The sequence below is a fragment of the Manacus candei genome, unplaced genomic scaffold (assembly GCF_025592945.1).
Source record: "Manacus candei isolate 608988 ecotype Guabito, Panama unplaced genomic scaffold, ASM2559294v1 h1tg000029l, whole genome shotgun sequence".
Taxonomy (NCBI): Eukaryota; Metazoa; Chordata; class Aves; order Passeriformes; family Pipridae; genus Manacus; species Manacus candei.
In genome coordinates, this window is record NW_026138077.1 from 3,443,651 (window position 1) to 3,573,634 (window position 129,984).

Genomic DNA, 129,984 nt, shown 5'->3' on the forward strand with positions numbered 1-129,984 from the left:
CATTTTCTCGCATTTTTCCCCATTTTCCCACATTTTCCCAAAGTTTTTCCCACATTTTACCAGATTTTCTCCCTAGTTCCCCAGATTGTTCCTCATTTTTCCCATTTTTTTCACAGATTTTTTCCCGATTATTTTCCCCATTTTCCCGGATTTCCCCCCTTATTTCCCACATTTCCCTGGATTTTTTCCCAATTTCCCCCCATTTTCCATGATTTTTCCCACATTTTCCCAGATTTTTCCTCATTTTCCCCCATTTTTCCCAGATTTTTCCCCATTTTTCTCAGATTTTTTTCCCCATATTTCCAGATTTTCCCAGAATATTCCCCATTTTCCCCCCATTTTTTCCCTATTTTCCCAGATTTTTCCCATTTTTTCCCCTTTCCCCCCATTTTTTCCACATTTTCCCCAGATTTTCTCCCATTTTCCCCAGAATTTCCCAGGTTTTTCCCAATTTTTCCCCATTTTCCCAATTTTTTCCCAATTTTTTCCCCATTTTCCCGGATTTTTTCTCCATTTCCCCCCATTTTCCCAGATTTTCCCCCATTTTTCCCACATTTTCCCAGATTTTCACACATTTTTCCCCATTTTCCCCCTTTTTTCCTCATTTTTCCATATTTTCCCATATTTTTCCCCATTTTCCCCAGAATTTCCCGCATTTTCCCCCAGTTTTCCCCATTTCCCCGGATTTTTCTCACATTTTTCCCAGAATTTTCTGCAATTGCCCCATTTTCCCACATTTTCCCACATTTTTCACCATTTTCCTGATTTGCCCCCCATTTTTCCCACATTTTCACAGATTTTTCTCCAGATTTTCCCCACATTTTTCCCCCATTTCCCCACATTTTCTTGGATTTTTGGGTCCCCAGTTTTCCAAATTTCCCAAATTTCCCCAGTGGGAAAAAATGGGGGGAAAAAACCAGGAATTTTGGGGAAAATGGGGAAAAATTGGGAAAAAAGTGGGAAATTTGGTGAACACCAATGAAAAATTGGGAAAAATGGGGGAAAATTTGAGAAAAAAGTGGGAAATTTGGGGAAAATTGATAAAAATGGGGAAAAATGGGGGGAAATTTAGGAAAACTGGGGGGAAATCCGGGAAAATGTGGACAAACGGGGGAAATTTTGGGGAAAAAGTCAGAAATTTGGGGAAATGGGGGATTTTGAGGGGAAATGGAGGGAAAATTGGGAAAAAAGTAAGAAATTTGGGGAAAATGGGTGAAAAATCAGGAAAAATGGGGGATAATTGGGAAAAATTAGGGGAAATTTAGGGAAAACTTGGGAAAAAATAGCGGAATTTGGGGAAAATGGGGAAATTTGGGAAAAATGGGGTGAATTGAGAAAAAAATGGGGGAATTTGGGTAAAATTGGATGAAAAATTGGGGAAAGTTGGGAAAAATGGGGGGAAATTTGGGGAAAAAAAGAAAAAATGGGGGAAATTTGGGAACAATGGAAGGAATTTGGAAAAAAAATGGGGAAAAATTGAGAAAAATGGGGATATTTGGGAAAAATGGGGTGAATTGAGAAAAAAATGGGGGAATTTGGGTAAAATTGGATGAAAAATTGGGGAAAGTTGGGAAAAATGGGGGGAAATTTGGGGAAAAAAAGAAAAAATGGGGGAAATTTGGGAACAATGGAAGGAATTTGGAAAAAAAATGGGGAAAAATTGAGAAAAATGGGGATATTTGGGAAAAATGGGGGAAATGGGGGGAAAATTGGGGAAAGAGTGGGAAATTTGGGAGAAATGGATGAAAAACTGGGAAAAATGAGGGGAAATTTGGGAAAAACTTGGGTGTCCCCACCAGGTTCGGCCCCGCCATGGCTCCGATAGCCCCGGGATCAGGTGAGACCCCTACCCCATGCCCTGAGCCCTCCCCCTCCCCGAGGTCACTGCCCTGACCCCCCGAGTCCAGGCTGTGACCCCTCCCCCACCCCGTGGCCCCTCCCACACTTTATGGCCCCTTCCCCATTCTGTGGCCCCTACCCCATTCTGTAGCCCCTACCCCACTCTGTGACCCCTCTCCCACTTCATGGCCCCTCCCCCACTCTATGGCCCCTCCTCCACTTTATGGCCCCTCCCCCACTCTCAGACCCTTCCCCCACTTTATGGACCCTCCCCCACTCTGTGACCCCTCTCCCACTCTGTGACCCCTCCCCCATTCTGGGACCCCTCTCCCACTCTGTGGTCCCTCCCCCACTTTACGGCCTCTCCCCCACTCGGTGACCCCTCCCCCACCGACAGCTTCTCCCTGCAGAGAGAACAGCCAACACACTATTTCACTTCTCACTTTAACAAAGCTCTTTTCTCCTTCAAGCCCCTCAAAGGCGCCAAGGCCACATAGGAGGCCACACACAAACAGTACTCCTCTTCCCACTTGACTACACCTTCTCCCTCACTGTTCTACAGGGAACACCAGGAATCTGCTCGCAGAGGCCTCTCCTTTCCCATCAGTAGCTCAGCACAAGGAGTTAAAGGAGCTCAAGCCTTAGGCCACAAGAGCTGACAGCGAGGAAACTTTGGGAGCAAACTAATGCTGCTAACACGGACCCAGCTGAATCCAGCACACAATCACAGAATCCAAGAGTCCTTCAGCTTGGAAAAGACCTCCAAGCTCACTGAGTCTTGTGCAGCCCCTCCCCGACCGCCTGCAGGGACTGGATGATGCTTTGCACAAGCACCAAAAGGAATGTTGTGAAAGCCATGGCCTGCAGGAGGACACAGAGAAGGGCTTGGTTGGGGCTGGGAAGGAGGGAGCTGGCGCTGGGGGAGCGGGGATGGAGCCTCGGGGATGTGGCGCAGCAAGGACAGGCAGCTGGCAGGTGGCAAGGCCTCACCCCCTGCCCCAGCAGCAGCACCGGGCCCTACCCAAGGCGCTCCTGCCAGGGGCTGGGCCCTGCAGGCAGGGGCAGAACCCACTCCCTGGGGCGGCCTTGCTGCCCTGGCCCTCGTCCGGCCCAACCTCTCCCTGTGTGCATGCTCCCCACAGCACAGGCTGCACTGGGCAGCATCCCCTGATGGGCCCTGCAGAGCTGCCCCACGGGGACACTTCCCTTTTATGTCACAGGTGCCACAGCCTGTCCCAGCCAGCCCTGCCCATTGTCCCCACCCCGGCTCAGTGACTCACAGTGGCCCCTGGCAACCAAAGAACCAAAGCCCCACACCCCCAGAGTGCAGCCCTACCCATCTGCAAGGGGCCCCCAAAGGGTTCCCTGCACAAAGCAGCCCCTCCAAACCCTTGTCAGATAGAAAACTGGGGGACGTGACCCTTGGATGCTTTTAGGACAGAGATACAAGCTTTTCTTGAATAATGGAGGGGGTCACTGTTTTAATATTAATATTTACAGTTATCCATTTGGGGACAGGATGTCCTACAGGCTAATGTGCTGTCACATTTGGAGTGAAAAGTACTTTTCAAAGAAACCCAGGGTGCATGGGTGATGCAGAGGAAGCTGCCAAGTCACCCAATGTGAAGCTCAACACTGCTTTGCAACAGCACTGCCCTTTCACACACATCTTTAGCAAAGACAAAGATGTCAGGGTTTAGTTTCTAAATCGGAGGGGTCACCAGGAGCCCCCGGACCCCCTGAACTCACCCCACACCACCATGGCCTCGTTGGGGCCGCACGTGAAAAACAGCGCGGCGGGGGAAGACCCTGGGGCCGGGATCGATCGGGACCAATCGGGTTCAATCCCGATCCTCCCCTCCCCCGCCATCACCGCCCCGCTCCCGGCAGCCCCCGCGGAAGTTTCCACGTTCTATTGGGTGACTCACCGGCACAAGGAGAGGGGCCCAGCAGAATTTGGCAATGACGTCATTCCAGCAGAACCGTTCTATTGGCTGCGACCCACGAGGGAGCCCCAAAACCTGTTCATGGCTTGGGGGGGAAGGACAGCCGGCACGGCCGGGAACGGGGGTGCAGAGGGTGTTCAAGTGCCCAGGAAAGGGGCAAAAAACTTTCCCCTCTCCCTCCCAGTGCCCCCTCAGCCCATCCCAGTGTCTCCCCTCTCCCCCAGTGCCCCCTCAGCCCATCCCGGTCTCTCCCCTGCTCTCCCAGTGCCCTCTCAGCCCATCCTGGTCTCTCCCCTGCTCTCCCAGTGCCCCCGTCCATCGAGGTCCCAGCCCGGCCCTGCCCCCTGCTCTGCTCCGGCCTGGATTTCTCCCCTGCAGGGGCAGCTGAGGTGGCTCCAGGGCGGGCGGGAGCTTTCGGGGCAGGGGGTGGCTCCTGACATGCTGCTGGAACCGCCCCTGTCTGGGCGGGCCCGTCAGCCTGGGGCACCTCCTCACCCGAGCCTGGGGGACGGGCCGGCAACTGGGAGGGGCTTTGGGAAGGAATGGGGAGGCTGAGAAGGGCTTGGAGGTCGTGGGGGTAAGTGGGAAGGGGTTTGGGGGAGTTTGGGGGTTTGGGAGGGAGGTTGGGGAGATTGGGGCAGCTGTGAGGGGTTTTGGGGAATCGTCGGGGATGTGGGAAGGAACTGGGAGAGAGTTTGGGGGCATCCTCAAGGGGAAGGGGGCAACTAGGAGTGGGTTTGAAAGGTCCTGGGAGGGCTGGAGGTAACTGGGAGGGGTTTGGGGGCATCTTGTGCGTTTTTGTGGGTCTGGGAGGCAGTCTGGGGGCCTCGGAGGGTTTAAGGGGAAGTTGGGAGTGTCCTGTGGGACCGGGATGGGATTTGAGGGTTCCTGGAGGGGCTGGGAGGGCTTTATGCCTTTCTACTGCGGGCATTGTCTAGTATTGATGGGGGTAATCCGTGAGTTGACTGTTTCATAATCATCCAAATTTTAACAAGACTTTGAAGGTGGTCAACCTCAGTTTGAAGCAGCTCATTTTTAGCAACAAATTTATCCGATTTTTCTCCTGTTTCCCTCTCAAAGGCTAACGATGACTTCAACACCACATTTTCTGATTTCAAAACAGTAGACTCAACATCAGAAATCCATTCATGACTTCCCTGTCACCACTCCATCCGAATGTCTGTGCACTCACTGTGGCCTGAGAGAAACCTGCCTGTTTGCAGCGCACTGACTGGGCAACTTTTCTTTTTGCAGGTGGAAAAGGGCAGATAAAGAAAAAACAGATGGGTCCAGCAGAAGTGATGCTGCTTCTGTCAAAAGCAGAGCAGAGGCCGAAAGCACTTTAGGAAGTTGCTTACAGAAGCACTTGTGCATTCCAAGTTACAGCTCAGGAGTCTCAGTGACTTGTCCAACATGGAAGCTCCTTTTCCATTTCTCAACCCCCAGATTCCTCAGGAGTAGGAAACTGAAAACACTGACTGAGAAAAGCTCCATTCCTTCCTAATAATTGTGCTTTGTCCTTCCCATTTGACAGTGCTCTTGGAAATGTGCTGGTGTGATCTGGATCTGGGAGCAGCCCTGACCTCCCACAGCCCTGACCACACACACCTCATCCAACGGCAGGAAGAACCTGCCTGGCTCCTGCTGGGGTTCTCACCACCCACCGACAGCTTCTCCCTGCAGAGGGGTGGGCAACTCCCCAGGCAGGATGAGACCTGACCCCAGCAGGCAGCAAAGTCCCTGCCCTGGCACAAAGAACCCCGGAGCACAGGGACCCTGCTCTGCAGGACAGCCCCGGGCATCCCTGGCTGCATCCCCACCTTCCCAGCCCACAGCCATCCCTGGGAGAAGGAGCCCACCTGCGCTGTCCCTCTGACGGTGCTGCGGGGAAGGTCTGCCCTGGAGAACATCCTCCTCCGGCGCAACAGAGAAACTGGGAGAGTCCTGACAGATGTGCAAGGCTGTGGGATGTGGTAGCTTTAGGAGATTCCTCCAGGAACACAAGCGACATTGCCCTGCACCTGTAGACTCACTCTGCAGAGGAGTGTGAAGTTGTGTCTCAGCTGAACACCTCCCATCTTTCTGCTGCCTTTAACCTCCCTTTGCCTTTCTTCTCTTCTCTCGTGCCTACAGGCAGTGCCCTCGGCCCTGCTGGGCTGTGCAGAGGAGCTGCTCCTGGGCAGAGCTGTCTCTCTGCAGTGCTGCCCGCTTGCCAGGATTTCCCTGTGTGCCAGGAGCCCGGCCCAGCTGAGCAGCACAGCAAGAGCCAAAGGCAGCCCTTTCTCTGCCCCTCTGGGTTCCCCGCAGGTGTCCCTGGGGCTCCAGGGGAACCTGCTGTGGAACAGACTGAAGGAAACAATGATGTTCCCTCTTCTCACCTCTTCAGGGACACTTCTTTCCAGCAGTGACACTTCTTTCCAGCAGTGACATTTCTCCTCTTAGAAAATTACCAGGGTATGATGATCACCTTTTCTAGTTTCATCATTACACAGGACACCAGGAGGGTGACCGCAAAGGATCTGGTAACTCCCTGGCACAATGGGGGTTTTCCTGGAGTCACCCAGAGAAATGTGTCAGGGCTCTGAGAGGTGTCCAACCCTGAACTGGACTGATGCACACACGGGGGTGTTCAGAGACACGAGTCCTTCCCTGGCACACACACAGGCAGTTCATTGCAGCAGGGGCAGTGTCTCCCTGGGCTCCTGCTACCACTCCCAGAGCCTGGAGCCACCTCAGCCCTGTAATGCTCCCACCCTGCCCACTCCTACACTTCAGATGAACACTGGGGTTTTCTAGTCACTGGAACTGCCCAGACCAACCCCTCCCTGGTCCCCCAATCTCCCTGCCCCGCCCCAGCCCAGCAGAGCAGCACAGTCGTTTCTGGTCCTGCAGCAAGAAAGGGAGGCAATAGAGGACAGGGACAGTGACTGCATGTCTGGACTGCTCAGGAGATCATCAGCTCAGGCGATAGCTCCTGCAGCCCCAGGGCCAGACCCGCTTCCCAGTGGCCCAGGCAACGGCTGCCACGTGGGCACAAGCTCTGCTGCCCAGGAGGGTCCTGTAGTGAAGGGCTTTGCAGATGGCCACGTAGCGGTCATAGGACATGATGGTGAGAAGGGCAAGCTCCGCTGTGATCAAGAAGAAAAGCAAAAAACACCTGTGCAGCTCATCCTGAGTAGGACATGCCCCTGGTGTTCCAGAGGGAATTGGCCATGGCTTTGGGGAGAGTGGTGCAGATGCAGCCCGGGTGTGTGAGGGAGAGGTGGAGCAGGAAGAAGTCCCTGGGGGGTGTGCAGGTGGTGGTGGCAGGCTACGGCGCTGAGGATGAGGCCGTTGCCCAGGAGGGCAGCCAGGGACATGCCCAGGAAGAAGCAGAAGTGCAAGAGCTGCAGCCAGGAGGAGGAAGTGGGGGATGGAGCTGCTCTTGGACATGAGCTTCCTCCGGGCATCAGGAAATGTCCAAGGAGGAAAAGGCAGTGAAAACTTTGGGACAGGTTTCCTAGATCAAACCCATGAATTCCTCTGAGCATCTACCCTCATCCCAAGTGTCTGCAGTCACACATATATAGATTTTGGACTGTAGAAGACAGGCTTAGCGTGACTTTAAGATGATTTCTTCTCAATTTTTTGATTTATTTTTCTACTGCCAGGTCTGAGAGGGGCATCGTGGAACCAAAGGAACCCTGAGACATTTCAGAATCCCACATGTGTTGGGTCTGTCTGAGCTGGAGTTCATTTTCTCACTGCAGGCGTCACAGGGCTGTGCTTTGCATTGGGAGCTACAAAGGGGTTAATCACACCAGTGCTTTGGCAATTGCTGAGCAGGGCTGGTGCAGCATCTGCATTGTCAGCTTCGTCCCCTGAATCGGGGGCAAGATCATGGGAGGCGATACAGACAGGTCAGTTGAGCCAAATGGACCAAAAAGACATTGCAGAATATATGGCGTCAGCTCAGCTACAAGAGCTTAGGAAAGGAACAGGAAAGGGGGAAAATCCATTTTTTTACAATACATGCCCTCTGAACGGCTTCTCTGTGTGGTGAAGCCCTGCTTCCCATGAAGTGGCCAGGTATCGCTGCTGGTAGGAAGTAGAGAGAAAATCTTTTTATTTTCCTCTTCACTTATGCATGCGCAAACTTTGGCTTTTGCTTTAGTAAAGTGCCTGATCTCAAGGTAGAAATAATTTTCCATCTTATTCTGTCTCTTCTGTCTGGCTGGGAAGGGCAGTAGTAGAGCAGCTTGGTGGGCACCTGGCATCCAGGTAAGGTCAACCCACTGCAACATTGCAGGGTCTCATGGAACCAAAGGACTACTGGGAGACTGGGGGAACTCACGGAATCAAGTGGCCGTCGTGGCACTGCCCTGCGTCATAGAAGCAAATGTTCCCTGGGAAACTACAGAAACCAGGGACTTAAGGGACATCATTGGGATGTGCGGGACCTCATGGAATTAAACAAACCGTGGGATATCTTTGGAACTTCATGGAATCAAAGGGATAAAACAAAAGAATTAAACCCCAGGACCAGAAACCATTGGATCGAACATTTCTTTAATATGCCAGCTGGGGATTCATGGGGGTACTCTGCCATGCATGAATCAAAGAATCAGTATAAATTTCGGAGTATAAATACGGTGATACTTGAAAGACCCTCCCCTTCACAAGCAGTCCAAAATTCTCTTATGGTTTTAGGGTCAAATAGCCTCTTGGATTTTATTCGTGGAGCAAGACTGCCATCTAGCGTCCATTTCTTCTGGGAGGGGCAGTCCTTTTCACAGAGTGGTCTTCTCCCTTAGCAGGCCTCGTAGCATCTCTGATTGATCTATCCGACCCCTAACCCCTAAACTAAATGCTTTAGGACCAGCTAAGCCGTGCCTTAGAGCTTCCCAATTGCTTAAACAATGTATAATTGACTTTCTTCTTAACAGAACAATCTCTTATTAAACAAGTTTTCTGAGGCCTGTAAGCTAATTTCTTGAAGATGGGCATATGATACACTCTCTATTAGTTTCCATGTATCATCTACATTCTCTCTCCTACAACTAACTGTAGTCTTAAAAGAAAAGAAAAGACTGCTACCATGCCAAGAAAGCAAACCCCTTTGTTGATTAGGATTTTTATCTAAGAAAAACTTGTGATTTACGAAGCCATTAAGGATGGAGATCCTCTCTCATTTCAGTGCCATTGGGGCCTCATGTAACACATGGGCCAGTACATGGGGCCTCATGTAACACATGGAACACAGAACACTGCACATTCCCAAGCAATCAAGGGGCCATTGTAACACTCCAGGTCCTCATGGAAGACGAAGGCTCCGCAGAGAGACCTCAAATCAGAGGTTTGGGCAATCCTCAACCAGAGGAAATTCAACAAGGGGAAGTGCCAGATTCTGTCCCTGTGATGGGGCAACCCCAAATGTCCGGACAGACTGGGAATGATATTCTGCATAGCAGCGCTGGAAAATGGCCTCTGGGGTCCTGGTGGATGGCCAGTTGGCCAAGAGTCAGTGGTGCCCTGGCGGGGGCTCACTGCTCGGTCACAGGAGGGTTTTCAGACACACGAGTCCTTCGCTTGCACACAGACACAGACAGTTCATGGCAGCAGGGGCAGTATCTCCTGGGGTTCCTGCTGCCGCGCCAGGAGCCTGGATGCACCTAAGCCCTTGTGGGGTGCCACCTGCTCTGCCACTATCTGAGATGCCCGACCGCCTGAGAGATGGAAACGCGGAGCTCTGTCCAAGAGAAGCACATCCCAGAGCTGCACGCATGGGCTTTGCCAGGATTTAGAACCGTAAATGCAATGTGACACCGAGACACTCTTTGTCCCACATGACTTCAAGGTCTCCCCAGGAGGTTGATGGCAATTGTTCTTGCTCATGGTGATCTCCCCACACCAACAGCAGGCGTGTGCTCAAGACTTGTCTGTGCAATGCAAACAGATACACGCTGTCTAGTTCTTCCGGTCTCTCCAAGGAAGGCAAAAGAATGTCTGTGTGCCGGGTGAGAAGCCAGTGCTGGAAGTTGTGGTTCTATTGTGAGTGCCAAGAGCGGATGGCAGGTCTGTGATGAATGCCCTGAGGAGATGACCTGGGTTTTCCAGTGCACATGGCAATAGATCACACCCTGCTTTGGTGGTCATTTATGTCCTACGGAGGTGACAGAGATAGGAAAGAGAATGAAATTTTTGAATGTGCCTCTGAGTGCCCCTCAACCTGCTGCAAATGTGCAGATTCGAGTACATCCAGTTCAGGTGTGAGAGGCTGTTCCCTGGTCCTCTGAGCAAGAAGAGCTGGACGAGCGACACAGCAGAACTCGCTTACTGAGACTGCATCTCCATGAATCCCAAAGCAAGTGCGAGGGGTTATGCCACGTCCGAGTTTTCTCAGGGGAAGGTGTTTCTCCCATGCACTGCCTCCCCGTGGCACTGGTGCCACAGCCCCCGACAAAACCACAAGTGGTCTCTGTCCCTAGCAAAAGTGCTCCTACTGCTAGCAGGGAAGTTCCACGGGAAAGGCCAGGAGAGTTTGAGCCCGGAGGGCACTGAGCCCGGAGGGATGTTCTGCCTCTCGTGCCCCTCGACCATTCTCGCAAGCCCAGCCCATCCCCGCCGGTTCTACGGTGCAGAGTACGGACTGCCACCGCGCTGCCGCCGCTGTCGCCTGGCCTCCGCCTCCAGCCAGCACCCGAGGAGAGCCCGAGAGGCGCCGGCACCTGTCCCAGCCCCGTGGCGGATTTGTCGGAAGAGGACAGGGGAGGAGGGAGAGGAAGGTAGAGGAGGTGGAGAGGAGGCGGCCCGCCAGGAGTAGAGAGTCGGGACTGACGAGGACAGCGAGGCGCCGGGAAGCGGATCGGCGGCTGCGACGCTGTCAGGGAGCGGGGCTGGTGGTGCTGGCCGCGGTTTTGATCTGTGCGCAGGGCTGGCGGCCGGAGACCGTAGGGGCCGGTGTAGCCCCCGGGGGTGGACGTGCGTATTCCTCGAGGTTGCCCTCCTGTCTGGTAGGTTCCTCACAAAGCTCTTCTCCCGAACTATCTTCCCATCCCTCCCTCCCTCTGGTCCATAAAGAATTCCCTGTGAACACTCTTCGCTTTTTTCTTTGTCGAGTCGTTATTCTTTCCTTGCTTTACTCTCTGTCCTTCAGTGAATTCGTGCAGTCCGTCCTTCCCCTTTCCTACTTTTCTTCCTCTCTTCGCTTGGCTTAATCCCACAGCTTTCCATTCTTCAGTGACTTCACCAATCCACTTCTCTTTTCCGCTCACCTCTCTCCAGTAAATATTAATGGACATTTCAACTACTACACTCCTTTATATCCTCTTAAAATTCTCCGTATTGGTTTGACTGCTGCTGTGCCCTTTGTTTTGGGAAAAAACATCCAGTGCAAAAACACTTCCGACGGCTTTTCTTCATCTCCCTGCCAGTGTCTGCAGGTAGAGCCCAGGTGCAGCAGGACCCATTGGTAGAGACCACCGAGAGCAGTGAAATCACCAAGTGCTCAGACGCCAACATAAGAAACGGTGAATTTATCCATTCCTACAGGCAGCCCCCTGGTCACAGCCCCGAGCTTCTCGTACGCGCTGCTAAATGGTCCAGAGAGCTGCGGGCGCCAACGGGGCGGCTGTGGGTGATGGGTGATGGTCTTTCCACCGTCCTCTGGCTCTCCGGGCACCCTCATGGACACGAGTTGGGTATTAGCGCTTCTATTAAAACAGGGTTTCAGCCATACAAAGAGAACAGGCTTGAGTACCTGAATTTACCCCTGGCCTATCAAATCCTCATCTCACTAAACTTAATAATGCGTCAGATTCTGTTTGCAGGCTGCCTCTGGCACGACCTCCAGTTTCCTCCAGGCTGCCCAAATAGTTAGAGCTCTCTGTTTTCAGGCCAAGCATACATATTTCAGGTGTTCCCTAGTCTTCTGAGCAGGAGAAGTGACACAACTGGGATCTCATCACGGAGAATGTATCTCCATTGGTCCAAAGCGGGTGGGATATACCCTGCCGTGATTTCTCATGGGTAGGTGCTTCACCCATGCACTGCTTCGGCGTAGAACTGGTGCCACAGCCCAAGTCTAAAACTAAGGTGCTATTTGTCTCCAGCAGAAATGCTCCTGCTGACAGCTCCTCTCCCCACAGACGTCGATCGTTCTCCCGGTGTATCGCAGCCCCCGTAAGCCATGGCCCACTGCAAACAGAGAGATTTGAATATGTTGCCAGCCCGGGAAAACTGGAAGTCGTGGCAGAGGCAGCCTGCAGGTTGAAAGGGATGCATTAATAAAGTTAGTGAGATGAGAGTTTGATAGACCTGGAGCAGCTTTGGAATGATCTCCTGATTTTCTTTAGAAAAGGAGAAATGTGTGACTGCAGAGAGAACCGAGATATCTTTTTTTGGCAGCATGTGGAGGACAGGACAGACGGAGAGGGATAGCGAAGTTGCAGTGGCGAGCAGAGGAAGAGAAGGAGACCTGAGTTTCTCTTCTATCCCTCTTTATTTCTTTAGAGAAATAAGATCGCCTGGAGTGAACACATGAAAGACAGCAAGTACATGATCTGCAGCGATGTTTCTCTATTCAGTTGTATTCCCCCACGGGACCTGAAAAGGCAGTTGAATATTTCCTGGGAGGAAAAAGAATGCATTTATGAAAAGCTGGGATATAGAGAGGAGGTGTACCAGGCAGAAAGTGACGACGAGGTAGCCAAACTTCATGCTGAGACAAACCTGCCTGTTCGCCTAGTGTGTCAGAAATCTCCACCCTGTGCCGAGAGAAGAGAGTTGCCAGAAAAGAATCTCTTAGAGGGGGAGTAAAGGAAACAGGAGGGCCGAGAAATGAACTGTACTTTCAGTACCTCAAATGCTCTCTTTGGGTTTCTCCCTCCCCAAGCAGCAACCCGTCTGGCTCCCCCAACCGATGGCATTCTGAGCATTGCCTGGCTCTGGGGTCTCACTCATGGGCAGAGATTGTTCCCGGTCAGCTCGCAGTGCAGTCCTCCCCTCCCCAGTTGCAATCACCTGCTCTGCTGCACACCCACTGGTGTGCTTTTGGGAGTTCCGGGTTTCTACCCTTCTGCACCTTTCACATCTTCCCGTGTTGTCCTCAGCTCTCTGGGCTGCTTGCAGCTTCCTCGTGGAACACGTGTCTCCTCCGCTTCTGTGCCTTTTCCCCTGTCCTTCTTCATCTGCCTGGGAAGAATGCCTCTCTCCCAGCTCCCCGGGAAAGGGAGATGAGCCCTGCTGGGCAGCAACCCAGTGTCTCTAGATTTGCCTTTCTCTTCTGCGAAAACGCAAAGTCTGAGAGGAACGTGGTTCCAGCAGGGCTGCTGGATATCCCAGCTCCAGTGATGGCAAGGAGAGCATATGCCCTAGGGAATGTACTGAGGGATGAGCAGGGAAAAGGATGAAGACCCTCCACATGCAGGGAGCACATAGGGCAACTGCCAGAGTGCTGCTTGCGAGTGGTGGGGCTAGGGTAAACCCTGGCCCACCCAGGGCAGTTGAAGGTCTGGGGGCTTGGCAGATGGAGACCCACACACCCAACCCTTCCCTAAACCAAGTCCAGAGGGATCCCAGGCACCCATCACACCACAGGAAACAGAGGCTTTCACATGCTTCCCAGGTGGAAGAGCATTATCGAGTTCACCCTCCTTATGTGCTCCTGAAAATTTTCTACCATCTTAAGTATCGAAGGAGAGATAACACATTTAGAAGAAGCTGAGAATTCGGCATTTTTACTGAGAGGCTAATGAAGGATGGTCCTGCAACCATCCTTCCTGAGGCCAGGGCCACATGGCTGGAGGTCTCTCCTTTCTTACTGCTTTGCTTTCCTCTCTCACCACCTCTAACGCTTGGTCTGGCTTGGTTGCACCTCACTCCTTCGCACTGTCTGCCTTCACAGCTTCTTCAGAACACGTCCGAGATGTAGTGTTCAGATCCTCGACGAGTGACACTCCAAATCTTGCGGACCCTTACTCTCTGTCTTTTCCACACTCCAGACAGGGCAAGAACCCCTCCTCCTGTCCAAAGAGAAAGATCTTCATGAACTAGAGAATCGCGGTTCCTGCCTGGAGTGGATCAGAGTAAACAGGAGACGATGCTTCAAGAGAAGCTAGGGACACACATGGCAGCTGACTGCAGGATGCCCAGATTTGCGCTGCGCTGTGCTGTATAAATCACTTTGCACTCAGGCATTCTGTCGCAAGCCTGCGTTCTGTGTAGGAATGAAAAGCCATGTTTTCATAGGGGTGTTAATTTGCTCTGCTTAAAACCAATTAACCGAGTTTTGTTTCTAAGAGAATCCCCTGAAATCTCTGAAGACGACAGTGTCAATGAGTCCGTGTCCACCAGGGCCCAGGAATACAGAGTCGCGTTTCCATGATGGGGTCCGGAGAACCAGAGGACGGCGGAAAGACCGTCTGCCGTCACCAAAAGCCACCCGTTGGCGCCCGCAGCTCTCTGGACCATTTAGCAGCGCGTACGAGGAGCTCGGGGCTGTGACCCTGGAGCTGCCGGTAGGAATGGATAAATTCACCGTTTCGTATGTTGGCGTGTGAGCACTTGGTGATTTCACTGCTCTCGGTGGTCTCTACCAATGGGTCCTGCTGCACCTGGGCTCTACCTGCAGACACTGGCAGGGAGATGAAAAAAGCCGTCGGAAGTGTTTTTGCACTGGATATTTTTTCCCAAAACAAAGGGCACAGCAGCAGTCAAGCCAATACGGAGAAGAATTTTAAGAGGATATAAAGGAGTGTAGTAGTTGAAATGTCCATTAATATTTACTGGAGAGAGGTGAGCGGAAAAGAGAAGTGGATTGGTGAAGTCACTGAAGAATGGAAAGCTGCGGGATTAAGCCAAGTGAAGAGAGGAAGAAAAGTAGGAAAGGGGAGGGACGGACTGCACGAATTCACTGAAGGACAGAGAGTAAAGCAAGGAAAGAATAACGACTCGACAAAGAAAAAAGCGATGAGTGTTCCCAGGGAATACTTTATGGACCAGAAGGAGGGAGGGCTGGGAAGATAGTTCGGGAGAAGAGCTTTGTGAAGAACCTACCAGACAGGAGGGTAGCCTCGAGGAATATGCACGTCCACCCCCGGGGGCTACACCGGCCCCTACGGTCTCCGGCCGCCAGCCCTGCGCACAGATCAAAACCGCGGCCAGCGCCGCCAGCCCCGCTCCCCGACAGCGCCGCAGCCGCCGATCCGCTTCCCGGCGTCTCTCTGCCCCCGCCAGCCCCGACTCTCTGCTCCTGGTGGGCCACATCCTCTCCGCCTCCTCTGCCTTCCTCTCCCTCCTCCCCTGTCCTCCTCCGACAAATCCGCACCGGGGCTGGGACAGACGCCGACGCCTCGCGGGGTCTCCTCGGGTGCTGGCTTGGAGGCGGAGGCCAGGCGACAGCGACGGCAGCGCGGTGGCAGTCCGTGCTCTGCACCGTAGAACCGGCGGGGATGGGCTGGGCTTGCGAGAATGGTCGAGGGGCACGAGAGGCAGAACAACCCTCCAGGCTCAGTGCCCTCCGGGCTCAACCTCTCCTGGCCTTTCCCGTGGAACATCCCTGCTAGCCTTAGGAGCACTTTTGCTAGGGACAAAGACCACTTGTGATTTTGTCGGGGGCTGTGGCACCAGTGCCACGGGGAGGCAGTGCATGGGAGAAACACCTTCCCCTGAGAAAACTCGGACGTGGCATAACCCCTCGCACTTGCTTTGGGATTCATGGAGATGCAGTCTCAGTAAGCGAGTTCTGCTGTGTCCCTCGTCCAGCTCTTCTTGCTCAGAGGACCAGGGAACAGCCCCTCACACCTGAACTGGATGTACTCGAATCTGCACATTTGCAGCAGGTTTAGGGGCACTCAGAGGTACATTCAAAAATTTCATTCTCTTTCATTCTCTGTCACCTCCGTAGGACATAAATGACCACCAAAGCAGGGTGTGATCTATTGCCATGTGCACTGGAAAACCCAGGTCATCTCCTCAGGGCATTCATCACAGACCTGCCATCCGCTCTTGGCACTCACAATAGAACCACAACTTCCAGCACTGGCTTCTCACCCGGCACACAGAGATTCTTTTGCCTTCCTTGGAGAGACCGGAAGAACTAGACAGCGTGTATCTGTTTGCATTGCACAGACAAGTCTTGAGCACACGCCTGCTGTTGGTGTGGGGAGATGACCATGAGCAAGAACAATTGCCATCAACCTCCTGGGGAGACCTTGAAGTCATGTGGGACAAAGAGTGTCTCGGTGTCACATTGCATTTACGGTTCTAAGTCCTGGCAAAGCCCATGCGTGCAGCTCTGGGATGTGCTTCTCTTGGACAGAGCTCCGCGTTTCCATCTCTCAGGCGGTCGGGCATCTCAGATAGTGGCAGAGCAGGTGGCACCCCACAAGGGTTAGGTGCATCCAGGCTCCTGGCGTGGCAGCAGGAACCCCAGGATACTGCCCCTGCTGCCATGAACTGTCTGTGTCTGTGTGCAAGCGAAGGACTCGTGTGTCTGAAAACCCTCCTGTGACCGAGCAGTGAGCCCCCGCCAGGGTACCACTGACTCTTGGCCAACTGGCCATCCACCAGGACCCCAGAGGCCATTTTCCAGCGCTGCTATGCAGAATATCATTCCCAGTCTGTCCGGACATTTGGGGTTGCCCCATCACAGGGACAGAATCTGGCACTTCCCCTTGTTGAATTTCCTCTGGTTGAGGATTGCCCAAACCTCTGATTTGAGGTCTCTCTGCGGGACCTCCGTATTCAATGAGGACCTGGAGAGTTACAATGGCCCCTTGATTGCTTGGGAATGTGCAGTGTTCTGTGTTCCATGTGTTACATGAGGCCCCATATTGTCACAATGGCACTGAAATGAGAGAGGATCTCCATCCTTAATGGCTTCGTAAATCACAAGTTTTTCTTAGATAAAAATCCTAATCAACAAAGGGGTTTGCTTTCTTGGCATGGTAGCAGTCTTTTCTTTTCTTTTAAGACTACAGTTAGTTGTAGGAGAGAGAATGTAGATGATACATGGAAACTAATAGAGAGTGTATCATATGCCCATCTTCAAGAAATTAGCTTACAGGCCTCAGAAAACTTGTTTAATAAGAGATTGTTCTGTTAAGAAGAAAGTCAATTATACATTGTTTAAGCAATTGGGAAGCTCTAAGGCACGGCTTAGCTGGTCCTAAAGCATTTAGTTTAGGGGTTAGGGGTCGGATAGATCAATCAGAGATGCTACGAGGCCTGCTAAGGGAGAAGACCACTCTGTGAAAAGGACTGCCCCTCCCAGAAGAAATGGACGCTAGATGGCAGTCTTGCTCCACGAATAAAATCCAAGAGGCTATTTGACCCTAAAACCATAAGAGAATTTTGGACTGCTTGTGAAGGGGAGGGTCTTTCAAGTATCACCGTATTTATACTCCGAAATTTATACTGATTCTTTGATTCATGCAAGGCAGAGTACCCCCATGAATCCCCAGCTGGCATATTAAAGAAATGTTCGATCCAATGGTTTCTGGTCATGGGGTTTAATTCTTTTGTTTTATCCCTTTGATTCCATGAAGTTCCAAAGATATCCCACGGTTTGTTTAATTCCATGAGGTCCCGCACATCCCAATGATGTCCCTTAAGTCCCTGGTTTCTGTAGTTTCCCAGGGAACATTTGCTTCTATGACGCAGGGCAGTGCCACGACGACCACTTGATTCCGTGAGTTCCCCCAGTCTCCCAGCAGTCCTTTGGTTCCATGAGACCCTGCAATGTTGCAGTGGGTTGACCTTACCTGGATGCCAGGTGCCCACCAAGCTGCTCTATTGCTGCCCTTCCCAGCCAGACAGAAGAGACAGAATAAGATGGAAAATTATTTCTACCTTGAGATTCAGGCACTTTACTAAAGCAAAAGCCAAAGTTTGCACATGCATAAGTGAAGAGGAAAGAAAAAGATTTTCTCTCTACTTCCTGTCAGCAGCGATACCTGGCCACTTCATGGGAAGCAGGGCTTCACCACACAGAGAAGCCACTCAGAAGGCATGTATTGGAAAAAAATGGATTTTCCCCCTTTCCTGTTCCTTTCCTGAGCTCTTGTAGCTGAGCTGACGCCATATATTCTGCAATGTCCCTTTGGTCCATTTGGCTCAACTGACCTGTCTGTATCACCTCCCATGATCTTGCCCCCGATTCAGGGGACGAAGCTGACAATGCAGATGCTGCACCAGCCCTGCTCAGCAGTTGCCAAAGCACTGGTGTGATTAACCCCTTTGTAGCTCCCAATGCAAAGCACAGCCCTGTGACGCCTGCAGTGAGAAAATGAACTCCAGCTCAGACAGACCCAACACATGTGGGATTCTGAAATGTCTCAGGGTTCCTTTGGTTCCACGATGCCCCTCTCAGACCTGGCAGTAGAAAAATAAATCAAAAAATTGAGAAGAAATCATCTTAAAGTCATGCTAAGCCTTTCTTCTACAGTCCAGAATCTATATATGTGTGACTGCAGATACTTGGGATGAGGGTAGATGCTCAGAGGAATTCATGGGTTTGATCTAGGAAACCTGTCCCAAAGTTTTCACTGCCTTTTCCTCCTTGGACATTTCCTGATGCCCGGAAGAAGCTCATGTCCAACAGCAGCTCCATCCCCCACTTCCTCCTCCTGGCTGCAGCTCTTGCACTTCTGCTTCTTCCTGGGCATGTCCCTGGCTGCCCTCCTGGGCAACGGCCTCATCCTCAGCGCCGTAGCCTGCCACCACCACCTGCACACCCCCCAGGAACTTCTTCCTGCTCCACCTCTCCCTCACACACCCGGGCTGCATCTGCACCACTCTCCCCAAAGCCATGGCCAATTCCCTCTGGAACACCAGGGGCATGTCCTACTCAGGATGAGCTGCACAGGTGTTTTTTGCTTTTCTTCTTGATCACAGCGGAGCTTGCCCTTCTCACCATCATGTCCTATGACCGCTACATGTCCATCTGCAAAGCCCTTCACTACAGGACCCTCCTGGGCAGCAGAGCTTGTGCCCACGTGGCAGCAACTGCCTGGGCCACTGGGAAGCAGGTGTAGCCCTGAGGCTGCAGGAGCTGCCGCCTGAGCTGATGATCTCCTGAGCAGTCCAGACATGCAGTCACTGTCCCTGTCCTCTATTGCCTCCCTTTCTTGCTGCAGGACCAGAAACGACTGTGCTGCTCTGCTGGGCTGGGGCGGGGCAGGGAGATGGGGGCACCAGGGAGGGGCTGGTCTGGGCAGTTCCAGTGACTAGAAAACCCCAATGTTCATCTGAAGTGTAGGAGTGGGCAGGGTGGGAGCATTACAGGGCTGAGGTGGCTCCAGGCTCTGGGAGTGGTAGCAGGAGCCCAGGGAGACACTGCCCCTGCTGCAATGAACTGCCTGTGTGTGTGCCAGGGAAGGACTCGTGTCTCTGAACACCCCCGTGTGTGCATCAGTCCAGCTCAGGGTTGGACACCTCTCAGAGCCCTGACACATTTCTCTGGGTGACTCCAGGAAAACCCCCGCTGTGCCAGGGAGTTACCAGATCCTTTGCTGTCACCCTCCTGGTGTCCTGTGTAATGATGAAACTAGAAAAGGTGATCATCGTACCCCGGTAATTTTCTAAGAGGAGAAATGTCACTGCTGGAAAGAAGTGTCACTGCTGGAAAGAAGTGTCACTGAAGAGGTGAGAAGAGGGAACATCATTGTTTCCTTCAGTCTGTTCCACAGCAGGTTCCCCTGGAGCCCCAGGGACACCTGCGGGGAACCCAGAGGTGCAGAGAAAGGGCTGCCTTTGGCTCTTGCTGTGCTGCTCAGCTGGGCCGGGCTCCTGGCACACAGGGAAATCCTGGCAAGCGGGCAGCACTGCAGAGAGACAGCTCTGCCCAGGAGAAGTTCCTCTGCACAGCCCAGCAGGGCCGAGGGCACTGCCTGTAGGCACGAGAGAAGAGAAGAAAGGCAAAGGGAGGTTAAAGGCAGCAGAAAGATGGGAGGTGTTCAGCTGAGACACAACTTGGGGACACAACTTCACACTCCTCTGCAGAGTGAGTCTACAGGTGCAGGGCAATGTCGCTTGTGTTCCTGGAGGAATCTCCTAAAGCTACCACATCCCACAGCCTTGCACATCTGTCAGGACTCTCCCAGTTTCTCTGTTGCGCCGGAGGAGGATGTTCTCCAGGGCAGGCCTTCCCTGCAGCACCGTCAGAGAGAACGCGCAGGTGGGCTCCTTCTCCCAGGGATGGCTGCGGGGTGGGAAGGTGGGGGTGCAGCCAGGGATGCCTGAGGCTGTCCTGCAGAGCAGGGTCCCTGTGCTCCGGGGTTCTTTGTGCCAGGGCAGGGACTTTGCTTTTCTCAGTCAGTGTTTTCAGTTTCCTACTCCTGAGGAATCTCGGGGTTGAGAAATGGAAAAGGAGCTCTCATGTTGGACAAGTCACTGAGACTCCTGAGCTGTAACTTGGAATGCACAAGTGCTTCTGTAAGCAACTTCCTAAAGTGCTTTCGGCCTCTGCTCTGCTTTTGACAGAAGCAGCATCACTTCTGCTGGACCCATCTGTTTTTTCTTTATCTGCCCTTTTCCACCTGCAAAAAGAAAAGTTGCCCAGTCAGTGCGCTGCAAACAGGCAGGTTTCTCTCAGGCCACAGTGAGTGCACAGACATTCGGATGGAGTGGTGACAGGGAAGTCATGAATGGATTTCTGATGTTGAGTCTACTGTTTTGAAATCAGAAAATGTGGTGTTGAAGTCATCGTTAGCCTTTGAGAGGGAAACAGGAGAAAAATCGGATAAATTTGTTGTTAAAAATGAGCTGCTTCAAACTGAGGTTGACCACCTTCAAAGTCTTGTTAAAATTTGGATGATTATGAAACAGTCAACTCACGGATTACCCCCATCAATACTAGACAATTCCCGCAGTAGAAAGGCATAAAGCCCTCCCAGCCCCTCCAGGAACCCTCAAATCCCATCCCGGTCCCACAGGACACTCCCAACTTCCCCTTAAACCCTCCGAGGCCCCCAGACTGCCTCCCAGACCCACAAAAACGCACAAGATGCCCCCAAACCCCTCCCAGTTACCTCCAGCCCTCCCAGAACCTTTCAAACCCTCTCCTAGTTGCCCCCTTCCCCTTGAGGATGCCCCCAAACTCTCTCCCAGTTCCTTCCCACATCCCCGACGATTCCCCAAAACCCCTCACAGCTGCCCCAATCTCCCCAACCTCCCTCCCAAACCCCCAAACTCCCCCAAACACCTTCCCACTTACCCCCACGACCTCCAAGCCCTTCTCAGCCTCCCCATTCCTTCCCAAAGCCCCTCCCAGTTGCCGGCCCGTCCCCCGGGTTCGGGTGAGGAGGTGCCCCAGGCTGACGGGCCCGCCCAGGCAGGGGCGGTTCCAGCAGCATGTCAGGAGCCACCCCCTGCCCCGAAAGCTCCCGCCCGCCCTGGAGCCACCTCAGCTGCCCCTGCAGGGGAGAAATCCAGGCCGGAGCAGAGCAGGGGGCAGGGCCGGGCTGGGACCTCGATGGACGGGGGCACTGGGAGAGCAGGGGAGAGACCGGGATGGGCTGAGGGGGCACTGGGAGAGAGGGGAGACACTGGGATGGGCTGAGGGGGCACTGGGAGAGAGGGGAGACACTGGGATGGGCTGAGGGGCACTGGGAGGGAGAGGGGAAAGTTTTTTGCCCCTTTCCTGGGCACTTGAACACCCTCTGCACCCCCGTTCCCGGTCGTGCCGGCTGTCCTTCCCCCCCAAGCCATGAACAGGTTTTGGGGCTCCCTCGTGGGTCGCAGCCAATAGAACGGCTCTGCTGGAATGACGTCATTGCCAAATTCTGCTGGGCCCCTGTCCTTGTGCCGGTGAGTCACCCAATAGAACGTGGAAACTTCCGCGGGGGCTGCCGGGAGCGGGGCGGTGATGGCGGGGGAGGGGAGGATCGGGATTGAACCCGATTGGTCCCGATCGATCCCGGCCCCAGGGTCTCCCCCCGCCGCGCTGTTTTTCACGTGCGGCCCCAACGAGGCCATGGTGGTGTGGGGTGAGTTCAGGGGGTCCGGGGGCTCCTGGTGACCCCTCCGATTTAGAAACTAAACCCTGACATCTTTGTCTTTGCCAAAGATATGTGTGAAAGGGCAGTGCTATTGCAAAGCAGTGTTGAGCTTCACATTGGGTGACTTGGCAGCTTCCTGTGCATCACCCATGCACCCTGGGTTTCTTTGAAAAGTACTTTTCACTCCAAATGTGACAGCACATTAGCCTGTAGGACATCCTGTCCCCAAATGGATAACTGTAAATATTAATAATAAAAAAGTGACCCCCTCCATTATTCAAGAAAAGCTTGTATCTCTGTCGTAAAAGCATCCAAGGGTCACGTCCCCCAGTTTTCTATCTGACAAGGGTTTGGAGGGGCTGCTTTGTGCAGGGAACCCTTTGGGGACCCCTTGCACATGGGTAGGGCTGCACTCTGGGGGTGTGGGGCTTTGGTTCTTTGGTTGCCAGGGGCCACTGTGAGTCACTGAGCCGGGGTGGGGACAATGGGCAGGGCTGGCTGGGACAGGCTGTGGGACCTGTGACATAAAAGGGAAGTGACCCGTGGGGCAGCTCTGCAGGGCCCATCAGGGGATGCTGCCCAGTGCAGCCTGTGCTGTGGGGAGCACACACACAGGGAGAGGCTGGGCCGGACGAAGGCCGGGGTAGCAAGGCCGCCCCAGGGAGTGGGTTCTGCCCCTGCCTGCAGGGCCCAGCCCCTGGCAGGAGCGCCTTGGGCAGGGCCTGGTGCTGCTGCTGGGGCAGGGGGTGAGGCCTTGCCGCCTGCCAGCTGCCTGGGCCCCTATCCTTGCTGCGCCACATCCCCGAGGCTCCATCCCCGCTCCCCCAGCGCCAGCTCCCTCCTTCCCAGCCCCAACCAAGCCCTTCTCTGTGTCCTCCTGCAGGCCATGGCTTTCACAACATTCCTTTTGGTGCTTGTGCAAAGCATCATCCAGTCCCTGCAGGCGGTCGGGGAGGGGCTGCACAAGACTCAGTGAGCTTGGAGGTCTTTTCCAAGCTGAAGGACTCTTGGATTCTGTGATTGTGTGCTGGATTCAGCTGGGTCCGTGTTAGCAGCATTAGTTTGCTCCCAAAGTTTCCTCGCTGTCAGCTCTTGTGGCCTAAGGCTTGAGCTCCTTTAACTCCTTGTGCTGAGCTACTGATGGGAAAGGAGAGGCCTCTGCGAGCAGATTCCTGGTGTTCCCTGTAGAACAGTGAGGGAGAAGGTGTAGTCAAGTGGGAAGAGGAGTACTGTTTGTGTGTGGCCTCCTATGTGGCCTTGGCGCCTTTGAGGGGCTTGAAGGAGAAAAGAGCTTTGTTAAAGTGAGAAGTGAAATAGTGTGTTGGCTGTTCTCTCTGCAGGGAGAAGCTGTCGGTGGGGGAGGGGTCACCGAGTGGGGGAGAGGCCGTAAAGTGGGGGAGGGGCCCCAGAGTGGGAGAGGGGTCCCAGAATGGGGGAGGGGTCACAGAGTGGGGGAGGAGCCACAGAGTGGGGGAGGGTCCATAAAGTGGGGGAAGGGTCTGAGAGTGGGGGAGGGGCCATAAAGTGGAGGAGGGACCATCGAGTGGGGGAGGGGTCAGAGAGTGGGGGAGGGGCCATGAAGTGGGAGAGGTGTCACAGAGTGGGGTAGGGGCTACAGAATGGGGTAGGGGCCACAGAATGGGGAAGGGGCCATAAAGTGTGGGAGGGGCCACGGGGTGGGGGAGGGGTCACAGCCTGGACTCGGGGGGTCAGGGCAGTGACCTTGGGGAGGGGAAGGGGTCAGGGCATGGGGTAGGGGTCTCACCTGATCCCGGGGCTATCGGGGCCATGGCGGGGCCGAACCTGGTGGGGACACCCAAGTTTTTCCCAAATTTCCCCTCATTTTTCCCAGTTTTTCATCCATTTCTCCCAAATTTCCCACTCTTTCCCCAATTTTCCCCCCATTTCCCCCATTTTTCCCAAATTTCCCCATTTTTCTCAGTTTTTCCCCATTTTTTTTCCAAATTCCTTCCATTGTTCCCAAATTTCCCCCATTTTTTCCCATTTTCCCCAAATTTCCCCCCATTTTTCCCAACTTTCCCCAATTTTTCATCCAATTTTACCCAAATTCCCCCAATTTTTTTTCTCAATTCACCCCATTTTTCCCAAATTTCCCCAAATTCCCAAATTCTGCCATTTTTTCCCAATTTTTCCCTAAATTTCCCCTAATTTTTCCCAATTATCCCCCATTTTTCCTGATTTTTCACCCGTTTTCCCCAAATTTCTTAGTTTTTTCCCAATTTTCCCTCCATTTCTCCTCAAAATCCCCCATTTCCCCAAATTTCTGACTTTTTCCCCAAAATTTCCCCCGTTTGTCCACATTTTCTCGGATTTTCCCCCAGTTTTCCTAAATTTCCCCCCATTTTTCCCCATTTTTATCAATTTTCCCCAAATTTCCCACTTTTTTCTCAAATTTTCCCCCATTTTCCCCAATTTTTCATTGGTGTTCACCAAATTTCCCACTTTTTTCCCCAATTTTTCCCCATTTTCCCCAAAATTCCTGGTTTTTTCCCCCCATTTTTTCCCACTGGGGAAATTTGGGAAATTTGGAAAACTGGGGACCCAAAAATCCAAGAAAATGTGGGGAAATGGGGGAAAAATGTGGGGAAAATCTGGAGAAAAATCTGTGAAAATGTGGGAAAAATGGGGGGCAAATCAGGAAAATGGTGAAAAATGTGGGAAAATGTGGGAAAATGGGGCAATTGCGGAAAATTCTGGGAAAAATGTGAGAAAAATCCGGGGAAATGGGGAAAACTGGGGGAAAATGTGGGAAATTCTGGGGAAAATGGGGAAAAATATGGGAAAATATGGAAAAATGAAGAAAAAAGGGGGAAAATGGGGAAAAATGTGTGAAAATCTGGGGAAAATGTGGGAAAAATGGGGGGAAAATCTGGGAAAATGGGGGGAAATGGAGAAAAAATCCGGGAAAATGGGGAAAAAATTGGGAAAAAACTGGGAAAATGGGGAAAATTGGGAAAAAACCTGGGAAATTCTGGGGAAAATGGGAGAAAATGTGGGAAAAATGTGGAAAAAATGGGGGGAAAGGGGAAAAAATGGGAAAAATCTTGGAAAATAGGGAAAAAAATGGGGGGAAAATGGGGAATATTCTGGGGAAATCTGGAAATATGGGGAAAAAAATCTGAGAAAAATGGGGAAAAATCTGGGAAAAATGGGGGAAAATGAGGAAAAATCTGGGAAAATGTGGGAAAAATCATGGAAAATGGGGGGAAATTGGGGAAAAATCCGGGGAAATGTGGGAAAAAAAGGGGGGAAATCCAGGAAAATGGGGAAAATAATCGGGAAAAAATCTGGGAAAAAATGGGGAAAATGAGGAACAATCTGGGGAACTAGGGAGAAAATCTGGGAAAATGTGGGAAAAACTTTGGGAAAATGTGGTAAAATGGGGAAAAATCAGAGAAAATGGGGGCGAAATGGGGAAAAATCTGGGGAAAATGGGGAAAAATCTGGGAAAATGAGAAAAACTTGAGAAAAACTGAGGGAAAATGGGGGAAAATGAGGAAAAATGTGTGAAAATAGGAAAAAATGGGAAAAAAATCCGGAAAAATAGGGAAAATCGGGAAAAATCAAGAAAAATGTGGGAAAATGTGGGAAAATCTGGAAGAAAATCTGGAAGAAAATCTTGAGAAAAATCTGAGAAAATGTGGTAAAAATGGGAAAAAATGTGGGAAAAATGTGGGAAAATGTGGGAAATTCTGGGAAAAGTGGAGGAAAAATCTGGGAAAAATCCGGGAAAATGGAGAAAAAATAGGGAAAAATCTGGGAAAATCTGGGAAAATCTGGGAAAATGGGGACAAACTGGGGGGGGAAATGCTGGAAATGCTGGGAAAAATGGGGGGAAATGGAGAAAAATGGGAAAAAATCCCAGAAAATGGGGAAAAATGGGGAAAGATTTAAAAAAATGGGAAAAATCTTGGGAAAAATGGGGAAAAATCTGGGAAAATCTGGGAAAAATGAGGAAAAATCTGGGAAAATGTGGAAAAAATGGGAGAAAATCCAGGAAATGGGGAAAAATGGGGAAAGATCAAAAAAATTTTGGAAAAATGGGGAAAATATGGAAAATTGTGGGAAAAATCCAGGAAAATGGGGGAAAAAATCTGGGCAAATCTGGGAAAAATGTGAGAAAAAATCGGGGAAAATGTGGAAAAAATGGGAAAAATATCTGGGAAAATCTGGAGAAAAATGTGTGAAAATGTGTGAAAACGTGGGAAAAATGTGGAAAAAATGGGGAAAAATGTGGGAAAATGGGGGGAAAATCTGGGAAAATCTGGAGAAAATGGGGAAAAATCTGGGAAAATGGGGGAAAAATGGGAAAAAATCTGGGAAAATGTAGGAAAATTGGGAAAAATGTGGAAAATGGGGGGAAATGTGGAAAAATGGGGAACAATGTGGAAAAACTGGGTTAAACTGGGAGGAACTGGGAGAAACTGGGCCAGAGGGAAAGGGATGTTGCCATGGAAATGTGAGCCCGCCCCTCCCCCACCCGGCCCAGGGCCCACGGCGGGGGAGGGGAACTGGGTTAAACTGGGACATACTGGGAGGCACTGGGGGGGACACTGGGAGTTACTGGGAGCTACTGGAAGCTACTGGGGGGGGTCACTGGGGTTACTGGGATGGACACTGGAGTTACTGGGAGCTACTGGGGGGGTCCCTGGGGTTACTGGGATGGACACTAGGGTTACTGGGAGCTACTGGGGTGGTCACTGGGGTTACTGGGAGTTACTGGGAGCTACTGGGGGGCTTACTGGGAGTTACTGGGAGCTACTGGGGTGGACACTGGGGTTACTGGGAGTTACTGGGATGGACACTAGGATTCCTGGGAGTTACTGGGAGCTACTGGGATAGACACTGGGGTTACTGGGAGCTACTAGGAGCTACTGGGGGGGTCACTGGGGTTACTGGGGGGGTCGCTGGAGATACCGGAGGCATTACTGGGGTTACTGGGAGCTACTGGGAGCCACTGGGAGAGGCCCATCCCCCTCCCTCCCCAAGGTCACCCCAAGGACACGGGGGGGGGGAGGGGGGGAAGCCCTGCCCCCTCCCAGTCCCTCCCAGTCCCTCCCAGTTCCCTCCCAGTCCCTCCCAGTACCTGAACTGGTCACACTGGGAGCGGCTCCAGGTCCCCCCTCCAGTTTGGGCCCCCGGGGCTATTTTTGGGACCCGGTGACGTCACTGGGGGTGAGGGGCCTCGAGGGGGCGGCCCCTCCCCTCTCCCTTCCCAGTACAGACCAGTAAGGGACCAGTAACGGCCCCAGTGGGGGGGGAGGGGAAGGAGGGAACACCGAGGGTGGGGATGGAGCAGGATGGTCCTTGAGCGTGGGGGAAGGGCAGGAGATTCCCTGAGGGTGGGGGAAGGGCAGGACCGTCCCTGAGGGTGTGGGAGGGACAGGAATGACCCCGAGGTGGGGGGAGGGGCAGTAGGGTGCTGAGGGTTGGGGAAGGGCAGGGAGGGACCCCGAAAGTGAAGGAGGGGCCCTGAGGGTCCCTGAGCGTGGGGGAAGGGTAGGAAGTTCCCCGAGGGTGGGGGAGGGGCAGGAGAGTCTCTGAGGTTGGGGGAGGGGTCCTGAGGGCCCCTGATGGTGGGGGAGGGGCAGGGAGGGCTCCTGAGAGTGGGGGAGGGGTAGCAGGTTCACTGGGGGGAGGGGAAGGAAGGGACCCTGAGGGTGGGGGAGGGACAGGAGGGACCCTGAGGGCTGGGGAGGCGCAGGAAGGGGGGGGGAGGGGCTTTGGGGGGGCCCTTAAAGGTGGGGGGAGGGGCTGAAAGTGGGTCCATCATTGGGAGGGGACACGCCCACCCAAAACCCAGTAAGTCCCAGTTGAGCTCCCAGTTCAGGGAGGGGGAGAGGATGCAAAAGACACGCCCACTTGCAGAGGCTATGGCCACCTTGGGATGGGACCCGCCCACCAGGGAGAGACCACGCCCACCTAAAGAAGGGACACGCCCACCCCCAAACCACTAAGTCCCAGCTGAGTTCTGCCTTAACTGGTCCTTACTGGTCCCACCACCCCATTCCGCGTTCCAGTGACCCGTACTGGTCCATACTGGTTTATACTGGTCTATCCTGGTTTATACTGGTCTGTATTGGTCTGACCTTGATGGAGATGCTGAAGTGCTCCCAACCCCCTTAACTGGTCCTTACTGGTCCCACCACCCTATTCCGTGTTCCAGTGACCCGTACTTCTTTATATTGGTCTATACTGGTCCATACTGGTTTATACTAATCTATACTGGTCTATACTGGTCTGTACTGGTCGGATGTTGATGGAGAGGCTGAAGTGCCCCCAACCCCCTTAACTGGTCCTTACTGGTCCCACCCCCCATTCCCCGTTCCAGTCACCTGTACTGGTCCATACTGGTTTATACCGGTTTATACTGGCCCATACTGGTCTATACGGGTTTATACTGGCCTGACCTTGATGGAGATGCTGAAGTGCCCCCAACCCCCTTAACTGGTTCTTACTGGTCCGACCACCCCATTCCCCGTTCCAGGGACCCGTACTGGTTTATACTGGTTTATACTGCTCTACCCTGGTTTATACTGGTCTGTACTGGTCTGACCTTGATGGAGATGCTGAAGTGCCCCCAACCCCCTTAACTGGTCCTTACTGGTCCCACTGCCCCATTCCCCATTCCAATGACCCGTACCGGTCTGTACTGCTTTATACTGGTCTATACCAGTCTATACCAGTCCATACTGGTCTATACTGGTTTATACTGGCCTGTACTGGTCTGACCTTGACGGAGATGCTGAAGTGCCCCCAACCCCCTTAACTGGTCCTTACTGATCCCACCACCCCATTCCCTGTTTCAGTGACCCGTACTGGTTTATATCAGTTTATACTGCTCCACCCTGGTTTATACTGGTCTATACTGGTCCATACTGGTGTGTACCGGTCTGTACTGGTCTGACCTTGATGGAGATGCTGAAGTGCCCCCAACCCCCTTAACTGGTCCTTACTGGTCCTACCACCCTGCTCGCTGTTCTAGTGACCTGTACTGGTCCATACTGGTCCGTACTGGTTTTTTACTGGTCTATACTGGTCTATACTGGTCTATACTGGTCTACACTGGTCTATACTGGTCTATAATGGTCTGACGTTGATGGAGATGCTGAAGTGCCCCCAAGCCCCTTAACTGGTCCTTATCGGTCCCACTGCCCCATTCCCCATTCCAGTGACCCATATTGGTCTATACTGGTTCATACTGGTTTATACTGGTCTATACCGATCTATACTGGTCTATGCTGCTCTGTACTGGTCTGACCTTGATGGAGATGCTGAAGTGCCCCCAACCCCCTTAACTGGTCCTTACTGGTCCCATCGCCCTGCTCCCCATTCCATTGACCCATAGTGGATCGTGGTGGCAAGAACCCCAGCAGGAGCCAGGTGGGGTCTTCCTGCCATTGGATGAGTGCTCTGGGAGGTCAGGGCTGCTCACAGATCCAGATCACAGCAGCACATTTCCAAGAGCACTGTCAAATGGGAAGGGCAAAGCACAATTATTAGGAAGGAATGGAGCTTTTCTCAGTCAGTGTTTCCAGTTTCCTACTCCTGAGGAATCTGGGGGTTGAGAAATGGAAAAGAAACTCTCATGTTGGACAAGTCACTGAGACTCCTGAGCTGTAACTTGGAATGCACAAGTGCTTCTGTAAGCAACTTCCTAAAGTGCTTTCGGCCTCTGCTCTGCTTTTGACAGAAGCAGCATCACTTCTGCTGGACCCATCTGTTTTTTCTTTATCTGCCCTTTTCCACCTGCCTGAGGTTTCTCTCAGGTCAAAGTGAGAGCACAGACATTTGGATGGAGTGGTGACAGGGAAGTCATGAATGGATTTCTGATGTTGAATCTACTGTTTTGAAATCAGAAAATGTGGTGCTGAAGTCATCGTTAGCCTTTGAGAGGGAAACAGGAGAAAAATCGGATAAACTTGTTGCTAAAAATGAGCTGCTTCAAACTGAGGTTGACCACCTTCAAAGTCTTGTTGCGCCAGAGTGCAGAGAGAAAACTGTTGCTAAAAAAACAGGCTCCTGGTTTGGTCAGGCAACTTCCTAAACCAGTGTCTTACCCTGGCATTGAGACTTGGGAAACCACAGAGAACCCTGATTCTAAGTCTCAGGAGAGAAAGAAACAAGGAGAATTTGAAGTTCAACTGATGTTTCTAGAGTCTCCCAGCTTTCCTCACATTAATGAAAATAGACTGAGTGATCCCTGTGATAATGAACAAAGGGAGGATTCTTCTTTACCTCCCTCAATTTCCTTTGTGCCTGATACTGAATCCACTAAAAACCCTTGGACTCAAAAAAAGAACCCAACCCAGAAAACAACTCAATTCATTCTGATTCAAGTGGTTAAAGAGCAGAAGCATTATGGCGATAAACCTGGACAAATTAAAAGCCAACCAGTGAAATCCTATCAATATATCACATACCTTGGCATTCCACTTTGTTCTCATCAACAGTTAATACAATTTCCAATGGATATGGGGACAAAATGTTGGCAGCAATATGCCAAAGATGGGATTAAAACCCAGACGAAAAAGAATTAAAATCACTGGAGAAAAAGAAGAAACCAGTCTTCAACCAAGAGCTTCACCCTGTTACTGTTTTGTTGATATTACCTTTTTGCTTTTTATTCTAATAATCATATTGTATGTTAAAATTTGGATGATTATGAAACAGTCAGCTCACTGATTACCCCCATCAATACTAGACGATGCCCGCCGTATACACCCGTCCCAGCCCCTCCAGGAGCCCTCAAATCCCATCCTGGTCCCACAGGACACTCCCAACTTCCCCTCAAACACTCCGAGGCCCCCAGATTGACTCCCAGATCCAGAAAACTCTTGCTGCCTGCCCATGGAGTGCCCAGTGTGGCCCACCAACTGCACCACAAAGCCGAAGCTTCCAGGCTTTCTTTCCTGGGAATTAGGGCTGTTGTTTCCTGTTTTCAACCATGCCTCCCAACTGATAGCCCAACTCCCAAACTGCTAGCATGCCTGTTGATACGGAATTGTTAAAATAAACCTTACCAGTTGTCCTAGTTAGGACAGCTGAGATCAGTTCATCATGGTGGGTGTAACCCAAAACTGTATTCTATAGCCTTCCATGTCATTTCCCAGAAACTAGACTATTGTTGTCAATAGACTATTCGCACCCTCTGCCCATAGAGCCTGACTCCTCAGGCTATAAACTAGGTGTTAAGAGGCCTGTGAGATAGGAGGATGTTTCTGTCCTCACACCCTTTGTGGAACTCCCCGCCCTGAGGGGAGCACTGAACATTCCTGCCTGAACTGGAGGATATATAATCTTGGAGTTTTGGAACATTTTTCAACCCACTCGTGGGATCCAGAGGAAGGCTGCATCTCATCGCTCTCAACCAGACTTAGACCACCACTGGACTGCGATCACCAGTTCTGGTCAGACTGCAGCAGTTCTCCCACCAGCAGGTTCTTCCCCTCTCCCTTTACTTTGGACTCAAACAGGGCCCAAGGAACACCACTTTGTTCAGGCCCCAGGGCACTGGGTTATACATTTGGGTTTTTGTGGGTTGAGACCAATTGTTGGTTTGTATTATTGTACTTACTGTATCATTTTAATAAATTGTTATTCTGACTTATAATCTCTCCTTTGAGTTGAGTTCATTCCCCCTGCTGGTTAACTTTTAAACCAGCACATTTTGGCGCCCAACGTGGGGCAGAGAGAGAGAAGTCAGAATCACAATTTCATTTTAAGCATTTGTCTATTTGGATATAGAAACTCCCTGATCACCATGTTGTTTGATGCACTCACATGGATGTTGTATCTGAGCCTGTTCATATTTCCACAGATGGGGTATTATTTGCCTGTTTTTATGCTCTCTTTAAGACCAGGGAGAGGGGTCCAAATTGTTTTATTAGTATATTATGTTTATGTCATTCTTACATCAGAAGCAATGAGTTTCATTGTAAATGTGTATTCAGTCCTGTTTGCCTGTCCTGGTTTGGGTTGCTACCTCTGGGGCCTCATTAAAAATCGTACCCAGCTTTTTGGAGGAACAGGGGTGGATGGTTTCCAGCCTCCCACCTCCTTCTTCCCCTTCAGACCTGCTACAACAGTTTTTGAAAATATTGAGTTCCCTTTTGATGTTAAGGACAGCATAATGTTATTGTTAGTGTTACTCTGTCTGCTCTGTACTGTGTACACCATGTTTAGGGTCAGAAAAGTGCCTTTTAGGGAGGTTGGTTGGACACCTGCCCTGGGAACAGATAATGCTGAGTGGCACGGGAAGTGGGAGGACATCAGCTAGTATTTGGAAAAGTTTTCTCCTCCCATGATCTGGAAATTCACCCCTGAACAACTGCAGGATCCTGTTAGCATGATAAGACTGGTGAAGTAAAAATGCTCTGGCAGCTCCAGAGATGGCCAGCTCACAGCAACCTGCTGGGCCCTGGCCACTGCCTACCGGGCACTACTTGACATGGTACAGCACTGTCAGGGGGAGGAGAGAAGGAGCAAATCCGCAGGCACCACGTCCACCCAAACCACAACTGAGTCAGAGGGAGAAAGAAATAAACCAACTGGCACCGTGTCTACACAAACCATCGAGGAGCCAGAAGAACAAGCAAAACCAATAGCAGTCACCCCTGTCCAGAAAAGGAAATCAAAGACTAAATCAGTCCGTATAGCAAATGATGACGAAGAGGCGGGACCTTCACATCCACCGGAGGAGACAGAGCCAGAAATAATCACTCGGTCCCTATCCCCTGGTGAGCTACGTGAGCTCCGGAGAGAGTTCACACGACAGGCGAACGAGTCCATTCTGACCTGGCTGCTCCGAATCTGGGATGCCGCAGCTAACGATACGATCCTAGATGGGAGTGAAGCCAGACAGCTGGGATCCCTGTCTCGAGATGTAGTCATTGATCAGGGGATTGGAAGGAGGCAGGAAACTCTCAGCCTCTGGCGGCGCCTGTTGTCCAGTGTGAGGGAGAGATACCTTTGCAAGGAGGACCTCCACGTACAGCAAGGACAGTGGAACATGATGGAACAAGGTATCCGGTGCTTAAGGGAGTTAGCTGTACTGGAGATAATCTTTTCAGAGGATGAAAGATTCCCTAAGAGTCCAGATGGCGTACAGTGCACCTCCCAGATGTGGTTAAAGTTTGCACGACTCGGGCCAGAAATGTATTCCCGCTACTTAGCAACGCTGCAATGGAGGGAGGGAGAGGACAAGGTGGGAGCATTGGTTAGTAAACTCAGGATTTATGAAGACACTGTCACCGCCCCATTACGAGCCCACGTCTCATCTGTGGAAACCAAACTGGCTGAACACGTCCGAAGCCTGGAAGAGAAAATTGAAGAGGGACACCAGAAGCTAAGAGAAGAAATTAAGGAAGGGATTTTCCATATCTCGCCAGGACAAACAAGAGTCTCTGCTATTAGGAGCCAGCGTCCCCCAGCTAAGGAGAGAAGGTACACTCCACGTGGCGATCTATGGCTTTACCTCCGTGAGCATGGAGAAGATATGAGGAAGTGGGATGGGAAACCCACCTCTTCCTTAGCAGCCCGGGTACGTGAACTGAAAAGAGGAACAAATACCATAAAGAACTCTTCAAGGGTAAACGTTGCTCCAGTCTCTCGTGGGCAAGACTCCAGACGGTACAGGAATGATCCTCTTGAAGGGACCTCCAGGTCATACCCACAAGAAGAGCACAATGAGTACCATGACCAGGACTAGGGGTGCCCTGCCTCTAGCCAGGTAGAGGAGAGGGACAATCGAGTCTATTGGACTGTGTGGATTCGGTGGCCTGGCACATCAGAGCCACAAAGATATAAGGCTTTAGTGGACACTGGCGCACAATGTACATTAATGCCATCAAGATACGTAGGGGCAGAATCCATCTCCATTTCTGGGGTGACAGGGGGATCCCAACAGCTGACTGTACTGGAAGCTGAAGTGAGCCTGACTGGGAAGGAATGGCACAGACACCCCATCGTGACTGGTCCAGAGGCCCCGTGCATCCTTGGCATAGATTACCTGAGGAGTGGGTATTTCAAAGACCCAAAAGGACTTCGTTGGGCTTTTGGCATAGCTGCTGTGGAGACGGAGGAAATTAGACAGTTGAACACCTTGCCTGGTCTCTCAGAGGACCCCTCTGCTGTGGGACTGCTGAAGGTTGAAGAACAATTGGTACCGATAGCCACAGCAACAGTGCACCGTCGGCAATACCGCACTGACCGAGACTCTGTGACCCCTATACAAAAGATGATCCGTGAACTGGAGACCCAGGGGGTGGTCAGCAAGACTCGCTCACCCTTTAATAGCCCTATATGGCCAGTGCGTAAGTCCAGCGGAGAGTGGAGGCTGACGGTGGATTACCGTGGACTCAATGAAGTCACACCACTCCTGAGTGCTGCTGTGCCGGACATGCTGGAGCTCCAGTATGAGCTGGAGTCCAAGGAAGCCAAGTGGTATGCCACCATTGACATAGCCAATGCCTTTTTCTCCATTCCTTTGGCAGCGGAGTGCAGGCCACAATTTGCTTTCACTTGGAGAGGTGTGCAGTACACCTGGAATCGACTGCCTCAGGGGTGGAAACACAGTCCCAGCATTTGCCATGGACTGATCCAGACTGCACTGGAAAAGGGTGAGGCTCCAGAGCACCTACAGTACATTGATGACATCATTGTATGGGGGAACACAGCGGGCGAAGTCTTCGAGAAAGGAGAGAAGATAATCCAGATTCTCCTAAGAGCCGGTTTTGCCATTAAACGGAGTAAGGTCAAGGGACCTGCTCAGGAAATTCAGTTCCTAGGAGTGAAGTGGCAAGATGGACGCCGCCTAATTCCAATGGAGGTGATTAACAAAATAGCAGCCATGTCCCCACCAACCAGCAAGAAGGAAACACAGGCTTTCCTAGGCGCTGTGGGCTTTTGGAGGATGCATATCCCCGAGTACAGTCAGATTGTAAGCCCTCTCTACCTTGTGACACGGAAGAAAAATGATTTCCAGTGGGGCCCCGAACAACAACAAGCCTTTGAACAAATTAAACAGGAGATTGCCCATGCGGTAGCCCTTGGACCAGTAAGGACAGGACAGGACGTGAAGAACGTGCTCTACACAGCAGCCGGGGAGAATGGCCCTTCCTGGAGCCTCTGGCAGAAAGTGCCTGGGGAGACCCGAGGACGACCGCTGGGATTCTGGAGTCGGGGATACAAAGGATCTGAAGTCAACTATACACCAACTGAGAAAGAGATCCTGGCTGCCTATGAAGGAGTTCGAGCTGCCTCAGAAGTAATCGGCACCGAAGCGCAGCTCCTCCTGGCACCCCGACTACCAGTGCTGGGCTGGATGTTCAAGGGAAGAGTTCCTTCCACACATCATGCCACCGATGCCACGTGGAGTAAGTGGATGGCTCTGATCACGCAGCGAACCCGGATAGGGAATCCTAATCGCCCTGGGATTCTGGAAATTATCACCAATTGGCCCGATGGTGAGAGTTTCGGACTATCCTCTGAAGAAGAGGAGGAGAAGGTGACACGAGCTGAGGAGGCCCCACCATATGACAAGCTACCCGCAGATGAAAGGCGATATGTGCTCTTCACGGATGGCTCCTGCCGCATTGTAGGGGCAAACCAAAAATGGAAGGCAGCTGTATGGAGTCCCACACGGCGAGTTGCAGAAGCAACCGAAGGACAAGGTGGGTCAAGTCAGTTTGCAGAGCTTAAAGCCGTTCAGTTGGCTTTGGATATAGCTGAACGAGAGAAGTGGCCAAGACTCTATCTCTACACTGACTCATGGATGGTGGCCAATGCTCTGTGGGGATGGCTGGAGCGATGGAAAAAGGCCAACTGGCAGCGCCAAGGGAAACCCATCTGGGCGGCGGAGATGTGGCAGGACATTGCTGGCCGGGTAGAGAAGCTGAGTGTGAAAGTCCGTCACGTAGACGCTCATGTAAGCAAGAAACGGGCTAATGAGGAGCATTGTAACAACGAGCAGGCGGACCGAGCTGCCAGGATTAAAGTCTCTCAGGTAGATCTGGATTGGCAGCACAAAGGAGAATTATTTCTGGCTCGATGGGCCCATGACGCCTCCAGTCACCAGGGGAGAGATGCAACATACAGATGGGCTCGTGACCGAGGGGTGGACTTAACCAAGGACATTGTCTCACAGGTCATCCATGACTGTGAGACATGTGCTGCCATCAAGCAGGCCAAGCGGGTGAAGCCTCTATGGTATGGTAGACGGTGGTCGAAGTACAGGTATGGGGAAGCCTGGCAAGTTGACTACATCACGCTCCCCAAAACCCGCCAAGGCAAGCACTACGTACTGACCATGGTAGAAGGAAGCACTGGATGGTTGGAGACATACCCCGTGCCTCATGCCACTGCCCGGAATACCATCCTGGGCCTTGAAAAACAAGTCCTGTGGCGACACGGCACCCCGGAGAGAATTGAGTCTGATAATGGGACCCATTTCAAGAATGGCCTCGTAGACACCTGGGCCAAAGAGCACGGCATTGAGTGGGTGTATCATATCCCCTACCATGCACCAGCTGCTGGAAAAGTTGAGCGGTGCAACGGACTGCTGAAAACCACCCTGAAGGCACTGTGTGGGGAGACTCTCAAACACTGGGAGCTGCATTTAGCAAAGGCCACCTGGTTGGTCAACACCCGAGGTTCCATCAATCGAGCTGGTCCTGCCCAATCAGAACTTTTGCATACTGTAGATGGAGATAAAGTCCCCGTGGTACATATGAGAGGAATGTTAGGGAAGACTGTTTGGATTAGTCCCACCTCAAGCAAAGGCAAACCCATCCGAGGGATTGTTTTTGCTCAAGGACCTGGTTCCACCTGGTGGATAATGCAAAAAGATGGGGAGACACGTTGTGTACCACAAGGGGACCTAATTTTGAGTGAGAATGGTCTGTAATGTTTCATTGTATATATATATAGATAGATGTATATAGTTTTAGAGGGATATAGTTTTTAAAGGGGGTTAATTTGGGCATGACATGGATGGCATAGAATAAGGGGTGGATAATGTCCTAGTTAGGACAGCTGAGATCAGTTCATCATGGTGGGTGTAACCCAAAACTGTATTCTATAGCCTTCCATGTCATTTCCCAGAAACTAGACTATTGTTGTCAATAGACTATTCGCACCCTCTGCCCATAGAGCCTGACTCCTCAGGCTATAAACTAGGTGTTAAGAGGCCTGTGAGATAGGAGGATGTTTCTGTCCTCACACCCTTTGTGGAACTCCCCGCCCTGAGGGGAGCACTGAACATTCCTGCCTGAACTGGAGGATATATAATCTTGGAGTTTTGGAACATTTTTCAACCCACTCGTGGGATCCAGAGGAAGGCTGCATCTCATCGCTCTCAACCAGACTTAGACCACCACTGGACTGCGATCACCAGTTCTGGCCAGACTGCAGCAGTTCTCCCACCAGCAGGTTCTTCCCCTCTCCCTTTACTTTGGACTCAAACAGGGCCCAAGGAACACCACTTTGTTCAGGCCCCAGGGCACTGGGTTATACATTTGGGTTTTTGTGGGTTGAGACCAATTGTTGGTTTGTATTATTGTACTTACTGTATCATTTTAATAAATTGTTATTCTGACTTATAATCTCTCCTTTGAGTTGAGTTCATTCCCCCTGCTGGTTAACTTTTAAACCAGCACACCAGTGTATGTTTTCAGACACCGATTATTTAGTGTCGTTTCACTTTAATCCACCCCAAGGGAATTATTAATAAAAACCTGAGTTACCCCCTCTCCCCTTTTCCTGGGGCGGGTTGTAACACCAATCAGCACTGACTCTGCCCAGTAGGCATAGAAAAGGAAGTTTCCTTTTGGTTTAGGGTGTAGTGTTAGGGTTAGGGTTAGGGTTTAGGGTTAGGGTTAGGGTTTAGGGTTAGGGTTAGGGTTAGGGTTAGGGTTAGGTTTTGAGTTAGGGTTAGGGTTAGAAAGGGTTAGGGTTAGGAAATTTAGGGTTAGGGTTAGAGTTAGCAAAAGTTAGGGTTAGGGTTAGGGTTAGGTTTAGGGTTAGCAAAAGACAGGGTTACTGTTAGGGTTAGGGTTAGGGTTAGGGTTAGGGGTATGGGTAAGGGTTAGGGTTAGGAAGAATTTGTCTCAGTGCGCGATCTAACAATCGCGGTTTTAGCCCATTCTGGACACGCAGCGGTGCCCAATAAGCCCCTCTCAGGCTATAAGCCTGATTCACTGCCCACCGCTGTCAGAATCTTTTGCTTTTTCTCTTGGGTCTCTGCTTTTGCTGTTGCTGTTCTGTTGCGTGTCTGGCAGAATACCCACCGCTGTCCAGTATGTACTCTGCTTCTATAGAGCACTGTCCCCCAACCCCAACATTAAAAGAGAGACTGGAAGCTATGCGCAAACCCTGTTCCCTAACCCTAACCCTAACCAAGAGACTGCAAACTATGCGCAAACCTTTCTCCCTAACCCTAACCTTAAAAGTGAGAATGCAAGCTGTGCGCAAACCCTTTTCCCTAACCCTAACCCTAAAAACGAGACTGCAAGTTATGCGCAAACCCTCTTCCCCTAACCCTAACCTTAAAAAAGAGACTGCAAACTATGCGCAAACCCTGTTACCTAACCCGAACCTTAAAAAAGAGACTGCAAGCTATACGCAAACCCTTTTCTCTGAACCTAACCTTAAAAAAGAGACTGCAAGCTATACTTTCGGCCTCTGCTCTGCTTTTGACAGAAGCAGCATCACTTCTGCTGGACCCATCTGTTTTTTCTTTATCTGCCCTTTTCCACCTGCAAAAAGAAAAGTTGCCCAGTCAGTGCGCTGCAAACAGGCAGGTTTCTCTCAGGCCACAGTGAGTGCACCGACATTCGGATGGAGTGCTGACAGGGAAGTCATGAATGGATTTCTGATGTTGAGTCTACTGTTTTGAAATCAGAAAATGTGGTGTTGAAGTCATCGTTAGCCTTTGAGAGGGAAACAGGAGAAAAATCGGATAAATTTGTTGCTAAAAATGAGCTGCTTCAAACTGAGGTTGACCACCTTCAAAGTCTTGTTAAAATTTGGATGATTATGAAACAGTCAACTCACGGATTACCCCCATCAATACTAGACAATGCCCGCCATATAAAGGCATAAAGCCCTCCCAGCCCCTCCAGGAACCCTCAAATCCCATCCCGGTCCCACAGGACACACCCAACTTCCCCTTAAACCCTCCGAGGCCCCCAGACTGCCTCCCAGACCCACAAAAACCCACAAGATGCCCCCAAACCCCTCCCAGTTACCTCCAGCCCTCCCAGAACCTTTCAAACCCTCTCCTGGTTGCCCGCTTCCCCTTGAGTATGCCCCCAAACTCTCTCCCAGTTCCTTCCCACATCCCCGACGATTCCCCAAAACCCCTCACAGCTGCCCCAATCTCCCAAACTTCCCTCCCAAACCCCCAAACTCCCCCAAACACCTTCCCTGTTACCCCCACAACCTCCAAACCCTTCTCAGCCTCCCCATTCCTTCCCAAAGCCCCTCCCAGTTGCTGGCCCATCCCCCAGGCTCAGGTGAGGAGGTGCCCCAGGCTGACGGGCCCGCCCAGACAGGGGCGGTTCCAGCAGCATGTCAGGAGCCACCCCCTGCCCCGAAGGCTCCCGCCCGCCCTGGAGCCACCTCAGCTGCCCCTGCAGGGGAGAAATCCAGGCCGGAGCAGAGCAGGGGGCAGGGCCGGGCTGGGACCTCGATGGACGGGGGCACTGGGAGAGCAGGGGAGAGACCGGGATGGGCTGAGGGGACACTGGGGGAGAGGGGAGACACTGGGATGGGCTGAGGGGGCACTGGGAGGGAGAGGGGAAAGTTTTTTGCCCCTTTCCTGGGCACTTGAACACCCTCTGCACCCCCGTTCCCGACCGTGCCAACTGTCCTTCCCCCCCAAGCCATGAACAGGTTTTGGGGCTCCCTCGTGGGTCGCAGCCAATAGAACGGCTCTGCTGGAATGACGTCATTGCCAAATTCTGCTGGACCCCTGTCCTTGTGCCGGTGAGTCACCCAATAGAACGTGGAAACTTCCGCGAGGGCTGCCGGGAGCGGGGCGGGGATGGCGGGGGAGGGGAGGATCGGGATTGAACCCGATTGGTCCCGATCGATCCCAACCCCAGGGTCTCCCCCCGCCGCACTGTTTTTCACGTGCGATCCCAACGAGACCAGTGTGGTGTGGAGTGAGTTCAGGGGGTCCGGAGACTCCTGGTGACCCCTCCGAATCTCCCCCAAGACTCTCAGGAACCGCCCAGATCCCCCCCAAGACTCCTGGGGACCCTCTGCCTTTCCCCCTCGTCCTCCAAATCTCCTGTGCATCCCCTTAACCCTTGAAAATCTCCTGGGACCACCTCAGACCCCCAGACTCCCTCCTGGGGACCCCCAAACACTCTTCAGGACTCCGGGGCCCCTCCCGACCCCCTCCTAGAGTCTTTTGGGTGTCACCAACCCTTTACGGCGGATTCCTCCGTCCATTTTTCCACCCCGGACTGCTGGGGGTCCACCCCCCCAAGAAACTACTGGGAACTCCCCAGTGTCCCACCACGAGATTCCTGGGTCCCTCCCCCCCCCCAACCACCTGTGGGTACCCCCATCCTTTCTTCCCCTCGAAAATATTCTTGGGGGTCCCCCAATGTCTCCTCCAGCCCCCATCCTGCCAGGGATGGATTTGGGGGGATCTCCTTCCCCTTCCCTCTGGCCCGAAGGCAAATGCCCTCCCTGTCCTTCTTCCTTCCCCCCCAGGCAGAAAAGAGAAGAGAAACAGCCAGTTGGCCCTGGCAGGTGTGGGTGTGTGCAGGCTGTGGTTGAGTGGTTGAGAAGGGAGAGGAGGGGGCTGGTGTTTGGGCCAAGTCCAGTAGGTGATGTCTTTTGTGTCTGGCAGTCCTTGGTGGGCTCCACGACCATCCAGCTGTCAGTGTTCATGACATACCCAACAGCCCTTCTCTTCTTGGCTCCTACACTTGCCAACCCTAAGCTGCTCCTAAGTTCTCTTGCTGTCAGTTCATAAAGAGGTCTTGTCAAGTGTTACTGATTTAGAAACTAAAGCCTGACATCTTTGTCTTTGCCAAAGATGTGTGTGAAAGGGCAGTGCTGTTGCAAAGCAGTGTTGAGCTTCACATTGGGTGACTTGGCAGCTTCCTGTGCATCACCCATGCACCCTGGGTTTCTTTGAAAAGTACTTTTCACTCCAAATGTGACAGCACATTAGCCTGTAGGACATCCTGTCCCCAAATGGATAACTGTAAATATTATTAATAAAAAAGTGACCCCCTCCATTATTCAAGAAAAGCTTGTATCTCTGTACTGAAAGCATCCAAGGGTCACGTCCCCCAGTTTTCTATCTGACAAGGGTTTGGAGGGGCTGCTTTGTGCAGGGAACCCTTTGGGGGCCCCTTGCAGATGGGTAGGGCTGCACTCTGGGGGTGTGGGGCTTTGGTTCTTTGGTTGCCAGGGGCCACTGTGAGTCACTGAGCCGGGGTGGGGACAATGGGCAGGGCTGGCTGGGACAGGCTGTGGCACCTGTGACATAAAAAGGAGGTGTCCCCGTGGGGCAGCTCTGCAGGGCCCATCAGGTGATGCTGCCCAGTGCAGCCTGTGCTGTGGGGAGCACGCACACAGGGAGAGGCTGGGCCGGACGAGGGCCGGGGCAGCAAGGCCGCCCCAGGGAGTGGGTTCTGCCCCTGCCTGCAGGGCCCAGCCCCTGGCAGGAGCGCCTTGGGCAGGGCCCGGTGCTGCTGCTGGGGCAGGGGGTGAGGCCTTGCCGCCTGCCAGCTGCCTGGGCCCCTGTCCTTGCTGCGCCACATCCCCGAGGCTCCATCCCCGCTCCCCCAGCGCCAGCTCCCTCCTTCCCAGCCCCAACCAAGCCCTTCTCTGTGTCCTCCTGCAGGCCATGGCTTTCACAACATTCCTTTTGGTGCTTGTGCAAAGCATCATCCAGTCCCTGCAGGCGGTCGGGGAGGGGCTGCACAAGACTCAGTGAGCTTGGAGGTCTTTTCCAAGCTGAAGGACTCTTGGATTCTGTGATTGTGTGCTGGATTCAGCTGGGTCCGTGTTAGCAGCATTAGTTTGCTCCCAAAGTTTCCTCGCTGTCAGCTCTTGTGGCCTAAGGCTTGAGCTCCTTTAACTCCTTGTGCTGAGCTACTGATGGGAAAGGAGAGGCCTCTGCGAGCAGATTCCTGGTGTTCCCTGTAGAACAGTGAGGGAGAAGGTGTAGTCAAGTGGGAAGAGGAGTACTGTTTGTGTGTGGCCTCCTATGTGGCCTTGGCGCCTTTGAGGGGCTTGAAGGAGAAAAGAGCTTTGTTAAAGTGAGAAGTGAAATAGTGTGTTGGCTGTTCTCTCTGCAGGGAGAAGCTGTCGGTGGGGGAGGGGTCACCGAGTGGGGGAGAGGCCGTAAAGTGGGGGAGGGGCCACAGCGTGGGAGAGGGGTCACAGAATGGGGGAGGGGTCACAGAGTGGGGGAGGAGCCACAGAGTGGGGGAGGGTCCATAAAGTGGGGGAAGGGTCTGAGAGTGGGGGAGGGGCCATAAAGTGGATGAGGGACCATAGAGTGGGGGAGGGGTTACAGAATGGGGTAGGGGCCACAGAATGGGGAAGGGGCCATAAAGTGTGGGAGGGGTCACGGGGTGGGGGAGGGGTCACAACCTGGACTCGGGGGGTCAGGGCAGTGACCTCGGGGAGGGGGAGGGGTCAGGGCATGGGGTAGGGGTCTCACCTGATCCCGGGGCTATCGGAGCCATGGCGGGGTCGAACCTGGTGGGGACACCCAAGTTTTTCCCAAATTTCCCCTCATTTTTCCCAGTTTTTCATCCATTTCTCCCAAATTTCCCACTCTTTCCCCAATTTTCCCCCCATTTTTCCCAAATTTCCCCATTTTTCTCAATTTTTCCCCATTTTTTTTCCAAATTCCTTCCATTGTTCCCAAATTTCCCCCATTTTTTCCCATTTTCACCAAATTTCCCCCCATTTTTCCCAACTTTCCCCAATTTTTCATCCAATTTTACCCAAATTCCCCTATTTTTTTCTCAATTCACCCCATTTTTCCCAAATTTCCCCATTTTCCCCAAATTCTGCCATTTTTTCCCAATTTTTCCCTAAATTTCCCCTAATTTTTCCCAATTATCCCTCATTTTTCCTGATTTTTCACCCGTTTTCCCCAAATTTCTTACTTTTTTCCCAATTTTCCCTCCATTTCCCCTTAAAATCCCCCATTTCCCCAAATTTCTGACTTTTTCCCCAAAATTTCCCCCGTTTGTCCACATTTTCTCGGATTTTCCCCCAGTTTTCCTAAATTTCCCCCCATTTTTCCCCATTTTTATCAATTTTCCCCAAATTTCCCACTTTTTTCTCAAATTTTCCCCCATTTTTCCCAATTTTTCATTCGTGTTCACCAAATTTCCCACTTTTTTCCCCAATTTTTCCCCATTTTCCCCAAAATTCCTGGTTTTTTCCCCCCATTTTTTCCCACTGGGGAAATTTGGGAAATTTGGAAAACTGGGGACTCAAAAATCCAAGAAAATGTGGGAAATGGGGGAAAAATGTGGGAGAAATCTGGAGAAAAATCTGTGAAAATGTGGGAAAAATGGGGGGCAAATCAGGAAAATGGTGAAAAATGTGGGAAAATGTGGGAAAATGAGGCAATTGCGGAAAATTCTGGGAAAAATGTGAGAAAAATCCGGGGAAATGGGGAAAACTGGGGGAAAATGTGGGAAATTCTGGGGAAAATGGGGAAAAATATGGGAAAATATGGAAAAATGAAGAAAAAAGGGGGAAAATGGGGAAAAATGTGTGAAAATCTGGGAAAATGTGGGAAAAATGTGGGGAAAATCTGGGAAAATGGGGGGAAATGGAGAAAAAATCCGGGAAAATGGGGAAAAAAATGGGAAAAAAACTGGGAAAATGGGGAAAAATTGGGAAAAAACCTGGGAAATTCTGGGGAAAATGGGAGAAAATGTGGGAAAAATGTGGAAAAAATGGGGGGGAAAGGGGAAAAAATGGGAAAAATCTGGGAAAATAGGGAAAAAATGGGGGGAAAATGGGGAATATTCTGGGAAAACCTGGAAATATGGGGAAAAAATCTGAGAAAAATGGGGAAAAATCTGGGAAAAATGGGGGAAAATGAGGAAAAATCTGGGAAAATGTGGGAAAAATCATGGAAAATGGGGGAAATTGGGAAAAAATCCGGGGAAATGTGGGAAAAAAAGGGGGGAAATCCGGGAAAATGGGGAAAATAATCGGGAAAAAATCTGGGAAAAAATGGGGAAAATGGGGAAAAATCTGGGGAACTAGGGAGAAAATCTGGGAAAATGTGGGAAAAACTTTGGGAAAATGTGGTAAAATGGGGAAAAATGTGAGAAAATGGGGGCGAAATGGGGAAAAATCTGGGGAAAATGGGGAAAATGGGTAAAAACCTGGGAAAATGTGAAAAAATTGGGAAAAACGGTGGGAAAATGGGGGAAATGAGGAGAAATCCGTGAAAATGAAGGAAAATGAGGAAAAATGTGTGAAAATGGGAAAAAATGGGAAAAAAATCCGGAAAAATGGGGAAAATCGGGAAAAATCAAGGAAAATGTGGGAAAATGTGGGAAAATGTGGGAAAATCTGGAAGAAAATCTGGAAGAAAATCTTGAGAAAAATCTGAGAAAATGTGGGAAAAATGGGAAAAAATGTGGGAAAAATGTGGGAAAATGTGGGAAATTCTGGGAAAAGTAGTGGAAAAATCTGGGAAAAATCCGGGAAAATGGAGAAAAAATAGGGAAAAATCTGGGAAAATCTGGGAAAATCTGGGAAAATGGGGACAAAGTAGGGGGGAAATGCTGGAAATGCTGGGAAAAATGGGGGGAAATGGAGAAAAATGGGAAAAAATCCCAGAAAATGGGGGAAAATGGGGAAAGATTTAAAAAAATGGGAAAAAATCTTGGGAAAAATGGGGAAAAATCTGGGAAAATCTGGGAAAAATGAGGAAAAATCTGGGAAAATGTGGAAAAAATGGGAGAAAATCCAGGAAATGGGGAAAAATGGGGAAAGATCAAAAAAATTTTGGAAAAATGGGGAAAATATGGGAAATTGTGGGAAAAATCCAGGAAAATGGGGGAAAAAATCTGGGCAAATCTGGGAAAAATGTGAGAATAAATCGGGGAAAATGTGGAAAAAATGGGAAAAATATCTGGGAAAATCTGGAGAAAAATGTGTGAAAATGTGTGAAAACGTGGGAAAAATGTGGAAAAAATGGGGAAAAATGTGGGAAAATGGGGGGAAAATCTGGAGAAAATGGGGAAAAATCTGGGAAAATGGGGGAAAAATGGGAAAAAATCTGGGAAAATGTAGGAAAATTGGGAAAAATGTGGAAAATGGGGCGGAAATGGGGAAAAATTCAGGAAAATGTGGAAAAATGGGGGAAAATCTGGGAAAAATGGGGAAAATGGGGGGAAATGTGGAAAAATGTGGAAAAACTGGGTTAAACTGGGAGGAACTGGGAGAAACTGGGCCAGAGGGAAAGGGATGTTGCCATGGAAATGTGAGCCCGCCCCTCCCCCACCCGGCCCAGGGCCCACGGGGGGGGGGGGAACTGGGTTAAACTGGGACATACTGGGAGGCACTGGGGGGACACTGGGAGTTACTGGGAGCTACTGGAAGCTACTGGGGGGGTCACTGGGGTTACTGGGATGGACACTGGAGTTACTGGGAGCTACTGGGGGGTCACTGGGGTTACTGGGAGCTACTGGGGGGGTCACTGGGGTTACTGGGAGTTACTGGGAGCTACTGGGGGGCTTACTGGGAGTTACTGGGAGCTACTGGGGTGGACACTGGAGTTACTGGGAGTTACTGGGATGGACACTAGGATTCCTGGGAGTTACTGGGAGCTACTGGGATAGACACTGGGGTTACTGGGAGCTACTAGGAGCTACTGGGGGGGTCACTGGGGTTACTGGGGGGGTCATTGGAGATACCGGAGGCATTACTGGGGTTACTGGGAGCTACTGGGAGCCACTGGGAGTGGCCCATCCCCCTCCCTCCCCAAGGTCACTCCAAGGACACGGAGGGAGGGAGGGGGGGAAGCCCTGCCCCCTCCCAGTCCCTCCCAGTCCCTCCCAGTTCCCTCCCAGTCCCTCCCAGTACCTGAACTGGTCACACTGGGAGCGGTTTCAGGTCCCCCCTCCAGTTTGGGCCCCCGGGGCTATTTTTGGGACCCGGTGACGTCACTGGGGGTGAGGGGCCTCGAGGGGGCGGCCCCTCCCATCTCCCTTCCCAGTACAGACCAGTAAGGGACCAGTAACGGCCCCAGTGGGGGGGGGAGGGGAAGGAGGGAACACCGAGGGTGGGGATGGAGCAGGATGGTCCTTGAGCGTGGGGGAAGGGCAGGAGGTTCCCTGAGGGTGGGGGAAGGGCAGGACCGTCCCTGAGGGTGGGGGAGGGGTAGGTGGGTCCCTGAGGGTGGGGGAGGGGCAGGAATGGCCCCGAGGTGGGGGGAGGGGCAGGAGGGTCCTGAGGTATGGGGAGGGGCAGGGAGGGACCCCGAAAGTGAAGGAGGGGCCCGGAGGGGCCCTGAGGGTGGGGGAAGGGTAGGAAGTTCCCCGAGGGTGGGGGAGGGGCAGGAGAGTCTCTGAGGTTGGGGGAGGGGTCCTGAGGGCCCCTGAAGGTTGGGGAGGGGCAGGGAGGGCTCCTGAGAGTGGGGGAGGGGTAGCAGGTTCACTGGGGGGAGGGGAAGGAAGGGACCCTGAGGGTTGGGGAGGGACAGGAGGGACCCTTAGGGTTGGGGAGGTGCAGGAAGGGGGGGAGGGGCTTTGGGGGGGCCCTTAAAGGTGGGGGGAGGGGCTGAAAGTGGGTCCATCATTGGGAGGGGACATGCCCACCCAAAACCCAGTAAGTCCCAGTTGAGCTCCCAGTTCAGGGAGGGGGAGAGGATGCAAAAGACACGCCCACTTGCAGAGGCTATGGCCACCTTGGGATGGGACACGCCCACCAGGGAGAGACCACGCCCACCTAAAGAAGGGACACGCCCACCCCCAAACCACTAAGTCCCAGCTGAGTTCTGCCTTAACTGGTCCTTACTGGTCCCACCACCCCATTCCGCGTTCCAGTGACCCGTACTGGTCCATACTGGTTTATACTGGTCTATCCTGGTTTATACTGGTCTGTACTGGTCTGACCCTGATGGAGATGCTGAAGTGCTCCCAACCCCCTTAACTGGTCCTTACTGGTCCCACTGCCCCATTCCCCATTCCAATGACCCGTACCGGTCTGTACTGCTTTATACTGGTCTATACCGGTCTATACCAGTCCATACTGGTCTATACTGGTTTATACTGGTCTGTACTGGTCTGACCTTGACGGAGATAATGAAGTGCCCCCAACACCCTTAACTGGTCCTTACTGATCCCACCACCCCATTCCCTGTTTCAGTGACCCATACTGGTTTATATCGGTTTATACTGCTCTACACTGGTTTATACTGGTCTATACTGGTCCATACTGGTGTGTACCGGTCTGTACTGGTCTGACCTTGATGGAGATGCTGAAGTGCCCCCAACCCCCTTAACTGGTCCTTACTGGTCCCACCACCCTGCTCGCTGTTCTAGTGACCTGTACTGGTCCATACTGGTCCATACTGGTCCGTACTGGTTTTTTACTGGTCTATACTGGTCTATACTGGTCTACACTGGTCTATACTGGTCTATAATGGTCTGACGTTGATGGAGATGCTGAAGTGCCCCCAAGCCCCTTAACTGGTCCTTATCGGTCCCACTGCCCCATTCCCCATTCCAGTGACCCATATTGGTCTATACTGGTCCATACTGGTTTATACTGGTCTATACCGATCTATGCTGGTCTATGCTGCTCTGTACTGGTCTGACCTTGATGGAGATGCTGAAGTGCCCCCAACCCCCTTAACTGGTCCTTACTGGTCCCACCGCCCTGCTCCCCATTCCATTGACCCATAGTGGGTCGTGGTGGCAAGAACCCCAGCAGGAGCCAGGTGGGGTCTTCCTGCCATTGGATGAGTGCTCTGGGAGGTCAGGGCTGCTCACAGATCCAGATCACAGCAGCACATTTCCAAGAGCACTGTCAAATGGGAAGGGCAAAGCACAATTATTAGGAAGGAATGGAGCTTTTCTCAGTCAGTGTTTCCAGTTTCCTACTCCTGAGGAATCTGGGGGTTGAGAAATGGAAAAGAAACTCTCATGTTGGACAAGTCACTGAGACTCCTGAGCTGTAACTTGGAATGCACAAGTGCTTCTGTAAGCAACTTCCTAAAGTGCTTTCGGTCTCTGCTCTGCTTTTGACAGAAGCAGCATCACTTCTGCTGGACCCATCTGTTTTTTCTTTATCTGCCCTTTTCCACCTGCCTGAGGTTTCTCTCAGGTCAAAGTGAGAGCACAGACATTTGGATGGAGTGCTGACAGGGAAGTCATGAATGGATTTCTGATGTTGAATCTACTGTTTTGAAATCAGAAAATGTGGTGCTGAAGTCATCGTTAGCCTTTGAGAGGGAAACAGGAGAAAAATCGGATAAACTTGTTGCTAAAAATGAGCTGCTTCAAACTGAGGTTGACCACCTTCAAAGTCTTGTTGCGCCAGAGTGCAGAGAGAAAACTGTTGCTAAAAAAACAGGCTCCTGGTTTGGTCAGGCAACTTCATAAACCAGTGTCTTACCCTGGCATTGAGACTTGGGAAACCACAGAGAACCCTGATTCTAAGTCTCAGGAGAGAAAGAAACAAGGAGAATTTGAAGTTCAACTGATGTTTCTAGAGTCTCCCAGCTTTCCTCACATTAATGAAAATAGACTGAGTGATCTCTGTGATAATGAACAAAGGGAAGATTATTCTTTACCTCCCTCAATTTCCTTTGTGCCTGATACTGAATCCACTAAAAACCCTTGGACTCAAAAAGAGAACCCGACCCAGAAAACAACTCAATTCATTCTGATTCAAGTGGTTAAAGAGCAGAAGCATTATGGCGATAAACCTGGACAAATTAAAAGCCAACCAGTGAAATCCTATCAATATATCACATACCTTGGCATTCCACTTTGTTCTCATCAACAGTTAATACAATTTCCAATGGATATGGGGACAAAATGTTGGCAGCAAAATGCCAAAGATGGGATTAAAACCCAGACGAAAAAGAATTAAAATCACTGGAGAAAAAGAAGAAATCAGTCTTCAACCAAGAGCTTCACCCTGTTACTGTTTTGTTGATATTACCTTTTTGCTTTTTATTCTAATAATCATATTGTATGTTAAAATTTGGATGATTATGAAACAGTCAGCTCACTGATTACCCCCATCAATACTAGACGATGCCTGCAGTATACACCCATCCCAGCCCCTCCAGGAGCCCTCAAATCCCATCCTGGTCCCACAGGACACTCCCAACTTCCCCTCAAACACTCCGAGGCCCCCAGATTGACTCCCAGATCCAGAAAACTCTTGCTACCTGCCCATGGAGTGCCCAGTGTGGCCCACCAACTGCACCACAAAGCCAAAGCTTCCAGGTTTTCTTTCCTGGGAATTAGGGCTGTTGTTTCCTGTTTTCAGCCATGCCTCCCAACTGATAGCCCAACTCCCAAACTGCTAGCATGCCTGTTGATACAGAATTGTTAAAATAAACCTTGCCACTATATGTTTTCAGACACCGATTATTTAGTGTCGTTTCACTTTAATCCACCCCAAGGGAATTATTAATAAAAACCTGAGTTACCCCCTCTCCCCTTTTCCTGGGGCGGGTTGTAACACCAATCAGCACTGACTCCGCCCAGTAGGCATAGCAAAGGAAGTTTCCTTTTGGTTTAGGGTTTAGTGTTAGGGTTAGGGTTAGGGTTAGGGTTTAGGGTTAGGGTTACGGTTAGGGTTAGGTTTAGGGTTAGCAAAAGACAGGGTTACTGTTAGGGTTAGGGTTAGGGTTAGGCTTAGGCTTAGGGTTAGGGTTAGGGTTAGGGTTAGGGTTAGGGTTAGGGTTAGGGTTAGGGTTAGGGTTAGGGGTATGGGTAAGGGTTAGGGTTAGGAAGAATTTGTCTCCGTGCGCGATCTAACAATCGCGGTTTTAGCCCATTCAGGACACGCAGCGGTGCCCAATAAGCCCCTCTCAGACTATAAGCCCGATTCACTGCCCACCGCTGTCAGAATCTTTTGCTTTTTCTCTTGGGTCTCTGCTTTTGCTGTTGCTGTTCTGTTGCGTGTCTGGCAGAATACCCACCGCTGTCCAGTATGTACTCTGCTTCTATAGAGCACTGTCCCCCAACCCCAACATTAAAAGAGAGACTGGAAACTATGCGCAAACCCTGTTCGCTAACCCTAACCCTAACCTAGAGACTGCAAGCTATGCGCAAACCTTTCTCCCTAACCCTAACCTTAAAAGTGAGAATGCAAGCTGTGCGCAAACCCTTTTCCCTAACCCTAACCCTAAAAACGAGACTGCAAGTTATGCGCAAACCCTTTTCCCTAACCCTAACCCTAAAAAAGAGACTGCAAGCAATGCGCAAACCCTTTTCTCTGAACCTAACCTTAAAAAAGAGACTGCAAGCTATGCTTTCGTCCTCTGCTCTGCTTTTACAGAAGCAGCATCACTTCTGCTGGACCCATCTGTTTTTTCTTTATCTGCCCTTTTCCACCTGCAAAAAGAAAAGTTACCCAGTCAGTGCGCTGCAAACAGGCAGGTTTCTCTCAGGCCACAGTGAGTGCAACAACATTCGGATGGAGTGGTGACGGGGAAGTCATGAATGGATTTCTGATGTTGAGTCTACTGTTTTGAAATCAGAAAATGTGGTGTTGAAGTCATCGTTAGCCTTTGAGAGGGAAACAGGAGAAAAATCGGATAAATTTGTTGCTAAAAATGAGCTGCTTCAAACTGAGGTTGACCACCTTCAAAGTCTTGTTAAAATTTGGATGATTATGAAACAGTCAACTCACGGATTACCCCCATCAATACTAGACAATGCCCGCAGTAGAAAGGCATAAAGCCCTCCCAGCCCCTCCAGGAACCCTCAAATCCCATCCCGGTCCCACAGGACACTCCCAACTTCCCCTTAAACCCTCCGAGGCCCCCAGACTGCCTCCCAGACCCACAAAAACCCACAAGATGCCCCCAAACCCCTCCCAGTTACCTCCAGCCCTCCCAGGACCTTTCAAACCCTCTCCTAGTTGCCCCCTTCCCCTTGAGTATGCCCCCAAACTCTCTCCCAGTTCCTTCCCACATCCCCGACGATTCCCCAAAACCCCTCACAGCTGCCCCAATCTCCCCAACCTCCCTCCCAAACCCCCAAACTCCCCCAAACCCCTTCCCTGTTACCCCCACGACCTCCAACCCCTTCTCAGCCTCCCCATTCCTTCCCAAAGCCCCTCCCAGTTGCCGGTCCGTCCCCCGGGCTCGGGTGAGGGGCCCGCCCAGACAGGGGCTGTTCCAGCAGCATGTCAGGAGCCACCCCCTGCCCCGAAAGCTCCCGCCCGCCCTGGAGCCACCTCAGCTGCCCCTGCAGGGGAGAAATCCAGGCCGGAGCAGAGCAGGGGGTAGGGCCGGGCTGGGACCTCGATGGACAGGGGCACTGGGAGAGCAGGGGAGACACCGGGATGGGCTGAGGGGGCACTGGGAGGGAGAGGGGAAAGTTTTTTGTCCCTTTCCTGGGCACTTGAACACCCTCTGCACCCCCGTTCCCGGACGTGCCAGCTGTCCTTCCCCCCCAAGCCATGAACAGGTTTTGGGGCTCCCTCGTGGGTCGCAGCCAATAGAACGGCTCTGCTGGAATGACGTCATTGCCAAATTCTGCTGGGCCCCTGTCCTTGTGCCGGTGAGTCACCCAATAAAACGTGGAAACTTCCGCGGGGGCTGCCGGGAGCGGGGCGGTGATGGCGGGGGAAGGGAGGATCGGGATTGAACCCGATTGGTCCCGATCGATCCCAGCCCCAGGGTCTTCCCCCGCCGCGCTGTTTTTCACGTGCAGCCCCAACGAGGCCATGGTGGTGTGGGGTGAGTTCAGGGCGTCCGGAGACTCCTGGTGACCCCTCCGAATCTCCCCCAAGACTCTCAGGAACCGCCCAGATCCCCCCCAAGACTCCTGGGGACCCTCCGCCTTTCCCCCTTCTCCCCCAAATCTCCTGTGCATCCCCTTAACCCTTGAAAATCTCCTGGGACCACCTCAGACCCCCAGACTCCCTCCTGGGGACCCCAAACACTCTTCAGGACTCCGGGGCCCCTCCCGACCCCCTCCTAGAGTCTTTTGGGTGTCACCAACCCTTTACGGCGGATTCCTCCGTCCATTTTTCCACCCCGGACTGCTGGGGGTCCACCCCCCCCAGAAACTACTGGGAACTCCCCAGTGTCCCACCACGAGATTCCTGGGTCCCTCCCCCCCCCCAACCCCCTGTGGGTGCCCCCATCCTTTCTTCCCCTCGAAAATATTCTTGGGGGTCCCCCAATGTCTCCTCCAGCCCCCATCCTGCCAGGGATGGATTTGGGGGGATCTCCTTCCCCTTCCCTCTGGTCCGAAGGCAAATGCCCTCCCTGTCCTTCTTCCTTCGCCCCCAGGCAGAAAAGAGAAGAGAAACAGCCAGTTGGCCCTGGCAGGTGTGGGTGTGTGCAGGCTGTGGTTGAGTGGTTGAGAAGGGAGAGGAGGGGGCTGGTGTTTGGGCCAAGTCCAGCAGGTGATGTCTTTTGTGTCTGGCAGTCCTTGGTCGGCTCCGCGACCATCCAGCTGTCAGTAATCACGACATACCCGTCAGCCCTTCTCTTCTTGGCTCCTACACTTGCCAACCTTAAGCTGCTCCTAAGTTCTCTTGCTGTCAGTTCATAAAGAGGTCTTGTCAAGTGTTACTGATTTAGAAACTAAACCCTGACATCTTTGTCTTTGCCAAAGATGTGTGTGAAAGGGCAGTGCTGTTGCAAAGCAGTGTTGAGCTTCACATTGGGTGACTTGGCAGCTTCCTGTGCATCACCCATGCACCCTGGGTTTCTTTGAAAAGTACTTTTCACTCCAAATGTGACAGCACGTTAGCCTGTAGGACATCCTGTCCCCAAATGGATAACTGTAAATATTATTAATAAAAAAGTGACCCCCTCCATTATTCAAGAAAAGCTTGTATCTCTGTCCTAAAAGCATTCAAGGGTCACATCCCCCAGTTTTCTATCTGACAAGGGTTTGGAGGGGCTGCTTTGTGCAGGGAACCCTTTGGGGGCCCCTTGCAGATGGGTAGGGCTGCACTCTGGGGGTGTGGGGCTTTGGTTCTTTGGTTGCCAGGGGCCACTGTGAGTCACTGAGCCGGGGTGGGGACAATGGGCAGGGCTGGTTGGGACAGGCTGTGGCACCTGTGACATAAAAGGGAAGTGTCCCCGTGGGGCAGCTCTGCAGGGCCCATCAGGGGATGCTGCCCAGTGCAGCCTGTGCTGTGGGGAGCACGCACACAGGGAGAGGCTGGGCCGGACGAGGGCCGGGGCAGCAAGGCCGCCCCAGGGAGTGGGTTCTGCCCCTGCCTGCAGGGCCCAGCCCCTGGCAGGAGCGCCTTGGGCAGGGCCCGGTGCTGCTGCTGGGGCAGGGGGTGAGGCCTTGCCACCTGCCAGCTGCCTGGGCCCCTGTCCTTGCTGCGCCACATCCCCGAGGCTCCATCCCCGCTCCCCCAGCGCCAGCTCCCTCCTTCCCAACCCCAACCAAGCCCTTCTCTGTGTCCTCCTGCAGGCCATGGCTTTCACAACATTCCTTTTGGTGCTTGTGCAAAGCATCATCCAGTCCCTGCAGGTGGTCGGGGAGGGGCTGCACAAGACTCAGTGAGCTTGGAGGTCTTTTCCAAGCTGAAGGACTCTTGGATTCTGTGATTGTGTGCTGGATTCAGCTGGGTCCGTGTTAGCAGCATTAGTTTGCTCCCAAAGTTTCCTCGCTGTCAGCTCTTGTGGCCTAAGGCTTGAGCTCCTTTAGCTCCTTGTGCTGAGCTACTGATGGGAAAGGAGAGGCCTCTGCGAGCAGATTCCTGGTGTTCCCTGTAGAACAGTGAGGGAGAAGGTGTAGTCAAGTGGGAAGAGGAGTACTGTTTGTGTGTGGCCTCCTATGTGGCCTTGGTGCCTTTGAGGGGCTTGAAGGAGAAAAGAGCTTTGTTAAAGTGAGAAGTGAAATAGTGTGTTGGCTGTGGGAATGGGAAGGGAAGAGGAACGGAGAATGGGAAGGGAAAGAGGAATGGAAAGACATCTGTTGAAGTTGTCGTTTGTTATGTTTGCATGTAGCAGGGTGTGGTGGAAGAAAAAACCAATTGGGAAAGATATGTGGCATGGAGAAGCATCTATGGGAACTAGATGGACTTTTATACACTGGACAATTCATCCACTGGACTGACAGTTGTTCCCCAGTTTTACCCCAGTTTATTGCTGTATTGTCACGGAGTTTATGTACCCCAGTTTACTGTTCAATTTTTATGAAGTTTGTTATACCTCCATATTGTTCCCCTTTCTCCCTCAGATTTTCCCGCCCAAAGTTGTTTGTCACCCTGTCCTCCCCTGCTTTCCCGCTCCTCTGCAACTGATTGGCTACAGTTTGCTGCAGTGCAAAGAGAGCTCCCATTGGCTCTTTCTCCTGGAGACTCCGAAGTTCCACCCGCCTTTTCCCTGTCTCCCTATCACACTTTTCCCTGAGTTGTCAGTTCCATGCTCCTCCCCAGTTCAGAATCCTCCCCTCAGACTTACCTTATTTAAAACCCTGTTGTCCCTGAATAAAGTGGCATTGCTGCACGAACCCTCGACTGTGCCAAGAACCGTTATTGCAGTGCTCGGTCCCATTTCCCATCCCCCTGGACCATGGCAAGTGGCGCCCAACGTGGGGCACAGTTGAGGACTCTCATATTGAGAGAACTCCTGTGTCCTCACCTGGGTTCAGGTGACGCCAGGAGAGGTGATCGTCCTCGCCGGTCCTCCTCAGCAGAGCGGACGGCTGTGGGCTCAGCGGTAGCTGCACGGGTCGACGCACCAGACAGGTGAACTGCTGAGGACATTCCTCACCCTACCCTAACACCCACAGCCCGGCAGAACACCAAAGGGAGGACTTTCCATCAAGAGACTGTTGTTGAGACCCGACTAACATCAACATGGGACTCACACTCTCAACCTCCCAAAAATTTGTATACAGGCGCCTAAAAGACTTTGTAATAGAACACGGTCACCCCTTAGATAAAAAATTGGCAAAATCACTCACCAGATGGCTCGACCACAAGGGTCACCAGCTTGCCGAGGACACCAGCGTAGAGCAGTGGCAAGCCATAGGCTACAGCCTCTGGCGGGACAGTGATAAGGGGGACCGTATAGCTAAAGAGGCGCTCATCGCATGGAGGTTAGTTCTGATGGTGCTACAGCACCAGATGATGAACAAGAATATCAACCTCCCCAAGACAGACACTGAGCGGACAGAGAGGGACACTGAGCAGACAGAGACGGACACTGAGCAGACAGACACACAAGATGGCGGGAGGGGGAAGAAACCATCGTACCGAATTCAAAATGGCGTCGAGGAGGAGGGACCGAGGGACCACACGGAGAAAAGGCGGGAAAGGACACCGCGGGAAAAATCAGTGCAGGAAAGGAGGAGGCGGGCTCCCTTAGCACCACCCTCCAGGCCGCCTCCACCTCCACCTGATTGCATCAGAGATCCCTCCCCCGGCATGCCCACGAGCACACCCACTTCCTCCAGCCCCGCCTCTTCCCCGGATACATCACCTTCAAGGGGCGGAAGGGTGGCAAAGGACAGGGTCAAGGCGAAGGTCAGGGCCTCCTTCCGGCAAGGTGGCTGCGCCCATAGGCCTCACACCACCGAGGCCTACCCCGCCTGCCGCCACCCTGAACCGGACATAGACTTAATGCAGCACTCCCCTGAATGGTAGCTTAAGCTACCAGATATCTGGAGAGCCTTCAGGGAGGAGGTTGCTAGCGCTAAAGACACTGAATTCCTAAAAGCATTTCCCATCTATGTAGAGGAAGGAAGGGCCCCAGAGTGGCTGTAGGGAACTGGCTATAGAACACGGCTTGCTTAGGCCGTGGGAACATCTTAGATAGCGAGGTTACAGTGCCCTTGTACCCTGTTAGCTGGCTGGTAAACAGGACACTGTGATTAGTAAAACAAAAAACAACTGAGTACCACCTGTGTCAACAAAGAAATGAGTAAGAGGTGAGATCAACATTTAAGCAGAACCAATAATGAGCTTAGCTTTTGCAAGATGTATGAACTAATTATAAAGCGTATATGAAGCTGTTAGCAATGATCAATAAACGAAGCTTGCTGATTCTCATATTGAGCGTCTCATTCTTCCCTCGTCACGACAAATGGCACCCGAACAGGGACTAAGTTGAATCTGCGGTCCCCGACGCTTGAACAGGGGGTAAGTCAAATCTGCATCCCCCAGGGGCTAAGTTAAATCTATATGCCCCAAGGGATTAAGTTGAATCTGCGGTCCCCGAAACCTGAACAGGGGGTAAGTTAAATCTGCATCCCCCAGGGGCTAAGTTAAATCTGTATGCCCCAAGAGACTAAGTTGAATCTGCGGTCCCCGAAACCTGAACAGGGGGTAAGTTAAATCTGCATCCCCCAGGGGCTAAGTTAAATCAGTATGCCCCAAGGGACTAAGTTGAATCTGCGGTCCCTGAAACCTGAACAGGGGGTAAGTTAAATCTGCATCCCCCGAAACCACGGTCTGACGCAGTAGCCGGTCGGTCCTGAAGCAGCACAAGAGGTGAAAGAGCTGGACTCCGCACCCCAGGCGACCTTACAGAAGGGTCCTGACCGACAACACCGTCGACGTCTTGTAAAAGGCTGCAACAGCGCGCTGAAGATTTATAGGTATGGAAAGACAAGCGGTGCTTTTATTACTCCAGTGCTTTTTAGAAAAGCGGGGACTTAAGGGTATAGCTTTGAAAAAAGAATTACCAAGATTGCTTACGACGAGGGTTGCTAAAAGTTGTTTTGTGGACCCTAATACAGTTTTTGATGAAAGAGAATGGAGACGTTATGAGGTTAAGTTGTGGGAGGTTGACGCGGAGACGGAGCTCAATGTAACATGACAGAAGTGGAGAAACTGCCAGGCCAACCAGACAAGACGCCTGGACAGGTGAGCCACCGAGAACAAAAGGGATCTAATGTTGCATCTATATGGAAGTCTATCCTGCTTAAAAAAGGAAGAAAAATTAGACAAACTGGCTTTGCGGCAGATGCTGCTTTCATGTAAGGGCCAGGGATATGAAGCGAACACTGTAACTGCCTTTACTATCTCTACTTGGAAAGAACTTAGTGATAAGCTCTTTACTGCTGCCTCTAAGGGAGAAAAAGTTGCTGCTTCCCTCCTTACAACTTGGCGATTGTTATCTGGAATAGTAAAAGGCATTAGAGCACAGTATGAGGACATTAGAATGCTACTAGATACCATCATACAGAGAAATCGTGTAAAAAGGGAGTTGAGCGGAGTTGAAGGGAGACGGAGCGGGACAAGAAATCACGGATTGGAGCCGGGGACAACCGAGCGGCCCCGCCAACATGAACGCGGTGCTAGCATCTCGGCAATACATATCCAGGACGATCGGAGATGACGGTTGCAGTGTGAAAGTACTGCTGATGGACCAGAGATGAACTTTACGAGCACTATGACTGAGTTCCACCTTAAGACATTTCCAGCTTTTCATCTGAACTGTACTGCGGGACTGCGCTGTGCGTTTGTGGCTGTGTTCACGGTGTTGTGTGCTTATGCCGCCGTGCCGAGTGAACCCGTGCTGGCGCCGGGTCTGTCCGCCTGTGGCAGGTGTCTACGGGGCGGCACCGGGCAGCGGAGCAGTGGCGGTGGTCGTGGCGCCTGTGCGGAGCGTTGCGCCCGCGTGCGTACACACCGGCGGTTCCAGGTGCGGCGAGCAACGGGGGGGCTCTGTGTCCCCCGCACTGCTGACAGCCATGGTCCTGGGGGGTGTGCGTTCCCCTTCCCTTCTTTGCAGCGAGTGTTTTTTCCCTGGTGCCGCTCCTCTTCCTAGAGCGGCGAGTTAATGATGGTAGCAAAAACCTTGAGGGGTGCAGCTGGAGGAGGGGGAAAGCTGTTTCTCCTTTTCCCCGTTAGACCAATCACCCCCTCTCTGAAACTGTTTGCAGCTGTTCTCTCCCTCTCCTATGTTTTTGTCTTTTCTTAAGTAAACTCTGTGATTAAGTTAAGTTCCTTCTGCTGATTTTCTTTGGGTGAGCCCGGTCCCTCCTCCCCCTCCTTCGTCCTTCGACAATGAGGGGCGGGGGGGAGGCAAAGACGGTAAAACACAGAAAAAAGGGAAAAGAGAAAAAACAACTTAAAATTAACAATATCCCAACTTATAAATCAGATAAGATTGCACTGTTTTTACAGCAATAGGTGTTACGCATGCAGCGTGCTCATGGCATTCTCAAATGTTTTCTTCAAAAACAGAAAGGGAGACTGATGAAAAATCCTTTGAAGCAAGATTAGAAATAATGCAACATCCGTGCTTAGCCTTTTGCATATTACAGAAGGTTATTAAGAATTTCCTATAGCTTGCTATTTTGCATCTCTTACATGAAATTTGGCTGTTTCCCCCAGGGGCAGGGTGCAGGTAGAAGATTTGGAGACGGAACGATGAGACAGAAGGGGACATAGTCTTGCCCCCTGCAAAAGTAGTTTTATTGCCTTTATGACAGAATATCATTGCTCTATGAGAAGGGTTGAAGATTTCCAAGATAATATTCTGTTCTTTCTTGCTGTATCTGTCTTTTACATAGAGAGTTATGCAGGATTTGCAGATTGCTGATGACGGCTATGCCATAAATTTCCTTTGAATTATGAAACTGATAAGAAGTGCACAGTCAATGACTACTTGAAAATGTGTGTGATTGAGGAGCATGTTTGAGGTGGCCACCTGAATGTGGTGTGAAAGAGAAAAGCTACATGAATGTGTGACTGTGTAAACTTAAAAATACCTTCTGCCGGTGTTAAGATTTTAGAGGTGTGTAACATGATTCTGTTGAACCATAGTGAATCCTTATTCTGAATGGTATATGAATTCTTCAAATTCCCACCGTGAGTGATGAGGTTTTAGTTATTTCTAGACTAGCCCTGTCCGGCTAGCTGTATGATCTGAACTGAAGTTAAATAAGAAGTTCTTACAAAAATTTAATATTCTATTACAGCCTTGTATGAAATTTATGCAAGTTAAGTCTCAGGTGGAGTTTTTCCACTGCTGTTGTTCCTTAGCTGTGTAAGCTGGGCAGGAGACCACTAGTTTTAGAGCAAGTAAAAATCATAAGCCAGCAAACATCAGTGCAGACTGCAAGGTTGGCAGAGCCCGAAACAAAATACACCACTATGCATCCAGGTGCCCGGGAACCATTCTTACAATTCGTGGAAAAGCTGCAAGATGCTGTAGAGAAACAAGTTTTGTGACAGATACAGAAGTTGCGAGTTACATAACTAGCTAGAGATAATGCAGGCTTGTGCCAGGGTGAGGTCCTTAGACCATCAAATAATTGCATTTGCATCTGCTATGGCAGTAGTGAGGGTCGTTTTGAGCTTTTCTGTGTTTTCCAGGATTTAAATCAGGAGTTGTCGATGTTGCTGCCTTGTTTGCTCAGCTCGTTGCAGGGGCAGACTGTCAAGGCCATCCTGCGTGCCTTCTCAAAAACATCTGTAGTGTTGTGGATAGTGTGTCTTCAGGCCTCCTGGCTGGAGGCCAGAGCAGACCAATTATGTTGATCAGTGCGACCAGAGCTGAAGTGTTGTTTTAAAGAATCCTTATATATTGTCTTCAAAACCCCTCCCGTGCAACAGCTGGTAGCAATATTAATTGTAAAACGGCTAGTCTCTCCTCCTTAAAACATGCCCTACCCATTGTAGCTGTGTTCTCAGCAAAATAGCCTCACTAATTGTGATTAATCCTTGTTTTATACCAGATGTATTGCTTGCCTAATTTGACTAGTGAATGTTTAGGGTTGTACGAAGGCAACCTGTATTCTTTGTGATGCTCAAAACTTGCTGTTAATTGTCCAAACAAACAAACAAACAAACTTCTATAGTCATTCCAAGAGTTAAGGTTGTGATATTAGGAGGTACTGCTTGGAGTTTTCCTTTAGAACATACAGATCCTGTGTGACTTAAACAATGGCTCCTACCTACAGAACAGCTGTTGGCCCTGCAACAGCTTGTCAGAAGGCAGCTTGATTCTGATTACATTGAACCATCTCAGAATCCTTTAATTACCCCTGTGTTTGTGATAAAGAAAAAATCTATGAAATGAAAACCTTTGCATGATCTCAGACAGGTTGCTGCAATCATGGTTAGTAAGCATTGGCTTACTGACCCCTTCTGTGCTTCCTGCTGAATAACCCATTGTTATTATTGATTTGACAGGTTATCTTCTCACAATCCAGTTAGACCCCAGTGATAGAGAAAAAATGTGCATTTCTAGTTCCATCTATTATTCGTGCAGAACCTTATGAGTGTTATCCATAGAAAACCCTCTCCCATAGAATGAAAGGCTTTTCTATAATTTGTCAGTGGTTTATGTTTCCAATGCAATTTTCTGACTGTCTTTGTTGTCATTATATAGATGATATTTCTGCTAGCTGTAACCACTGAGGATCAGCTGGGTGTGTTGGACACTGAAACCAGAAAGAGTCTACAATTCTTTGGCCTAGTAGTTGCTCCTGACACGGTGCAGTGAAAAGTACCCTGGAAATATTTAGGGTTCATGTACACAAAAAGCAGTCATTTCTCAACCAGTTATGCCAAGTCTTAATTTTCAAGCGTTGTTTGTACTCTAAAGAACTCCTTTGCAGAGGATTGTTCCAGCAAGTTTCCTATGCTTCGATCCAGTGCAGTTTCATAGTTTTTTACCTCTTTTACAGTTTTGGGAAAAACACGCTGTGCTTGGCCAAAAGCCTCCTTTAAGCTGATGGTCTTGTGGTCCCTGTGGGAGCTGGGGGCAGAGTGCAGCGTGCAGGTGTGGACTTTGTCCTTCTCACAGTAGCATTCCAGCAGTTTACTGTACTGGGGGATTTTCTCTCAACCAAAACCTGGGCACCACAGAGCCCCACCAGGACGTAGTTTTTTCTGAGTGTTCTTTGTGCTATGCTTACTCAGGTGGGCTTGGCACAGGGAGACCTTGCAGGTCAGGCAAGTCTTCATGGCTGAACGGGGGCCTGTGGGGTAAAGGCAGAGTGGGCACTGGGAAGGGCCCTGCTGGCATATTTCTGTTCCTTCTGTATGCATGCACTCCTTGCAGAAGCTGTGACCGCACCCCAGAGACATAGGGTTCCTGTAAATGTCCAGGCAGATGGGGCATGTCAGTTCGTCCTCCAGCCTGGCCTCAGCACCCACCTCGGCCATGTTGCCTGAGCTTCGTGATAGGGCTGAGAGCAAGGAGGAGGGCACTGGTGAGGAACTGAGAGCACAGCATACAGAAGCCTTCAGATGTCGATTTAGCTTAATTCATTCTATTGCTCGCTCAGTTGTTGTCTCTTGTCCGGATTGTCGTCGTGCTTGTACTGTCTATTTTAGTACTAACCCTCGAGGTCTTACTCTGGCAAAAGATCCCCAAGAGTTAGATTTAATGGGATCACTGTATATACATAACACAAGTGGTAATGGGACTCAAACCTGTTTTATGTTGAGATTATTTCAATCTACATTAAGTGTTTATCAAAACCAAGACTTGTCCAGCTGGCACAAACTGCCTAGCCTGTACACAAAAGAACTGTAGAGCCTGAGTGAAACAGTAGAACACACAAAGAAAGTAACAATAACAACTAGTCCTATAGCCTTGTGGCTTCAATCTATTTTTGGTTCTATGTCTGAATGGGTTTTAAGTTTTGTTAAAGAAAAACCTACGATGGTTGTTGACAATTGTTGTAATTTTAGTAATAGTTCATATTGCTTTTTCTTGTATTGTTAAATGTGTAAGTGCTATAACAGAGAAAACATTATTAGCCCAGAATAAAAAAACGGGGGTATTTGTAGGGAATTGGTTATAGAACACGACTTACCTAGGCCGTGGGAACATCTTAGATAGTGAGGTTACAGTGCCCTTGTACCCTGTTAGCTGGCTGGTAAACAGGACATTGTGATTAGCAAAACAAAAAGCAACTGAGTACCACCTGTGTCAACAAAGAAATGAGTAAGAGGTGAGATCAACATTTAAGCAGAACCAATAATGAGTTTAGCTTTTGCAAGATGTATGAACTAATTATAAAGCGTATATGAAGCTGTTAGCAATGATCAATAAACGAAACTTGCTGATTCTCATATTGAGCGTCTCATTCTTCCCTCGTCACGACAAGTGGCGACCAATATTGTACCCCATGCTAAAAGATATGAAAAAGGCCATCGTCGAGTATGGGTTGGGGGCACCCTTCACCATCGAGTTGCTAGAATCCTTCTTCCTGGCCTATAAGCTGATACGTTACAACATAAGAGCAGTGATAGGAGGACTCTTTACAACAGTACAGTCCTCAGTATTTGAGGCAGAATGGAAAAAATTAATCACTGCATATGTCAATGACAAAATGGAAAGAAGGGGAATCCCAATTCAGCAGGCAATAGACATGCTCTATGGGGAGGGGAACTATTCGAGTAGGGGGGATCAAGCTCGAATTGACCCCAAATTTTTAGAAGCGACTAAAGAATTGGCATTAGAGGCCGTGAAAAGGGTGACAGATGCCTATGTGCAGACGCCTTCTTTCACACTTATTAACCAAGGCCCAAAAGAACCTTTTGTAGAATTCATAACCAGGCTAAAAGAGGCAATCAGCAGGCAGGTCCACCAAAAAGAGAGCCAGGAAATTTTATTCAATAAATTGGTTATCAAAAAGGCGAATGAGGACTGTCAGAAAGCTTTGAAGATGTTAAAGGATCCCTCCCTACTCGAAATGATAGACGCTTGTAAAAATATAGGTTCCAATTCCCATAAAGCACGTCTATTGGCTGCCACTTTCATGGGTCCCCAATCATGTTTCAATTGTGGTGAAAAGGGACACTTCAAAAAACATTGTCCTAAGTTAGTCCCCGAACCAAATTTGCCTAAGACCCTATGTTGGAGGTGTGGGAAGGGTCGCCATTGGTCTTCTAGTTGTAGGTCAATGACCAATATCAATGGTGAGCCCCTTCCCCCCAGGAGGTCCCCACAGCGGAGGAAAAGGGTAACCTTCCAATCTTTGCCCGATCTTCGCCCTTGCTCCTGTGAACATCAGGGAAACGGGGAGCAGAGCGCCCAGGGGGGCGCGACGACACAAATAACCCCTGCTCTCTGCTCCATCCTGCACCCAACACCGTGCCCAGCTACCCCATTACCCAAGAGCCTCCGACAGACCTCATTCCTGTTCAGTGTGATCCTTTAAATTCAGCAGACCCTATCTCAGTTAAAAACCAGTGTGTTCCCCTAAATTGGATAATCCTTTCCATTACTCACCCATCTACTCACCTAAGCTCCTATGAGCAGGCCAGGATTAGACCATCTGCCCCGGTCAATCCAGATAAGACTTACCTGATGATATCGCACTTTTCAGCAGTGGTTAAGGGAATAATTGTAGTGCCTACTCTCCTGACGGGACTGACGAACACAAATATAGCTATATGCCTAACTGGGCATCTCCCTCCCATGCAGTTGGAGGACCGCTTCCCTGTGGCGAAGATGGTCTCCACCGACGAGCTGCTCTGCGTGGTGTCCCCAGATGAGGAGCGGAGGGAGGGATCACTGAGGGAAGTCCACTGGACAACCTCGGTGAAGACCTCTCGCCCTCTTCTAACATGTCTCATCTACTTTTCTCAACCTAGGCACCCTCAGAAAGTCAAGGTGGAAGGGTTACTCGACATGGGGGCGGATGTCACCATAATTGCCTCCAAGGACTGGCCGTACGGCTGGCCAGCCCAGACCACTAACATCAGAGTCAGCGGTGTAGGGGGATCGCAGTACCCCGTCAGGAGTAAAGAGGTAAAGAGGAACTCCGAAGTTCCACCCACTTTTTCCCTGTCTCCCTATCACACTTTTCCCTGAGTTGTCAGTCCCATGCTCCTCCCCAGTTCAGAATCCTCCCCTCAGACTTTAAACCCCTTATTTAAACCCCTGTTGTCCCTGAATAAAGTGGCATTGCTGCACGAACCCTCAACTGTGCCAAGAACCGTTATTGCAGTGCTCGGTCCCATTTCCCATCCCCCTGGACCGTGGCAGCAGGGAGATTGCCAAAACTGAAACCAGTACACAGTTGAAAGCTGAACAAAACAACATTTATTCCAAAGAAAGTAGCAAACAAAATGAGAAACCGAGAGACAGAAAAGAGAAGGGAAACAAGCCCCCAAGACAACCCCCCATTCACTCAAGTGTTACTTACCAGGTTGTCTTACTGACCCCAGAATGCTTAGAATTCCCCATAGCAGAAGCTGCATCCTCATTATCCTCAATGAGCCAATTTTCATTAATGTGAGGAAAGTTGAGAGACTGTAGAAACATCAGTTGAACTTCAAAGTCTCCTGGTTTCTGTCTCTCCTCAGACTTAGAATCAGGGTTAGGGTTAGGGTTAGGGTTAGGTTTAGGGTTGGGGTTAGGGTTTAGGGTTAGGGTTAGGGTTAGGGTTAGGGTTAGGGTTAGGGTTAGGGTTAGGGTTAAGGTTAGGGTTAGGGTAAGGGTTAGGGGTTAGGGTTGGGGTTAGGGTTAGGGTTAGTCAGAATCTGTCTCAATGCGCGATCTAACTATCGTGGGTTTACCCCATTCCAGGAACGCAAACCGTAAACCCTAAAACCTAAACCTTAACCCTGACTAACCTTAACCCTAACCCTAACCCTAACATCTCATAGCAGAGGGAGGGAGGGGCCTGATTCCTCATCAGATATATCAACAGTCAAAAGCCGGTAAGCTCAGCTCTTGCCTTTTCAGGGTTTCACACCGTCAGCACTGGAGGGAGGGAGGGGCCCGACTGCTCATCAGAGGTATCATGCAAGTCAAAAACCTGAAAAGTCTCCTAGAATGCATAAATCATTAACCATTTCAGTCTCTGACAATTGGTGACTATATACATCTGTCCACTCTCAGCTTTTCTTTCTCTTACTCTCCCTTGCTCTTATCCTGCCTTTCTCTGCCCTATGCATTTTCTTTCCCCCCTCCAAAGTTTATCTCTGTGTCACATTGTGGTATAACAACACCCAAACTGCTAGCATGCCTGTTGATACAGAATTGTTAAAATAAACCTTGCCAGTATATGTTTTCAGACACCGATTATTTAGTGTCACTTCATTTTAATCCAGCCCAAGGGAATTATTAATAACAACCTGAGTTACCCCCTCTCCCCTTTTCCTGGGGCGGGTTGTAACTCCAATCAGCACTGACTCCGCCCAGTAGGTGGAGTCAGTGACGCAGAACAATCAACACGGACTCCACCTCTTGACTCCACCCAGTGGGCGGGGCCAGTGCTCTATAGAAGCAGAGTACATACTGGACGGTGGTGGGTATTCAGCCAGACACGCAACAGAACAACAACAGCAAAAGCAGAGACCCAAAAGAAAAAGCAAAAGATTCTGACAGCGGTGGGCCCTGAATTGGGCTTATAGTCCGAGAGGGGTTTACTGGGCACCCGCGATAGTTAGATCGCGTATTGAGACAGATTCTGACTAACCCTAACCCTAACCCCAACCCTAACCCCTAACCCTTACCCTAACCCTAACCTTAACCCTAACCCGAACCCTAACCCTAACCCTAACCCTAACCCTAAACCCTAACCCCAAACCCTAACCCCAACCCTAAACCATACCCTAACCCTAACCCTAACCCTAGTAGCTTGCAGTCTCTTTTTTAAAGTTAGGGTTAGGGAACTGGTTTTGTGCATAGCTTGCAGTCTCTTTTTTAAGGTTAAGGTTAGGGAACAGGGTTTGCACATAGCTTGCATTCACTTTTTTAGGATTTGGGTCAGGGAATCGGGTTTGCGCATAGCTTGCAGTCTCTTTTTTAAGGTTAGGTTCAGAGAAAAGGGTTTGCGTATAGCTTGCAGTCTCTTTTTTAAGGTTAGGGTTAGGTAACAGGGTTTGCGCATAGTTTGCAGTCTCTTTTTTAAGCTTAGGGTTAGGGAAGAGGGTTTGCGCTTAACTTGCAGTCTCGTTTTTAGGGTTAGGGTTAGGGAAAAAGGTTTGCGCATAGCTTGCAGTCTCTTGGTTAGGGTTAGGGAACAGGGTTTGCGCATAGCTTCCAGTCTCTCTTTTAATGTTGGGGTTAGGGGACAGTGCTCTATAGAAGCAGAGTACATACTGGACGGCGGTGGGTATTCTGCCAGACGCAACAGAACAGCAACAGCAAAAGCAGAGACCCAAGAGAAAAAGCAAAAGATTCTGACAGCGGTGGGCAGTGAATCGGGCTTATAGCCTGAGAGGGGCTTATTGGGCACCGCTGAGTGTACAGAATGGGCTAAAACCGCGATTGTTAGATCGCGCACTGAGACAAATTCTTCCTAACCCTAACCCTAACTCTAACAGTAACCCTGTCTTTTGCTAACCCTAAACCTAACCCTAACCCTAACTTTTGCTACCTCTAACCCTAACCCTAAATTTCCTAACCCTTTCTAACCGTAACCCTAACTCAAAACCTAACCCTATCCCTAACCCTAACCCTAACCCTAACCCTAACCCTAACCCTAACCCTAAACCCTAACCCTAACCCTAACCCTAAATCTAACCTTAGTAGCTTGCAGTCTCTTTTTTAAGGTGAGGGGTAGGGAAAAGGGTTTGCGCATAGCTTGCAGGTTTTTTTTAGGGTTAGGGAACCGGGTTTGCGCATAGCTTGCAGTCTCTTTTTTAGGGTTAGGGTTAGGGAAAAGGGTTTGCGCATAGCTTGCAGTCTCTTTTTTAGGGTTAGGGTTAGGGAAAAGGGTTTGCGCATAGCTTGCAGTTACTGTGTGGACCAATCAGCATTGACTCCGCCCAGTAGGCAAAGCCAGTGACGCGGACCAATCAGCACTGACTCCACCTCTTGACTCCACCCAGTGGGCGGGGCCAGTGCTCTAGAGAAGCAGAGTACATACTGGACGGCGGTGGGTATTCTGCCAGACACGCAACAGAACAGCAACAGCAAAAGCAGAGACCCAAGAGAAAAAGCAAAAGATTCTGACAGCGGTGGGCAGTGAATCGGGCTTATAGCCTGAGAGGGGCTTATTGGGCACCGCTGTGTGTCCGGAATGGGCTAAAACCGCGATTGTTAGATCGCGCATTGAGACAAATTCTTCCTAACACTAACCCTTACCCATACCCCTAACCCTAACCCTAACCCTAACCCTAACGCTAACCCTAACCCTAACAGTAACCCTGTCTTTTGCTAACCCTAAACCTAACCCTAACCCTAACCCTAACTTTTGCTAACTCTAACCCTAACCCTAAATTTCCTAACCCTAACCCTAACCCTTTCTAACCCTAACCCTAACTCAAAACCTAACCCTAACCCTAACCCTAACCCTAAACCCTAACCCTAACCCTAACCCTAAATCCTAACCCTAACCCTAACACTAAACCCTAAACCAAAAGGAAACTTCCTTTGCTATGCCTACTGGGCGGAGTCAGTGCTGATTGGTGTTACAACCCGCCCCAGGAAAAGGGGAGAGGGGGTAACTCAGGTTTTTATTAATAATTCCCTTGGGCTGGATTAAAGTGAAACGACACTAAATAATCGGTGTCTGAAAACATATACTGGCAAGGTTTATTTTAACAATTCCGTATCAACAGGCATGCTAGCAGTTTGGGAGTTGGGCTATCAGTTGGGAGGCATGGCTGAAAACAGGAAACAACAGCCCTAATTCCCAGGAAAGAAAGCCTGGAAGCTTTGGCTTTGTGGTGCAGTTGGTGGGCCACACTGGGCACTCCATGGGCAGGCAGCAAGAGTTTTCTGGATCTGGGAGTCAATCTGGGGGCCTCGGAGTGTTTGAGGGGAAGTTGGGAGTGTCCTGTGGGACCAGGATGGGATTTGAGGGCTCCTGGAGGGGCTGGGATGGGTGTATACTGCAGGCATCGTCTAGTATTGATGGGGGTAATCAGTGAGCTGACTGTTTCATAATCATCCAAATTTTAACATACAATATGATTATTAGAATAAAAAGCAAAAAGGTAATATCAACAAAACAGTAACAGGGTGAAGCTCTTGGTTGAAGACTGGTTTCTTCTTTTTCTCCAGTGATTTTAATTCTTTTTCGTCTGGGTTTTAATCCCATCTTTGGCATTTTGCTGCCAACATTTTGTCCCCATATCCATTGGAAATTGTATTAACTGTTGATGAGAACAAAGTGGAATGCCAAGGTATGTGATATATTGATAGGATTTCACTGGTTGGCTTTTAATTTGTCCAGGTTTATCGCCATAATGCTTCTGCTCTTTAACCACTTGAATCAGAATGAATTGAGTTGTTTTCTGGGTCGGGTTCTCTTTTTGAGTCCAAGGGTTTTTAGTGGATTCAGTATCAGGCACAAAGGAAATTGAGGGAGGTAAAGAATAATCTTCCCTTTGTTCATTATCACAGAGATCACTCAGTCTATTTTCATTAATGTGAGGAAAGCTGGGAGACTCTAGAAACATCAGTTGAACTTCAAATTCTCCTTGTTTCTTTCTCTCCTGAGACTTAGAATCAGGGTTCTCTGTGGTTTCCCAAGTCTCAATGCCAGGGTAAGACACTGGTTTATGAAGTTGCCTGACCAAACCAGGAGCCTGTTTTTTTAGCAACAGTTTTCTCTCTGCACTCTGGCGCAACAAGACTTTGAAGGTGGTCGACCTCAGTTTGAAGCAGCTCATTTTTAGCAACAAATTTATCCGATTTTTCTCCTGTTTCCCTCTCAAAGGCTAACGATGACTTCAGCACCACATTTTCTGATTTCAAAACAGTAGATTCAACATCAGAAATCCATTCATGACTTCCCTGTTGTAGTGGTTTGGATCTTGTTTTCCCCCAGAGGCTAAGAAAAGTGGTAGACCCCAAGGGGTGGAAACCCCTGGAAGTTTTGGAGATGTTTTCTCCATGGGCACAGAGCAGCAGCCGGCACTGACCAGAGAAACGGTGGGAGAGAGCCAGCAGATAAGGACCTGAACTGAAGGAGCAGCAGAAGCAACATGCAGCACCGGAGAAAAGACTCCTGGAAGGAGACCTGGGAAAAAGAGAGCCAGCAGCCTGAGAGACAAGAGTTCTGGGGGTAAGACTGTACCAGCCCCCCAAACTCCTTTGAGACCCCTCTGAGAAAAGAGGGAGATGGACTCCTATCAAGGAGAAGAGTTTTAGACATGCAGCACCGGAGAGAGAGAGGAGCTAAGAAGCTCAGAGCGTCCCGGACCTGGACCGGGACGGCCAGATGGAATGCGGGGGGAGTTGACCTTGGTTCTTCCCCCCTTGCACTGCTGCCACGGTGGCAGCCTGAGAGACAGGGCACAGAGGCCCTGCAAGGAGCTGAGTCTCCTGGAGATACCAGACCGTCACGAAGACCTCCCTGTGTCTTCGTGATATGACGTGGTGATACGACCTTGTCTGGGGTTACGAAGCCCACGGAAGACCCCTCGGTAGGAGGCGATGGGGTCGAGAGAGGTTGGATACCTCCCTCGTGAATGCTGGCAGAAAGCCAGTCAAAGCTGCTGCATGTGAAGAAGACAGACAGACTGCTGCCTCAGAAGATGCTGCTGTTCAGAGACTGGAAGGGATCTGTCCTTCTTTCCCTCCTGGACTTTTATTTGGAGGGGAGAAGAGATCTGATCATTGTAAATACATATGTCATGGTAGAGATAGTTGTGATCATGTGTATAATGTGATATGGTATTTATTTGTACAGTCATTGTAATATATTTCCCTTTCCCCCACTTTGAGTCTGGTGTGTTTTGTCTGGAAAAAAACCCCCATCTCACATTAGGTTGAGATGTGGGAGGGGGAATGGAGCTAGGGAATTGGATTTTGGGGCTATCTCAAACCATGACACCTGTCAGCACTCCATCCAAATGTCTGTGCTCTCACTTTGACCTGAGAGAAACCTCAGGCAGGTGGAAAAGGGCAGATAAAGAAAAAACAGATGGGTCCAGCAGAAGTGATGCTGCTTCTGTCAAAAGCAGAGCAGAGACCGAAAGCACTTTAGGAAGTTGCTTACAGAAGCACTTGTGCATTCCAAGTTACAGCTCAGGAGTCTCAGTGACTTGTCCAACATGAGAGTTTCTTTTCCATTTCTCAACCCCCAGATTCCTCAGGAGTAGGAAACTGGAAACACTGACTGAGAAAAGCTCCATTCCTTCCTAATAATTGTGCTTTGCCCTTCCCATTTGACAGTGCTCTTGGAAATGTGCTGCTGTGATCTGGATCTGTGAGCAGCCCTGACCTCCCAGAGCACTCATCCAATGGCAGGAAGACCCCACCTGGCTCCTGCTGGGGTTCTTGCCACCACGATCCACTATGGGTCAATGGAATGGGGAGCAGGGCGGTGGGACCAGTAAGGACCAGTTAAGGGGGTTGGGGGCACTTCAGCATCTCCATCAAGGTCAGACCAGTACAGAGCAGCATAGACCAGTATAGATCGGTATAGACCAGTATAAACCAGTATGGACCAGTATAGACCAATATGGGTCACTGGAATGGGGAATGGGGCAGTGGGACCGATAAGGACCAGTTAAGGGGCTTGGGGGCACTTCAGCATCTCCATCAACGTCAGACCATTATAGACCAGTATAGACCAGTGTAGACCAGTATAGACCAGTATAGACCAGTAAAAAACCAGTACGGACCAGTATGGACCAGTACAGGTCACTAGAACAGCGAGCAGGGTGGTGGGACCAGTAAGGACCAGTTAATGGGGGTTGGGGGCACTTCAGCATCTCCATCAAGGTCAGACCAGTACAGACCGGTACAAACCAGTATGGACCAGTATAGACCAGTATAAACCAGGGTGGAGCAGTATAAACCGATATAAACCAGTACGGGTCACTGAAACAGGGAATGGGGTGGTGGGATCAGTAAGGACCAGTTAAGGGGGTTGGGGGCGCTTCATCATCTCCGTCAAGGTCAGACCAGCACAGGCCAGTATAAAACAGTATAGACCAGTATGGACTGGTATAGACCGGTATAGACCAGTATAAACCAGTACAGACCGGTATGGGTCATTGGAATGGGGAATGGGGCAGTGGGACTAGTAAGGACCAGTTAAGGGGGTTGGGAGCACTTCAGCATCTCCATCAAGGTCAGACCAGTACAGACCAGGATAGACCAGTATAAACCAGTATGGACCAGTACGGGTCACTGGAACGCGGAATGGGGTGGTGGGACCAGTAAGGACCAGTTAAGGCAGAACTCAGCTGGGACTTAGTGGTTTGGGGGTGGGTGTGTCCCTTCTTTAGGTGGGCGTGGTCTCTCCCTGGTGGGCGTGTCCCATCCCAAGGTGGCCATAGCCTCTGCAAGTGGGCGTGTCTTTTGCATCCTCTCCCCCTCCCTGAACTGGGAGCTCAACTGGGACTTACTGGGTTTTGGGTGGGCATGTCCCCTCCCAATGATGGACCCACTTTCAGCCCCTCCCCCCACCTTTAAAGGCCCCCCCAAAGCCCCTCCCCCCCCTTCCTGCACCTCCCCAACCCTAAGGGTCCCTCCTGTCCCTCCCCCACCCTCAGGGTCCCTTCCTTCCCCTCCCCCCAGTGAACCTTCTACCCCTCCCCCACTCTCAGGAGCCCTCCCTGCCCCTCCCCCACCATCAGGGGCCCTCAGGACCCCTCCCCCAACCTCAGAGACTCTCCTGCCCCTCCCCCACCCTCGGGGAACTTCCTACCCTTCCTCCACCCTCAGGGACCCTCAGGGCCCCTCCTTCACTTTCGGGGTCCCTCCCTGCCCCTCCCCAACCCTCAGGACCCTACTGCCCCTCCCCCCACCTCGGGGTCCCTCCTGCCCCTCCCCCACCCTCAGGGACGGTCCTGCCCTTCCCCCACCCTCAGGGAACCTCCTGCCCTTCCCCCACGCTCAAGGATCATCCTGCTCCATCCCCACCCTCAGTGTTCCCTCCTTCCCCTTCCCCCCCCACTGGGACCGTTACTGGTCCCTTACTGGTCTGTACTGGGAAGGGAGAGGGGCGGGGCCGCCCCCTCGAGGCCCCTCCCCCCCCCGTGATGTCACCGGGTCCCAAAAATAGCCCCGGGGGCCCAAACTGGAGGGGGGACCTGGAGCCACTCCCAGTGTGACCAGTTCAGGTACTGGGAGGGACTGGGAGGGAACTGGGAGGGACTGGGAGGGACTGGGAGGGGGCAGGGCTTCCCCCCCTCCCCCCCTCCGTGTCCTTGGAGTGACCTTGGGGAGGGAGGGGGATGGGCCGCTCCCAGTGGCTCCCAGTAGCTCCCAGTAACCCCAGTAATGCCTCCGGTATCTCCAATGACCTCCCCAGTAACCCCAGTGACCCCCCCAGTAGCTCCTAGTAGCTCCCAGTAACCCCAGTGTCTATCGCAGTAGCTCCCACTAACTCCCAGGAATCCTAGTGTCCATCCCAGTAACTCCCAGTAACCCCAGTGTCCACCCCAGTAGCTCCCAGTAACTCCCAGTAAGCCCCCCAGTAGCTCCCAGTAGCTCCCAGTAAACCCCAGTGACCCCCCCAGTAGCTCCCAGTAACCCCAGTGTCCATCCCAGTAACCCCAGTGACCCCCCCAGTAGCTTCCAGTAGCTCCCAGTAACTCTCAGTGTCCCCCCCAGTGCCTCCCAGTATGTCCCAGTTTAAACCAGTTCCCCCCCCCCCGTGGGCCCTGGGCCGGGTGGGGGAGGGGCGGGCTCACATTTCCATGGCAACATCCCTTTCCCTCTGGCCCAGTTTCTCCCAGTTCCTCCCAGTTTAACCCAGTTTTTCCACATTTTTCCACATTTTTCTACATTTCCCCCCATTTTCCCCATTTTTCCCAGATTTTCCCCCATTTTTCCACATTTTCCTGAATTTTTCCCCATTTCCCCCCCATTTTCCACATTTTTCCCAATTTTCCTACATTTTCCCAGATTTTTTCCCATTTTTCCCCCATTTTCCCAGATTTTTCCCCATTTTCTCCAGATTTTCCCAGATTTTCCCCCCATTTTCCCACATTTTTCCCCATTTTTTCCACATTTTTCCCACATTTTTCCCACGTTTTCACACATTTTCACACATTTTTCTCCAGATTTTCCCAGATATTTTTCCCATTATTTCCACATTTTCCCCGATTTTTTCTCACATTTTTCCCAGATTTGCCCAGATTTTTTCCCCCATTTTCCTGGATTTTTCCCACAATTTCCCATATTTTCCCCATTTTTCCAAAATTTTTTTATCTTTCCCCATTTTTCCCCATTTCCTGGATTTTCTCCCATTTTTTCCACATTTTCCCAGATTTTTCCTCATTTTTCCCAGATTTTCCCAGATTTTTCCCCTTTTTTCCCAAGATTTTTTCCCATTTTTTTAAATCTTTCCCCATTTTTCCCCATTTTCTGGGATTTTTTCCCATTTTTCTCCATTTCCCCCCATTTTTCCCAGCATTTCCAGCATTTCCCCCCCACTTTGTCCCCATTTTCCCAGATTTTCCCAGATTTTCCCAGATTTTTCCCTATTTTTTCTCTATTTTCCCGGATTTTTCCCAGATTTTTCCTCCACTTTTCCCAGAATTTCCCACATTTTCCCACATTTTTCCCACATTTTTTCCCATTTTTCCCACATTTTCTCAGATTTTTCTCCAGATTTTCTTCCAGAGTTTCCCACATTTTCCCACATTTTCCCACATTTTCCCACATTTTCCCCCATTTTTCTTGATTTTTCCCGATTTTCCCCATTTTTCCGGATTTTTTTTCCATTTTTCCCATTTTCACACATTTTTCCTCATTTTCCCCCATTTTCACGGATTTCTCCTCATTTCCCCCATTTTCCCACAGTTTTTCCCAATTTCTTCACATTTTCCCAGATTTTTCCCCATTTTCCCCATTTTCCCCAGATTTTTCCCCATTTCGCCCCCATTTTCTCGCATTTTTCCCCATTTTCCCACATTTTCCCAAAGTTTTTCCCACATTTTCCCAGATTTTCTCCCTAGTTCCCCAGATTTTTCCTCATTTTTCCCATTTTTTTCACAGATTTTTTCCCGATTATTTTCCCCATTTTCCCGGATTTCCCCCCTTTTTTTCCCACATTTCCCCGGATTTTTTCCCAATTTCCCCCCATTTTCCATGATTTTTCCCACATTTTCCAGATTTTTCCTCATTTTCCCCCATTTTTCCCAGATTTTTCCCCATTTTTCTCAGATTTTTTTCCCCATATTTCCAGATTTTCCCAGAATATTCCCCATTTCCCCCCAGTTTTTCCCTATTTTCCCAGATTTTTCCCATTTTTTCCCCTTTCCCCCCATTTTTTCCACATTTTCCCCAGATTTTCTCCCATTTTCCCCAGAATTTCCCAGGTTTTTCCCAATTTTTCCCCAATTTTCCCAGTTTTTTCCCAATTTTTTCCCCATTTTCCCGGATTTTTTCTCCATTTCCCCCCATTTTCCCAGATTTTCCCCCATTTTTCCCACATTTTCCCAGATTTTCACACATTTTTCCCCATTTTCCCCCTTTTTTCTTCATTTTTCCATATTTTCCCATATTTTTCCCCATTTTCCCCAGAATTTCCCACATTTTCCCCCAGTTTTCCCCATTTCCCCGGATTTTTCTCACATTTTTCCCAGAATTTTCTGCAATTGCCCCATTTTCCCACATTTTCCCAGATTTTTCACCATTTTCCTGATTTGCCCCCCATTTTTCCCACATTTTCACAGATTTTTCTCCAGATTTTCCCCACATTTTTCCCCCATTTCCCCACATTTTCTTGGATTTTTGGGTCCCCAGTTTTCCAAATTTCCCAAATTTCCCCAGTGGGAAAAAATGGGGGGAAAAAACCAGGAATTTTGGGGAAAATGGGGAAAAATTGGGGAAAAAAGTGGGAAATTTGGTGAACACCAATGAAAAATTGGGGAAAATGGGGGAAAATTTGAGAAAAAAGTGGGAAATTTGGGGAAAATTGATAAAAATGGGGAAAAATGGGGGGAAATTTAGGAAAACTGGGGGAAAATCCGAGAAAATGTGGACAAACGGGGGAAATTTTGGGGAAAAAGTCAGAAATTTGTGGAAATGGGGGATTTTGAGGGGAAATGGAGGGAAAATTGGGAAAAAAGTAAGAAATTTGGGGAAAATGGGTGAAAAATCAGGAAAAATCGGGGATAATTGGGAAAAATTAGGGGAAATTTAGGGAAAACTTGGGAAAAAATGGCGGAATTTGGGGAAAATGGGGAAATTTGGGAAAAATGGGGTGAATTGAGAAAAAAATGGGGGAATTTGGGTAAAATTGGATGAAAAATTGGGGAAAGTTGGGAAAAATGGGGGGAAATTTGGGGAAAAAAAGAAAAAATGGGGGAAATTTGGGAACAATGGAAGGAATTTGGAAAAAAAATGGGGAAAAATTGAGAAAAATGGGGATATTTGGGAAAAATGGGGGGAAAATTGGGGAAAGAGTGGGAAATTTGGGAGAAATGGATGAAAAACTGGGAAAAATGAGGGGAAATTTGGGAAAAACTTGGGTGTCCCCACCAGGTTCGGCCCCGCCATGGCCCCGATAGCCCCGGGATCAGGTGAGACCCCTACCCCATGCCCTGACCCCTCCCCCTCCCCGAGGTCACTGCCCTGACCCCCCGAGTCCAGGCTGTGACCCCTGCCCCACCCCGTGGCCCCTCCCACACTTTATGGCCCCTTCCCCATTCTGTGGCCCCTACCCCATTCTGTAGCCCCTACCCCACTCTGTGACCCCTCTCCCACTTCATGGCCCTTCCCCCACTCTCTGACCCCTCCCCCACTCTATGGCCCCTCCTCCACTTTATGGCCCCTCCCCCACTCTCAGACCCTTCCCCCACTTTATGGACCCTCCCCCACTCTGTGACCCCTCTCCCACTCTGTGACCCCTCCCCCATTCTGTGACTCCTCTCCCACGCTGTGTTCCCTCCCCCACTTTACGGCCTCTCCCCCACTCAGTGACCCCTCCCCCACCGACAGCTTCTCCCTGCAGAGACAACAGCCAACACACTATTTCACTTCTCACTTTAACAAAGCTCTTTTCTCCTTCAAGCCCCTCAAAGGCGCCAAGGCCACATAGGAGGCCACACACAAACAGTACTCCTCTTCCCACTTGACTACACCTTCTCCCTCACTGTTCTACAGGGAACACCAGGAATCTGCTCGCAGAGGCCTCTCGTTTCCCATCAGTAGCTCAGCACAAGGAGTTAAAGGAGCTCAAGCCTTAGGCCACAAGAGCTGACAGCGAGGAAACTTTGGGAGCAAACTAATGCTGCTAACACGGACCCAGCTGAATCCAGCACACAATCACAGAATCCAAGAGTCCTTCAGCTTGGAAAAGACCTCCAAGCTCACTGAGTCTTGTGCAGCCCCTCCCCGACCGCCTGCAGGGACTGGATGATGCTTTGCACAAGCACCAAAAGGAATGTTGTGAAAGCCATGGCCTGCAGGAGGACACAGAGAAGGGCTTGGTTGGGGCTGGGAAGGAGGGAGCTGGCGCTGGGGGAGCGGGGATGGAGCCTCGGGGATGTGGCGCAGCAAGGACAGGGGCCCAGGCAGCTGGCAGGCGGCAAGGCCTCACCCCCTGCCCCAGCAGCAGCACCGGGCCCTGCCCAAGGCGCTCCTGCCAGGGGCTGGGCCCTGCAGGCAGGGGCAGAACCCACTCCCTGGGGCGGCCTTGCTGCCCCGGCCCTCGTCCGGCCCAGCTTCTCCCTGTGTGCGTGCTCCCCACAGCACAGGCTGCACTGGGCAGCATCCCCTGATGGGCCCTGCAGAGCTGCCCCACGGGGACACTTCCCTTTTATGTCACAGGTGCCACAGCCTGTCCCAGCCAGCCCTGCCCATTGTCCCCACCCCGGCTCAGTGACTCACAGTGGCCCCTGGCAACCAAAGAACCAAAGCCCCACACCCCCAGAGTGCAGCCCTACCCATCTGCAAGGGGCCCCCAAAGGGTTCCCTGCACAAAGCAGCCCCTCCAAACCCTTGTCAGATAGAAAACTGGGGGACGTGACCCTTGGATGCTTTTAGTACACAGATACAAGCTTTTCTTGAATAATGGAGGGGGTCACTGTTTTATTATTAATATTTACAGTTATCCATTTGGGGACAGGATGTCCTACAGGCTAATGTGCTGTCACATTTGGAGTGAAAAGTACTTTTCAAAGAAACCCAGGGTGCATGGGTGATGCACAGGAAGCTGCCAAGTCACCCAATGTGAAGCTCAACACTGCTTTGCAACAGCACTGCCCTTTCACACACATCTTTGGCAAAGACAAAGATGTCAGGGTTTAGTTTCTAAATCGGAGGGGTCACCAGGAGCCCCCGGACCCCCTGAACTCACCCCACACCACCATGGCCTCGTTGGGGCCGCACGTGAAAAACAGCTCGGCGGGGGGAGACCCTGGGGCCGGGATCGATCGGGACCAATCGGGTTCAATCCCGATCCTCCCCTCCCCCGCCATCACCGCCCCGCTCCCGGCAGCCCCCGCGGAAGTTTCCACGTTCTATTGGGTGACTCACCGGCACAAGGACAGGGGCCCAGCAGAATTTGGCAATGACGTCATTCCAGCAGAGCCGTTCTATTGGCTGCGACCCACGAGGGAGCCCCAAAACCTGTTCATGGCTTGGGGGGGAAGGACAGCTGGTACGACCGGGAACGGGGGTGCAGAGGGTGTTCAAGTGCCCAGGAAAGGGGCAAAAAACTTTCCCCTCTCCCTCCCAGAGCCCTCTCAGCCCATCCCAGTGTCTCCCCTCTCCCCCAGTGCCCCCTCAGCCCATCCCGGTCTCTCCCCTGCTCTCCCAGTGCCCCCGTCCATCGAGGTCCCAGCCCGGCCCTGCCCCCTGCTCTGCTCCGGCCTGGATTTCTCCCCTGCAGGGGCAGCTGAGGTGGCTCCAGGGCGGGCGGGAGCTTTCGGGGCAGGGGGTGGCTCCTGACATGCTGCTGGAACCGCCCCTGTCTGGGCGGGTCCGTCAGCCTGGGGCACCTCCTCACCCGAGCCTGGGGGACGGGCCGGCAACTGGGAGGGGCTTTGGGAAGGAATGGGGAGGCTGAGAAGGGCTTGGAGGTCGTGGGGGTAAGTGGGAAGGTGTTTGGGGGAGTTTGGGGGTTTGGGAGGGAGGTTGGGGAGATTGGGGCAGCTGTGAGGGGTTTTGGGGAATCGTCGGGGATGTGGGAAGGAACTGGGAGAGAGTTTGGGGGCATCCTCAAGGGGAAGGGGGCAACTAGGAGAGGGTTTGAAAGGTCCTGGGAGGGTTGGAGGTAACTGGGAGGGGTTTGGGGGCATCTTGTGGGTTTTTGTGGGTCTGGGAGGCAGTCTGGGGGCCTCGGAGGGTTTAAGGGGAAGTTGGGAGTGTCCTGTGGGACCGGGATGGGATTTGAGGGTTCCTGGAGGGGCTGGGAGGGCTTTATGCCTTTCTACTGCGGGCATTGTCTAGTATTGATGGGGGTAATCCGTGAGTTGACTGTTTCATAATCATCCAAATTTTAACAAGACTTTGAAGGTGGTCAACCTCAGTTTGAAGCAGCTCATTTTTAGCAACAAATTTATCCAATTTTTCTCCTGTTTCCCTCTCAAAGGCTAACGATTACTTCAACACCACATTTTCTGATTTCAAAACAGTAGACTCAACATCAGAAATCCATTCATGACTTCCCTGTCACCACTCCATCCGAATGTCTGTGCACTCACTGTGGCCTGAGAGAAACCTGCCTGTTTGCAGCGCACTGACTGGGCAACTTTTCTTTTTGCAGGTGGAAAAGGGCAGATAAAGAAAAAACAGATGGGTCCAGCAGAAGTGATGCTGCTTCTGTCAAAAGCAGAGCAGAGGCCGAAAGCACTTTAGGAAGTTGCTTACAGAAGCACTTGTGCATTCCAAGTTACAGCTCAGGAGTCTCAGTGACTTGTCCAACATGTCCATTTCTCAACCCCCAGATTCCTCAGGAGTAGGAAACTGAAAACACTGACTGAGAAAAGCTCCATTCCTTCCTAATAATTGTGCTTTGTCCTTCCCATTTGACAGTGCTCTTGGAAATGTGCTGGTGTGATCTGGATCTGGGAGCAGCCCTGACCTCCCACAGCCCTGACCACACACACCTCATCCAACGGCAGGAAGAACCTGCCTGGCTCCTGCTGGGGTTCTCACCACCCACCGACAGCTTCTCCCTGCAGAGGGGTGGGCAACTCCCCAGGCAGGATGAGACCTGACCCCAGCAGGCAGCAAAGTCCCTGCCCTGGCACAAAGAACCCCGGAGCACAGGGACCCTGCTCTGCAGGACAGCCCCGGGCATCCCTGGCTGCACCCCCACCTTCCCAGCCCGCAACCATCCCTGGGAGAAGGAGCCCACCTGCGCTGTCCCTCTGACAGTGCTGCAGGGAAGGCCTGCCTTGGAGAACATCCTCCTCCGGCGCAACAGAGAAACTGGGAGAGTCCTGACAGATGTGCAAGGCTGTGGGATGTGGTAGCTTTAGGAGATTCCTCCAGGAACACAAGCGACATTGCCCTGCACCTGTAGACTCACTCTGCAGAGGAGTGTGAAGTTGTGTCCCCAAGTTGTGTCTCAGCTGAACACCTCCCATCTTTCTGCTGCCTTTAACCTCCCTTTGCCTTTCTTCTCTTCTCTCGTGCCTACAGGCAGTGCCCTCGGCCCTGCTGGGCTGTGCAGAGGAGCTGCTCCTGGGCAGAGCTGTCTCTCTGCAGTGCTGCCCGCTTGCCAGGATTTCCCTGTGTGCCAGGAGCCCGGCCCAGCTGAGCAGCACAGCAAGAGCCAAAGGCAGCCCTTTCTCTGCCCCTCTGGGTTCCCCGCAGGTGTCCCTGGGGCTCCAGGGGAACCTGCTGTGGAACAGACTGAAGGAAACAATGATGTTCCCTCTTCTCACCTCTTCAGGGACACTTCTTTCCAGCAGTGACACTTCTTTCCAGCAGTGACATTTCTCCTCTTAGAAAATTACCAGGGTATGATGATCACCTTTTCTAGTTTCATCATTACACAGGACACCAGGAGGGTGACAGCAAAGGATCTGGTAACTCCCTGGCACAGCGGGGGTTTTCCTGGAGTCACCCAGAGAAATGTGTCAGGGCTCTGAGAGGTGTCCAACCCTGAGCTGGACTGATGCACACACGGGGGTGTTCAGAGACACGAGTCCTTCCCTGGCACACACACAGGCAGTTCATTGCAGCAGGGGCAGTGTCTCCCTGGGCTCCTGCTACCACTCCCAGAGCCTGGAGCCACCTCAGCCCTGTAATGCTCCCACCCTGCCCACTCCTACACTTCAGATGAACATTGGGGTTTTCTAGTCACTGGAACTGCCCAGACCAGCCCCTCCCTGGTCCCCCCATCTCCCTGCCCCGCCCCAGCCCAGCAGAGCAGCACAGTCGTTTCTGGTCCTGCAGCAAGAAAGGGAGGCAATAGAGGACAGGGACAGTGACTGCATGTCTGGACTGCTCAGGAGATCATCAGCTCAGGCGGCAGCTCCTGCAGCCCCAGGACCAGACCCGCTTCCCAGTGGCCCAGGCAGTTGCTGCCACGTGGGCACAAGCTCTGCTGCCCAGGAGGGTCCTGTGGTGAAGGGCTTTGCAGATGGCCACGTAGCGGTCATAGGACATGATGGTGAGAAGGGCAAGCTCCGCTGTGATCAAGAAGAAAAGCAAAAAACACCTGTGCAGCTCATCCTGAGTAGGACATGCCCCTGGTGTTCCAGAGGGAATTGGCCATGGCTTTGGGGAGAGTGGTGCAGATGCAGCCCGGGTGTGTGAGGGAGAGGTGGAGCAGGAAGAAGTTCCTGGGGGGTGTGCAGGTGGTGGTGGCAGGCTACGGCGTTGAGGATGAGGCCATTGCCCAGGAGGGCAGCCAGGGAGATGCCCAGGAAGAAGCAGAAGTGCAAGAGCTGCAGCCAGGAGGAGGAAGTGGGGGATGGAGCTGCTCTTGGACATGAGCTTCTTCCGGGCATCAGGAAATGTCCAAGGAGGAAAAGGCAGTGAAAACTTTGGGACAGGTTTCCTAGATCAAACCCATGAATTCCTCTGAGCATCTACCCTCATCCCAAGTATCTGCAGTCACACATATATAGATTTTGGACTGTAGAAGACAGGCTTAGCATGACTTTAAGATGATTTCTTCTCAATTTTTTGATTTATTTTTCTACTACCAGGTCTGAGAGGGGCATCGTGGAACCAAAGGAACCCTGAGACATTTCAGAATCCCACATGTGTTGGGTCTGTCTGAGCTGGAGTTCATTTTCTCACTGCAGGCGTCACAGGGCTGTGCTTTGCATTGGGAGCTACAAAGGGGTTAATCACACCAGTGCTTTGGCAACTGCTGAGCAGGGCTGGTGCAGCATCTGCATTGTTGGCTTCGGCTTTGTCCCCTGAATCGGGGGCAAGATCATGGGAGGTGATACAGACAGGTCAGTTGAGCCAAATGGACCAAAGGGACATTGCAGAATATATGGCGTCAGCTGAGCTACAAGAGCTCAGGAAAGGAACAGGAAAGGGGAAAAATCCATTTTTTTACAATACATGCCCTCTGAAGGGCTTCTCTGTGTGGTGAAGCCCTGCTTCCCATGAAGTGGCCAGGTATCGCTGCTGACAGGAAGTAGAGAGAAAATCTTTTTATTTTCCTCTTCACTTCTGCATGCGCAAACTTTGGCTTTTGCTTTAGTAAAGTGCCTGATCTCAAGGTAGAAATAATTTTCCATCTTATTCTGTCTCTTCTGTCTGGCTGGGAAGGGCAGCAATAGAGCAGCTTGGTGGGCACCTGGCATCCAGGTAAGGTCAACCCACTGCAACATTGCAGGGTCTCATGGAACCAAAGGACTACTGGAAGACTGGGGGAACTCACGGAATCAAGTGGCCGTCGTGGCACTGCCCTGCGTCATAGAAGCAAATGTTCCCTGGGAAACTGCAGAAACCAGGGACTTAAGGGACATCATTGGGATGTGCGGGACCTCATGGAATTAAACAAACCGTGGGATATCTTTGGAACTTCATGGAATCAAAGGGATAAAACAAAAGAATTAAACCCCATGACCAGAAACCATTGGATCGAACATTTCTTTAATATGCCAGCTGGGGATTCATGGGGGTACTCTGCCTTGCATGAATCAAAGAATCAGTATAAATTTCGGAGTATAAATACGGTGATACTTGAAAGACCCTCCCCTTCACAAGCAGTCCAAAATTCTCTTATGGTTTTAGGGTCAAATAGCCTCTTGGATTTTATTCGTGGAGCAAGACTGCCATCTAGCGTCCATTTCTTCTGGGAGGGGCAGTCCTTTTCACAGAGTGGTCTTCTCCCTTAGCAGGCCTCGTAGCATCTCTGATTGATCTATCCGACCCCTAACCCCTAAACTAAATGCTTTAGGACCAACTAAGACGTGTCTTAGAACTTCCCATTTGCTTAAACAATGTATAATTGACTTTCTTCTTAACAGAACAATTTCTTATTAAACAAGTTTTCTGAGGCCTGTAAGCTAATTTCTTGAAGATGGGCATATGATACACTCTCTATTAGTTTCCATGTATCATCTACATTCTCTCTCCTACAACTAATTGTAGTCTTAAAAGAAAAGAAAAGACTGCTACCATGCCAAGAAAGCAAACCCCTTTGTTGATTAGGATTTTTATCTAAGAAAAACTTCTGATTTACAAAACCATTAAGAATGGAGATCCTCTCTCATTTCAGTGCCATTGTGACAATATGGGGCCTCATGTAACACATGGAACACAGAACACTGCACATTCCCAAGCAATCAAGGGGCCATTGTAACACTCCAGGGTCTCATGGAAGACGAAGGCCCCGCAGAGAGACCTCAAATCAGAGGTTTGGGCAATCCTCAACCAGAGGAAATTCAACAAGGGGAAGTGCCAGATTCTGTCCCTGTGATGGGGCAACCCCGAATGTCCGGACAGACTGGGAATGATATTCTGCATAGCAGCGCTGGAAAATGGCCTCTGGGGTCCTGGTGGATGGCCAGTTGGCCAAGAGTCAGTGGTACCCTGGCGGGGGCTCACTACTCGGTCACAGGAGGGTTTTCAGACACACGAGTCCTTCGCTTGCACACAGACACAGACAGTTCATGGCAGCAGGGGCAGTATCTCCTGGGGTTCCTGCTGCCACGCCAGGAGCCTGGATGCACCTAAGCCCTTGTGGGGTGCCACCTGCTCTGCCACTATCTGAGATGCCCCACCGCCTGAGAGATGGAAACGCGGAGCTCTGTCCAAGAGAAGCACATCCCAGAGCTGCACGCAAGGGCTTTGCCAGGATTTAGAACCGTAAATGCAATGTGACACCGAGACACTCTTTGTCCCACATAACTTCAAGGTCTCCCCAGGAGGTTGATGGCAATTGTTCTTGCTCATGGTCATCTCCCCACACCAACAGCAGGCGTGTGCTCAAGACTTGTCTGTGCAATGCAAACAGATACACGCTGTCTAGTTCTTCCGGTCTCTCCAAGGAAGGCAAAAGAATCTCTGTGTGCCGGGTGAGAAGCCAGTGCTGGAAGTTGTGGTTCTATTGTGAGTGCCAAGAGCGGATGGCAGGTCTGTGATGAATGCCCTGAGGAGATGACCTGGGTTTTCCAGTGCACATGGCAATAGATCACACCCTGCTTTGGTGGTCATTTATGTCCTACGGAGGTGACAGAGAATGAAAGAGAATGAAATTTTTGAATGTGCCTCTGAGTGCCCCTCAACCTGCTGCAAATGTGCAGATTCGAGTACATCCAGTTCAGGTGTGAGAGGCTGTTCCCTGGTCCTCTGAGCAAGAAGAGCTGGACGAGGGACACAGCAGAACTCGCTTACTGAGACTGCATCTCCATGAATCCCAAAGCAAGTGCGAGGGGTTATGCCACGTCCGAGTTTTCTCAGGGGAAGGTGTTTCTCAGATGCACTACCTCACCGTGGCACTGGTGGCACAGCCCCCGACAAAAACACAAGTGGTCTCTGTCCCTAGCAAAAGTGCTCCTACTGCTAGCAGGGATGTTCCACGGGAAAGACCAGGAGAGGTTGAGCCCTGAGGGCACTGAACTCGGAGGGATGTTCTGCCTCTCGTGCCCCTCGACCATTCTCGCAAGCCCAGCCTGGTCCCGCCGGTTCTACGGTGCAGAGCACGGACTGCCACCGCGCTGCCGCCGCTGTCGCCTGGCCTCCGCCTCCAAGCCAGCACCCGAGGAGAGCCCAAGAGGCGCCGGCACCTGTCCCAGCCCCGGGGCGGATTTGTCGGAAGAGGACAGGGGAGGAGGGAGAGGAAGGTAGAGGAGGTGGAGAGGAGACGGCCCGCCAGGAGTAGAGAGTCGGGACTGACGAGGACAGCGAGGCACCGGGAAGCGGATCGGCGGAGCGGGGCTGGTGGTGCTGGCCGCGGTTTTGATCTGTGCGCAGGGCTGGCGGCCGGAGACCGTAGGGGCCGGTGCAGCCCCCGGGGGTGGACGTGCATATTCCTCGAGGCTACCCTCCTGTCTGGTAGGTTCTTCACAAAGCTCTTCTCCCGAACTATCTTCCCAGCCCTCTCTCCCTCTGGTCCATAAAGAATTCCCTGGGAACACTCATCGCTTTTTTCTTTGTCGAGTCGTTATTCTTTCCTTGCTTTACTCTCTGTCCTTCAGTGAATTCGTGCAGTCCGACCCTCCACTTTCCGACTTTTCTTCCTCTCTTCGCTTGGCTTAATCCCGCAGCTTTCCATTCTTCAGTGACTTCACCAATCCACTTCTCTTTTCCGCTCACCTCTCTCCAGTAAATATTAATGGACATTTCAACTACTACACTCCTTTATATCCTCTTAAAATTCTTCTCCGTATTGGTTTGACTGCTGCTGTGCCCTTTGTTTTGGGAAAAAATATCCAGTGCAAAACCACTTCCGACGGCTTTTCTTCATCTCCCTGCCAGTGTCTGCAGGTAGAGCCCAGGTGCAGCAGGACCCATTGGTAGAGACCAGCGAGAGCAGTGAAATCACCAAGTGCTCAGACGCCAACATAAGAAACGGTGAATTTATCCATTCCTACAGGCAGCCCCCTGGTCACAGCCCCGAGCTTCTCGTACGCGCTGCTAAATGGTCCAGAGAGCTGCGGACGCCAACGGGGCGGCTGTGGGTGATGGGTGATGGTCTTTCCACCGTCCTCTGACTCTCCGGGCACCCTCATGGACACGAGTTGGGTATTAGCGCTTCTATTAAAACAGGGTTTCAGCCATACAAAGAGAACAGGCTTGAGTACCTGAATTTACCCCTGGCCTATCAAATCCTCATCTCACTAAACTTACTAATGCGTCAGATTCTGCTTCCAGGCTGCCTCTGGCACGACCTCCAGTTTCCTCCAGGCTGCCCAAATAGTTAGAGCTCTCTGTTTTCAGGACAATATTTCAGGTGTTCCCTAGTCTTCTGAGCAGGAGAAGTGACACAACTGGGATCTCATCACGGAGAATGTATCTCCATTGGTCCAAAGCGGGTGGGAGATGCCCTGCCGTGATTTCTCATGGGTAGGTGCTTCACCCATGCACTGTTTCGGCGTAGAACTGGTGCCACAGCCCAAGTCTAAAACTAAGGTGCTATTTGTCTCCAGCAGAAATGCTCCTGCTGACAGCTCCGCTCCCCACAGACGTCGATCGTTCTCCCGGTGTATCACAGCCCCCGTAAGCCATGGCCCACTGCAAACAGAGAGATTTGAATATGTTGCCAGCCGGGGAAAACTGGAAGTCGTGGCAGAGGCAGCCTGCAGGTTGAAAGGGATGCATTAATAAAGTTAGTGAGATGAGAGTTTGATAGACCTGGAGCAGCTTTGGAATGATCTCCTGATTTTCTTTAGAAAAGGAGAAATGTGTGACTGCAGAGAGAGCCGAGATATCTTTTGGTGGCAGCATGTGGAGGAGAGGACAGACGGAGAGGGATAGCGAAGTTGAAGTGGTGAGCAGAGAGAGAGAAGGAGACCTGAGTTTCTCTTCTATCCCTCTTTATTTCTTTAGAGAAGTAAGATCGCCTGGAGTGAACACATGAAAGACAGCAAGTACATGATCTGCAGCGATGTTTCTCTATTCAGTTGTATTCCCCCACGGGACCTGAAAAGGCAGTTGAATATTTCCTGGGAGGAAAAAGAATGCATTTATGAAAAGCTGGGATATAGAGAGGAGGTGTACCAGGCAGAAAGTGACGACGAGGTAGCCAAAATTCATGCTGAGACAAACCTGCCTGTTTGCCGAGTGTGTCAGAAATCTCCACCCTGTGCCGAGAGAAGAGAGTTGCCAGAAACGAATCTCTTAGAGGGGGAGTAAAGGAAACAGGAGGGCCGAGAAATGAACTGTACTTTCAGTACCTCAAATGCTCTCTTTGGGTTTCTCCCTCCCCAAGCAGCAACCCGTCTGGCTCCCCCAGCCGATGGCATTCTGAGCATTGCCTGGCTCTGGGGTCTCACTCATGGGCAGAGATTGTTCCCGGTCAGCTCGCAGTGCAGTCCTCCCCTCCCCAGTTGCAATCACCTGCTCTGCTGCACACCCACTGGTGTGCTTTTGGGAGTTCCGGGTTTCTACCCTTCTGCACCTTTCACATCTTCCCGTGCTGTCCTCAGCTCTCTGGGCTGCTTGCAGCTTCCTCGTGGAACACGTGTCTCCTCCGCTTCTGTGCCTTTTCCCCTGTCCTTCTTCATCTGCCTGGGAAGAATGCCTCTCTCCCAGCTCCCCGGGAAAGGGAGATGAGCCCTGCTGGGCAGCAACCCAGTGTCTCTACATTTGCCTTTCTCTTCTGCGAAAACGCAAAGTCTGAGAGGAACGTGGTTCCAGCAGGGCTGCTGGATATCCCAGCTCCAGTGATTTCAAGGAGAGCATATGCCCTAGGGAATGTACTGAGGGATGAGCAGGGAAAAGGATTAAGATCCTGACGCACATGCAGGGAGCACATAGGGCAACTGCCAGAGTGCTGCTTGCGAGTGGTGGGGCTCGGGAGAGCCCTGGCCCACCCAGGGCAGTTGAAGGTCTGGGGGCTTGTCAGATGGAGACCCACACACCCAGCCCTTCCCTAAACCAAGTCCAGAGGGATCCCAGGCACCCATCACACCACAGGAAACAGAGGTTTTCACATGCTTCCCAGGTGGAAGAGCATTATCGAGTTCACCCTCCTTATGTGCTCCTGAAAATTTTCTACCATCTTAAGTATCATAGGAGAGATAACACATTTAGAGGAAGCTGAGAATTCGGCATTTTTAATGAGAGGCTAATGAAGGATGGTCCTGCAACCATCCTTCCTGAGGCCAGGGCCACATGGCTGGAGGTCTCTCCTTTCTTACTACTTTGCTTTCCTCTCTCACCACCTCTAACGCTTGGTCTGGCTTGGTTGCACCTCACTCCTTCGCACTGTCTGCCTTCACAGCTTCTTCAGAACACGTCCGAGATGTAGTGTTCAGATCCTCGACGAGTGACACTCCAAATCTTGCGGACCCTTACTCTCTGTCTTTTCCACACTCCAGACAGGGCAAGAACCCCTCCTCCTGTCCAAAGAGAAAGATCTTCATGAACCAGAGAATCGCGGTTCCTGCCTGGAGTGGATCAGAGTAAACAGGAGACGATGCCTCAAGAGAAGCTAGGGACACACACGGCAGCTGACTGCAGGATGCCCAGATTTGCGCTGACCTGTGCTGTATAAATCACTTTGCACTCAGGCATTCTGTCGCAAGCCTGCGTTCTGTGTAGGAATGAAAAACCATGTTTTCATAGGGGTGCTAATTTGCTCTGCCGTAGAACCAATTAACCGAGTTTTGTTTCTAAGAGAATCCCCTGAAATCTCTGAAGACGACAGTGTCAATGAGTCCGTGCCCGCCAGGGCCCAGGAATACAGAGTCGCGTTTCCATGATGGGGTCCGGAGAACCAGAGGACGGCGGAAAGACCGTCTGCCGTCACCAAAAGCCACCCGTTGGCGCCCGCAGCTCTCTGGACGATTTAGCAGCGCGTACGAGGAGCTCGGGGCTGTGACCCGGGAGCTGCCGGTAGGAATGGATAAATTCACAGTTTCGTATGTTGGCGTCTGAGCACTTGGTGATTTCAGTGCTCTCGGTGGTCTCTACCAATGGGTCCTGCTGCACCTGGGCTCTACCTGCAGACACTGGCAGGGAGATGAAGAAAAGCCGTCGGAAGTGTTTTTGCACTGGATATTTTTTCCCAAAACAAAGGGCACAGCAGCAGTCAAGCCAATACGGAGAAGAATTTTAAGAGGATATAAAGGAGTGTAGTAGTTGAAATGTCCATTAATATTTACTGGAGAGAGGTGAGCGGAAAAGAGAAGTGGATTGGTGAAGTCACTGAAGAATGGAAAGCTGTGGGATTAAGCCAAGCGAAGAGAGGAAGAAAAGTCGGAAAGGGGAAGGACGGACTGCACGAATTCACTGAAGGACAGAGAATAAAGCAAGGAAAGAATAACGGCTCGACAAAGAAAAAAGCGATGAGTGTTCCCAGGGAATACTTTATGGACCAGAGGGAGGGAGGGCTGGGAAGATAGTTCGGGAGAAGAGCTTTGTGAAGAACCTACCAGACAGGAGGGCAACCTCGATGAATATGCACGTCCACCCCCGGGGGCTACACTGGCCCCTACGGTCTCCGGCCGCCAGCCCTGCGCACAGATCAAAACCGCGGCCAGTACCGCCAGCCCCGCTCCCCGACAGCGCCGCAGCCGCCGATCCGCATCCCGGCGTCTCTCTGCCCCCGCCAGCCCCGACTCTCTGCTCCTGGTGGGCCACATCCGCTCCGCCTCCCCTGCCTTCCTCTCCCTCCTCCCCTGTCCTCCTCCGACAAATCCGCCCCGGGGCTGGGACAGGTGCCGACGCCTCGCGGGCTCTCCTCGGGTGCTGGCTTGGAGGCGGAGGCCAGGCGACAGCGGTGGCAGCGCGGTGGCAGTCCGTGCTCTGCACCGTAGAACCGGCGGGACCAGGCTGGGCTTGCGAGAATGGTCGAGGGGCACGAGAGGCAGAACAACCCTCCGGGCTCAGTGCCCTCCGGGCTCAACCTCTCCTGGCCTTTCCGGTGGAACATCCCTGCTAGCAGTAGGAGCACTTTTGCTAGGGACAAAGAACACTTGTGGTTTTGTCGGGGGCTGTGGTACCAGTGCCACGGCGAGGCAGTGCATTGGAGAAACACCTTCCCCTGAGAAAACTCGAACTTGCTTTGGGATTCATGGAGATGCAGTCTCAGTAAGCGAGTTCTGTTGTGTCCCTCGTCCAGCTCTTCTTGCTCAGAGGACCAGGGAACAGCCTCTCACACCTGAACTGGATGTACTCGAATCTGCACATTTGCAGCAGGTTGAGGGGCACTCAGAGGCACATTTAAAAATTTCATTCTCTTTCCCATCTCTGTCACCTACGTAGGACATAAATGACCACCAAAACAGGGTGTGATCTATTGCCATGTGCACTGGAAAACCCAGGTCATCTCCTCAGGGCATTCATCACAGACCTGCCATCCGCTCTTGGCACTCACAATAGAACCACAACTTCCAGCACTGGCTTCTCACCCGGCCTTCCTTGGAGAGACCGGAAGAACTAGACAGCGTGTATCTGTTTGCATTGCACAGACAAGTCTTGAACACACGCCTGCTGTTGGTGTGGGGAGATGACCCTGAGCAAGAACAATTGCCATCAACCTCCTGGGGAGACCTTGAAGTCGTGTGAGACAAAGAGTGTCTCGGTGTCACATTGCATTTACGGTTCTAAATCCTGGCAAAGCCCATGCATGCAGCTCTGGGATGTGCTTCTCTTGGACAGAGCTCCGCGTTTCCATCTCTCAGGCGGTGGGGCATCTCAGATAGTGGCAGAGCAGGTGGCACCCCACAAGGGCTTAGGTGCATCCAGGCTCCTGGCGTGGCAGCAGGAACCCCAGGAGATACTGCCCCTGCTGCCATGAACTGTCTGTGTCTGTGTGCAAGCGAAGGACTCGTGTGTCTGAAAACCCTCCTGTGACCGAGCAGTGAGCCCCCGCCAGGGTACCACTGACTCTTGGCCAACTGGCCATCCACCAGGACCCCAGAGGCCATTTTCCAGCGCTGCTATGCAGAATATCATTCCCAGTCTGTCCGGACATTCGGGGTTGCCCCATCACAGGGACAGAATCTGGCACTTCCCCTTGTTGAATTTCCTCTGGTTGAGGATTGCCCAAACCTCTGATTTGAGGTCTCTCTGCGGGGCCTCCATCTTCCATGAGACCCTGGAGTGTTACAATGGCCCCTTGATTGCTTGGGAATGTGCAGTGTTCTGTGTTCCATGTGTTACATGAGGCCCCATATTGTCACAATGGCACTGAAATGAGAGAGGATCTCCATCCTTAATGGCTTCGTAAATCACAAGTTTTTCTTAGATAAAAATCCTAATCAACAAAGGGGTTTGCTTTCTTGGCATGGTAGCAGTTTTTCTTTTCTTTTAAGACTACAATTAGTTGTAGGAGAGAGAATGTAGATGATGCATGGAAACTAATAGAGAGTGTATCATATGCCCATCTTCAAGAAATTAGCTTACAGGCCTCAGAAAACTTGTTTAATAAGAGATTGTTCTGTTAAGAAGAAAGTCAATTATACATTGTTTAAGCAAATGGGAAGTTCTAAGACACGTCTTAGTTGGTCCTAAAGCATTTAGTTTACGGGTTAGGGGTCGGATAGATCAATCAGAGATGCTACGAGGCCTGCTAAGGGAGAAGACCACTCTGTGAAAAGGACTACCCCTCCCAGAAGAAATGGACGCTAGATGGCAGTCTTGCTCCACGAATAAAATCCAAGAGGCTATTTGACCCTAAAATCAGAAGAGAATTTTGGACTGTTTGTGAAGGGGAGGGTCTTTCAAGTATCACTGTATTTATTCTCCGAAATTTATACTGATTCTTTGATTCATGCAAGGCAGAGTACCCCCATGAATCCCCAGCTGGCATATTAAAGAAATGTTCGATCCAATGGTTTCTGGTCATGGGGTTTAATTCTTTTGTTTTATCCCTTTGATTCCATGAAGTTCCAAAGATATCCCACGGTTTGTTTAATTCCATGAGGTCCCGCACATCCCAATGATGTCCCTTAAGTCCCCGGTTTCTGTAGTTTCCCAGGGAACATTTGCTTCTATGATGCAGGGCAGTGCCACGACGGCCACTTGATTCCGTGAGTTCCCCCAGTCTCCCAGCAGTCCTTTGGTTCCATGAGACCCTGCAATGTTGCAGTGGGTTGACCTTACCTGGATGCCAGGTGCCCACCAAGCTGCTCTATTGCTGCCCTTCCCAGCCAGACAGAAGAGACAGAATAAGATGGAAAATTATTTCTACCTTGAGATCAGGCACTTTACTAAAGCAAAAGCCAAAGTTTGCGCATGCATAAGTGAAGAGGAAAATAAAAAGATTTTCTCTCTACTTCCTGTCAGCAGCGATACCTGGTCACTTCATGGGAAGCAGGGCTTCACCACCCAGAGAAGCCACTCAGAAGGCATGTATTGGAAAAAAATGGATTTTCCCCCTTTCCTGTTCCTTTCCTGAGCTCTTGTAGCTGAGCTGACGCCATATATTCTGCAATGTCCCTTTGGTCCATTTGGCTCAACTGACCTGTCTGTATCACCTCCCATGATCTTGCCCCCGATTCAGGGGACGAAGCCGACAATGCAGATGCTGCACCAGCCCTGCTCAGCAGTTGCCAAAGCACTGGTGTGATTAACCCCTTTGTAGCTCCCAATGCAAAGCACAGCCCTGTGACGCCTGCAGTGAGAAAATGAACTCCAGCTCAGACAGACCCAACACATGTGGGATTCTGAAATGTCTCAGGGTTCCTTTGGTTCCACGATGCCCCTCTCAGACCTGGCAGTAGAAAAATAAATCAAAAAATTGAGAAGAAATCATCTTAAAGTCATGCTAAGCCTTTCTTCTACAGTCCAGAATCTATATATGTGTGACTGCAGATACTTGGGATGAGGGTAGATGCTCAGAGGAATTCATGGGTTTGATCTAGGAAACCTGTCCCAAAGTTTTCACTGCCTTTTCCTCCTTGGACATTTCCTGATGCCCGGAAGAAGCTCATGTCCAAGAGCAGCTCCATCCCCCACTTCCTCCTCCTGGCTGCAGCTCTTGCACTTCTGCTTCTTCCTGGGCATCTCCCTGGCTGCCCTCCTGGGCAACGGCCTCATCCTCAGCGCCGTAGCCTGCCACCATCACCTGCACACCCCCCAGGGACTTCTTCCTGCTCCACCTCTCCCTCACACACCCGGGCTGCATCTGCACCACTCTCCCCAAAGCCATGGCCAATTCCCTCTGGAACACCAGGGGCATGTCCTACTCAGGATGAGCTGCACAGGTGTTTTTTGCTTTTCTTCTTGATCACAGCGGAGCTTGCCCTTCTCACCATCATGTCCTATGACCGCTACATGGCCATCTGCAAAGCCCTTCACTACAGGACCCTCCTGGGCAGCAGAGCTTGTGCCCACGTGGCAGCAACTGCCTGGGCCACTGGGAAGCAGGTGTAGCCCTGAGGCTGCAGGAGTTGCCGCCTGAGCTGATGATCTCCTGAGCAGTCCAGACATGCAGTCACTGTCCCTGTCCTCTATTGCCTCCCTTGCTGCAGGACCAGAAACGACTGTGCTGCTCTGCTGGGCTGGGGCGGGGCAGGGAGATGGGGGGACCAGGGAGGGGCTGGTCTGGGCAGTTCCAGTGACTAGAAAACCCCAATGTTCATCTGAAGTGTAGGAGTGGGCAGGGTGGGAGCATTACAGGGCTGAGGTGGCTCCAGGCTCTGGGAGTGGTAGCAGGAGCCCAGGGAGACACTGCCCCTGCTGCAATGAACTGCCTGTGTGTGTGCCAGGGAAGGACTCGTGTCTCTGAACACCCCCGTGTGTGCATCAGTCCAGCTCAGGGTTGGACACCTCTCAGAGCCCTGACACATTTCTCTGGGTGACTCCAGGAAAACCCCCGCTGTGCCAGGGAGTTACCAGATCCTTTGCTGTCACCCTCCTGGTGTCCTGTGTAATGATGAAACTAGAAAAGGTGATCATCGTACCCTGGTAATTTTCTAAGAGGAGAAATGTCACTGCTGGAAAGAAGTGTCACTGCTGGAAAGAAGTGTCCCTGAAGAGGTGAGAAGAGGGAACATCATTGTTTCCTTCAGTCTGTTCCACAGCAGGTTCCCCTGGAGCCCCAGGGACACCTGCGGGGAACCCAGAGGGGCAGAGAAAGGGCTGCCTTTGGCTCTTGCTGTGCTGCTCAGCTGGGCCGGGCTCCTGGCACACAGGGAAATCCTGGCAAGCGGGCAGCACTGCAGAGAGACAGCTCTGCCCAGGAGCAGCTCCTCTGCACAGCCCAGCAGGGCCGAGGGCACTGCCTGTAGGCACGAGAGAAGAGAAGAAAGGCAAAGGGAGGTTAAAGGCAGCAGAAAGATGGGAGGTGTTCAACTGAGACACAACTTGGGGACACAACTTCACATTCCTCTGCAGAGTGAGTCTACAGGTGCAGGGCAATGTCGCTTGTGTTCCTGGAGGAATCTCCTAAAGCTACCACATCCCACAGCCTTGCACATCTGTCAGGACTCTCCCAGTTTCTCTGTTGCGCCGGAGGAGGATGTTCTCCAGGGCAGGCCTTCGATGCAGCACCGTCAGAGGGACAGCGCAGGTGGGCTCCTTCTCCCAGGGATGGTTGCGGGCTGGGAAGGTGGGGGTGCAGCCAGGGATGCCCGGGGCTGTCCTGCAGAGCAGGGTCCCTGTGCTCCGGGGTTCTTTGTGCCAGGGCAGGGACTTTGCTTTTCTCAGTCAGTGTTTTCAGTTTCCTACTCCTGAGGAATCTCGGGGTTGAGAAATGGAAAAGGAGCTCCCATGTTGGACAAGTCACTGAGACTCCTGAGCTGTAACTTGGAATGCACAAGTGCTTCTGTAAGCAACTTCCTAAAGTGCTTTCGGCCTCTGCTCTGCTTTTGACAGAAGCAGCATCACTTCTACTGGACCCATCTGTTTTTTCTTTATCTGCCCTTTTCCACCTGCAAAAAGAAAAGTTGCCCAGTCAGTGCGCTGCAAACAGGCAGGTTTCTCTCAGGCCACAGTGAGTGCACAGACATTCGGATGGAGTGGTGACAGGGAAGTCATGAATGGATTTCTGATGTTGAGTCTACTGTTTTGAAATCAGAAAATGTGGTGTTGAAGTCATCGTTAGCCTTTGAGAGGGAAACAGGAGAAAAATCGGATAAATTTGTTGCTAAAAATGAGCTGCTTCAAACTGAGGTTGACCACCTTCAAAGTCTTGTTAAAATTTGGTTGATTATGAAACAGTCAACGCACGGATTACCCCCATCAATACTAGACAATGCCCGCAGTAGAAAGGCATAAAGCCCTCCCAGCCCCTCCAGGAACCCTCAAATCCCATCCCGGTCCCACAGGACACTCCCAACTTCCCCTTAAACCCTCCGAGGCCCCCAGACTGCCTCCCAGACCCACAAAAACCCACAAGATGCCCCCAAACCCCTCCCAGTTACCTCCAGGCCACCCAGAACCTTTCAAACCCTCTCCTAGTTGCCCCCTTCCCCTTGAGTATGCCCCCAAACTCTCTCCCAGTTCCTTCCCACATCCCCGACGATTCCCCAAAACCCCTCACAGCTGCCCCAATCTCCCCAACCTCCCTCCCAAACCCCCAAACTCCCCCAAACACCTTCCCACTTACCCCCACGACCTCCAAGCCCTTCTCAGCCTCCCCATTCCTTCCCAAAGCCCCTCCCAGTTGCCGGCCCGTCCCCCAGGCTCGGGTGAGGAGGTGCCCCAGGCTGACGGGCCCGCCCAGACAGGGGCGGTTCCAGCAGCATGTCAGGAGCCACCCCCTGCCCCGAAAGCTCCCGCCCGCCCTGGAGCCACCTCAGCTGCCCCTGCAGGGGAGAAATCCAGGCCGGAGCAGAGCAGGGGGCAGGGCCGGGCTGGGACCTCGATGGACAGGGGCACTGGGAGAGCAGGGGAGAGACCGGGATGGGCTGAGAGGGCACTGGGAGAGCAGGGGAGACACTGGGATGGGCTGAGGGGGCACTGGGAGGGAGAGGGGAAAGTTTTTTGTCCCTTTCCTGGGCACTTGAACACCCTCTGCACCCCCGTTCCCGGCCGTGCCGGCTGTCCTTCCCCCCCAAGCCATGAACAGGTTTTGGGGCTCCCTCGTGGGTCGCAGCCAATAGAACGGCTCTGCTGGAATGACGTCATTGCCAAATTCTGCTGGGTCCCTGTCCTTGTGCCGGTGAGTCACCCAATAGAACGTGGAAACTTCCGCGGGGGCTGCCGGGAGGGAGCGGGGCGGTGATGGCGGGGGAGGGGAGGATCGGGATTGAACCCGATTGGTCCCGATCGATCCCGGCCCCAGGGTCTCCCCCCGCCGCGCTGTTTTTCACGTGCGGCCCCAACGAGGCCATGGTGGTGTGGGGTGAGTTCAGGGGGTCCGGGGGCTCCTGGTGACCCCTCCGATTTAGAAACTAAACCCTGACATCTTTGTCTTTGCCAAAGATGTGTGTGAAAGGGCAGTGCTGTTGCAAAGCAGTGTTGAGCTTCACATTGGGTGACTTGGCAGCTTCCTCTGCATCACCCATGCACCCTGGGTTTCTTTGAAAAGTACTTTTGACTCCAAATGTGACAACACATTAGCCTGTAGGACATCCTGTCCCCAAATGGATAACTGTAAATATTAATAATAAAAAAGTGACCCCCTCCATTATTCAAGAAAAGCTTGTATCTCTGTCCTAAAAGCATCCAAGGGTCACGTCCCCCAGTTTTCTATCTGACAAGGGTTTGGAGGGGCTGCTTTGTGCAGGGAACCCTTTGGGGGCCCCTTGCACATGGGTAGGGCTGCACTCTGGGGGTGTGGGGCTTTGGTTCTTTGGTTGCCAGGGGCCACTGTGAGTCACTGAGCCGGGGTGGGGACAATGGGCAGGGCTGGCTGGGACAGGCTGTGGCACCTGTGACATAAAAGGGAAGTGTCCCCGTGGGGCAGCTCTGCAGGGCCCATCAGGGGATGCTGCCCAGTGCAGCCTGTGCTGTGGGGAGCACGCACACAGGGAGAGGCTGGGCCGGACGAGGGCCGGGGCAGCAAGGCCGCCCCAGGGAGTGGGTTCTGCCCCTGCCTGCAGGGCCCAGCCCCTGGCAGGAGCGCCTTGGGTAGGGCCCGGTGCTGCTGCTGGGGCAGGGGGTGAGGCCTTGCCGCCTGCCAGCTGCCTGGGCCCCTGTCCTTGCTGCGCCACATCCCCGAGGCTCCATCCCCGCTCCCCCAGCGCCAGCTCCCTCCTTCCCAGCCCCAACCAAGCCCTTCTCTGTGTCCTCCTGCAGGCCATGGCTTTCACAACATTCCTTTGGGTGCTTGTGCAAAGCATCATCCAGTCCCTGCAGGCGGTCGGGGAGGGGCTGCACAAGACTCAGTGAGCTTGGAGGTCTTTTCCAAGCTGAAGGACTCTTGGATTCTGTGATTGTGTGCTGGATTCAGCTGGGTCCGTGTTAGCAGCATTAGTTTGCTCCCAAAGTTTCCTCGCTGTCAGCTCTTGTGGCCTAAGGCTTGAGCTCCTTTAACTCCTTGTGCTGAGCTACTGATGGGAAAGAAGAGGCCTCTGCGAGCAGATTCCTGGTGTTCCCTGTAGAACAGTGAGGGAGAAGGTGTAGTCAAGTGGGAAGAGGAGTACTGTTTGTGTGTGGCCTCCTATGTGGCCTTGGCGCCTTTGAGGGGCTTGAAGGAGAAAAGAGCTTTGTTAAAGTGAGAAGTGAAATAGTGTGTTGGCTGTTCTCTCTGCAGGGAGAAGCTGTCGGTGGGGGAGGGGTCACCGAGTGGGGGAGAGGCCGTAAAGTGGGGGAGGGGCCCCAGAGTGGGAGAGGGGTCCCAGAATGGGGGAGGGGTCACAGAGTGGGGGAGGAGCCACAGAGTGGGGGAGGGTCCATAAAGTGGGGGAAGGGTCTGAGAGTGTGGGAGGGGCCATAAAGTGGAGGAGGGACCATCGAGTGGGGGAGGGGTCAGAGAGTGGGGGAGGGGCCATGAAGTGGGAGAGGGGTCACAGAGTGGGGGAGGGGCTACAGAATGGGGTAGGGGCCACAGAATGGGGAAGGGGCCATAAAGTGTGGGAGGGGCCACGGGGTGGGGCAGGGGTCACAGCCTGGACTCGGGGGGTCAGGGCAGTGACCTCGGGGAGGGGGAGGGGTCAGGGCATGGGGTAGGGGTCTCACCTGATCCCGGGGCTATCGGGGCCATGGCGGGGCCGAACCTGGTGGGGACACCCAAGTTTTTCCCAAATTTCCCCTCATTTTTCCCAGTTTTTCATCCATTTCTCCCAAATTTCCCACTCTTTCCCCAATTTTCCCCCCATTTCCCCCATTTTTCCCAAATTTCCCCATTTTTCTCAGTTTTTCCCCATTTTTTTTCCAAATTCCTTCCATTGTTCCCAAATTTCCCTCATTTTTTCCCATTTTCCCCAAATTTCCCCCCATTTTCCCAACTTTCCCCAATTTTTCATCCAATTTTACCCAAATTCCCCCATTTTTTTCTCAATTCACCCCATTTTTCCCAAATTTCCCCATTTTCCCCAAATTCTGCCATTTTTTCCCAATTTTTCCCTAAATTTCCCCTAATTTTTCCCAATTATCCCCCATTTTTCCTGATTTTTCACCCGTTTTCCCCAAATTTCTTAGTTTTTTCCCAATTTTCCCTCCATTTCCCCTCAAAATCCCCCATTTCCCCAAATTTCTGACTTTTTCCCCAAAATTTCCCCCGTTTGTCCACATTTTCCCGGATTTTCCCCCAGTTTTCCTAAATTTCCCCCCATTTTTCCCCATTTTTATCAATTTTCCCCAAATTTCCCACTTTTTTCTCAAATTTTCCCCCATTTTTCCCAATTTTTCATTGGTGTTCACCAAATTTCCCACTTTTTTCCCCAATTTTTCCCCATTTTCCCCAAAATTCCTGGTTTTTTCCCCCTATTTTTTCCCACTGGGGAAATTTGGGAAATTTGGAAAACTGGGGACCCAAAAATCCAAGAAAATGTGGGGAAATGGGGGAAAAATGTGGGGGAAATCTGGAGAAAAATCTGTGAAAATGTGGGAAAAATGGGGGGCAAATCAGGAAAATGGTGAAAAATGTGGGAAAATGTGGGAAAATGGGGCAATTGCGGAAAATTCTGGGAAAAATGTGAGAAAAATCCGGGGAAATGGGGAAAACTGGGGGAAAATGTGGAAAATTCTGGGGAAAATGGGGAAAAATATGGGAAAATATGGAAAAATGAAGAAAAAAGGGGGAAAATGGGGAAAAATGTGTGAAAATCTGGGGAAAATGTGGGAAAAATGGGGGGAAAATCTGGGAAAATGGGGGGAAATGGAGAAAAAATCCGGGAAAATGGGGAAAAAATTGGGAAAAAACTGGGAAAATTGGGGAAAATTGGGAAAAAACCTGGTAAATTCTGGGGAAAATGGGAGAAAATGTGGGAAAAATGTGGAAAAAATGGGGGGGAAAGGGGAAAAAATGGGAAAAATCTTGGAAAATAGGGAAAAAATGGGGGGAAAATGGGGAATATTCTGGGAAAATCTGGAAATATGGGGAAAAAAATCTGAGAAAAATGGGGAAAAATCTGGGAAAAATGGGGGAAAATGAGGAAAAATCTGGAAAATGTGGGAAAAATCATGGAAAATGGGGGGAAATTGGGAAAAAATCCGGGGAAATGTGGGAAAAAAAGGGGGGAAATCTGGGAAAATGGGGAAAATAATCGGGAAAAAATCTGGGAAAAAATGGGGAAAATGAGGAAAAATCTGGGGAACTAGGGAGAAAATCTGGGAAAATGTGGGAAAAACTTTGGGAAAATGTGGTAAAATGGGGAAAAATCAGAGAAAATGGGGGCGAAATGGGGAAAAATCTGGGGAAAATGGGGAAAAATCTGGGAAAATGAGAAAAACTTGAGAAAAACTGAGGGAAAATGGGGGAAAATGAGGAAAAATGTGTGAAAATGGGAAAAAATGGGAAAAAAATCTGGAAAAATGGGGAAAATCGGGAAAAATCAAGAAAAATGTGGGAAAATGTGGGAAAATGTGGGAAAATCTGGAAGAAAATCTGGAAGAAAATCTTGAGAAAAATCTGAGAAAATGTGGGAAAAATGGGAAAAAATGTGGGAAAAATGTGGGAAAATGTGGGAAATTCTGGGAAAAGTGGAGGAAAAATCTGGGAAAAATCCGGGAAAATGGGGAAAAAACTAGGGAAAAATCTGGGAAGATCTGGGAGAAATCTGGGAAAATGGGGACAAACTGGGGGGGGGAATGCTGGAAATTCTGGGAAAAATGGGGGGAAATGGAGAAAAATGGGAAAAAATCCCAGAAAATGGGGGAAAATGGGGAAAGATTTAAAAAAATGGGAAAAAATGTTGGGAAAATCTGGGAAAAATGAGGAAAAATCTGGGAAAATCTGGGAAAAATGAGGAAAAATCTGGGAAAATGTGGAAAAAATGGGAGAAAATCCAGGAAATGGGGAAAATTGGGGAAAGATAAAAAAATTTTGGAAAAATGGGGAAAATATGGGAAATTGTGGGAAAAATCCAGGAAAATGGGGGAAAAAATCTGGGCAAATCTGGGAAAAATGTGAGAAAAAATCGGGGAAAATGTGGAAAAAATGGGAAAAATATCTGGGAAAATCTGGAGAAAAATGTGTGAAAATGTGTGAAAACGTGGGAAAAATGTGGAAAAACTGGGTTAAACTGGGAGGAACTGGGAGAAACTGGGCCAGAGGGAAAGGGATGTTGCCATGGAAATGTGAGCCCGCCCCTCCCCCACCCGGCCCAGGACCCACGGGGGGGGGGGAACTGGGTTAAACTGGGACATACTGGGAGGCACTGGGGGGGACACTGGGAGTTACTGGGAGCTACTGGAAGCTACTGGGGGGGTCACTGGGGTTACTGGGATGGACACTGGGGTTACTGGGAGCTACTGGGGGGGTCACTGGGGTTTACTGGGAGTTACTGGGAGCTACTGGGGGGCTTACTGGGAGTTACTGGGAGCTACTGGGGTGGACACTGGGGTTACTGGGAGTTACTGGGATGGACACTAGGATTCCTGGGAGTTAGTGGGAGCTACTGCGATAGACACTGGGGTTACTGGGAGCTACTAGGAGCTACTGGGGGGGTCACTGGGGTTACTGGGGAGGTCATTGGAGATACCGGAGGCATTACTGGGGTTACTGGGAGCTACTGGGAGCCACTGGGAGCGGCCCATCCCCCTCCCTCCCCAAGGTCACTCCAAGGACACGGAGGGGGGGAGGGGGGGAAGCCCTGCCCCCTCCCAGTCCCTCCCAGTCCCTCCCAGTTCCCTCCCAGTCCCTCCCAGTACCTGAACTGGTCACACTGGGAGTGGCTCCAGGTCCCCCCTCCAGTTTGGGCCCCCGGGGCTATTTTTGGGACCCGGTGACATCACGGGGGGGGGAGGGGCCTCGAGGGAGCGGCCCCGCCCCTCTCCCTTCCCAGTACAGACCAGTAAGGGACCAGTAACGGTCCCAGTGGGGGGGGAAGGGGAAGGAGGGAACACTGAGGGTGGGGATGGAGCAGGATGGTCCTTGAGCGTGGGGGAAGGGCAGGAGGTTCCCTGAGGGTGGGGGAAGGGCAGGACCGTCCCTGAGGGTGTGGGAGGGGCAGGAATGACCCCGAGGTGGGGGGAGGGGCAGTAGGGTCCTGAGGGTTGGGGAGGGGCAGGGAGGGACCCCGAAAGTGAAGGAGGGGCCCTGAGGGTCCCTGAGGGTGGGGGAAGGGTAGGAAGCTCCCCGAGGGTGGGGGAGGGGCAGGAGAGTCTCTGAGGTTGGGGGAGGGGTCCTGAGGGCCCCTGAAGGTGGGGGAGGGGCAGGGAGGGCCCCTGAGAGTGGGGGAGGGGTAGAAGGTTCACTGGGGGGAGGGGAAGGAAGGGACCCTGAGGGTGGGGGAGGGACAGGAGGGACCCTTAGGGTTGGGGAGGTGCAGGAAGGGGGGGGAGTGGCTTTGGGTGGGCCCTTAAAGGTGGGGGGAGGGGCTGAAAGTGGGTCCATCATCTGGAGGGGACATGCCCACCCAAAACCCAGTAAGTCCCAGTTGAGCTCCCAGTTCAGGGAGGGGGAGAGGATGCAAAAGACACGCCCACTTGCAGAGGCTATGGCCACCTTGGGATGGGACACGCCCACCAGGGAGAGACCACGCCCACCTAAAGAAGGGACACGCCCACCCCCAAACCACTAAGTCCCAGCTGAGTTCTGCCTTAACTGGTCCTTACTGGTCCCACCACCCCATTCCGCGTTCCAGTGACCCGTACTGGTCCATACTGGTTTATACTGGTCTATCCTGGTTTATACTGGTCTGTACTGGTCTGACCCTGATGGAGATGCTGAAGTGCTCCCAACCCCCTTAACTGGTCCTTACTGGTCCCACTGCCCCATTCCCCATTCCAATGACCCGTACCGGTCTGTACTGGTTTATACTGGTCTATACCGGTCTATACCAGTCCATACTGGTCTATACTGGTTTATACTGGTCTGTACTGGTCTGACCTTGACGGAGATAATGAAGTGCCCCCAACACCCTTAACTGGTCCTTACTGATCCCACCACCCCATTCCCTGTTTCAGTGACCCGTACTGGTTTATATCGGTTTATACTGCTCTACACTGGTTTATACTGGTCTATACTGGTCCATACTGGTGTGTACCGGTCTGTACTGGTCTGACCTTGATGGAGATGCTGAAGTGCCCCCAACCCCCTTAACTTGTCCTTACTGGTCCCACCACCCTGCTCGCTGTTCTAGTGACCTGTACTGGTCCATACTGGTCCATACTGGTCCGTACTGGTTTTTTACTGGTCTATACTGGTCTACACTGGTCTATACTGGTCTACACTGGTCTATACTGGTCTATAATGGTCTGACGTTGATGGAGATGCTGAAGTGCCCCCAAGCCCCTTAACTGGTCCTTATCGGTCCCACTGCCCCATTCCCCATTCCAGTGACCCATATTGGTCTATACTGGTCCATACTGGTTTATACTGGTCTATACCGATCTATACTGGTCTATGCTGCTCTGTACTGGTCTGACCTTGATGGAGATGCTGAAGTGCCCCCAACCCCCTTAACTGGTCCTTACTGGTCCCACCGCCCTGCTCCCCATTCCATTGACCCATAGTGGGTCGTGGTGGCAAGAACCCCAGCAGGAGCCAGGTGGGGTCTTCCTGCCATTGGATGAGTGCTCTGGGAGGTCAGGGCTGCTCACAGATCCAGATCACAGCAGCACATTTCCAAGAGCACTGTCAAATGGGAAGGGCAAAGCACAATTATTAGGAAGGAATGGAGCTTTTCTCAGTCAGTGTTTCCAGTTTCCTACTCCTGAGGAATCTGGGGGTTGAGAAATGGAAAAGAAACTCTCATGTTGGACAAGTCACTGAGACTCCTGAGCTGTAACTTGGAATGCACAAGTGCTTCTGTAAGCAACTTCCTAAAGTGCTTTCGGTCTCTGCTCTGCTTTTGACAGAAGCAGCATCACTTCTGCTGGACCCATCTGTTTTTTCTTTATCTGCCCTTTTCCACCTGCCTGAGGTTTCTCTCAGGTCAAAGTGAGAGCACAGACATTTGGATGGAGTGCTGACAGGGAAGTCATGAATGGATTTCTGATGTTGAGTCTACTGTTTTGAAATCAGAAAATGTGGTGTTGAAGTCATCGTTAGCCTTTGAGAGGGAAACAGGAGAAAAATCGGATAAACTTGTTGCTAAAAATGAGCTGCTTCAAACTGAGGTTGACCACCTTCAAAGTCTTGTTGCGCCAGAGTGCAGAGAGAAAACTGTTGCTAAAAAAACAGGCTCCTGGTTTGGTCAGGCAACTTCATAAACCAGTGTCTTACCCTGGCATTGAGACTTGGGAAACCACAGAGAACCCTGATTCTAAGTCTCAGGAGAGAAAGAAACAAGGAGAATTTGAAGTTCAACTGATGTTTCTAGAGTCTCCCAGCTTTCCTCACATTAATGAAAATAGACTGAGTGATCCCTGTGATAATGAACAAAGGGAGGATTCTTCTTTACCTCCCTCAATTTCCTTTGTGCCTGATACTGAATCCACTAAAAACCCTTGGACTCAAAAAAAGAACCCAACCCAGAAAACAACTCAATTCATTCTGATTCAAGTGGTTAAAGAGCAGAAGCATTATGGCGATAAACCTGGACAAATTAAAAGCCAACCAGTGAAATCCTATCAATATATCACATACCTTGGGATTCCACTTTGTTCTCATCAACAGTTAATACAATTTCCAATGGATATGGGGACAAAATGTTGGCAGCCAAATGCCAAAGATGGGATTAAAACCCAGACGAAAAAGAATTAAAATCACTGGAGAAAAAGAAGAAACCAGTCTTCAACCAAGAGCTTCACCCTGTTACTGTTTTGTTGATATTACCTTTTTGCTTTTTATTCTAATAATCATATTGTATGTTAAAATTTGGATGATTATGAAACAGTCAGCTCACTGATTACCCCCATCAATACTAGACGATGCCTGCAGTATACACCCATCCCAGCCCCTCCAGGAGCCCTCAAATCCCATCCTGGTCCCACAGGACACTCCCAACTTCCCCTCAAACACTCCGAGGCCCCCAGATTGACTCCCAGATCCAGAAAACTCTTGCTGCCTGCCCATGGAGTGCCCAGTGTGGCCCACCAACTGCACCACAAAGCCAAAGCTTCCAGGCTTTCTTTCCTGGGAATTAGGGCTGTTGTTTCCTGTTTTCAGCCATGCCTCCCAACTGATAGCCCAACTCCCAAACTGCTAGCATGCCTGTTGATACGGAATTGTTAAAATAAACCTTACCAGTTGTCCTAGTTAGGACAGCTGAGATCAGTTCATCATGGTGGGTGTAACCCAAAACTGTATTCTATAGCCTTCCATGTCATTTCCCAGAAACTAGACTATTGTTGTCAATAGACTATTCGCACCCTCTGCCCATAGAGCCTGACTCCTCAGGCTATAAACTAGGTGTTAAGAGGCCTGTGAGATAGGAGGATGTTTCTGTCCTCACACCCTTTGTGGAACTCCCCGCCCTGAGGGGAGCACTGAACATTCCTGCCTGAACTGGAGGATATATAATCTTGGAGTTTTGGAACATTTTTCAACCCACTCGTGGGATCCAGAGGAAGGCTGCATCTCATCGCTCTCAACCAGACTTAGACCACCACTGGACTGCGATCACCAGTTCTGGCCAGACTGCAGCAGTTCTCCCACCAGCAGGTTCTTCCCCTCTCCCTTTACTTTGGAATCAAACAGGGCCCAAGGAACACCACTTTGTTCAGGCCCCAGGGCACTGGGTTATACATTTGGGTTTTTGTGGGTTGAGACCAATTGTTGGTTTGTATTATTGTACTTACTGTATCATTTTAATAAATTGTTATTCTGACTTATAATCTCTCCTTTGAGTTGAGTTCATTCCCCCTGCTGGTTAACTTTTAAACCAGCACACCAGTGTATGTTTTCAGACACCGATTATTTAGTGTCGTTTCACTTTAATCCAGCCCAAGGGAATTATTAATAAAAACCTGAGTTACCCCCTCTCCCCTTTTCCTGGGGCGGGTTGTAACACCAATCAGCACTGACTCCGCCCAGTAGGCATAGCAAAGGAAGTTTCCTTTTGGTTTAGGGTGTAGTGTTAGGGTTAGGGTTAGGGTTTAGGGTTAGGGTTAGGGTTTAGGGTTAGGGTTAGGGTTAGGGTTAGGGTTAGGTTTTGAGTTAGGGTTAGGGTTAGGAAATTTAGGGTTAGAGTTAGAGTTAGCAAAAGTTAGGGTTAGGGTTAGGGTTAGGTTTAGGGTTAGCAAAAGACAGGGTTACTGTTAGGGTTAGGGTTAGGGTTAGGGGTATGGGTAAGGGTTAGGGTTAGGAAGAATTTGTCTCAGTGCGCGATCTAACAATCGCGGTTTTAGCCCATTCTGGACACGCAGCGGTGCCCAATAAGCCCCTCTCAGGCTATAAGCCCGATTCACTGCCCACCGCTGTCAGAATCTTTTGCTTTTTCTCTTAGGTCTCTGCTTTTGCTGTTGCTATTCTGTTGCGTGTCTGGCAGAATACCCACCGCTGTCCAGTATGTACTCTGCTTCTATAGAGCACTGTCCCCCAACCCCAACATTAAAAGAGAGACTGGAAGCTATGCGCAAACCCTGTTCCCTAAACCTAACCCTAACCAAGAGACTGCAAACTATGCGCAAACCTTTCTCCCTAACCCTAACCTTAAAAGTGAGAATGCAAGCTGTGCACAAACCCTTTTCCCTAACCCTAACCCTAAAAACGAGACTGCAAGTTATGCGCAAACCCTCTTCCCCTAACCCTAGCCTTAAAAAAGAGACTGCAAACTATGCGCAAACCCTGTTACCTAACCCGAACCTTAAAAAAGAGACTGCAAGCTATGCGCAAACCCTGTTCCCGAACCCTAACCTTAAAAAAGAGACTGCAAGCTATACGCAAACCCTTTTCTCTGAACCTAACCTTAAAAAAGAGACTGCAAGCTATACTTTCGGCCTCTGCTCTGCTTTTGACAGAAGCAGCATCACTTCTGCTGGACCCATCTGTTTTTTCTTTATCTGCCCTTTTCCACCTGCAAAAAGAAAAGTTGCCCAGTCAGTGCGCTGCAAACAGGCAGGTTTCTCTCAGGCCACAGTGAGTGCACAGACATTCGGATGGAGTGGTGACAGGGAAGTCATGAATGGATTTCTGATGTTGAGTCTACTGTTTTGAAATCAGAAAATGTGGTGTTGAAGTCATCGTTAGCCTTTGAGAGGGAAACAGGAAAAAAATCGGATAAATTTGTTGCTAAAAATGAGCTGCTTCAAACTGAGGTTGACCACCTTCAAAGTCTTGTTAAAATTTGGATGATTATGAAACAGTCAACGCACGGATTACCCCCATCAATACTAGACAATGCCCGCAGTAGAAAGGCATAAAGCCCTCCCAGCCCCTCCAGGAACCCTCAAATCCCATCCCGGTCCCACAGGACACTCCCAACTTCCCCTTAAACCCTCCGAGGCCCCCAGACTGCCTCCCAGACCCACAAAAACCCACAAGATGCCCCCAAACCCCTCCCAGTTACCTCCAGCCCTCCCAGGACCTTTCAAACCCTCTCCTAGTTGCCCCCTTCCCCTTGAGTATGCCCCCAAACTCTCTCCCAGTTCCTTCCCACATCCCCGACGATTCCCCAAAACCCCTCACAGCTGCCCCAATCTCCCCAACCTCCCTCCCAAACCCCCAAACTCCCCCAAACCCCTTCCCTGTTACCCCCACGACCTCCAACCCCTTCTCAGCCTCCCCATTCCTTCCCAAAGCCCCTCCCAGTTGCCGGCCCGTCCCCCAGGCTCGGGTGAGGAGGTGCCCCAGGTTGACGGGCCCGCCCAGACAGGGGCGGTTCCAGCAGCATGTCAGGAGCCACCCCTGCCCCGAAAGCTCCCGCCCGCCCTGGAGCCACCTCAGCTGCCCCTGCAGGGGAGAAATCCAGGCCGGAGCAGAGTAGGGGGCAGGGCCGGGCTGGGACCTCGATGGACGGGGGCACTGGGAGAGCAGGGGAGAGACCGAGATGGGCTGAGGGGGCACTGGGGGAGAGGGGAGACACTGGGATGGGCTGAGGGGGCACTGGGAGGGAGAGGGGAAAGTTTTTTGCCCCTTTCCTGGGCACTTGAACACCCTCTGCACCCCCGTTCCCGGCCGTGCCAACTGTCCTTTCCCCCCAAGCCATGAACAGGTTTTGGGGCTCCCTCGTGGGTCGCAGCCAATAGAACGGCTCTGCTGGAATGACGTCATTGCCAAATTCTGCTGGGTCCCTGTCCTTGTGCCGGTGAGTCACCCAATAGAACGTGGAAACTTCCGCGGGGGCTGCCGGGAGGGAGCGGGGCGGTGATGGCGGGGGAGGGGAGGATCGGGATTGAACCCGATTGGTCCCGATCGATCCCGGCCCCAGGGTCTCCCCCCGCCGCGCTGTTTTTCACGTGCGACCCCAACGAGGCCATGGTGGTGTGGAGTGAGTTCAGGGGGTCCAGGGGCTCCTGGTGACCCCTCCGAATCTCCCCCAAGACTCTCAGGAACCGCCCAGATCCCACCCAAGACTCCTGGGGACCCTCTGCCTTTCCCCCTCGTCCCCCAAATCTCCTGTGCATCCCCTTAACCCTTGAAAATCTCCTGGGACCACCTCAGACCCCCAGACTCCCTCCTGGGGACCCCCAAACACTCTTCAGGACTCCGGGGCCCCTCCCAACCCCCTCCTAGAGTCTTTTGGGTGTCACCAACCCTTTACGGCGGATTCCTCCGTCCATTTTTCCACCCCGGACTGCTGGGGGTCCACCCCCCCCAGAAACTACTGGGAACTCCCCAGTGTCCCACCACGAGATTCCTGGGTCCCTCCCCCCCCCCCAACCCCCTGTGGGTGCCCCCATCCTTTCTTCCCCTCAAAAATATTCTTGGGGGTCCCCCAATGTCTCCTCCAGCCCCCATCCTGCCAGGGATGGATTTGGGAGGATCTCCTTCCCCTTCCCTCTGGCCCGAAGGCAAATGCCCTCCCTGTCCTTCTTCCTTCCCCCCCAGGCAGAAAAGAGAAGAGAAACAGCCAGTTGGCCCGGGCAGGTGTGGGTGTGTGCAGGCTGTGGTTGAGTGGTTGAGAAGGGAGAGGAGGGGGCTGGTGTTTGGGCCAAGTCCAGCAGGTGATGTCTTTTGTGTCTGGCAGTCCTTGGTCGGCTCCGCGACCATCCAGCTGTCAGTAATCACGACATACCCATCAGCTCTTCTCTTCTTGGCTCCTACACTTGCCAACCCTAAACTGCTCCTAAGTTCTCTTGCTGTCAGTTCATAAAGAGGTCTTGTCAAGTGTTACTGATTTAGAAACTAAACCCTGACATCTTTGTCTTTGCCAAAGATGTGTGTGAAAGGGCAGTGCTGTTGCAAAGCAGTGTTGAGCTTCACATTGGGTGACTTGGCAGCTTCCTGTGTATCAACCATGCACCCTGGGTTTCTTTGAAAAGTACTTTTCACTCCAAATGTGACAGCACATTAGCCTGTAGGACATCCTGTCCCCAAATGGATAACTGTAAATATTAATAATAAAAAAGTGACCCCCTCCATTATTCAAGAAAAGCTTGTATCTCTGTACTGAAAGCATCCAAGGGTCACATCCCCCAGTTTTCTATCTGACAAGGGTTTGGAGGGGCTGCTTTGTGCAGGGAACCCTTTGGGGGCCCCTTGCACATGGGTAGGGCTGCACTCTGGGGGTGTGGGGCTTTGGTTCTTTGGTTGCCAGGGGCCACTGTGAGTCACTGAACCGGGGTGGGGACAATGGGCAGGGCTGGCTGGGACAGGCTGTGGCACCTGTGACATAAAAGGGAAGTGTCCCCGTGGGGCAGCTCTGCAGGGCCCATCAGGGGATGCTGCCCAGTGCAGCCTGTGCTGTGGGGAGCATGCACACAGGGAGAGGCTGGGCCGGACGAGGGCCAGGGCAGCAAGGCCGCCCCAGGGAGTGGGTTCTGCCCCTGCCTGCAGGGCCCAGCCCCTGGCAGGAGCGCCCTGGGCAGGGCCCGGTGCTGCTGCTGGGGCAGGGGGTGAGGCCTTGCCGCCTGCCAGCTACCTGGGCCCCTGTCCTTGCTGCGCCACATCCCCGAGGCTCCATCCCCGCTCCCCCAGCGCCAGCTCCCTCCTTCCCAGCCCCAACCAAGCCCTTCTCTGTGTCCTCCTGCAGGCCATGGCTTTCACAACATTCCTTTTGGTGCTTGTGCAAAGCATCATCCAGTCCCTGCAGGCGGTCGGGGAGGGGCTGCACAAGACTCAGTGAGTTTGGAGGTCTTTTCCAAGCTGAAGGACTCTTGGATTCTGTGATTGTGTGCTGGATTCAGCTGGGTCCGTGTTAGCAGCATTAGTTTGCTCCCAAAGTTTCCTCGCTGTCAGCTCTTGTGGCCTAAGGCTTGAGCTCCTTTAACTCCTTGTGCTGAGCTACTGATGGGAAAGGAGAGGCCTCTGCGAGCAGATTCCTGGTGTTCCCTGTAGAACAGTGAGGGAGAAGGTGTAGTCAAGTGGGAAGAGGAGTACTGTTTGTGTGTGGCCTCCTATGTGGCCTTGGCGCCTTTGAGGGGCTTGAAGGAGAAAAGAGCTTTGTTAAAAGGAGAAGTGAAATAGTGTGTTGGCTGTTCTCTCTGCAGGGAGAAGCTGTCGGTGGGGGAGGGGTCACCGAGTGGGGGAGAGGCTGTAAAGTGGGGGAGGGGCCACAGCGTGGGAGAGGGGTCACAGAATGGGGGAGGGGTCAGAGAGTGGGGGAGGAGCCACAGAGTGGGGGAGGGTCCATAAAGTGGGGGAAGGGTCTGAGAGTGTGGGAGGGGCCATAAAGTGGAGGAGGGGCCATAGAGTGGGGGAGGGGTCAGAGAGTGGGGGAGGGGCCATGAAGTGGGAGAGGGGTCACAGAGTGGGGTAGGGGTTACAGAATGGGGTAGGGGCCACAGAATGGGGAAGGGGCCATAAAGTGTGGGAGGGGCCACGGGGTGGGGGAGGGGTCACAGCCTGGACTCGGGGGGTCAGGGTAGTGACCTCGGGGAGGGGGAGGGGTCAGGGCATGGGGTAGGGGTCTCACCTGATCCCGGGGCTATCGGGGCCATGGTGGGGCCGAACCTGGTGGGGACACCCAAGTTTTTCCCAAATTTCCCCTCATTTTTCCCAGTTTTTCATCCATTTCTCCCAAATTTCCCACTCTTTCCCCAATTTTCCCCCCATTTTTCCCAAATTTCCACATTTTTCTCAATTTTTCCCCATTTTTTTTCCAAATTCCTTCCATTGTTCCCAAATTTCCCCCATTTTTTCCCATTTTCCCCAAATTTCCCCCCATTTTTCCCAACTTTCCCCAATTTTTCATCCAATTTTACCCAAATTCCCCCATTTTTTTCTCAATTCACCCCATTTTTCCCAAATTTCCCCATTTTCCCCAAATTCCGCCATTTTTTCCCAAGTTTTCCCTAAATTTCCCCTAATTTTTCGCAATTATCCCTCATTTTTCCTGATTTTTCACCCGTTTTCCCCAAATTTCTTACTTTTATCCCAATTTTCCCTCCATTTCCCCTCAAAATCCCCCATTTCCCCAAAATTCTGACTTTTTCCCCAAAATTTCCCCCGTTTGTCCACATTTTCTCGGATTTTCCCCCAGTTTTCCTAAATTTCCCCCCATTTTTCCCCATTTTTATCAATTTTCCCCAAATTTCCCACTTTTTTCTCAAATTTTCCCCCATTTTTCCCAATTTTTCATTGGTGTTCACCAAATTTCCCACTTTTTTCCGCAGTTTTTCCCCATTTTCCCCAAAATTCCTGGTTTTTTCCCCCCATTTTTTCCCACTGGGGAAATTTGGGAAATTTGGAAAACTGGGGACCCAAAAATCCAAGAAAATGTGGGGAAATGGGGGAAAAATGTGAGGAAAATCTGGAGAAAAATCTGTGAAAATGTGGGAAAAATGGGGGGGAAATCAGGAAAATGGTGAAAAATCTGGGAAAATGTGGGAAAATGAGGCAATTGCGGAAAATTCTGGGAAAAATGTGAGAAAAATCCGGGGAAATGGGGAAAACTGGGGGAAAATGTGGGAAATTTTGGGGAAAATGGGGAAAAATATGGGAAAATATGGAAAAATGAAGAAAAAAGGGGGAAAATGGGGAAAAATGTGTGAAAATCTGGGAAAATATGGGAAAAATGTGGGGAAAATCTGGGAAAATGGGGGGAAATGGAGAAAAAATCCGGGAAAATGGGGAAAAAATTGGGAAAAAACTGGGAAAATGGGGAAAAATTGGGAAAAAACCTGGTAAATTCTGGGGAAAATGGGAGAAAATGTGGGAAATATGTGGTAAAAATGGGGGGGAAAGGGGAAAAAATGGGAAAAATCTTGGAAAATAGGGAAAAAATGGGGGGAAAATGGGGAATATTCTGGGAAAACCTGGAAATATGGGGAAAAAATCTGAGAAAAATGGGGAAAAATCTGGGAAAAATGGGGGAAAATGAGGAAAAATCTGGGAAAATGTGGGAAAAATCATGGAAAATGGGGGAAATTGGGAAAAAATCCGGGGAAATGTGGGAAAAAAAGGGGGGAAATCCGGGAAAATGGGGGAAATAATCGGGAAAAAATCTGTGAAAAAATGGGGAAAATGGGGAAAAATCTGGGGAAATAGGGAGAACATCTGGGAAAATGTGGGAAAAACTTTGGGAAAGTGTGGGAAAATGGGGAAAAATGCGAGAAAATGGGGGTGAAATGGGGAAAAATCTGGGGAAAATGGGGAAAAATCTGGGGAAAAATCTGGGAAAATGTGAAGAAATTGGGAAAAACTGTGGGAAAATGGGGGAAATGAGGAGAAATCCGTGAAAATGGGGGAAAATGAGGAAAAATGTGTGAAAATGGGAAAAAATGGGAAAAAAATCCGGAAAAATGGGGAAAATCGGGAAAAATCAAGAAAAATGTGGGAAAATGTGGGAAAATGTGGGAAAATCTGGAAGAAAATCTGGAGAAAAATCTGAGAAAATGTGGGAAAAATGGGAAAAAATGTGGGAAAAATCTGGGAAAATGTGGGAAATTCTGGGAAAAGTGGAGGAAAAATCTGGGAAAAATCCGGGAAAATGGAGAAAAAATAGGGAAAAATCTGGGAAAATCTGGGAAAATCTGGGAAAATGGGGACAAAGTGGGGGGGAAATGCTGGAAATGCTGGGAAAAATGGGGGGAAATGGAGAAAAATGGGAAAAAATCCCAGAAAATGGGGAAAAATGGGGAAAGATTTAAAAAAATGGGAAAAAATCTTGGGAAAAATGGGGAAAAATCTGGGAAAATCTGGGAAAAATGAGGAAAAATCTGGGAAAATGTGGAAAAAATGGGAGAAAATCCAGGAAATGGGGAAAAATGGGGAAAGATAAAAAAATTTTGGAAAAATGGGGAAAATATGGGAAATTGTGGGAAAAATCCAGGAAAATGGGGGAAAAAATCTGGGCAAATCTGGGAAAAATGTGAGAAAAAATCGGGGAAAATGTGGAAAAAATGGGAAAAAAATCTGGGAAAATCTGGAGAAAAATGTGTGAAAATCTGGGAAAATGTGGGAAAAATGTGGAAAAAATGGGGAAAAATGTGGGAAAATGGGGGGAAAATCTGGGAAAATCTGGAGAAAATGGGGAAAAATCTGGGAAAATGGGGGAAAAATGGGAAAAAATCTGGGAAAATGTAGGAAAATTGGGAAAAATGTGGAAAATGGGGGGGAAATGGGGAAAAATTCAGGAAAATGTGGAAAAATGGGGGAAAATCTGGGAAAAATGGGGAAAATGGGGGGAAATGTGGAAAAATGGGGAAAAATGTGGAAAAACTGGGTTAAACTGGGAGGAACTGGGAGAAACTGGGCCAGAGGGAAAGGGATGTTGCCATGGAAATGTGAGCCCGCCCCTCCCCCACCCGGCCCAGGGCCCACGGGGGGGGGGGAACTGGGTTAAACTGGGACATACTGGGAGGCACTGGGGGGGACACTGGGAGTTACTGGGAGCTACTGGAAGCTACTGGGGGGGTCACTGGGGTTACTGGGATGGACACTGGAGTTACTGGGAGCTACTGGGGGGTCACTGGGGTTACTGGGAGCTACTGGGGGGGTCACTGGGGTTACTGGGAGTTACTGGGAGCTACTGGGGGGCTTACTGGGAGTTACTGGGAGCTACTGGGGTGGACACTGGAGTTACTGGGAGTTACTGGGATGGACACTAGGATTCCTGGGAGTTACTGGGAGCTACTGGGATAGACACTGGGGTTACTGGGAGCTACTAGGAGCTACTGGGGGGGTCACTGGGGTTACTGGGGGGGTCACTGGAGATACCGGAGGCATTACTGGGGTTACTGGGAGCTACTGGGAGCCACTGGGAGTGGTCCATCCCCCTCCCTCCCCAAGGTCACTCCAAGGACACGGAGGGAGGGAGGGGGGGAAGCCCTGCCCCCTCCCAGTCCCTCCCAGTCCCTCCCAGTTCCCTCCCAGTCCCTCCCAGTACCTGAACTGGTCACACTGGGAGTGGCTCCAGGTCCCCCCTCCAGTTTGGGCCCCCGGGGCTATTTTTGGGACCCGGTGATGTCACTGGGGGTGAGGGGCCTCGAGGGGGCGGCCCCTCCCATCTCCCTTCCCAGTACAGACCAGTAAGGGACCAGTAACGGCCCCAGTGGGGGGGGGAGGGGAAGGAGGGAACACCGAGGGTGGGGATGGAGCAGGATGGTCCTTGAGCGTGGGGGAAGGGCAGGAGGTTCCTTGAGGGTGGGGGAAGGGCAGGACCGTCCCTGAGGGTGGGGGAGGGGTAGGTGGGTCCCTGAGGGTGGGGGAGGGGCAGGAATGACCCCGAGGTGGGGGGAGGGGCAGGAGGGTCCTGAGGTATGGGGAGGGGCAGGGAGGGACCCCGAAAGTGAAGGAGGGGCCCTGAGGGTCCCTGAGGGTGGGGGAAAGGTAGGAAGTTCCCCGAGGGTGGGGGAGGGGCAGGAGAGTCTCTGAGGTTGGGGGAGGGGTCCTGAGGGCCCCTGAAGGTTGGGGAGGGGCAGGGAGGGCTCCTGAGAGTGGGGGAGGGGTAGCAGGTTCACTGGGGGGAGGGGAAGGAAGGGACCCTGAGGGTTGGGGAGGGACAGGAGGGACCCTTAGGGTTGGGGAGGTGCAGGAAGGGGGGGAGGGGCTTTGGGGGGGCCCTTAAAGGTGGGGGGAGGGGCTGAAAGTGGGTCCATCATTGGGAGGGGACATGCCCACCCAAAACCCAGTAAGTCCCAGTTGAGCTCCCAGTTCAGGGAGGGGGAGAGGATGCAAAAGACACGCCCACTTGCAGAGGCTATGGCCACCTTGGGATGGGACACGCCCACCAGGGAGAGACCACGCCCACCTAAAGAAGGGACACGCCCACCCCCAAACCACTAAGTCCCAGCTGAGTTCTGCCTTAACTGGTCCTTACTGGTCCCACCACCCCATTCCGCGTTCCAGTGACCCGTACTGGTCCATACTGGTTTATACTGGTCTATCCTGGTTTATACTGGTCTGTACTGGTCTGACCCTGATGGAGATGCTGAAGTGCTCCCAACCCCCTTAACTGGTCCTTACTGGTCCCACTGCCCCATTCCCCATTCCAATGACCCGTACCGGTCTGTACTGGTTTATACTGGTCTATACCGGTCTATACCAGTCCATACTGGTCTATACTGGTTTATACTGGTCTGTACTGGTCTGACCTTGACGGAGATAATGAAGTGCCCCCAACACCCTTAACTGGTCCTTACTGATCCCACCACCCCATTCCCTGTTTCAGTGACCCGTACTGGTTTATATCGGTTTATACTGCTCTACACTGGTTTATACTGGTCTATACTGGTCCATACTGGTGTGTACCGGTCTGTACTGGTCTGACCTTGATGGAGATGCTGAAGTGCCCCCAACCCCCTTAACTTGTCCTTACTGGTCCCACCACCCTGCTCGCTGTTCTAGTGACCTGTACTGGTCCATACTGGTCCATACTGGTCCGTACTGGTTTTTTACTGGTCTATACTGGTCTACACTGGTCTATACTGGTCTACACTGGTCTATACTGGTCTATAATGGTCTGACGTTGATGGAGATGCTGAAGTGCCCCCAAGCCCCTTAACTGGTCCTTATCGGTCCCACTGCCCCATTCCCCATTCCAGTGACCCATATTGGTCTATACTGGTCCATACTGGTTTATACTGGTCTATACCGATCTATACTGGTCTATGCTGCTCTGTACTGGTCTGACCTTGATGGAGATGCTGAAGTGCCCCCAACCCCCTTAACTGGTCCTTACTGGTCCCACCGCCCTGCTCCCCATTCCATTGACCCATAGTGGGTCGTGGTGGCAAGAACCCCAGCAGGAGCCAGGTGGGGTCTTCCTGCCATTGGATGAGTGCTCTGGGAGGTCAGGGCTGCTCACAGATCCAGATCACAGCAGCACATTTCCAAGAGCACTGTCAAATGGGAAGGGCAAAGCACAATTATTAGGAAGGAATGGAGCTTTTCTCAGTCAGTGTTTCCAGTTTCCTACTCCTGAGGAATCTGGGGGTTGAGAAATGGAAAAGAAACTCTCATGTTGGACAAGTCACTGAGACTCCTGAGCTGTAACTTGGAATGCACAAGTGCTTCTGTAAGCAACTTCCTAAAGTGCTTTCGGTCTCTGCTCTGCTTTTGACAGAAGCAGCCTCACTTCTGCTGGACCCATCTGTTTTTTCTTTATCTGCCCTTTTCCACCTGCCTGAGGTTTCTCTCAGGTCAAAGTGAGAGCACAGACATTTGGATGGAGTGCTGACAGGGAAGTCATGAATGGATTTCTGATGTTGAGTCTACTGTTTTGAAATCAGAAAATGTGGTGTTGAAGTCATCGTTAGCCTTTGAGAGGGAAACAGGAGAAAAATCGGATAAACTTGTTGCTAAAAATGAGCTGCTTCAAACTGAGGTTGACCACCTTCAAAGTCTTGTTGCGCCAGAGTGCAGAGAGAAAACTGTTGCTAAAAAAACAGGCTCCTGGTTTGGTCAGGCAACTTCATAAACCAGTGTCTTACCCTGGCATTGAGACTTGGGAAACCACAGAGAACCCTGATTCTAAGTCTCAGGAGAGAAAGAAACAAGGAGAATTTGAAGTTCAACTGATGTTTCTAGAGTCTCCCAGCTTTCCTCACATTAATGAAAATAGACTGAGTGATCTCTGTGATAATGAACAAAGGGAAGATTATTCTTTACCTCCCTCAATTTCCTTTGTGCCTGATACTGAATCCACTAAAAACCCTTGGACTCAAAAAAAGAACCCAACCCAGAAAACAACTCAATTCATTCTGATTCAAGTGGTTAAAGAGCAGAAGCATTATGGCGATAAACCTGGACAAATTAAAAGCCAACCAGTGAAATCCTATCAATATATCACATACCTTGGCATTCCACTTTGTTCTCATCAACAGTTAATACAATTTCCAATGGATATGGGGACAAAATGTTGGCAGCAAAATGCCAAAGATGGGATTAAAACCCAGACGAAAAAGAATTAAAATCACTGGAGAAAAAGAAGAAACCAGTCTTCAACCAAGAGCTTCACCCTGTTACTGTTTTGTTGATATTACCTTTTTGCTTTTTATTCTAATAATCATATTGTATGTTAAAATTTGGATGATTATGAAACAGTCAGCTCACTGATTACCCCCATCAATACTAGACGATGCCTGCAGTATACACCCATCCCAGCCCCTCCAGGAGCCCTCAAATCCCATCCTGGTCCCACAGGACACTCCCAACTTCCCCTCAAACACTCCGAGGCCCCCAGATTGACTCCCAGATCCAGAAAACTCTTGCTACCTGCCCATGGAGTGCCCAGTGTGGCCCACCAACTGCACCACAAAGCCAAAGCTTCCAGGCTTTCTTTCCTGGGAATTAGGGCTGTTGTTTCCTGTTTTCAGCCATGCCTCCCAACTGATAGCCCAACTCCCAAACTGCTAGCATGCCTGTTGATACAGAATTGTTAAAATAAACCTTGCCAGTATATGTTTTCAGACACCGATTATTTAGTGTCATTTCACTTTAATCCAGCCCAAGGGAATTATTAATAAAAACCTGAGTTACCCCCGCTCCCCTTTTCCTGGGGCGGGTTGTAACACCAATCAGCACTGACTCCGCCCAGTAGGCATAGCAAAGGAAGTTTCCTTTTGGTTTAGGGTTTAGTGTTAGGGTTAGGGTTAGGGTTAGGGTTTAGGGTTAGGGTTAGGGTTAGGGTTACGGTTAGGGTTAGGTTTAGGGTTAACAAAAGACAGGGTTACTGTTAGGGTTAGGGTTAGGGTTAGGCTTAGGGTTAGGGTTAGGGTTAGGGTTAGGGTTAGGGGTATGGGTAAGGGTTAGGGTTAGGAAGAATTTGTCTCCGTGCGCGATCTAACAATCGCGGTTTTAGCCCATTCAGGACACGCAGCGGTGCCCAATAAGCCCCTCTCAGACTATAAGCCCGATTCACTGCCCACCGCTGTCAGAATCTTTTGCTTTTTCTCTTGGGTCTCTGCTTTTGCTGTTGCTGTTCTGTTGCGTGTCTGGCAGAATACCCACCGCTGTCCAGTATGTACTCTGCTTCTATAGAGCACTGTCCCCCAACCCCAACATTAAAAGAGAGACTGGAAACTATGCGCAAACCCTGTTCCCTAACCCTAACCCTAACCTAGAGACTGCAAGCTATGCGCAAACCTTTCTCCCTAACCCTAACCTTAAAAGTGAGAATGCAAGCTGTGCGCAAACCCTTTTCCCTAACCCTAACCCTAAAAACGAGACTGCAAGTTATGCGCAAACCCTCTTCCCTAACCCTAACCTTAAAAAAGAGACTGCAAGCAATGCGCAAACCCTTTTCTCTGAACCTAACCTTAAAAAAGAGACTGCAAGCTATGCTTTCGTCCTCTGCTCTGCTTTTACAGAAGCAGCATCACTTCTGCTGGACCCATCTGTTTTTTCTTTATCTGCCCTTTTCCACCTGCAAAAAGAAAAGTTGCCCAGTCAGTGCTCTGCAAACAGGCAGGTTTCTCTCAGGCCCCAGTGAGTGCAACAACATTCGGATGGAGTGGTGACGGGGAAGTCATGAATGGATTTCTGATGTTGAGTCTACTGTTTTGAAATCAGAAAATGTGGTGTTGAAGTCATCGTTAGCCTTTGAGAGGGAAACAGGAGAAAAATCGGATAAATTTGTTGCTAAAAATGAGCTGCTTCAAACTGAGGTTGACCACCTTCAAAGTCTTGTTAAAATTTGGATGATTGTGAAACAGTCAACTCACGGATTACCCCCATCAATACTAGACAATGCCCGCAGTAGAAAGGCATAAAGCCCTCCCAGCCCCTCCAGGAACCCTCAAATCCCATCCCGGTCCCACAGGATACTCCCAACTTCCCCTTAAACCCTCCGAGGCCCCCAGACTGCCTCCCAGACCCACAAAAACCCACAAGATGCCCCCAAACCCCTCCCAGTTACCTCCAGCCCTCCCAGGACCTTTCAAACCCTCTCCTAGTTGCCCCCTTCCACTTGAGTATGCCCCCAAACTCTCTCCCAGTTCCTTCCCACATCCCCGACGATTCCCCAAAACCCCTCACAGCTGCCCCAATCTCCCCAACCTCCCTCCCAAACCCCCAAACTCCCCCAAACCCCTTCCCTGTTACCCCCACGACCTCCAACCCCTTCTCAGCCTCCCCATTCCTTCCCAAAACCCCTCCCAGTTGCCGGCCCGTCCCCCGGTCTCGGGTGAGGGGCCCGCCCAGACAGGGGCTGTTCCAGCAGCATGTCAGGAGCCACCCCCTGCCCCGAAAGCTCCCGCCCGCCCTGGAGCCACCTCAGCTGCCCCTGCAGGGGAGAAATCCAGGCCGGAGCAGAGCAGGGGGCAGGGCCGGGCTGGGACCTCGATGGACAGGGGCACTGGGAGAGCAGGGGAGAGACCGGGATTGGCTGAGGGGGCACTGGGAGGGAGAGGGGAAAGTTTTTTGTCCCTTTCCTGGGCACTTGAACACCCTCTGCACCCCCGTTCCCGGCCGTGCCAGCTGTCCTTCCCCCCCAAGCCATGAACAGGTTTTGGGGCTCCCTCGTGGGTCGCAGCCAATAGAACGGCTCTGCTGGAATGACGTCATTGCCAAATTCTGCTGGGCCCCTGTCCTTGTGCCGGTGAGTCACCCAATAGAACGTGGAAACTTCCGCGGGGGCTGCCGGGAGCGGGGCGGTGATGGCGGGGGAAGGGAGGATCGGGATTGAACCCGATTGGTCCCGATCGATCCCGGCCCCAGGGTCTTCCCCCGCCGCGCTGTTTTTCACGTGCAGCCCCAACGAGGCCATGGTGGTGTGGGGTGAGTTCAGGGGGTCCGGAGACTCCTGGTGACCCCTCCGAATCTCCCCCAAGACTCTCAGGAACCGCCCAGATCCCCCCCAAGACTCCTGGGGACCCTCCGCCTTTCCCCCTTCTCCCCCAAATCTCCTGTGCATCCCCTTAACCCTTGAAAATCTCCTGGGACCACCTCAGACCCCCAGACTCCCTCCTGGGGACCCCAAACACTCTTCAGGACTCCGGGGCCCCTCCCGACCCCCTCCTAGAGTCTTTTGGGTGTCACCAACCCTTTACGGCGGATTCCTCCGTCCATTTTTCCACCCCGAACTGCTGGGGGTCCACCCCCCCCAGAAACTACTGGGAACTCCCCAGTGTCCCACCACGAGATTCCTGGGTCCCTCCCCCCCCCCCAACCCCCTGTGGGTGCCCCCATCCTTTCTTCCCCTCGAAAATATTCTTGGGGGTCCCCCAATGTCTCCTCCAGCCCCCATCCTGCCAGGGATGGATTTGGGAGGATCTCCTTCCCCTTCCCTCTGGCCCGAAGGCAAATGCCCTCCCTGTCCTTCTTCCTTCCCCCCCAGGCAGAAAAGAGAAGAGAAACAGCCAGTTGGCCCGGGCAGGTGTGGGTGTGTGCAGGCTGTGGTTGAGTGGTTGAGAAGGGAGAGGAGGGGGCTGGTGTTTGGGCCAAGTCCAGCAGGTGATGTCTTTTGTGTCTGGCAGTCCTTGGTCGGCTCCGCGACCATCCAGCTGTCAGTAATCACGACATACCCATCAGCCCTTCTCTTCTTGGCTCCTACACTTGCCAACCCTAAGCTGCTCCTAAGTTCTCTTGCTGTCAGTTCATAAAGAGGTCTTGTCAAGTGTTACTGATTTAGAAACTAAACCCTGACATCTTTGTCTTTGCCAAAGATGTGTGTGAAAGGGCAGTGCTGTTGCAAAGCAGTGTTGAGCTTCACATTGGGTGACTTGGCAGCTTCCTCTGCATCACCCATGCACCCTGGGTTTCTTTGAAAAGTACTTTTGACTCCAAATGTGACAGCACATTAGCCTGTAGGACATCCTGTCCCCAAATGGATAACTGTAAATATTAATAATAAAAAACTGACCCCCTCCATTATTCAAGAAAAGCTTGTATCTCTGTACTGAAAGCATCCAAGGGTCACATCCCCCAGTTTTCTATCTGACAAGGGTTTGGAGGGGCTACTTTGTGCAGGGAACCCTTTGGGGACCCCTTGCACATGGGTAGGGCTGCACTCTGGGGGTGTGGGGCTTTGGTTCTTTGGTTGCCAGGGGCCACTGTGAGTCACTGAGCCGGGGTGGGGACAATGGGCAGGGCTGGCTGGGACAGGCTGTGGCACCTGTGACATAAAAGGGAAGTGTCCCCGTGGGGCAGCTCTGCAGGGCCCATCAGGGGATGCTGTCCAGTGCAGCCTGTGCTGTGGGGAGCACGCACACAGGGAGAGGCTGGGCCGGACGAGGACCGGGGCAGCAAGGCCGCCCCAGGGAGTGGGTTCTGCCCCTGCCTGCAGGGCCCAGCCCCTGGCAGGAGCACCTTGGGCAGGGCCCGGTGCTGCTGCTGGGGCAGGGGGTGAGGCCTTGCCGCCTGCCAGCTGCCTGGGCCCCTATCCTTGCTGCACCATATCCCCGAGGCTCCATCCCCGCTCCCCCAGCGCCAGCTCCCTCCTTCCCAGCCCCAACCAAGCCCTTCTCTGTGTCCTCCTGCAGGCCATGGCTTTCACCACATTCCTTTGGGTGCTTGTGCAAAGCATCATCCAGTCCCTGCAGGTGGTCGGGGAGGGGCTGCACAAGACTCAGTGAGCTTGGAGGTCTTTTCCAAGCTGAAGGACTCTTGGATTCTGTGATTGTGTGCTGGATTCAGCTGGGTCCGTGTTAGCAGCATTAGTTTGCTCCCAAAGTTTCCTCGCTGTCAGCTCTTGTGGCCTAAGGCTTGAGCTCCTTTAGCTCCTTGTGCTGAGCTACTGATGGGAAAGGAGAGGCCTCTGCGAGCAGATTCCTGGTGTTCCCTGTAGAACAGTGAGGGAGAAGGTGTAGTCAAGTGGGAAGAGGAGTACTGTTTGTGTGTGGCCTCCTATGTGGCCTTGGTGCCTTTGAGGGGCTTGAAGGAGAAAAGAGCTTTGTTAAAGTGAGAAGTGAAATAGTGTGTTGGCTGTGGGAATGGGAAGGGAAGAGGAACGGAGAATTGGAAGGGAAAGAGGAATGGAAAGACATCTGTTGAAGCTGTCGTTTGTTATGTTTGCATGTAGCAGGGTGTGGTAGAAGAAAAAACCAATTGGGAAAGATATGTGGCATGGAGAAGCATCTATGGGAACTAGATGGACTTTTATACACTGGACAATTCATCCACTGGACTGACAGTTGTTCCCCAGTTTTACCCCAGTTTATTGCTGTATTGTCACGGAGTTTTATGTACCCCAGTTTACTGTTGAATTTTTATGAAGTTTGTTATACCTCCATATTGTTCCCCTTTCTCCCTCAGATTTTCCCGCCCAAAGTTGTTTGTCACCCTGTCCTCCCCTGCTTTCCCGCTCCTCTGCAACTGATTGGCTACAGTTTGCTGCAGTGCAAAGAGAGCTCCCATTGGCTCTTTCTTCTGGAGACTCCGAAGTTCCACCCGCCTTTTCCCTGCCTCCCTATCACACTTTTCCCTGAGTTGTCAGTTCCATGCTCCTCCCCAGTTCAGAATCCTCCCCTCAGACTTACCTTATTTAAACCCCTGTTGTCCTTGAATAAAGTGGCATTGCTGCACGAACCCTCGACTGTGCCAAGAACCGTTATTGGAGTGCTCGGTCCCATTTCCCATCCCCCTGGACCATGGCAAGTGGCGCCCAACGTGGGGCACAGTTGAGGACTCTCATATTGAGAGAACTCCTGTGTCCTCACCTGGGTTCAGGTGACGCCAGGAGAGGCGATCGTCCTCGCCGGTCCTCCTCAGCAGAGCGGACGGCTGTGGGCTCAGCGGTAGCTGCACGGGTCGACGCACCAGACAGGTGAACTGCTGAGGACATTCCTCACCCTACCCTAACACCCACAGCCCGGCAGAACACCAAAGGGAGGACTTTCCATCAAGAGACTGTTGTTGAGACCTGACTAACATCAACATGGGACTCACACTCTCAACCTCCCAAAAATTTGTATACAGGCGCCTAAAAGACTTTGTAATAGAACACGGTCACCCCTTAGATAAAAAATTGGCAAAATCACTCACCAGATGGCTCGACCACAAGGGTCACCAGCTTGCCGAGGACACCAGCATAGAGCAGTGGCAAGCCATAGGCTACAGCCTCTGGCGGGACAGTGATAAGGGGGACCGTATAGCTAAAGAGGCGCTCATCGCATGGAGGTTAGTTCTGATGGTGCTACAGCACCAGATGATGAACAAGAATATCAGCCTCCCCAAGACAGACACTGAGCGGACAGAGAGGGACACTGAGCAGACAGAGACGGACACTGAGCAGACAGACACACAAGATGGCGGGAGGGGGAAGAAACCATCGTGCCGAATTCAAAATGGCGTCGAGGAGGAGGGACCGAGGGACCACACGGAGAAAAGGCGGGAAAGGACACCGCGGGAAAAATCAGTGCAGGAAAGGAGGAGGCGGGCTCCCTTAGCACCACCCTCCAGGCCGCCTCCACCTCCACCTGATTGCATCAGAGATCCCTCCCCCGGCATGCCCACGAGCACACCCACTTCCTCCAGCCCCGCCTCTTCCCTGGATACATCACCTTCAAGGGGCGGAAGGGAGGCAAAGGACAGGGTCAAGGCGAAGGTCAGGGCCTCCTTCCGGCAAGGTGGCTGCGCCCATAGGCCTCACACCACCGAGGCCTACCCCGCCTGCCGCCACCCTGAACCGGACATAGACTTAATGCAGCACTCCCCTGAATGGTAGCTTAAGCTACCAGATATCTGGAGAGCCTTCAGGGAGGAGGCTGCTAGCGCTAAAGACACTGAATTCCTAAAAGCATTTCCCATCTATGTAGAGGAAGGAAGGGCCCCAGAGTGGCTGTAGGGAACTGGCTATAGAACACGGCTTGCTTAGGCCGTGGGAACATCTTAGATAGTGAGGTTACAGTGCCCTTGTACCCTGTTAGCTGGCTGGTAAACAGGACATTGTGATTAGTAAAACAAAAAGCAACTGAGTACCACCTGTGTCAACAAAGAAATGAGTAAGAGGTGAGATCAACATTTAAGCAGAACCAATAATGAGCTTAGCTTTTGCAAGATGTATGAACTAATTATAAAGCGTATATTAAGCTGTTAGCAATGATCAATAAACGAAGCTTGCTGATTCTCATATTGAGCGTCTCATTCTTCCCTCGTCACGACAAATGGCACCCGAACAGGGACTAAGTTGAATCTGCGGTCCCCGACGCTTGAACAGGGGGTAAGTCAAATCTGCATCCCCCAGGGGCTAAGTTAAATCTATATGCCCCAAGGGATTAAGTTGAATCTGCGGTCCCCGAAACCTGAACAGGGGGTAAGTTAAATCTGCATCCCCCAGGGGCTAAGTTAAATCAGTATGCCCCAAGGGACTAAGTTGAATCTGCGGTCCCTGAAACCTGAACAGGGGGTAAGTTAAATCTGCATCCCCCGAAACCACGGTCTGACGCAGTAGCCGGTCGGTCCTGAAGCAGCACAAGAGGCGAAAGAGCTGGACTCCGCGCCCCAGGCGACCTTACAGAAGGGTCCTGACCGACAACACCGTCGACGTCTTGTAAAAGGCTGCAACAGCGCGCTGAAGATTTATAGGTATGGAAAGACAAGCGGTGTTTTTATTACTCCAGTGCTTTTTAGAAAAGCGGGGACTTAAGGGTATAGCTTTGAAAAAAGAATTACCAAGATTGCTTACGACGAGGGTTGCTAAAAGTTGTTTTGTGGACCCTAATACAGTTTTTGATGAAAGAGAATGGAGACGTTATGAGGTTAAGTTGTGGGAGGTTGACGCGGAGACGGAGCTCAATGTAACATGACAGAAGTGGAGAAACTGCCAGGCCAACCGGACAAGACGCCTGGACAGGTGAGCCACCGAGAACAAAAGGGATCTAATGTTGCATCTATATGGAAGTCTATCCTGCTTAAAAAAGGAAGAAAAATTAGACGAACTGGCTTTGTGGCAGATGCTGCTTTCATGTAAGGGCCAGGGATATGAAGCGAACACTGTAACTGCCTTTACTATCTCTACTTGGAAAGAACTTAGTGATAAGCTCTTTACTGCTGCCTCTAAGGGAGAAAAAGTTGCTGCTTCCCTCCTTACAACTTGGCGATTGTTATCTGGAATAGTAAAAGGCATTAGAGCACAGTATGAGGACATTAGAATGCTACTAGATACCATCATACAGAGAAATCGTGTAAAAAGGGAGTTGAGTGGAGTTGAAGGGAGACGGAGCGGGACAAGAAATCACGGATCGGAGCCGGGGACAACCGAGTGGCCCCGCCAACATGAACGCGGTGCTAGCATCTCGGCAATACATATCCAGGACGATCGGAGATGACGGTTGCAGTGTGAAAGTACTGCTGATGGACCAGAGATGAACTTTATGAGCACTATGACTGAGTTCCACCTTAAGACATTTCCAGCTTTTCATCTGAACTGTACTGCGGGACTGCACTGTGCGTTTGTGGCTGTGTTCACGGTGTTGTGTGCTTATGCCGCCGTGCCGAGTGAACCCGTGCTGGCGCCGGGTCTGTCCACCTGTGGCAGGTGTCTACGGGGCGGTGCCGGGCAGCGGAGCAGTGGCGGTGGTCGCGGCGCCTGTGCGGAGCGTTGCGCCCGCGTGCGTGCACACCGGCGGCTCCAGGTGCGGCGAGCAACGGGGGGGCTCTGTGTCTCCCACACTGCTGACAACCATGGTCCTGGGGGGTGTGCGTTCCCCTTCCCTTCTTTGCAGCGAGTGTTTTTTCCCTGGTGCCGCTCCTCTTCCTAGAGCGGCGAGTTAATGATGGTAGCAAAAGCCTTGAGGGGTGCAGCTGGAGGAGGGGGAAAGCTGTTTCTCCTTTTCCCCGTTAGACCAATCACCCCCTCTCTGAAACTGTTTGCAGCTGTTCTCTCCCTCTCCTATGTTTTTGTCTTTTCTTAAGCAGACTCTGTGATTAAGTTAAGTTCCTTCTGCTGATTTTCTTTGGGTGAGCCCGGTCCCTCCTCCCCCTCCTTCGTCCTTCGACAATGAGGGGCGGGGGGGAGGCAAAGACGGTAAAACACAGAAAAAAGGGAAAAGAGAAAAAACAACTTAAAATTAACAATATCCCAACTTATAAATCAGATAAGATTGCACTGTTTTTACAACAATAGGTGTTACGCATGCAGCGTGCTCATGGCATTCTCAAATGTTTTCTTCAAAAACAGAAAGGGAGACTGATGAAAAATCCTTTGAAGTAAGATTAGAAATAATGCAACATCCGTGCTTAGGCTTTTGCATATTACAGAAGGTTATTAAGAATTTCCTATAGCTTGCTATTTCGCATCTCTTACATGAAATTTGGCTGTTTCCCCCAGGGGCAGGGTGCAGGTAGAAGATTTGGAGACGGAATGATGAGACAGAAGGGGACATAGTCTTGCCCCCTGCAAAAGTAGTTTTATTGCCTTTATGACAGAATATCATTGCTCTATGAGAAGGGTTGAAGATTTCCAAGATAATATTCTGTTCTTTCTTGCTGTATCTGTCTTTTACATAGAGAGTTATGCAGGATTTGCAGATTGCTGATGACGGCTATGCCATAAATTTCCTTTGAATTATGAAACTGATAAGAAGTGCACAGTCAATGACTACTTGAAAATGTGTGTGATTGAGGAGCATGTTTGAGGTGGCCACCTGAATGTGGTGTGAAAGAGAAAAGCTACATGAATGTGTGACTGTGTAAACTTAAAAATACCTTCTGCCGGTGTTAAGATTTTAGAGGTGTGTAACATGATTCTGTTGAACCATAGTGAATCCTTATTCTGAATGGTATATGAATTCTTCAAATTCCCACCGTGAGTGATGAGGTTTTAGTTATTTCTAGACTAGCCCTGTCCGGCTAGCTGTATGATCTGAACTGAAGTTAAATAAGAAGTTCTTACAAAAATTTAATATTCTATTACAGCCTTGTATGAAATTTATGCAAGTTAAGTCTCAGGTGGAGTTTTTCCACTGCTGTTGTTCCTTAGCTGTGTAAGCTGGGCAGGAGACCACTAGTTTTAGAGCAAGTAAAAATCATAAGCCAGCAAACATCAGTGCAGACTGCAAGGTTGGCAGAGCCCGAAACAAAATACACCACTATGCATCCAGGTGCCCGGGAACCATTCTTACAATTCGTGGAAAAGCTGCAAGATGCTGTAGAGAAACAAGTTTTGTGACAGATACAGAAGTTGCGAGTTACATAACTAGCTAGAGATAATGCAGGCTTGTGCCAGGGTGAGGTCCTTAGACCATCAAATAATTGCATTTGCATCTGCTATGGCAGTAGTGAGGGTCGTTTTGAGCTTTTCTGTGTTTTCCAGGATTTAAATCAGGAGTTGTCGATGTTGCTGCCTTGTTTGCTCAGCTCGTTGCAGGGGCAGACTGTCAAGGCCATCCTGCGTGCCTTCTCAAAAACATCTGTAGTGTTGTGGATAGTGTGTCTTCAGGCCTCCTGGCTGGAGGCCAGAGCAGACCAATTATGTTGATCAGTGCGACCAGAGCTGAAGTGTTGTTTTAAAGAATCCTTATATATTGTCTTCAAAACCCCTCCCGTGCAACAGCTGGTAGCAATATTAATTGTAAAACGGCTAGTCTCTCCTCCTTAAAACATGCCCTACCCATTGTAGCTGTGTTCTCAGCAAAATAGCCTCACTAATTGTGATTAATCCTTGTTTTATACCAGATGTATTGCTTGCCTAATTTGACTAGTGAATGTTTAGGGTTGTACGAAGGCAACCTGTATTCTTTGTGATGCTCAAAACTTGCTGTTAATTGTCCAAACAAACAAACAAACAAACTTCTATAGTCATTCCAAGAGTTAAGGTTGTGATATTAGGAGGTACTGCTTGGTTAGAACATACAGATCCTGTGTGACTTAAACAATGGCTCCTACCTACAGAACAGCTGTTGGCCCTGCAACAGCTTGTCAGAAGGCAGCTTGATTCTGATTACATTGAACCATCTCAGAATCCTTTAATTACCCCTGTGTTTGTGATAAAGAAAAAATCTATGAAATGAAAACCTTTGCATGATCTCAGACAGGTTGCTGCAATCATGGTTAGTAAGCATTGGCTTACTGACCCCTTCTGTGCTTTCTGCTGAATAACCCATTGTTATTATTGATTTGACAGGTTATCTTCTCACAATCCAGATAGACCCCAGTGATAGAGAAAAAATGTGCATTTCTAGTTCCATCTATTATTCGTGCAGAACCTTATGAGTGTTATCCACAGAAAACCCTCTCCCATAGAATGAAAGGCTTTTCTATAATTTGTCAGTGGTTTATGTTTCCAATGCAATTTTCTGACTGTCTTTGTTGTCATTATATAGATGATATTTCTGCTAGCTGTAACCACTGAGGATCAGCTGGGTGTGTTGGACACTGAAACCAGAAAGAGTCTACAATTCTTTGGCCTAGTAGTTGCTCCTGACACGGTGCAGTGAAAAGTACCCTGGAAATATTTAGGGTTCATGTACACAAAAAGCAGTCATTTCTTAACCAGTTATGCCAAGTCTTAATTTTCAAGCGTTGTTTGTACTCTAAAGAACTCCTTTGCAGAGGATTGTTCCAGCAAGTTTCCTATGCTTCGATCCAGTGCAGTTTCATAGTTTTTTACCTCTTTTACAGTTTTGGGAAAAACACGCTGTGCTTGGCCAAAAGCCTCCTTTAAGCTGATGGTCTTGTGGTCCCTGTGGGAGCTGGGGGCGGAGCGCAGCGTGCAGGTGTGGACTTTGTCCTTCTCACAGTAGCATTCCAGCAGTTTACTGTACTGGGGGATTTTCTCTCAACCAAAACCTGGGCACCACAGAGCCCCACCAGGACGTAGTTTTTTCTGAGTGTTCTTTGTGCTATGCTTACTCAGGTGGGCTTGGCACAGGGAGACCTTGCAGGTCAGGCAAGTCTTCATGGCTGAACGGGGGCCTGTGGGGTAAAGGCAGAGTGGGCACTGGGAAGGGCCCTGCTGGCATATTTCTGTTCCTTCTGTATGCATGCACTCCTTGCAGAAGCTGTGACCGCACCCCAGAGACATAGGGTTCCTGTAAATGTCCAGGCAGATGGGGCATGTCAGTTCGTCCTTCAGCCTGGCCTCAGCACCCACCTCGGCCATGTTGCCTGAGCTTCGTGACAGGGCTGAGAGCAAGGAGGAGGGCACTGGTGAGGAACTGAGAGCACAGCATACAGAAGCCTTCAGATGTCGATTTAGCTTAATTCATTCTATTGCTCGCTCAGTTGTTGTCTCTTGTCCGGATTGTCGTCGTGCTTGTACTGTCTATTTTAGTACTAACCCTCGAGGTCTTACTCTGGCAAAAGATCCCCAAGAGTTAGATTTAATGGGATCACTGTATATACATAACACAAGTGGTAATGGGACTCAAACCTGTTTTATGTTGAGATTATTTCAATCTACATTAAGTGTTTATCAAAACCAAGACTTGTCCAGCTGGCACAAACTGCCTAGCCTGTACACAAAAGAACTGTAGAGTCTGAGTGAAACAGTAGAACACACAAAGAAAGTAACAATAACAACTAGTCCTATAGCCTTGTGGCTTCAATCTATTTTTGGTTCTATGTCTGAATGGGTTTTAAGTTTTGTTAAAGAAAAACCTACGATGGTTGTTGACAATTGTTGTAATTTTAGTAATAGTTCATATTGCTTTTTCTTGTATTGTTAAATGTGTAAGTGCTATAACAGAGAAAACATTATTAGCCCAGAATAAAAAAACGGGGGTATTTGTAGGGAATTGGTTATAGAACACGACTTACCTAGGCCGTGGGAACATCTTAGATAGTGAGGTTACAGTGCCCTTGTACCCTGTTAGCTGGCTGGTAAACAGGACATTGTGATTAGCAAAACAAAAAGCAACTGAGTACCACCTGTGTCAACAAAGAAATGAGTAAGAGGTGAGATCAACATTTAAGCAGAACCAATAATGAGTTTAGCTTTTGCAAGATGTATGAACTAATTATAAAGCATATATTAAGCTGTTAGCAATGATCAATAAACGAAGCTTGCTGATTCTCATATTGAGCGTCTCATTCTTCCCTCGTCACGACAAGTGGCGACCAATATTGTACCCCATGCTAAAAGATATGAAAAAGGCCATCGTCGAGTATGGGTTGGGGGCACCCTTCACCATCGAGTTGCTAGAATCCTTCTTCCTGGCCTATAAGCTGATACGTTACAACATAAGAGCAGTGATAGGAGGACTCTTTACAACAGTACAGTCCTCAGTATTTGAGGCAGAATGGAAAAAATTAATCACTGCATATGTCAATGACAAAATGGAAAGAAGGGGAATCCCAATTCAGCAGGCAATAGACATGCTCTATGGGGAGGGGAACTATTCGAGTAGGGGGGATCAAGCTCGAATTGACCCCAAATTTTTAGAAGCGACTAAAGAATTGGCATTAGAGGTCGTGAAAAGGGTGACACTTATTAACCAAGGCCCAAAAGAACCTTTTGTAGAATTCATAACCAGGCTAAAAGAGGCAATCAGCAGGCAGGTCCACCAAAAAGAGAGCCAGGAAATTTTATTCAATAAATTGGTTATCAAAAAGGCGAATGAGGACTGTCAGAAAGCTTTGAAGATGTTAAAGGATCCCTCCCTACTCGAAATGATAGACGCTTGTAAAAATATAGGTTCCAATTCCCATAAAGCACGTCTATTGGCTGCCACTTTCATGGGTCCCCAATCATGTTTCAATTGTGGTGAAAAGGGACACTTCAAAAAACATTGTCCTAAGTTAGTCCCCGAACCAAATTTGCCTAAGACCCTATGTTGGAGGTGTGGGAAGGGCCGCCATTGGTCTTCTAGTTGTAGGTCAATGACCAATATCAATGGTGAGCCCCTTCCCCCCAGGAGGTCCCCAGAGCTGAGGAAAAGGGTAACCTTCCAATCTTTGCCCGATCTTCGCCCTTGCTCCTGTGAACATCAGGGAAACGGGGAGCAGAGCGCCCAGGGGGGCGCGACGACACAAATAACCCCTGCTCTCTGCTCCATCCTGCACCCAACACCGTGCCCAGCTACCCCATTACCCAAGAGCCTCCGACAGACCTCATTCCTGTTCAGTGTGATCCTTTAAATTCAGCAGATCCTATCTCAGTTAAAAACCAGTGTGTTCCCCTAAATTGGATAATCCTTTCCGTTACTCACCCATCTACTCACCTAAGCTCCTATGAGTAGGTCAGGATTAGACCATCTGCCCCGGTCAATCCAGATAAGACTTACCTGATGATATCGCACTTTTCAGCAGTGGCTAAGGGAATAATTGTAGTGCCTACTCTCCTGACGGGACTGA

The 129,984-nt window shown here is 51.0% G+C and overlaps 1 protein-coding gene and 1 long non-coding RNA gene across 2 annotated transcripts; both read right to left on the bottom strand.

Moving 5' to 3' along the window:
* Positions 1-24,148: 24,148 nt before the first annotated feature.
* Positions 24,149-111,097, bottom strand: LOC127472624 (uncharacterized). The gene is made up of 3 exons (XM_051791134.1): positions 110,628-111,097; positions 98,116-98,250; positions 24,149-24,745 (listed from the first exon to the last, which is right to left on the bottom strand). Exons 1-3 carry the CDS (start codon positions 110,866-110,868, stop codon positions 24,201-24,203), a joined length of 921 nt encoding a protein of 306 aa, XP_051647094.1. The 5' UTR covers positions 110,869-111,097; the 3' UTR covers positions 24,149-24,200.
* LOC127472625 (uncharacterized) lies at positions 40,711-97,683 on the bottom strand. Its single transcript, XR_007905090.1, has 3 exons — positions 96,900-97,683; positions 53,061-53,726; positions 40,711-41,284 (listed from the first exon to the last, which is right to left on the bottom strand). It is a non-coding gene; the product is annotated as an uncharacterized LOC127472625 (long non-coding RNA).
* Positions 111,098-129,984: the final 18,887 nt, after the last annotated feature.

Coding starts and splice junctions, on each gene's coding strand:
- LOC127472624 (XM_051791134.1), bottom strand. CDS start 110,868: ATGTTCTCCCTATTTCCCCAGATTTTTCCCCATTTTCCCCATTTTTTC. Junction 98,251..110,627: donor TTTTTTCCCCATATTTCCAG/GTTTTCCCAGAA, acceptor CCATATTTCCAG/ATTTTCCCAGAATATTCCCC. Junction 24,746..98,115: donor TTTTCCCCAGAATTTACCAG/GTTTTTTCCCAA, acceptor AGAATTTCCCAG/GTTTTTTCCCAATTTTCCCC.